The sequence below is a fragment of the Lutra lutra genome, chromosome 9 (assembly GCF_902655055.1).
Source record: "Lutra lutra chromosome 9, mLutLut1.2, whole genome shotgun sequence".
Taxonomy (NCBI): Eukaryota; Metazoa; Chordata; class Mammalia; order Carnivora; family Mustelidae; genus Lutra; species Lutra lutra.
The window spans coordinates 138,577,666-138,707,783 of record NC_062286.1 but is presented as its reverse complement, the minus strand read 5'-3'; the positions used below and the strand labels follow the sequence as shown (position 1 = coordinate 138,707,783).

Sequence of the window (130,118 nt, the reverse complement as noted above, 5' to 3'; positions counted from 1 at the left end):
AGCTATGTGCTGCTGGGCAGGGACTTTATAATTGTGATTAGAGCCCTGAGTCCGTTGACCTCAAGATGCAGAGGTAAGCCAGGGGCATCGAACCTCATCAGCGGAGCCCTTGGGGAGTGGAAAGTGAGTCCTGTGTGGCTGGGCAGGGGCAGGCACAGGAAAGGTCAGAGGGACTGGAAGCCGAGAGGATCTGCTGTGCCGTTGCTGGTCAGGAACCACAGGACGTGGTGGCCCTCTGGGACCTAAGAGCTGTCCTGGGCCAAAAGCCACCAAGGAAATGGGGCTACAGTTCTGCAACCACGAGGAATGGAATCCTGCCAATTACAGGAATGAGCTTGGACGAGAACCTTCAGCTCCTGGAGAGAGCACAGCTGGCTAACACCTTGACTGCAGCCTGAGCGGAGAACCAGCGACGCTGTGATGTCCTTCCAACCTACACAACCGTGAGCTCATAAAAAGCTGTCGTTTCAAGCTGCTAAATTGGGGTCATTCATGACACAGCATAGAAGACGGATGTGGGGTGGCATAGCTAGACAGGGGACGCAAACGGGAGACAGAGACGGTGAAGCTCAAGAGTAACAGGCCAGATTCTGCCAGGCTGTGCCTTTGTGCCAAGGACACAGGAAACGACCACAGCTGAGTAACTCTCAGACCTCCTCACCATCCTGGCTTTTCTCACTTCCCATCCTGTCCTGCGTTTGTCCCATCCCCACACCCTGCTTCTGTCTGTCTACTGATGTGTGTTTGTGAATTGGCTAGGACCCTGTTGACTGTGAGTGACAGGAAACCACACAAATTACTTAGCCCTCAAACCCAGGGGCTACAGGAATAGCTGGATCCAGGAGCTCAAGTGTTACTTTCAGAAATCTGTGTCTTTCCATCCCTCCACTTTGCTTTCTTCTGCCTTGCTTTCATTCTCAGGCAGGCTCTCCCCCACGTGGTGGTTGAGACGGTCACCAGAAGTTGTGAGTCATATCCTGTCATCTTCACAACCCAATCAGAGAGACCCCTCACCTTTCTATATGGCTCTCCTAAAAATCCTGGGATGACCTGGGATGGCCCAGCTTGGGTCACGTGACTACTACAGAACCAGTCGCAAAGGGTCGGGGAAGGAGAAATCCTGGGGGGAGGCCTCAACCATGGACCTGTTCCTAGATGTGGGGCTCAGGGGATGGGAGCAAGGGGGCTTCAGGCCTACCTTGAAACCTCCTAGACTGATAAAGGGGAGGGTTGGTCCCTTGGGGTCCTTAAGGAGGTCACTGGGAGGCTGTGAACAGCAGAGGAGAGAAGCAATGCTGTGGGGGGCAAAGTCAGCAGATCCACTAGGAGCCAGCTCTGCCCATGTCTCTGGGTGCCGTGGGTGCTGTGGGTGCCGTGAGAGCCAGGGGCGCCATGGGCGATACAGCTTCTGCATGGAGATCCCAGAGCCTTACCCCCTGTTCAACTCCGATCGTGGGGCCTTCATTCCTCCCCTCGTTATCTCTGCATCCTATTAGAGCTTGGCACAGGCAGCTGGAGCTGTGGAAACACCACACAACCCTGCCTTTGCCCTGGTTGTTTACTGGAGAAATAAATAGAGAAAGAAATTTAGCAGAACAAATGTTTGGACCCCTGGAGCAACCCTGGGAGGCTCTGCAGCAGTCATCGTCATAGACAGAGGCCGAGAGCAGCTTGGGAAGTCTGTGCCAGCCCCAAACGAATGAGGGCCTGCAGCCAAGTGTGAGGCCGGCTGGAAGGTCCCAGCTGGAGGGGAGCCCTGGGGTGGGGCCGGCCCAGCGGGATGCCCCAGCCCACTGCCTGTGTGTGCGTGTGTGTGTGTGTGTGTGTGTTGGGGGGCACCAACAGCGGCATTTTCTCCCTGTTACTTTTTAAATGCGGTTTTGGAAACAGCTCAGGAGGACAGGTGTGCTGGTTGGTTTGGAGACCCTCCCCTCCCCAGACACCATTAAGCCTTGTGCTTGGCCTTAGAGTGGCCCACAAGGATGCAATGGGTTCCCCTCTGCCCCTCTAGCTCCGTCCTACTGCTGGAGCTACTCCAGCCTCAAGGCCTCCTTGCTGTACCTGGAATGCGCCGGTGCAATCTTTTGCCTCAGGGCCCTTGCACCTGCTGCCCCCCCCACCGACAATACTCTTCCCACATAGTGCCCTGTGGCTTCCTGCCTCCCTCTCTTTAAGCTTCTGCCCCCTTAAGACATGGGACTTTGGATCAGGCTTAGTGATGCTGCAATCAGCAACCCTAAACTCTCCGTGTCTCGGCACCAGGAACGTTCATCTCTCACACTCACTGCATTGCCAGTGTCATGGTCTGGGGGGTTCTCATGGCTGCTCAGAGGCCCAGGCTGACTCAGGCTCCTGTCCTTGGATTTTCTCAGTCCCAGTGGCAGTGGGAAGGGACCATGGCAAGACACACAGTGATTCTGCGGTTGCACTCAGATCTGACACCTATCACGTTTCATTGGCCAAAGCAAGTCACAAGGGTCCGAGAGGAGGACCATGACATGGGGCTGCACAGCCCAGGGCTACCCCTTTCCTGAAACTCCCCGTGACTGTGCCCCCTCCCCACCCTCCACTGTAGCGCTCTGCCACACCACTCTCTACCTGACCTGTTGCTACATGATCTGCCTTCTTCACCCCAAAAATCTAAACCCCAGGAAGTTGGGGTTTGTCTTGTTTTGTTGGCTGCTAAACTGCGGGCCTCAGAACATTGCCTGGCATACCAGAGGCCCTCAGTAACATTTAGTCAAGTTGATCAGTAGGAGTATGAGAAGTTGTTGACGAAGGATGTTCCCAGGGCTGGGCACTGTGCAGAGTGCTCTTCGCCCATGAGCTCATTATAGCCACACCTCAGTCCCACAGGAGAGGGAGGTCTATCATGACCCCCATTTTCCATACATGGAAACTGAGGCTTAGAGGAGGCCAAGACACTTGCAGAGGTCACATAGCAAGTTAGTGGGCAGTGCCAGCCTCCTGACGTCCGAGAGGCCCCGTAGGACCCGGGTGTGGGGGCCCGACGGCCAAGCATGGCAGCTGAGCATCCAATGTATGTGGGGTTGGGGCCTGGGAGTAGGGGTAGAAGACAGAGTCACAATGGCATGACCTCGTCATTCATTGGTCCCCGGACACTGGGCTTAGGGAAGTACAGCTTAATTCATGCTCTTGAATTCACCCCCTGAGCAGAGGAGGAGACTGAGGGAGGGCTAGGTGTTTGCAGGGTGCCGCCTTGTTGGAGGGAAGCTGGGACTTTGGCCCCAGCCGCCCAGACATGGAGGCCGGAGACCTACCCACAGCCTCCGACCCACCCCAGTGGGGGAGGGAGCAAGAAGTCCACTAGCATCCTCACCGCCATGGAGTCCCCTTGGTGCACCCGCTGGACCGGCTGCTGGGTGCCTTCCTGCCTGGCAGGGACAGATCGATTTTTCCAGCAGAGTGCTTTTCCTGCTTTCTTCCTACATGTGCTCTTCCCAATGACCCGAGTGGGTCCTTGACCTCCCTTTGGGCTCTGTCTCCCCCTCCCCATCCCTCCCAGGACTCTGCGCTCTCCCGAGTGTGGCTGCTGTGCTCACTGGCCGGGCCTTCCCCTTCAGGTGCCTGGGTTTCATCCCAGCCCCTCCACAGACTAACCCTGTGACCGCAAGCCTCCCTTTGCCCATCTGTAGAGTGGGGTCGCCCATCACACCGGCCTGAGGGGGTTGTGAGGACGACATACCTCGACGGTGCAAAGTGTTCAAGCCTTAGGAGCAATCCTTGTTTCTGAGACCTTTATGAGCACCAAGGGTCTATTCTAAAACATTCAGCGGCTGTGAAAATTGGCACATTCATTGGCTCACGGCTTGGAAAAGCAGGAGTGTTGCAAACATTCAAATATTCTCCAGCACTCGACAGGTTTGACTCAGGTTTTTCGGGTACACAGAGGAAACTGCTGAGGCTGATAATGGGAACTAGCACTGTTCGGGTTCACTTTTTTGAGGCAAAAATGTCACTGGTGTCACATAATCCCACTTTAGTAAATGATATTTTCACCTTCCATATTATACATTTCTGAAATGTTTGAACTGGTTTTGAAGGCAGGGATTATTCTGTAATCAGGACAAAGGGAAAAAGGTATGAGCCTCATAGGACAGAAGTCAATGAGGACCTTTGTGTATCTGTGACTTTGTCTCCTTCTGTCCCTGACTTGGCTTCAGACAGTGTGAGGGATCTTAAAGTACAAATCTTCATCCCTGCTCTTTTGGGGGAGCTCTTGATTTACAGCTGAATAAGAAGAGTAAATAGCTCTTGGATGTCTGACAGTGGTCTCGCCGTAAGGACATAGCTCATTTCCCTGGGCTTGTAAGCTGGCACTCAGCCCACTTGTTCTTAATCCCGGATAGGGGCTGCCTCCTCTGTGGCCCGAGGGCAGTCAGTCCCTCGTCCCCACCATGGAGACAGCAGCCATAACGTCCTCCCTACCTTGCATGCTACTTCTTCTAACCACCTTGAAAGTCATACCCACACACTTTGGCACTATAATTAGTCCTGCGTGTGGAGGTGGGCCCAGCAGCAGGACAACCCCTTGAACTAAAAATTATCCCAATGCCACTTGGCATCCACGCATGGTCCTGCCACTCAGGTCTACTAGCCAGTGGCAGCTTTTCTACTGAGCAGGTGGGTTTCCTTGAGAAGCGCTGCCCGTAAGTCAGACCTTCTCAATCAGCTCATTAGCGTATTATCCAGACAAGGTAAGATTCTGGATAGAAAAGAGCAAGGAGGCAGGCAGAGGAGAGCTGTCACCAAATCTGTAGTTGGAGAACCTCTCAGGGGATGGTCCCGCTGTCACAAGACTTCCAGTGACCAAGAGCTTTCATTTCTGCCGGGTTCATGATGAGGAGTCAATTTCGCATCTCTTTCAGAAGACTCATTGGAGGCTTGGCGGTCAGGACCACGAACAAGAAAGCCTCCCTGAGAGGAGCCCAGTACTCAGCTGCAGACACACTTGGCTCTGGGCTGTGTGGCTTGGAGTGTATGCTCTGTGGCCAGAATCCCTGGGTTCCCACCCAAGTTCTGCCAGCTATTAGCTGTGGGACCTTGGGCCAGTGATCAATCCCTCTGGGCCTCAGTTTCTCTATCTTTAAGATGGGGATGGTGAGGCACCTACCCTATAGGTTGTTAGAAGGATTAACCGTGGTGATGCAGGTGAAGGGTTTAGCACAGGTCCTGGCACATAGGGAGTACTCAGTAAATGTTAGCCATTGGTATCACGGCTAGTACTTTTTTAAAGAAGATGTTATTTATTTGAGAGAGAGAGTGCTTGCATGAGTTGGGGCGGGCAGAGGGAGAGGGAGAAGCAGACTCTCTGCTGAGCAGGGAGCTCCATCCCAAGACCTGGCAATCATGACCTGAGCCAAAGGCAGATGCCCAACCAACTGAGCTACCTGGGCGCCCCACTGCTACTACTTTTCTCATTAATATTAGTATCATCATCTTCTGATTGTGATGAAAATATAGTCAATGTAAGCACATGCTCAAACTCTGGTCTGGCTTATGCCCCGTCGTGGTAGATGAGACCCAAGGGCCTGCATACCATCGGTTTACAGGAAAGCTTTCCTGCCCTAATGAAGAGAGGTGAGAGCAAAGGGCAATTTCAAGGTAGTTAGAAGAAGCAGCATGTGAGGTAGGGAGGACATGGTCTCGTGGCTTCTGTCTCCAGGGAGGAGGTGACCCCTATCTGGGATTAAGAACAGGTGGGTTGAGCGCCAGCTCATGAGGGGACACGAGCGATGTCCTTACAGCGAGACCACCGTCAGATGTCTGAGACCCTTCTACTCTCTTTACTCAGCAGCAAATCAAGAGTGCCCCCAAAACAGCAGGAATGAAGATATGTACTTTAAGATCCTTCACGCTCTCTGAAGGATGTTGTCCCATCTGTGTGTGACAGCTGGACCTGCCGCAGTATCTCGTGACCACGAGGGGACAAGCCGGTCTGGAGTGGAGACAGCAGAGCAAGAGGACTCTGGATCGATGACCAGTTCCCAGAGACACTGATCCCAAGTGGAGCCGCCCATCAGTGGTCATCACATTCTGGGAAGGAAATCCATTTTCTAACTGTTTTGTTGTTGTTGTTTTCAAGAAAGAGAGAGAGAAAGAGTGCAGGGAAGGGCAGAGGGAGAGGGAAGGAGAACTGTAGCCCGCTCCATGCCCAGTGCAGAGCCTGACACAGGGCTCGATCTCAGGAACCCTGAAACTGTGACCTGAGCTGAAATCAAGGGTCAGACACCAGCCAACTGAGCTACCCAGGGGCCCCTACTTTCTTAATGTCTGATCAACTTTTAATTGGCGGCCCTGTGACCTGCTGTCAGACATATTGTCACCGACAAAACAACTAGGCCTGGCGTTCCCAGTCCTCCAGTGTCTGACCAACGTCAGCCCTACGTGGCGGGGACACAGAAACCTGCGAGTTCACAGTTGCAGCCAAGCTCGTAGTAGGTGAGACACCCTCCCAGAGCACACACTGTGGAAGGCTCCAGTCCGCACCCAGTGTCAGCTGTTGCCATCACGCTGAGTCCTCCTCCAGAGCATCTGAGTCCATGCGGGTTATCCTCCTTTTACCCACCAGGCCGCGGAGGTGAAGAGAGGTTAAGGAACTTACCCCCGGGGCCCCAGCAAGAAAGTAGTGGAGCTGGGGCTTGAACCCAGGCCTGTCTCCCCTGTGGGAGATAGCTTTTCCTGGGACAGGAACCCTGCTGTCCCCCATGGAAGCACTTTTTAAGGATCAACAAATCCTGCAGAGTGACGTTGCCCTGGGATCCTGGAGGTCCCAGCTCAGGGCCTCCACTCCCGTCGCTGCTCCTCCCTGTGTCTGCTTGGTCCCGAGGCGCTCCCCAGGGATGTAGGAAGAGCCAAAATCCCCTGGCTCGGCTGCCTTGCTAATAGAACTAGAATGTTCTTGTCAAGATGGATTTCTTTTGGGGACGGCCAAGCTAGCCACGTACTCGGCTGCTCGAGACAGAGGACAAACACAATGTGTCATCCAGGACTCGGTAGGGCAGCTGACACTTGTCCTTCGATCCTTGGGGCTGGATGTGCGAAGACGGGCTTTGCACGCCAAATCCAACCTCACAGCGATGGGGGAGGGTAGTTTTAGTGATTGTTCATGACTTTGGGCTCCCTTCCCACGTCTCTGTCATTTCCCGTCTTCTCCCAAGGTGACTCTCAGTGTCAGCTTGAAGACGTCAGTCACCCCGGGACAGGGTGTCCTTTCACCAAATCAGCCCATGGAGGCACAGCTGGGTGCAGTTCTGGGGGAGGGGCCCCTGGTGGTCTGCTTCAATCCCTTAACACCACCTGCATGAGGGAATTCCACAGACTGGTGGGAATCCGCATCAGACACTGTTTCTGTGGGCTTTGAACTTTGATCCCTGGCTCTCTGTGGATTTCCCCAAGGAACCTTATCTGGGACGCCACACAGCTGATTCCCTTGGGAGCGCTGGAACCAGACACGAGTGCAGTCATGACCGAGCTCCCTGGGGGCTCTGGCGAGGGGAGAGAAGCTGGAAGGCCATCAGTGGAGGCGTCGGCCCTCAGATGACCGCGTCCTACAGGGCGCTGCTCGTGTGCCTCACGACTCGTTGTCAGGAGATAATTGCATGCAGATCTGTTTTCTTTTTTTTTCTTATCTGGTTATTGGCAACTCTAAGATACCCACCCTCTTCTGCATGATTTGCAACCAGGGAAGCTGTCCATTTCGTCACGTGCTTGTAAATCCCTGTCTCGGTTGCTTCTCAGTGCGTCCAGCTGCTGCAGCTGGGGGTGGGAACGGCATCGGCATCTGACCTGGTTGGATGGTGCATCCTGGCTGTCTAGCCTCTTCTGGGCCAGTCACAGAGGGATGACCTTATATTTTGCATTGTGCTGATCTTTCTGCCACTCCCTCGAGGGTAGGCAAAACGCAGGATTAGAGAGGCACCCTTCCGAGGTCGCCTAAGCAGGCTGGTGCGGTGCACATGAACAATCTCTTTGGGAGGGATGGTCCCTCTCTTCACCCTGTGCCTTTGAAAGCCGGAGCAAGCACGTGTGGCTTCTGCCTCTGCAGACCGAGCCCATCAACTGTATCTCCCTCTCACCATTCCAAAACCCCTACTATAACTTTTCCCGCTCTGTGATGGCATTTAATGTCACTGAAGTGTGACAGAGTCACCAATATGTTCCCTTTGGGATTTTTCTCCCTGCCCCACTCATTCTAAAAATTCCACATTTTCAAACACACTGTAAGTCATTCCCCTTCTGACTCCTGCTCTTCTCTTGTCCTCTGGGCTGCTGTGTTTTTCTTCATACCACCGTCTGACATTGGATCACATCTGGTTCTGTATCTGCCTCTCCGTTTCAGGTGGTTTCCTCCCACTGCAGTGGAAGAAGCGCCAGGATGGAGGCCTTGCAAGTCTTTTGGGTGCTCCATCCCCAGTGTCTAGAACAGGACCCTTGGGATTGCAGGAATGCAACCAGGCCTTGAGGATCAATGGCCCCGATCCACTCACTAAATACGAACTGTTGAAATTCTCGTGGTGCGTGTTGGGTACCGAGGTCAAATGCTACAAGTCATGGACGACTGGATGAGACGTTGTGCCTTGTGTGTGTTGCACACCTATTACCGTGTTAAACTGGAGAGCCGTGAAGCATGAGGTCTGTGAGCTGGGCTCTAGCCTCCAACCATCTGGGTTCAAGTCTGCCTCCAGCACTTGCTACATCTGTGTAGTTGGGCAAGTTGCTCCGGCCCCTCGGTATCAATTTCCTCATCTGGGGGTAATGTTAGTACCCACCTCCCCAGGACACTGTCTGGATTTAAAAAGGTAATACATGTAGCACACTTAGAAAGATGCTCTCTGCCGGGTCTAGGCTCAGCAAAGGCAGCTGTGATAATCCTTACAGCGACCTCACTAAGCAGGAACCACTATGCTTCCCGTTTAGCAGGTTGGGAAACTGAGCAAGCCGTAAGCAGACAGAGCCAAACAAGATGCACCCTGCCCTCAGCGAGTTCCCAGTTTGGTGGAGGGAGGGAATCAACCACACAAAAAACAAAACTCAGCTCTGCCCTGCATTACCCTTAAGAACAGTCCAGTGCAGGCAGCGTGCCTCAGATCCCATTCCTCACGGAAGGATTGGCTCCAAAGCCTGGCACGATACTGTGCTCTGTGGCTTCTGGGACACCTTGCACTGACTTCCATGCCATTCCAAGAGAATCCCCAGTTATGCAAGGACATGGGCTTGGGTGTGACCTTCTGTATCGAGTGGCCATAAGTGTTCTACACAAATAGCGGATGTTTGAAGAGTGCTCCGTGAATGGAAGAGGCTTTGTACTAGATCTCCCAACCCAGCAGCATCCCCAGGGATGGTGATGGCTTACGGAAAGCACGCTGCTCTAGTTCATTCACAGGTTAAGTTTGGTGATGCGGTTCCCCAGTGTCCTCCAGCGGATATCTCTCCATTTGACTGTGCTCCATTCCTGCTGTAAGGGCGCTGAACCTGAGGGCCAAGAAGACACACAGCATAGTTCCCATGTGCTTTTTATTCCTTAAGCTGAGCTGCAACGCTCCTGTCAAGACAAGGCTGCCTGAAGAGTAGCTCCCTGCTCCACACAGCAAGCTGAAACCTGCCTTAGACCACGGACCTAGGAGGGGTAGTCATTACCTGGTCCTGGCCTTTGAATCTTGCCGATGGTGGTATTTATATTCTTAAAATGTGGCTGAGCAGACAGGCATTTCCTTGGGAGTGGGCCTTGTTTGAAGAGTTAAGTCAACAGTGTCTCCAAATGACTCCACGGAGACTGCCGGAGAGATGGCTCAAGGTCACTGAAGGCTATGGGCATCCATGGGCCACATGCTGGGAAGAGGAAGAAAAGGCTAGCTGCAGCCATCCGCGTGGATGAATACTTCCTGTGTGCGATGCATTGCAGCCAACTGATGTCTAGGATTCCTCTTGAATAGGAATTATTACCCCCGCTTCATAGAAGAGCAAACTGAGTCTCAGAGAGGTTAAATAATCTGTCTAGGTCACACAGCGGGGATGCTGGGTATCTGAAGTCTGAGACGTCTGATTCCAAATTCCATACTCTCACCCATAATGGGCTCATGATTTTTCCCTCTTAGGAAAGCAGGAAAGAAGACAGCCTCCGGAGAGGAGGGAGAAGACTGTGAGGGGACAGGAGAATCAGGGGAATAAAGGGGTGTAGGTGTTAAGGAGGGAGGTTTGGTGGCCCTCATGATTTGCACAGGCTTCCCAGGGAAAGCCCAAGCCTGCTGGGCAGGAGTGTCAGCCTGCAGCCAGCTGCAGAACTCCCAGAAGAAATCAAGGGGGTGTGGCCACAGAAGCCACTTCAAAAGCAACTCTGTGTGTTCTGCCTCTGGTGTCAGCAGGACACTTCAGGTCGCAAGTGACAGAAAACCTAATCAAACCGGCTTAACAGAAAAACCGAAAGATGAATATTGGCTCCCTCACTTAAAAGCCCAGAGTAGATGACTTCAGGTACGGCTGAGTCCAGGTGCTCCAACAATGCTTCTCTCCTTCTTCAGGCAGGAGCTCTCCCAGGAAGAGGGTGGTCAGCAGCTCTAGGCTTGTGTCCAATGCTCTCCGCAACTCCAGTGGAAAGAAATGCCCTTTCACAAGAGTTCCAGCAGAAACGGTGGCACTGAGTGCCGCTGCTTCTGACTAACCTTGCCTGAGTCATGTGTCCATTCCTGAACCAGTCAGTGTTGACCAGTGCTCTGATTGGCCTACCCATATAGAGACAGAGCCAGCCCCGCCAGAACTCCGGGGACTCAGAGGAGGGTGTGTCTCCAAGAGAAATTTCCAGAAAAGAAGTGTTAAGCATACTGAAGTGTGAAGACAAAAACGTCAGATACCCTCTACAAAGCATTTTTTAAAGAAAATTTTTAGGTAATCTTTATTCTTAGGTACACCCAACATGCGGCTGGAACCCACAACCCTAAGACGGAGAGTCACGTGCTCTATTGCCTGAGCCAGCCAGGAGCCCCAAGCTTTTTCCTATTGTAGGAAAATAAGGAGCTTCTCTGGGATCATCCGCCCCACCCACCTGCACACTCTTTCAACAATATTTTCTTCTCCGTTTAGAAATGATCACATGACCATGTTGGAAAGCACAACGAAAGAGAAAAAAAAAAAAATTACCCCTAATCTCACACTGAGAGGAAGCCATCCACATTCCACTCCGGGGGTTTCCCGATGTACTATAGATACTTTCTCCATAACCGAGACCATTTTACGTATTTAAGTGTGGGGGTCGCGCCTTCGCGTTAGTAGTGTAACCATTTCCCTGCTGAGAAGAGGGGCTCTGCTTCACGCAGATGGACGAATAGATGTTGATGCTCGGGCAGCGAACCTGAGCGCCGGGCTGAATTAAGGAATTAAGGCGATGCTGGATTGTGACCTGCGGAATGGGGCGACGCACGCCACCCAGACGGGGTGGGCAGGGAGCACCCCTAGCATCTGGGCTCCCGCTTTGGCGAAGTGAAAACCGCAGGGTCATCTTGATCAGAGGTGCGGTTTCAGTAGACGCACACGAAGGAAGCCAAGTCACCAGATTTATGACTTACAGACCCCAGGAACAGAGGAGCCTCAATGAGCTGGGAGAAGGGCGGTCCTCCTTCCCCCATCCCAGGCAAGCCAGCTAGTAAACACTTATTACGTAGAAGGGTGTTGTGGTGGAGGTCACTACTTTTCACGAGCTTAACTCTAATAGCTACATTAAAGGGGGCCCCAGGGGAAGCAATGCAGGAACTTATGGCAGAATCCTCAACTCAGGTCCTTATCTCACTGTCCAGACTTGGTGCGAGCAAGCTTGTCATACTGTAAAATGCCGGGACAGCAACTCAGAGAAACAAAAGTTGTCCTTATCACAGGGACTTAGGGCTCATTCTCTCATTTCTACTTCCAGCCTTCAACCCGACTGCCCCTGCTGCCTTGATTCCTGTCCGTCTCTGAGGCCGGGTCCCTGTGCCATCCTGCATCAGGGGGCTTCTGTGTTTTCTGGCTGGGAGCAAGTTCACCTTCCTCTGCCCTCTTACTGCAATGTCATGTGTGGCTTTGGCTTGCCTTGAATTAGGGTTATCTGGACCACGTGCCCCACTTCCCCCCCCAAGGCTGGAACTTATGTAGTGTTTACTTAATGAGCATCTATGGGGGGGGGGATGGGTGGGGGAGGACACTGTGAACAACAAACTGACATGGTCCTGCCCTTGCGAAGTTTACGGTCTAGACTGGTGGACAGACATTCTAAATCACATGAAATAATAATGGGAAAGGGAAAAGTGTTCTGGCCCTTGAGGGTATGTTTAATGGGGGGGGTAACTTGATTTCCTCTGGGGAACCAGAGAAGATTTCATGGAGGAGGTGACACCTGCGCTGAAGTCTGAGGAGCAGTTACCTGGTCCAAGAAGTGGAGAAGAGCGCTCCAGGCAAAGGGAGCAGGTGCAAATGCCCTGGGGAAAGCATGATGACCTCAGAAGGAGGGTGAGGCTGGAGAGCTAGAGAGGGGGGATGGGGAAGATGGAGAGTGGGGAAGGAGGCCAGAAAGGACCATGGGCAAAGGCATGCAGCACCCTGGGGCCTGGTGAGAATTTTGGTCCTTGTTCTAAGAGCAGGAGTGAGGTAGGGATTGGAATGATCAGAATTATTACACAGTATCAGTGAAGTATCATAGCGTATCACATTATGTGTGTCAATGGAGTATCATAGTATATCAATAAAGTAGTATGTGTTGCAGTGGAGTATCATAGAATCACATATCAAGAGAATATCACAGTGTATTGTCCTGTATCAGTCACAGTATCATAGTGGCCAATCTTTTGTAGCTTACTCAGGAAGTGACAGCCCACATCATGGGCCAGTCCCTACTCAAGGGGAAGGAATTCTACAAAGATATGAATACCAGAAGGAGGGGTTCATGGGGCATCTCAGAGCCTGCCATCTACACCCCAGCACTGAAAGCAGGCAAAAAAGGATGAGTTCTTTGGCTAAATATTTCTAATGGTGGGAAAGGAGAGGTTCAAAGGAGGGTGTCTTAACACAGACAAGGTTATCATGTGTCCTGTGTCTCCCAGTGGCTGTCCCCAAGGCAGCAGACTGAGAGGGCTCCTCGACGCTTCCTCAGTCCTGCAACCCCAAGAGAACACCCCCGGACGATTCGGCTCCAGCACAAGCAAGGGGACCTCTGCCGACGTCCCTATTATGAAAGGATCCTTCCTCCCAGTTCCCAGCTAAATGCAAAGAATTCACCACGTCTCCATCAGAAGAACAATGATTTTCTTCACATGAAAGTTTCAGTCTGGCTTTACTCTGTCAGACGGATTTTCTTCTTTCTTGTTTCACATGCTCTTTGGAGTCACAGGATAAAAACGAGATTGTATGGTCAGGTCATGGATAGACTTCGGTTAGAATAATTACAGGAACAGCACTTCACATGCTGCTTTAAAAGGAAGTCCAAATTGTTTCCTTCTTATTTTGAAAAATTTCAGATATAGAAGAGTGGAAAAAATGATATCGTGAACATCCGTTTCCCTACGGCCTCGGTTCTGTAATTAACATTTTACTCAACTTGCTTTTTCTCCTATCTGCCCATCTCTCCATCCCTCTTTGCACCCACCATTCCATCTGCTTTTTGGCGATCCTTTCAAAGCGAGTTGCAGATATTAGTATAAGGAAGTCCAATTTAAAAGGTGTTCTAGAAAGTTTTCTACAAATGCTGAAATTCAATGGATTGAGGTTTTATAGGATGAGGGTGGGAGGTCCTATTATTCACTCTTTTACATTTTTATTTTTTAAAAAAATTTATTTATTTGACAGACAGAGATCAGAAGTAGGCAGAGAGGCAGGCAGAGAGAGAGAGAGAGAGAGGAGGAAGCAGGCTCCCCGTGGAGCAGACAGCCCGATTCGGGGCTTGATCCCAGGACCCCGGGATCATGACCTGAGCCAAAGCAGAGGCTTAACCCACTGAGCCACCCAGGCACCCCTCACTTACATTTTTAAAAAATGTGCGGTCACTGTCTTCTAGGGTAAAGCCTATCTCTTTCCGCACTGACTTGCACTGCTCATCCGCGGGATTTTTGATCCAGGAATCTGAGTGCATTTGCCATGTTCAAAGTGTATTCCTGTATTCACTCACTCATTCATTCATTCGAAGTATGGGTCGAGGTCCCTGCAGGTGTTCAGCACTGTTGAAATCTGGGCAGGCGGTTTCAGGACTAGAACGTCGAGCAGTGTGCTGTATGTGGAAAAGGCTCAACAAACATCTATTGGATAGCGAGATGAATCTCTCGAGAGGTTGCTGGCCATGGGGTTCTTGGACATTGCTGGTTTATTTATTTTTGTGTGTTGGGATGGTTCCAATGCTTATGAACTGAAATTTCGGCTTTTACGTTTTGGAAAAATAGTAACTTGTATAAAAAGGCGTACACATTACAAAGGTGTCAATTCCTCCGCTTGTGATTTGCGTGATTTGGCACAAATTATTTTCAAGCTCTGAACTTCAGGATCTTGACAGCTTAAAGGGGGATAATAGCCTAACCCTAGGTTGTTCAGAGATGAAATAAAGTGAGTGTAATGCTGAGGGTCCATTGCCTACTTGTAGAAAGCCCTCAATTACACTGGTTTAAGTTATGCTCACGTCCAAGACAGCTGTGTGCCATCTCAGGGATGCTGAGAGAGCAGGTGTGTCCCAGGGAGATGGGAAGAAAAGGAGGATTTGACCACTTTGGTTCTCAGTACCCTCTTCTGCTCTTTCCTCTCCCACCTTCAAGTGGCCACATTCCAAGATCAGGGGTGGGGGTGGGGGCTCATCTGCCAGCTTCCAGCACGTCTCCGTGGTCTAGGTGGCGGTAGTTCTCTCTGGGTGGCCGGTGGACTGACATACGGCACCGCAGGTCCCATTTCTTGCTTGCTTGAACCTACCTCTGAAAGGCAAAACATCTCCCAGCCACGCTCCTGGCTCACCTAAGTCAAAGTCACACTCGGTGCACTGAGGTTCCTTTTGCAAAGTACGGGACAGCCTTTTCCAGGTCACTGCAATGGAATTTGACCCCCGAAGCCCCCGCTCTGCCCCTTTTCAGAGTCGGACTATTCCATGGTTGTTCCCAGGAGCTCAGTCTCCACCTCCCCTGAGGAGTGCAATTACAGCCGTTTTCATTTCAATGTATCTTTATTATTACATTGTTATTTTTAGATTACACAAGCCATATACTCTCATTTTTAAAACATTGAAACACGATTGTCAAAGTAAATTCCTTTCCCCAGAAATGAGCAGTTTGTGAAAACTTCTTTAGGATTTTTTGTGTATCCTGATAAATAAACACGGTAACACTAGCATTATTATTTTTGTTACATTTTTTAAAACCTTTAGGCACATCTTATTTTCTTAAAAGATTTTTTATTTGTTTATTTGAGAGAGAGAGAGAGAGAGAGAGAGAGAGAGAAAGAGAGCGGGGGAGGGGCAAAGGAAGATGGAGAAGCAGACACACTACAGAATAGGGAGCCCAACGTGGGGCTCGATCCCAGGACACCGGGATCATGACGTGAGGCAGACACTTACCCAATTGAGCCCTCAGGTGCTCTTAGACATCGTTCCAGATCAAGTCCTTCTTTTTTAACAGCTAGGAGAATCTGTTGTAGGGATGACCATAGTGTATTGTTCCCTCCAACACAGGTAGATACTGAGTGGTTTCTCATTCTTTGCTATTGCAAACACTGCTGCAACGAACCGCCTTATGTCTGTTTTGGAAGGCCCTGGAGGAGCCATAAAATTGAAAATTGGAATTTAGACTGGAAAAGCAGAATCAGTGGGTCAATGAATATCGTATTATGAATCAAGCCCTTTCTAGGACAGAGACATTATTTAATGCTTTCTGTGTATTAGTTTAATCCTCACAGAGATCTGTGCAACAGTCACTCTTAGCGCTGTTCACAGGTCTGGAAACTGAGGCACAAAAAAGCGAAGTAATTGCAATGGCAGCTGATAAGAAGTGTGTTTTGAATTTCAGCCCATATTCCATCAGCGACCCCCAGGAAGATCATATTCAAGTAATCTCCTGCCAACTGACCATTTTCCCCTACTCTCCAACAAAGGCAGGTCATGGAAGACCATAGCCCACAGGTATGGAGCTCTTCCCAAATGCTTTATGCGTCCCCCATGGTAATCTTCACCACCTCCTCACTTCACAGCTGAGGAAACCAAGGCACGGAGGTATTGCTTAAGATCACCCAGCATGGGGCACCTGGGTGGCTCAGTGGGTTAAGCCGCTGCCTTCAGCTCAGGTCATGGTCCCAGGATCCTGGGATCGAGCCCCACATCGGGCTTTCTGCTCAGCAGGGATCCTGATTTCCTTCCTCTCTCTGCCTGCCTCTCTGCCTACTTGTGATCTCTGTCTGTCAAATAAATAAATAAAATCTTAAAAAAAAAAAAAAAGATCACCCAGCTTGTACAAGGGGATTTGGGATTATGGCATCTATTTCATTTTGAAACGAAAGAAAATTTACATGAAGATGGTCTTAAGAAGTCCATGGCCACCCAAGGGGTTCCTGGCCCCTTGGGTGATTCCCACCCCCCCCCAGTCATTTCTTGCCTGTGTCAGTAGGGAGTTTGGTGTCATTGGTGGCTGGCAGTGACAGTGTTTTTTGAGGTCTATAGGGACAGTAGGGGATGATTTGGGCATAGAGCTGGGCAGGGTTCTGTCCATGGAAGGGCAGGACTCTTCCCGGGCAAGGTCGTGATAGCCCTTAGTGGAGAGGCGGGTGGGGGCCGAGAATCCCTGCAAAGGTGAGGACGGAAGACAGGAAGGCATTTGCACCTCCAGGTAAGAAGCAGGTGAGCCCCTCTGGGGGTTTCTAGCACTCCTGGGACACCCACCTGTGTGCCCCGCCCCATTCGCTGTCAGGACTCACCCATTCTCCTTTGTGGCCCTGTAAGCCTCCACATCCTGGTGAGGCCTATCTGTCACTCACACCTTAGTGTCAATTGCTTTCCTCAGCTAATTAGATCAGCACTTGCCTCTTGGATGCCCACACTTCCCCTAAGGCCTTATCAGGAAGGAGACAGACCTATTTCTGAGGGAAGATAGCCCGAGGCTGAGTGGGGGTTGCCCAGCAGGAATGTGGAGACGAAAAGCTCCCTTCAGGAACCCCAGAGGAAGAGAGTGGGCCAGCAATGAGGGGGGAGGGGCAGCTTCCTGGTCGCTTTGAAGGAGTTGGGGTGAGTGGATTGGAGGAAAGTGCCAGACCTGGGGATGGCTTGGAGGAGAGGGGTGTGATGTGAGACCCTGAGTGGCCTGAAAAGCCCTCAGATGACAAGGTCACTACCTTCACTACATCAGGAAGGCCTAAGACTGCTGCAGCCGGAACGTGACCCCACCCCAGGGCACGGGTCCTGAACATTGGCTTCTCTGTGGCTTCGTGTCTCTGAACTCATCCATTCCTTACCCACTCCCTTTGCACTCTCTTGGCGCGAAAACAGCAATAGGGGTGTGAGGAGGTCCTAAGAAGTGGCCAGGGATCCCTGTCTTCACATTAGCAGAGGCAGGCAGCTCTCTTGGCCTCATGCCCCCCTGGTGTTCCCACACGTCCTACTGACAGTACCACGAGCCTGGTGCTTTCGGCTCTCAGCCCAAGCTGTTCCTTCTTCCTGGAATGCCTTTGCCCTGAGGATGAGGCCAGGTCCTCCTTCCTGCAGCATCACTTCCCTGCCTCCCCCTCTCAGCCAAGGGGAGACAGCTGCTAGCCTGGGTCCCTAGTATGTGTCAGTAAAAGATGTCCCTGTACCAGGATGATGTGAGACGCTAACTTTAGGGATAGCAGGGTGAGGCGGGTACTGAAGCCCTCTGTTCTGTTTCCACAATTTTGCTGCAAGTCTAAAATTACTTCCAAAACAACAAGTTCCCAAGAAGAGGGAACCATTCATCCTGACGATGCTCACGGACTTGATTTCAGGCCCCACAAGTCCCGCACAGCAGGACCTCCTTATCCCATGGGTCAAGGTCCCTTCTTCGTTTCTCCTCCAGCCCCGTGCACCCCCACTTGTTCAAAGCATGGACTGAGGGGAAAGTCGCTCAAAATACACGCGTATAGACCCTCTGGTAACCCCGCTCTTGGCTTCCCAGAGCTTCCCAGAGCTCACACACAGTCAGCTTGGCCCCTAGGCAGTTGCTTGAAACCACGTTGCTGAAAGTCCTGGCATTAGGTGGGTCTCCCCGAAATAGCCCCTGAGGCACTGATTTCCTGAGGACATGTGTCCAGGGGCAGCCAGACAGGGGAGGGAAGGAGCCAAACTTGGGGCTGGTTTCTGGGCACAGTGCCCGGTGGGGCCCGATCCCACGGAAGTTTCTGGAGTGTGAAGGACACTCAAAGCCTGGCCTGGCTAGACGCAGGGGCTGGGCTTGCTGGCTCTGGGCCTCGGGCTTGACGACAACCAGGTGTGTCCTGCTCCATGTACCTGCAACAGATCAGTGACCGCAAGTGAGAGCAGGTGCAGGGCCCTCGGGCAGTTGGAGAGGAGAGCACAGCACTGGAGCGGGACCCCAGGCAGCCCGGATGGATGCTGGAGGACAGACAGGAAGCGAAGTGGATGGGAAGTGGGGGACATCTGGCACATGCTGGAACTGCAAGCATGAGCTGGAGCCCCGGACGATGGACTGGAGCTGGTACCCTCCAGTTCCCTGGTTGTCTGGTTCTTATTCCCTCTGACCGAGAGGGGGCGGGGGAGGGGGGTAAGGGTGTCCCGTAGCAGCCAGAATGTCACACAGCTGAACACACAGTCTGGCCCAGGGGTCAAAGAAGCTGAAGGAGGAACCAAGGGAGGAGGAGTGTCAACGGCAGGCCTCACGCCATGGAGGTGAGTGTGAACCTCAAAAGGGCTGAGCCCCACCGCACCCTCTGCCTCTCACACAGGGATCTCTCTACAGCCCCCTGTTAACGGCTTCAGTTGTGCCCCCCCCCCCGCCCCAGAAGAGATGTTGAAATCCTACCCCCTGGATGTCTGCACATGACCTCATTTAGACAGAGGGTCGATGCGGATGTGGTTAGTTGAGGTCATAAGATGAAGTCATGTCAGAGCGGGGTGTCCGACTCTAGCTCGGCGACCTTAAAAGGAGAGGAGACATTCAGACACGGACGTGTGGACAGAAGGCGTCAAGGAGGAGGCAGAGATTGGGGGAGGCAGCTAGCTACAAGCCAGGGAACGCCGGGGCCACCGGAAGTGGGAAGGGGGGGAAGAAGGATCCTTCCCTAAAGGCTTCTAGGGGGAGCACAGCCCTGCCCTCCCCTCGAGTTTAGACTTTCAGCCCCAGCGCTGTGAGAGAATAAATTCCTGTCCTGTGAAGCCATCTAAGCTTCTGGTATTTTGCTTCAGTAGCCCGAGGAGATGAATGTGACCGTCTCCCCCACCCCACAGAGAAGGGGGTTCCATGGCTCAGAGCAAGCCCAGCCTCTCAGATGAATGTCACCTCCCCAGGGAGCACAGCTAAGCCAGGCCCAGCCCAGTTCAATCTTGGTGAAACCTCAGTGGGGCTAGGAAGGGCGTCGGGTCACTGAGTATCCCTGCCTAGCTCCTAGCTGCCTTTTTGCTCTGCGAGGACAAGCATGTCATCTGATCTTTCTCTTTAGTTGTCCCAGACCTAGCAAAGTGCCTGGCACACAGTAGGGTGTTTTGTACCTGACAGAAGGGGGTGGGGGCTTTCGGGGGGAGAGAAGCGACCATTCCGGGCTGACACCACAACCTCAATGGGCAGGAGTGGGGCCTCCTCTCCCCGGACCCTCACTGGTCCGCAGACTAAGGTCTCAGAGAAAACCCAGCTTTTTCTTCCTTGTTCCTTCCTTGTTCCTTGGGGACAGACAGCCCCAAACTCTTGGCTCATCAATTTCCTCCACGTGTTAATTTATCAGGACCATAATAACATTCAGGGTGATGGACGGTTTGGAGGGATTACCAGCTCATAGTGGGGAAGCTGATAGGCGTTCATTATCTCCTTAACCATTTAAATCAAACAAAAAAAGGAAAGTCTTGTTGCACAGAAGGTGATGAATGTTTCTGTTAAAACACCCTATTAAAATGATTTATTCACATGGCCAACAATTGCCTGGTCTCCGGACACCACAGAGGAGGTGGGAAGATCCTACCAGACCAGCGCTGGGGGTGGGAGTCTGCAAGAATTCAGGGATTTACTTCTTCCTGCTGGGGGGGGGGGGGGGGTGGGCATTTCTGCGCAGGCCACAGCCCGGCTGCTTGGTGGGATTTGGGTTCTGACCCTCGATCACCTCTGACAGCGAGGCTGCCAGCTGCCCGGCGAGGGACTAGCCCTGAAAGTATCCCAGCAGTTTCCCCAAAGTCGTCTTCTTCTTGAATCGTTTCTAACCAGCTGAGGGTTAAGGGTGAGGATGTTGCAATGGTGCTGTCTGAGGAGGGCCTTAGGGAAGGGCCCGGCTTGAGAGTCTCATCCTGCCACGCCCCTGCGTGTACGACCTTGAGGAAATGACTTCTCTCCGAGCCTGCGTTTCCCTGTCTGCTCACACCTGGGCATAGTTCCCTGGGGTTTTTGGGAGAATCAGAGTAAAATGCCAGCGTCGGTTTCTGGGCAGAGCTTAGCACAGCCCCAGGCACAAAGCAAAGGCTGGGCAAAGTCACTTTGGGGCTCCCTCAGTCTGCATCTCAGAATTCCCACTTCCCCAGAGACACCTGGGCTCTCCAGGACAAGCCATGCTCTGTGGGTCGCCAGCTTGTTACTGTCTTCTGAAATCATGGATGACGTTCATGCCACCTCCCGTGTCTTTCTCCCTGTACCCTCACCGCAGCCAGCGCGTGCGGCAGGCGCTCCCTTTAGCTCCATTTTCCAGGTGAGGAAAATTGAGGCCCAGCAAGGGTTAAGTGACTCACCCCAGATCACGTGGACACTAAGTGATGAGTGCCCAAATTGAACCCTAATCTGTCTGAATCTTTGTCTTTGGTATTTACAGATGTGTCTTGCCAGCTGGGAGAGGCAGGAAATGGGTGAATGTTTCTTAAGGAATCACGTACCAGAATCTCTCATGCCCTTTATCTCATCGAATCACCATGGTAGCACTTCAAAGTAGGTATTTTATTAGTCTTGATTTATAGGTGCTTGCTCATCAAGTGTTTGTCCTTTGGTACAAGGAGTAACTTTGGGGAGGCAGGAGGCTTTGGAGGCAAACCACGTTTGGGTTCAGCTTCATTATGGAGCTGTGTGACCCAGGATCGGTTGCCTAACCTCTCTGTGTCTCAGCTTCTCCCTCGGTAATCCTGGCACCCACCTCCCAGAGCAGTTTGAGGCTCAGTGACTTCATATCTCCATCCAGGGCTCACAGGCAGGGCTCCGCACTTGTTTCTTGTGCTTAGGGGCCCCAGTGGGCGGGGGTCTGACAATGCTGGTCCCCCTGTCATTGCTTGGAGTTGCAATGATCTATGGGGTTTCTGCCACTGGAAACTGTCCACACTGATCTGACCACAGTGAAGACTACTGCCAACAGCACACCACCCTTTCTCTCTTTTATTCGAAGATCAAGTTCATATTTCTACTATCTGCTGTAGGTGTGTCTGAGAAAGAAAAAAAAAAAGTAATTTAAAAGCCTGGAATTCAAAACCCTCAAACCTTTGAAGCTACAGCCAGCTGAAAAAATTGCAGTCAACTGTAGTCACTCCTGTTTATCAGGGGAAGAAAAAAAGGTTCACTCCAAACAAAAGTGCTTACCAGGGAGAGGGAAAATATGAGAGGTATTTGGTCAAACGCTTCATTTGCTCCAGAACCTGCTTCAGAGCAGCTTAACCAGCAAGGCATTTCACCCACGGGGGGCTCAGCTGCTCCCCCCCAACCCCAGGAAGTTATTAAGTTGAAAATAATTAAGGTTGCTAAGTGATTTCACGCCTGTGAAACCATTAGAAAGGAATCTTGTCATTGTTTAATTTAAAAAAACGAAGAAAGAAAAGAGAAGGAAGGAAGGAAGAAGGAGGGAAGGAAGGAGGGAGGGAGGGAAGGAAGGAAGGAAAGAAGAAAAGAAGAAGGGAGAAAGGAGGAAGGGGGAGGGGAGGAAGGAAAGCAGCTGAAACTCTTAGGGGACAGGGCTCTTCTGGGGGCTGGGTAGGAACAACTCTTCTTATCACAGAATGAGCTCATTTCCTGCTCAGCTGGAAAGCGGTTCCTGCCATGGCCCTCTGCCTGTTGCCCCCACCCTTAAATGGCACCTCCTTCCTGCAACTAGGGGAGAACAGAGGGATCCTGAAGTTCTCTTGGCAATATGTACCAGCTCCTGAAGACTGCAAGGGTCCCAGCTAGAACACTGAGCAGAAGTTCTGGACTCAGACTGGTTCCAGTGTTTCCTAGTTGTGTGGCCTGGGGAAAGGTCCTTGGCTTTTGCCTGACTGTGATTTTACTTATGTGCAGAACAGGATCAGTAATAGAGTGGTCCTGCCTACCACAAATCCTATGAAACTGCCGTTTTTGTAGGTCAAAATGGTGCAACATCAGTAATTCCTTATGGCTGGACCTCAAACAGTGAAAACGGAAGAGTGTGAGGGTGTTTTGAATGGACACATATTGTACTAATGCAAGGGGTGAGCTCATCCTACAGGTAGTCACTGAACGTCTGTGAGGTGCAGCACTGGGCTAAGGTGGCATATCATGTGGACATCACTTCATCCTTGCAACAACCCCAAGGTTGGATACAGCTGTTCTTCATTGCATGGATAAGGAAACTGAGGCTCAGACAGCCCAAATCACATACCCCAGGACATTTGCTTAGAATGAGTAGTGGCCAGGATTCGAACCTAGGCAGTCTGGCTTTAGAACCCAAGATCTTCACCATTCATCAATCATTGACTATTTTAAATCAATCTGTTCATTCACTCAAGAAATATTAATTGAGATTTTAAAAAAATAGACCAGGCACTGTTCTAGGCATTAGGAATACAATGGTAAGGAAGACAAAGTTGCCAGTCCCATGAAGAGAGAAAGATAAAACATAGCAGAGAAATTTAAAAAATTATAGATAATGGTAGTAACATGAAGATAAGAGATGAATGAGGAGAGGCTGTGATATATGGAAAATACATATTTGGTCTTCATCCCCAGTTATTGGTATAGAGATCCTAAATCCTTTGGGATTTCTTGAGTGATAAGTGTGATAGGAGAATTTTTTGTTATAATATTTGGTCTTTGGCTCTGCTTCCTGATACAGAGCTCTTAAATCCTTTGGAATCTAGTGAGTGAGAGGAACGTCTTTTGTTCTAATGAGGTGACTTTTGGCAGATCCCTAAATAGCTTCATGATGGGGGCTGGTCCCCAGAAAGACCAAATCTTGATAGAAACTTGGAACTTTCAGCCCCATTCCCCAATCTGAGTGGTGGGGAGAGAGACAGGAAACTGAGTTAATAATTAAAATTAGTCATACCTATGCGATGAAACCCCCATACAGAACCCTAAATGATGAAGTTCAGGGAGCTTCCTGGGTTGGTGAACACATCCATGTGTTGCATGTGCTATGCACCCCAGTTCCACAAGAACAGCTTCCACAAGAAGCTCCTGGGTTTGGAATGCTTCCAGTGCTATATATCTCCTCATCTGGCTGATCATTTGTATTCTTTATAATATCCTGTATAATATACTGGTAAATATAAGTCATATTTCCTTGAGTTCTTTAAGTAGATATAGCAAATTACCAAGCCTGAGGAAGAGTGTCAGGAACACCTCCCCCCCCCCCCCCGAGTTCCAGTTTATAACTGGTCAGTCAGAAGCGTGGGAGTTCCAAGACTTACAATTGGCACCTGATGTTGGCACAGTCTTTTGAGATGGAGCCCTTCACCTGTGGGGTCTATGCTACCTCTAGGTAATGTCAGAATTGAATTGAGCTGCAACACATCCAACTCATGTCCAAAGAATTAGAGTAGTGGTTGGGGTAGGAAGAAGCACACATTTGGAGGAGAAACAGATCACAGTTGGTGTCAGAAGTGAGATTTGCTAGCCTCACCATGTTTCACGGGAACATGTGATTTGAAAAGAGAACAGTGGAAGGCAGGGGGTGATGGCCACATGGTCACCCATCATAGGGACCAGCAGCTGTACTGTAATCAGTTACTAAAAATACAAGTTAGCAACAGAATTCAATGTTGGATTCAACTTTTGGAGAGTTGGGTCATAGGATACATAAGGAAAGGCAAACTAATAAAAAAAGCAAAATATGTCATTCTTTGGTTATTGGTATCCGTAATAGGTAAAATGAAGTTAAAAGAGAATGTGGGTTATATCTTGCCATTAGACAAAGCTCAGATTTCAGGCAGTCAGAGGTTGGCCACTAGCTTCCAAGGCAGCCATATAGGGAAAAGCAGTGGGGGAATAACAGCATAGCCGTAAGCCTCCAGTCACCAAGAAGGCAGACCATGTGAGAAGAGGGAAAAACAAAGCAAGTACTGAAACAAGGGGGTATAGTGTAAAGGAGTCTCCTTTTGTAGATCAGTATCGTCAGCTTCCTGAAGAACTTTACTCAAATGGGTATTGAGAGTACCTAACTTGGGGACAGTGATCATAACATGTAATGCCGCAGAGCAGAAGCAACTCTTCTGATATGGTGGTCTGGGTGGTGGCATTTGAAGAGGAGCCTGGGTGGCTGGAACATCTAGAATAGGGCGAGCATGGTAAAGGTAGCTGGAAGGCGGGGGTAGTTGTAGATGGCGAGGCTTTTGGGGAGGTCATGTGGGAGGCCATAGCCATGGTCCAAGCAGAGATGGTGGTGGCCTGGATCCAGCTGTGGGTGGAAGATGTGGGTAGAACCTTGACAGTGGAAGCAGAAGGACCTGCTGATGGCTCAGATGTGAAGAAAAGAGGAGGCTGTTGTTTTCATTACTCCAAGTCCACCGCTACTGCGTTGGGGAGAAAGGACTAGAAATCCAGGCTCTTGGCATTGGTCAAATACTCTCTTCATCATTCATTCATCTCACAAGCATTTATTGAACTCTTACTGTGTGCTTGTCCCAGGTGCTGCGACCTGCTGTGTGCTTGGGGAGCCTCCATTCTCGAGGGAAGGGCAGATTCCAATTGCAAATGTCCTGACAGCCCTTATAATGACGTGGGTGCAGAGAAGCAGGGTGCCCTGAGAACACATGGCAGGGAATCTCGCTACTCCAGGCTTCTTGCAGAGGGACAAAGCTGGACCATAAGGATAGCTAACACCTCCTGGGTCAAGCGTTCAGGACTCTCGGGGTCCAGGGAGGTTTCTGAACAATTTATAATCCATGATCTCATTCCATCGTGGTGAAACTCTACAAGGAAAGAAGGATTCTTTTTCCCTTTCACAGATGAGACAACCCAAGTTTCGGTGGGAGGGGGTAGGCTGCCCAAGGTCACAGCTGGCAGAGTCAAGATGCAGACCGTGCAATGTGGACTCTAAGATGTATCTAGTTCTCTGTTCAAAGTTCTCTGGTATCAGCCCCTTCCCATTACTTCCTGGAAAAAAATAGACATGATTAATAAATCACTATGTCAAATAATAAGCATGTTCTACCTCCAGACAGTCCCCTGCGATAGAAGCAGGTATGTTTTTTTTTTTTTGAGGGGGGTGGTGAGCATGACAGAAACTTGATGGAAGTCCAGAATTTTCCCCATGAAGTCTGCATGACCTTTAATTACTTACAGATTTAATAGAATATCATTCCACATGATTTATTCCACCGAAAGATTGATTAGTAATATAACGTGAATTGTAGTCCATCTCCGCATGCAACTTAAGATGATTTAGTGCCAAATAAAGACTAACCCTCAAGTCCTTGCTTCAAAGAGCTGCAGTCCCCCTTGTTGTTCTGACGCATTTGGGAGAACTTGTGCCTCCATTGGTCAGAAAGCAATTCGATCTTTCCTAACCTTCAACTAAATGAAGATCTGGATCCTTCCAACCTTGGTGAGAGGGGTGGGGGCTTGGCTGGGGTCTGGGTCCCTTTCTTCGAGCTCCGGGTTTCTCAGCTTCAGCATCACAGACATTCAGTTGGGATCCGTCTCCATCATGGGAAACTCTCCCAGACAAGGTAGGATATTGACGAACCTCCCGGGGCCTCCACCCACCGGATGCCGGTAATACTCTCCCCAAGTCGTGAAAACTAGAAACGTCCCCAGACGTTGACACATGTCCCCTGGAGGTGGGGTGAGCAGGACTCTCCCAGGCTGAGAACCACTGATCTAGACTTCACGAATGTGGGGAACCAAAGTGTGTTCTTCAAAAAAGAGCACATAAACACATTTAAAATCTCACTTGCACGTGTATGGTTCAAAGTGGGGAAACTTTCTCCAAGGGATAAATCACACCTTCCCTTGCCTCCTCTCTTGGGTCCTTGTTCTTACCAAGACCATATCCTGCAGGTGCTGCCTGGGAGGCCCTGGGCAGATGGACACTGTCTCCCTTCACCTTTAACAGAGGTGCTGCGTGGGACACACCTTGTGCCTTGGGAGTGGTTGGCGTATTTCTTCTCTGTATTCTGGATCCTGCATGAAGCCAAGGGACTCCCCAGGCTCCAGATGAAAAGCCAAGTGGTCAGCCTGAGTTCTCAGGCCAGGGGAACACATGCTCCACCAGCTTCTGGGTTTGCAGCTTTTGGGAACCTCTGTTCCTCCAGGATGACGTTTGATGTCACCGTGTGTGCATGTGTGTGTGCGTGTGTGTGTGTGTGTGTGTGTGCCATAACACATTGCAAGCACTAATTATGGAAATTTGTGGGACCGTCCTGCTCTTGCCACCCCCCCTCCCCTTTTCCATCTTAGACAACATAAAATAGCCCTGTTTTCCTTTGTGGCAGGACCACCAAGGCTGAGCAAAGGGCCGCCAGCCCCGCCCGAGGGTCCCCTGTGCTCTGCTCCACTTGCTTCTTTCAAGAGTGTCTCAATGAGTGGCCTTGTTGAGACGTCCACGAAGGCCCGGACTAGAAGGGACCATTAAAAACAGTTTAATCAGAACAAAAGGAGTTCTGTTCTTATTGTCCCCCCAACCCCCACCGTGGTTGCGGTTTGGATGCAGCAGCTAAAAATCTCTCTGCACCGAGCACCGACCCTGGATCCGCCCTGCTGCGGAGGGCACCCTCTGCAGGGATTTCTGGACGGATCCTTGAAGGAGATCATTTACAGCCAACACCAAACGCAAGGAGAAGCCTTTTCATTTGGCCCAAATGTTTCCTATTAAAAGGCTTCGAAAGCCCCTGCTCAGAGGAGCACTTCGTCCTGCACAAGTTCAAGGTGATCGTATTAATGCGTCCAGAATTCTTCAGAGTCCTTGGTTTGGATGCTGATTCTGTCCGCGAGGAACGGTGTGGGACTGGACTGTGAAAAATTATCCGGAGGCAGAAGCCCGTGAAAGAGGAGTGTCTCTGGGTTGATTTTAAATGCCTGTCCTGAAAGCTTTTGTGGTTAGTAATTTTCTGCCGCTGAGAAGCTCCAAACAGGCAGGGGCCTTTGTGGTAAACCTCCAGAACCTTCCGGAAGCAGGGAGAATTGGAGCAAAAAGTAGTGGAGCTTTTTGTGTGTCGTGGGGGGATGGGAACGTTTGTGGCCAGCTTTCTGGGACATCAGAGACGTTCGATGCCACCTATTCTTTGGAATGGACCACCTAAAAAAGACTTAAATTTTTTTTTCTTTTAATTTTTGGGGTCTTTAAATTAGTTTTTAATTCTATTATTTTATGTATTGGCAAAGATGAAATTTCTACGGATGACTAGTTTGGGAGCTCATCTCGTTTGACCTGTAGACTCTTCCTCCACATTTCCAGAAGGGTGAGCCCATCTGGCTGTAGGGTTTTCTTGCCGTGTTGGGGCTGATAGAGCTCACAGCCATTTTCACGCAGGCTCACAAGCACATCTAAACAAAAGGAGTCAAAGGAACCAACCTTCCTGTCTGGGACTCAGCCCGGGGGAAAAATGGGACCGCTGAGGCCTGAGGGGGACCCCCTGTGCAAACACCCAAGAACTAGCCAGAAAGCAACAGGACAACAGTTGGACGAAAACATTGCTGTGCGACGTTGAATAAAAGCCCCAGAGAGAATTCGGTACTAGACTGGTGTCATGGCTGTTTCTCTCCCAGTGCCCAGCAACCTTGCTGGAACTTGCAGGAGCCTGTCTTTCTTTATCCCCCAAGGAATTCCGGAGTGTGGATTATGAGAATGACATGGAAAAAAAAGAGAGAGAGAGAGGGAGAGAGAGAGAGAGATGAAGACCAACACCAGCCACTTCTTACCATTTCTCAAGCAATTATCGTCTGCTAGGCACTTCCGCACTCTGCCCCTCTGACTCTTCCAGGCAACGTGAGGGAGAGAGATGAGCAGAATTGTTGTGCCCATTTTACAGGTGAGAAAATGGGGACTTGGAAAGGTGCAGGCTGACGCAGCGAGTCAACACAGGTTCTGGTCTCTGCTGGCTCGAGATTCTGTTCCTGGGGCTCCGATGCTGCTGGTCCCCCACCCACACTTTGAGCAACCAGGCTTTCTTGCAGGGGTCCGTCAACATTCTCTGTAAAGAGTCGGATTGTAAATATTTCTGACTCACAGAATGTACAGTTTCCTTCACGGCTACTTAATTCTGCCGTCAAACATGAAAGCAGGCTTAGAGAAGAGGCCGACCTCTGGACGTAGCTGTGTTAATAAAACTTTATTATCTAAGATAGGCGACCAGATGCGGTGCCCGGGCCGCGGTTTGCAGACCCCCGATCCAATTTCTCCCCTAGATGCAGACAGTCGCTACCTCGAGAGGATGTTAGGAGGGTAAACTGAGTCAGGCTTGTGGTGTGTAGGGCAGATGCCGCCTGCTGACCCAGCATCCATTCTCTCTACCAGAACCGACCTGGCGCCTGCCAAAATATTCGCAGGTTGGGCTCTGTTGCAGCTAAGTGTGCCTGTGTGATCCCGTGTCGGCCGATGAGATGTGTTGTTCCCTCATCCTTCCTCTTCCTTCCGTTCATCACGCTGGAAGACTCCTGGGATGCCTGGAGCTGCGCAACCGTGTGACCCCACGGGTGGAAACCACAAGCCAAGGACCTCAGAGCACTTGAGAGGAGGAAGGTCCTTGCATGGAAGCTGCTTCAACCTTGGGCTTGTTCAAAACCCGCATGTCCTTTTTGGCCAAGCCTTGTGGGCAGGTTTCTGTTACAAGCAGCCTGATGCAATCCTATCACCTCGAACACTGAGTCCAGGGCTGGGCACGTCATGAAGTCTTACGAAGTGATTGTTATTCAGGGTTGGTAAAGTCAGACGTGCCGTCTCTGGCCCTCCTAGGCATCCTGAGTGGTGGGCTGGGGGTGGGGGGTCAGGTGACAAGGTCTGGCATGAAAGTGATGGGAGGGACTCTTTACCCCTCCAGTCCAGTGAACATCTGGGAAGCTGTCGAGGAGTAGGGAGAGCTGTGCCTTCGTGTTCTGCTATGGTAGTGTTCAAACTGTCATGGCTGTGGCTCTCCTTCCCCCCAGGACACGCATGACCTCTGACTCAGCCTCCTGCTCCTGGGTAGTGGTTCCAAAACTCACCCATCCCGAGCTTGTAGAAGTTTGGGGTGGAGCCTTCTTACCCCCTGTGATGGTTAATTTTAAGTGTCACTTTGACTGGGCTAAGGGATGCCCAGATGGCTGGTAGAGCATTATTTGTGGGTGTGTCCCTAAGGGTGTTTCTGGAAGGGATTAGCATTTGAATTGGTAGATTGAGCAAAGAAGGCTGTCCTCATCCATGTGGGAGGGCGCCATCCTGTCCTCCGAGGGTCTGAATCCTGTGAAAATGTGGAGGAAATTCAGGTGCTCCATTCCTTGGCCCAAGACCTAGACATCCTTTTTTTGGAAGCAAGAAGTTTTCCCTCTCCACGACGGTCACCAGCCAGCACCGTACGTCTGGAACAGTTGGAGGCTGGGTCTCCGTGCCGGGCAGAGGATGCCAGTCTGTGGCAGGAAGTAATGAAGCCAACATTCAGGCAGATGCCGAATCAAAACCCAGAGCTAGAGAGATGGAGCGAATAGAGCCATGAAAAAGAGGTTGCCCTGTGCGCCCCTGGAGCCAGCGCTGTCTGGACAGGACCTCCCTCTGAGAGGCACCACCTGGGTCTGGGCTCCCGTCACCAGCACTGGATACACTCCTGACTTAATGTTAGAGCTCAGGGAAACACTGTACTCTAATTAAAGACTGAGAAGCTCTAAACTGAAGAAACCTGTTTGCCTTTCTCCAGCTCATCTATTCTTAAACTGACCCAACCAGCAAGTCCCTTTCTATGCACCGCGTGCGCACGTTTGATGAATGGACAGAAAGAGGAAAGGCGGTCTGGGCGGTGAGACAGTAGAGGCGGGGAGGGGATATTTGCAGCATCAAACTCATCTGGAAAATGGAGCTTGGAGGTGGCTTCTCAAAAGCCAGATGTAGAGAATGATCTAGTTTCCCCTGCCCTCCCCAAGCTTCCCGTCTGTCTTCGTGTTCAGCTCCCAAGTGAAGAGATCTGTGTCCACACGGGGTCATTTTCACAAGATGACCTCTATGAGTCACGTTCCATTGTTTTATCTATAAAAGTTCTGCCTCAGAGACAGACCCCCTTTTTAAACCCAGGACAGCTTTATCTTCCCAGCCTGTTTATCGCTGAATGCCAACAAGGATTGCAGAAGTCACAGATGCCTTGACCTAACCTCTAAGAGGGACTCAGTGTGGCCACACTCAATTGATTTTTTTCCCCTCCTTCAAAAATGGAAACAAAACAACCAAATGTCTGTAATTAAATTTTCTGGTTATAATGAAGCTTTTGAAGCCCTGTAAATCATTCTTTTGTTTCTCTGCTTCCTACCCCCAACCTCCAGCAAGTTCCCACAAGGCATTTGGGAATCAAAGAATATTACCCTATAAAAACAAAATCAGGGCCATCGTGCCAGAGACACAGAGGGACGTGGGACAGATTACAGCCTGGAGGTGGGGGTGGGGGGTGGCGGCTTCTCCCGTTCATGGGAGCCCCGAAGAAAAGTCCTCGGACTTGATATCTAAACAGCGGCTACCGGAAGAGGTCTGGGTCTGAGGTGACCGCGATCCTCGCAACCTCTTTGATGTCTGGGAACATCAGGCTTCCTGGTTTTGCAAGTGCAGACAGCTTCCCGGGAGCACGCTCCTCGGAGGCGGCCGCCAGGGATGGGTCTGGCCAATGAGGATGCCGAGCTTCAGCCCAGCCGTGGACGAGCACGCAGCCGTGCCTGTGTCTGGACTCTGCTGCAGGACAGGGGCCCAGGCTGCGGGTTTGGGCTGACTTCTTTTGCCCGTAAGAATTAAACACCCACACAAGCCACCCCTGGAATGTGGTAAGACGCCGGTGGCCGGGGATCCGGGCACAGGGAATCATCCACTGGGCCCTGGGAAAAGCTGGAACTAGAAGGTGTTCCTGTAGTCAGGTGGCCCAGATGCTCTTGGGGTTCAATTCAGGGTCTTTGAACTTGCAGTCACCCCTACCAAGAGCGCCCTTTCCCTATGCGTCTCATGCCTCGCTCCCAGAAAGCACCCTTTCAGAGAAGCCTTCCCACCTGTTGATCTCAGCCTCTCCCTGGCGACACCTGAATGCCTGAACACGAGGCCGTTCTTGTCTAGATGCAACCCTCAAGGCCATTTTGTCACCTGATCTCCCTGGTGACACTGGGCTCTAGGATGAACCCCTCAGGCACATGCCCGCTGTCACTCAGTGCCTCAGGGACAGGGTATCGGGGACAATCCCAGCTCCTGATTCTGAGTCAGGCAGTGTTCCAGACAGAAACCAAGAAGTGCTCTCCAGGAGGTCATCCATTCTCTCAGCAAGTATTCGTTGAGTGTCTACTATGTGCAAGACACTTTCTGGACTCTGTTTAGGGTAGTGAACAAATTCAAGCCGAAATTCAAACCCACTTTCCTGTGGGGAGAGACAATAAACCAACAGACACGTAACTATTTATTTCCGGTGGTGGTGAGTAGGTATAAGCTTGTCCCACACAATTTGGGGCGTACTTATATTTGAAAATTAGTCATTGTTTATCGGAAATTCAAATTTAATGGGGTGTCCTATATTTTGATTGGCTAAATCCGGCAGCCTTACTCAGTGGCCAGGCATCGTGTGAACCATGGAAATAAAAGTCGTGGCCGGCTTTATGGAGAGGTGTGGCTGGAAGAAACAAGGGAGTCAGAAGCAGGTTGCCCAGGGTGTGAATGCTGGCATTGCCCTTTGTCCTGGCCAAGCTCCTTGCCTTCCGTGCCTTGACATCTTCATCTATGAAATGGGAGACAGAGCATCTAATTTCAGGGCTGTTAGAAGATTCGAGATAATCTGCAATGTACCCAGCACCGGACAGCTATGTTGTCGGGGCTGACCCTCATTATTCCTTGCAGCATATGTAGGAGGGGGTCAAATCTGTTCATCTTCCTCATTATCTTTTTACATGATTCTGGACTAACCTATTTTAGAGTGAGGGTTTACCAAGAGGGGAGGCAAGAGAGATAAAATTCAAAGTAGAAGAATTTTTTTTTAAAGTTTTATTTATTTGACAGAGATCACAAGTAGACAGAGAGGCAGGTAGAGAGAGAGGAAGGTAAGCAGGCTCCCCGCTGAGCAGAGAGCCTGATGCGGGGCTTGATCCCAGGACCCTGAGATCATGACCCGAGCCGAAGGCAGAGGCTTCAACCCACTGAGCCACCCAGGCACCCCAGAAGAATTTTTTTTTAATGGGCAGAAACACAGTGATGAGGGAAGAGTAAAGAAGTAAGAGAGTAAGAAGGAAGAATAAGAGAAAGAAGAAGGAGCAGAGATGGGGAGATGCATGATGTGGAGGAGGGAAGAGCTCCCAGGACCCTGGGAGCCAGGAGCCCGACTTTGAAAGATAGCTGGGAGATGTTGGGTCCCGCCGTGTTTCTCTGGGTCTAAATCTCTCTATCTTCAAACACATTTGTAGGATTTTGGCTCTAACTGACTGAAACTCCATACCCTGTGGCTTAAACTGTCAAACATGCTTTTCAGCGAGCAAAGAAATACGTTTTTAGTCTAAGTATGTCTCAAGTAAAGTATGGGACATACTTAGACCAAAAATTATTCATTGTTTATCTGAAATTCAAATCTAACTGGGCATCCCACATTTTGATTTGTTAAATGTAACAATTGAACCCCTTTCTTGCTCTTTCACTGCAGAAGCTCTGTTTTCTGCGTTGAGCATCTGTGAAAAGCTTCCTTGATCAAAAGTTTCAGCTGCTGTTAAAAGGGAAGGAGTGTAAACTTCAGATTGACATGATTTCCACGGCCCCTTCCAAGCTCCCTGATGCTGTATTCTGCAGGGTTTGTGGCTACAGCAACAGAAACCATCTGGGGCTGACTGCTACAGGAAAAGAGTTTACCAGAAGATCTTGGGGGGCTCTCAGAACCTCCAGGAAGGCCTGAGAATCAGGTTGGGGAGCTCTGCAGTTGGGAAAATGGCCCTAAATGGCTCTGCAGAGTGGTTCAGGTGCAGAAAAACAGCATCTGATGGGCTGGGACTTGGTCACATGCTCTGGTTGCAAAGCAGGCTGGGACACTCATCTCTGGGCGGTGCGGCTCCTGTCTCGGGGGCAAGCTCTGCTTCGCAAGATGGGAGAGTCCTTGGACACAAAGAAGGGCTCCCAGGGGCAGCGTGGAGGTAGGAGATACTTAGAAGCAACGGCCGTGAAGACCCCACCTCCTCAAGAAAGAATTCTGGATGTTGATGTTTGTGGGTGAATTGTCTGAGCTGGGGGGAGGGCGAGTTTATGGAAAGATCAGTTACCAGGGCCAAATAGCAGGTGTGTCAGTGGGACAGGGACTCTGGAGAGGGTTAGGTCTGGTGGGGAGGGTGGTAGTTCTTTCCCACCTCTCACTCCCGAATGTTCCACAAATAGTGTATTATATGGAGTTGCTCTGAAATGCACAAACTTTGGGGGTCCTTTGGTTTTGGGGGGACCCAATAACCCTCCAAACCCAGCAGAGCCCTTTATAAGGCCAGAGGCACACTGGAGTCCAGACTCTGACCGGTAGCTATAAATCCAACTTAGTTGTCAGTACATGCGGAGAGCTGTCACATACAAACACATACAAACAGGTTTTCCACTTTTCTTGAAAATTAGAGCTAGGTCGTCACCTTAGACTACAATTCCTTTTTTTTTTTTTGTAAGATGTGTTTATTTATGTGTTTTCTTTAGACAGGGAGTGAGGGAGTTGGGGGTGGGGGAGAGGCAGAGGCAGAGGGAATCAAGCACGCTCCATGCCCAGCACAGAACCCAACATAGGGCTCCATCTCACGATCCTGACATCATGTCCTGAGCTGAAATCAAGAGTCTATATGAGGGTTGGACGCTTAACTGAACAACTGAGCCACTCAGGTGCCCCTAGAATCCAATTCCTGGACGGCATTCCCCCCATTCCCATGGGAATGTGGTTTTCAGGTCACTTTCTCCCCAGCCCCCCCTGTTATATCTGGGCTGGTGTCCTCTGCCTCCTGCTGTCACGTCTGTCTCCTGCGGGGTCTCCTTTACTGGGAAGAGGAGAAAAGTTAGTTGTAACTTCAGAAATGTAGAGCTTTGCTCAGCATGTAGTCCACAGGCCAGAAATATCAGGACACTCCCCCTCCCTGCCCATCCACCGCAGGAACCGTGTGGAAGCCCAGAATCTCAAGACCCACCTGGACCAGCTGTGTGGGCATCTGCGTTCGACAGCTCCCCAGGAATTTGTGTGTGCAGCCAGGATGGAGAAGTGTTGCTTTCGGTGTAGGCAAGGGGGAGAAACCATCTGCTCCCAGATCGCTAAACCACTAGGTGTTTAAGAGCCTGGGCTGCGTAGACAGATGTAGCTTCAGATAATGTCTCTATTGCACTGGGCACGTCACTGTCAGAACCCTGGTCTACGCTGTGGTCTGAGAAGTCGAGCAGCCCCCTGCACATTGGAGGGTGATGTTGGACGGTGACGTGGGCTTAGGCAGCGTCGGGCGCACCGGGTGCCTGGCTTCCAACCCAACAGCTACTCTTATTCGCATCTGGGAAGGAGGAAAGGGCTCCTTCTAAAGCTGAACTGGGGGGCGCCTGGGTGGCTCAGTGGGGGGGGGGGTTAAAGCTGAACTGGGAACAGTAAAGGTTCCAAAGCGGCTCCTCCAATTGAAGAAGAAATAACAGCCGTGCGAGTAATAAACAAAACCGAAGTTTCCTCTTAGCTGTTTGGGAGATCCGGAGCTCAGCTTTCTCTGGCGCGCGCGCGCGTGTGTGTGTGTGTGTGTGTCTGTGTTTTCCATTTGCAGCTGTGGCTACTGACGCATGTACTTAAGCCCGACGGGAGCCGTCCGGCATTTTACCCCTCTGTTTAAAAAATTGTGCAAAGAAAGCCCCGGAGTAAGCGAGTTTGAGTCTGAATCCCCAGGGCAATGGAAGATCGGCATGGGAAGCAACATTCCGTTACAGGTGTGCCGAAATAATTTCCTCTCCAGGGTAAGTGGACACACGCAAGGATTTGCATGGGAGGATTTTATTTTATTATTTTTAAAAAAGATTTTATTTATTTATTTGACAGAGAGAGATCACAAGTAGGCAGAGAGGCAGGCAGAGAGGAGGAAGCAGGCTCCCTGCTGAGCAGAGAGCCCGATATGGGGCTCGATCCTAGGATCCTGAGATCATGACCTGAGCTGAAGGCAGAGGCTTAACCCACTGAACCACCCAGGTGCCCCGCACGGAGGATTTTAAAGCCTGTGGATGAGGAAGCTCTTGGCCTCTTACTCCATGCTGGTGTCCGAGGCCCAGGTCATGAGGTCTCGGCCAGAGGGGTGAAAAGTGGGACCAGCTCCCAGACTGCCTTGGCTAGGGAGGGGGCCCCCAGGGAGCCCCTTGGCCTGCTGAACTTCTTCCAGGCCAGACCATGTACCACGTACCATGGTGAAGATGAGTTCCTACCTCTCGCTGAACGTGAATGTGAAGGCGGAAGGATTCCCTTCTTTTTTATTGCCTTTCAGATGCATGCTGACTCGGGCAAAATCGCTTAGGCAAGATGTGACTGGTGATGTATGAAATGAAAACTCCTTGCCCGGTGCTGGGAGGCCGGCGAGCGTGGGGTATGGACACTCGGCTGGGCTGGCCAGATACAATGAGACCCCTCACATCTCCAGGCTGTCTTTCAGCCAGGCGAAGCCAGCCCCAGGTGTGGAGCAGACTAGGGCAGATCGGGTTACGGCGGGCCGGGGAGTCCAGCGCTGGGTGCCCAGCTCTGGGAACCACAACTGGGATGGGGGCTGGGGTGCTGGCTGCTGGGAAATGAGAGAGGCCCCAGGGAGGGAGGCTCCTGGGCCCTGGATGGCAGGGGAGGGCCGTTGGGGGACAATGAGGGGGTCAGAATGCAAGCATTGCGCTTTCATCTCCAGTATGGGCTCCCGCTCTGCTCTCCTGCTCTCACCCCTCACCCCTGCTCTGGATCTTATATTCGGGATAAATGTACCTTTCTCTGCTTGGCCCAAAAGCAGACCATCTTGAAGAATTGTGTTATTTTTAACTTAGAAGGCTTTCCTGTTAACATATTTTCCTTTTCATCCAGATGGTAACACACATTGATCAAATGCTTTCTCTGTGCCTCAGGCACTTTGTAAAGCCCTTGATGTGAATTGATTTCACTTCCAAATCCTCCTGGCAGCCCTGGGAGAAAAGGGACCCTAGGAGATGGGTGCTAATAGGCTCCCCTTATACAGATGGGGGAACTGAGCTCAGAGAGTTTCACTGTCTGAGACACGAGTCCAGGTGGCAGGCCTGGGGTGTGAAACCAGACGGACAGGCTTCCAGCACCAGGCTGCTAGCTCCCACCCGACTTTCTCTAAACAAACTCGAAGAGTTTGCCGGTGTCATCACACGTGTCTTAAAGCAGCGTCTGATGAATTCCCAGCCAGACAGTTGTTGCCTATTTGTTTGCATCCATCCACCCATTCAGTGATCAAGCAAGCCTTCCCTGAGGGCCTAGGGCAGTGCTGGGCACTCCTGATCAGCGGGGGGATGGGGATGAGAAGAGAAAATAGGACACCCCCTCTCCCTAGCATGGATTGCAGGAAAGATAAGCCTAAATGAGGCTGTGGGAATTCAGAGGAAACCTTATCTTGCCCAGGTCTTGGATATGGAGAAATGTTTTCTCTCCTTCTTGCATGAGAAAAGATGGCATCCCAGAGAGAAGGTCTAGGGGTGAGGGGTCTGGGAGACACCTCAGCCTGTGCCTACCTAGGAGGTGCTCAGCCAACAGTGCTCTGTAGGTATTGGCTGTGCTTCTGCTGTTCACTCAATGGGTACTTACTGAGCACCTGCTGTGTGCCAGGCTCCCTTGGGCTCAGGATGCAAGGTGAGGGGAGGATAATCCTTGCTTCAGGGCCTTCCTGTGGTTGAGGGGGGACAGGGTAGATGCTGGCCAACCAGTTGTTTTCATATGTAAATTAGTACCACCAGTACCTGCTGTCCCTTCCCCCCCCCAAAAGCCTGTCACCACCACCACCACCCCCGCACCTCCCCCCTTTGCCCAGACTTGAGAGTGGATTGCAAAGTAGAGAAGGTTGCTGCTTTCTGGAAGAGAGCAACCCCGCTTCATCCCAGCTGGTGCTGGAAGTGCGAAGAGCAGTCCCAGCGACTTTGCCCCTGGAAGGCCAGCCCTGGGGCCAGTCTGGGGTCCCATCCCTGACCTGCAGGGCCCGCTGCTTGCTCTGCCTAGGATGCCTGTCCCTGGGAAAGCTGTCTCCCCTCAGCCTTCCAGGACTCAGGTCCTTGGTGTCCCCTCCAGGAGAACCCCTTCCCACTTCCCACCTCCCCTCCCTCACCCTGCTGATTTCCCGTCTTCATCACAGGCCTAGAGGATCTGGGTTGCACCCTCAGCAGCAGACACGGGAGGCCGGCTGGCACCCCTCGGGCTGCCCCCGCAGGTCCCTGTGTTAGCTTCCCATGCCCCATGACACCCGTCTGAGTCTTTCTTCCCTGCCCCTCCCGTGACCCCCCAGGCTGCCAGGCTCCAGTGGCTGAGTGGACCACCTCCTTCCCTGAGAGAAGTGAGGGACAGCACTACCACCCCTCCCGCCCCGAAATCCCAATGAAGCTTCCTGCTTTGGCTCCTCTGGAGCGAATGCCAGCTTTGTCCGGCCGGAGGCGGCCGCGAGGGCTCCCTCACCATGCATGGTGCTTGGCACCAGAAGGGGCCACAGAATTTGCAGGGCCCTGTGCGAAAGGAAAACGGGGGCTCTCTGTTCACAGATGAGGAAGAGCGGCGATACTGAAGCAGGAGAATAGAAAGCCGAGTGTGACACCCTTCGGATCGTGGAGACCGGGGCGTCTAGGTGGGTGTTAGCCGGTGAAGCCCACTCTGCCTGCCACCCAGAAAGGACCGTGCCAAGTTCTGTTGAGGAGCTCACTGATAAAGGGCGGGTGGTGGGGGCTTTCAGACTGCCTCAGCTGACAGGTGGCCAGGGGGCTCGGGACCTGTTCCATCTGGAAGTCCGGGGTCTCAATAACACGGCGGGAAGAAGTGATAGGAATGGCTATGACGGGCAAGCTCCCATGGCTCTCCTCGCCTGGCTTCTGGCCTCGCCTATCCAGCCACGTGGCCCCTCAAGCTGCCATCTTGTCCCAAAGCCCCCAGAGGGCCGCATGGCAGAACCACCACTGCTCCAGAAAACCCTAGAAGACCAGGTTTATCTTTACCAGTCCTGGAGCTTTCTCCCATCCCCACATGAGGCTTGGCCAAACTGCCCCCACCAACACTTGTCTCCCCAGCTCAGCCCTTTCTCTTTCATCCCAAACTGCCTGTGGGGCCCCTGCATCTAGCCGGTCATCTGGAAACCCTGAGCTTGTGGGTTTGCCTCTTCGGGTCAGCGCCCGGAGGGGAAGGCGGCAAGGCTGAACTTGTACCCAAGGCCTCACGTGTGTTGTGGGGGAAGAGCTATTTTGCTCCCATTTTTACAGAAGAAGGCATGGGGCTCCTGAAGAACAGTGATTCACCTGAGGTCTCAGAGACATTCCCCTACGTCCTGCGCCAGTGCCCACGGCCAGTGTGCGCTGGGCTCCGAGGGGCTCGGCAGGCCCGCAGGATGAATGAGTGCTGGGAGGGGAGACAGAGAGCCTGGCTGGGGAGGTCCCAGGCCCAGCCCCTCAGAGGTGGCCTGGATTGATGCAAGGGGACTGGGAACTCCTAAGACACTGCCCGCCAGGGGCTGATGGGAAGGGCAGACCCAGGAGTGGGCGGGGGACAGGGTATGCAGGCTCGGACTGAGGAGTGCTTGGAAATAAGCGAGACCCACAAGGTGTGGGGCGGGGGGGGGCGGGGCGAAGACATCCAGCAGTCCGCACAATTTCAGTCATTTCTACAAATTTTGCAGTCCCAGATGCTACCGGGACCTGGGTTCAAGGCGCTGCGGTTGCACAGGAGACTGACAAAAACTCGGCCTGCGCCCTCCGCCCCCCGCCCCCGCCCGTGCGGGGGTTCCTCCGTTTCCAGTGGGACGCAGGATGGTAAGGAAGGCACGAATAACTCAAGGAGTAATTCCAGACGGTGAGGGAAGTTAAAGCAAATAAAACAAATGTGCGTAGGGGTGAGGAGGGGAGGCGACCTTCTCTCTCCTGGTCTGGGAGGAAGGGGCACCCGAGTGGCCCCTGGAGGTGGAGGGTTGGCCATCGGAGCTAGGCAGAGATGGAGGTGGGAGGGATTAAATGGAAGGGATAGAATTCCGGGCAGAACGAATGGCAAGTGCAAAGACAAGCTAGCGGTAAGTTCTGGGAGGCGCGGAGGGTCCGCGTGGTTGGAGTAAATGGAGCGGTAGTGGTGCAAAGGGACGAGAAAGACTTGGGGTCACCTCCTCCGGGAAGCCTTCTCCGATTGCTGCGCTGCCTCCGCACTCTTTCAGCTTCTTTCCCTCGGGCAGAAACGAATCCCACGGGTACCACTCAGGCCTCCTCCCTGTCCCGACTTGAGTCCCGAGAGAGCCGGGCGGGCTCGGGTTCCTCCCTCCGCATCCCCGCGGCATTCAGCCCGGCGCTGGGCACCCTGTGGGCACTCGGTAAATATTTGTAGAGCGCACTAGAAGGAATGAATGAACCCATTGGGCGCAGCCGGGGGGGAGGGCGGGGCCGAGGGCAGGTGGGAGGCCGCGGGCGCGGGAGGGGCCCCTGGAAGCCCGTCCTCCTCCTCCTCCTCCCAGGCCCCAGCGCGTACCAGCCTGGTGCTTCGGAGGCGGCCTCTCGTGCGATCAAGGGCGCGCGCGGCTGGGAGGGCGACTCGGGGCCCTTGCTCTCCGCGCGGGAGTTCGGAAGAGAGTGGGTCGCCGCCGCCCGAGGGCGAGAGCGCGAGCGGCGCGGGAGGAAGGAGCGCTCGCTCGCCTACCGCCTCGCTGCCTCCCCGGCGCTAGCTCTCCCGGCTCCTAGGTTTGCTGGCTGCTCCTCCCACCCGCGCCCGCCTCCTCGCTCGCTCTCTCGCTCGCGCCAGCCGGTTTCTAAGCCCCGCGGTGCGCCCGGGCCACTGCCGGGCTAGGGGCCCCGGGGCTATCGCCGAGCAGGGGGCGGGGGTCCGGGCAGAGCGCAGCCGGCTGGGGTGGGGCCATGTCTGGCGCGGGCGCAGCGGGGCCCGTCTGCAGCAAGTGACCGAGCGGCGTGGACGGCCGCCTGCCCCTCTCCGCCACCTGGGGCGGCGCGGGCCCCGGTGCCGGGTGCCGGGAGCCCGGGTCGCGCGTAGAGCCGGCGCGATGCACGTGCGCTCGCTGCGCGCCGCGGCGCCCCACAGCTTCGTGGCGCTCTGGGCGCCCCTGTTCCTGCTGCGCTCCGCCCTGGCCGACTTCAGCCTGGACAACGAGGTGCACTCGAGCTTCATCCACCGGCGCCTCCGCAGCCAGGAGCGGCGGGAGATGCAGCGCGAGATCCTCTCTATCTTGGGCTTGCCCCATCGCCCGCGCCCCCACCTCCAGGGCAAGCACAACTCGGCGCCCATGTTCATGCTGGACCTGTACAATGCCATGGCGGTGGAGGAGGGCGGCGGGCCCGACGGCCAGGGCTTCTCCTACCCCTACAAGGCCGTCTTCAGTACCCAGGGCCCCCCTCTGGCCAGCCTGCAAGATAGCCACTTCCTCACCGACGCCGACATGGTCATGAGCTTCGTCAACCTCGGTGAGTGAGGGCAGGAGGGGGGGGAGCGCCTCGGTCAGGAGGCGCTTCGGGACCGGGAGGGGGCCGCTTCTTACATCCAGCCCGCCCATCTTTACACTCCGGGGCCGTTTGCAAAACCGCAGTGCCTGGCCGAGGGTGTCCTACTCCCAGCCCCAGGGGACCCCAAGCTGAGCGCGCCCCAGGTAGGGCGAGCCGGGCTTGTTTGGCCTGTGGGAGTTCCACGGAGGAAAGGGCTGGTCCGAAGCCCCCTCCGGATTAAGTCGGCGGCCGCACCTCTGGGGCTGGAGGCGCCGGGCCGGCCGCGGCTCAGTTCAAAGCGCGGGGCTGGGTCATGTGAGCTCTGCCGGGCCCGCGCGGCCCCTGCTACCTGGATTGAAAGGGCCCTGCTGGGCGAAGCTGCCTTCCCGCCCTTTCGGGGCCCCTCTCAGCCCTGTCTGGAACTGGCATCGCAGGCGTCGCGCCCCCTTCCCCGCCCGGGCCAGCCCTACCTGTCCCCTCGCGGTGCGCCCGCCTTAGCGTGCCGCGCGCCGTCAGTGTCTCCGGGCCCCTCTCCTTGCGACCGGGCGTTCCCCCCCAACCCCCGCCCCCGGCTCTCAGCTCTCCTGGCTGGGGCTGGGGAAGAAACGGTGCCATTGGGAGCTTTCTATTTTAAATATTTAATGATAGGTCCCAGGCGGGCAGAATCCATTTTCAGCGTTTATCACGTGTGGCGCGCAAACCACGGCTTTCGGCGATGGAGTGGCTCGGGATCCCGGAGCAGACTCTGCGGGGGGCGGATGGGGGGACCTAGCTCACTCCCCGAGCCACAGGGGCCCCGGGGACCGGGGCTGGCGCTACAGCGGGGGCGCGGTGGCTCCTCCTCCCTCCGCGCACGCACATTCACCAGACTTGCTCTAACTAACCCCCGGCAGCGCGCTGTAGGACTGATGGTCAAATATTTGGTTTCCGAGATAACACGCCCCGATAGCGCTGTTTCCTGAGCCCATGTCATTCTACGTGTGTAACTTGCTGCGAAAATCCGAACGGAGTCGAGACAGCAAACTCACGCCCACGGGCGCCGCGTTAACAGCGCCGGGATATTGAAGCCCCCAGTTGGGGAGCTTAGGTCGTGGGTGGGGGCGCGGGTAAGCCGGGGATCAACCCCAAGGCTTCCAGCCCCAGATAAGGCCCGCTGGTGCCCGGGTCGCCATTGTCTGCCCTTAATAATAGCCAAGAATCAAATAGTGCAACGGGTTTCAGAGAGCAAGGGGAGGGAGGTTTGGATGCCAAAATAACTTCAAGAAAGTTTAAATTATATTAAGCAGCCAGCTAGAAGGAGGCAGCTCCGTATGTCCCGATTTAGAACGATCTCTAAGATGTATGAGGTGGAAAAAAGCAAGGTGCAGACCCGGGAGGTTACGTATGTGCTTGCAGATCATCTGTTCCCACTGGAAGAAGGCACCGTGAACTGGAAATAGATTTTACTGGGGGGCGGGCCAGGACCGGGGCTGGGGCTTGGGAGTGGGAGCTGGGGTCTGATTTTTCATGGTTTGCACTTTTGTCTGTGATTTTTTTTTTTTTCACAATGTGTATTTATGACCTATACCAGAAACTGAAGAAAAATTCCAAATCTGTATCTGTGTATCTATGTATATGTGTGTGTGTGAATTAAAGCAGGGCTCTGTAGCTGTCCTGAAGCCCATGGTCCTCCCCCACCCCCCCGCCCGCCCCAGGTCCTTTCTCTGGTGAGGGATTTATGGTATCTTCTGTTCTTTTGGGTACCCGTGACTCCCAGTGAATGCAGCAGGTCCCAGTGGTGGCCTTCAGAGACAGGCTGGGGTCATTAAAAAGGCATTTGTGAGCCCTGGCTTCTGCTAACCCAGGGCAGAAAAGCACCCTGCTTCTATGGACCAGCAACGTGGTCAGGACTTCCTCCCCCTGCCCCACCACCACCCCCAACCCAGAGCAGGAGAATGTTGCTGACTGGGTACCTCTGGGAACCTTGAGGCAGCGCTGTTTGTTCCCCCTTGGTGGTGGGAGCAAGCCGGGACTGGTTTGGGAAGGCCACAGCTGGGTGGTTCTCCTCCTTCGGCTGTGCACACACCTTTCAACCCGTTAGCCCCATTTCTTTCATCTTGAAAGGACAAAGACCAGCTTGTCTGAGCCTCTTAATCAGTTCGGCTGGCTTTGGGCTTTGTGGGACAGTCCTGACTTTCTCAGGTCTTGCTTTCTGGAACATCACTCCAAATTAGATGGCGCAGTGGCTTTTAACAGAGTGCGCTGACCTTGTTTTCTTTCCCTCGCCGTCCCTAAAACTCGAGGTAATTAGTTGGGGGAAGACCTGGCCTGCCGTTTGGCAAGACTCTGCCTGCAGATCCTTTAAGGGTGGCCTTTCATTTCTGCTCAGCACCAGCGCAGGAGGAGTAAACTGCCTGTCCCCTCCATTCTGTCCAGGGCTGGGGAGTTTCTTTATAGGAGGAGCCTGGGATGGGGGTGGCAGTGGGGGTGGAGGGGAGTGTGTAGGAGACCAAGGAAGACCAAGGAAGATAAGTTTGCTGAGGAAGCACACTGTTTTTCCTTGGGTTGCAAATCATAATTGATCTGTAACATACAAAGTTTTCTAAAAGTGCATTTAGTCTCACACTTTATCCAATTATAAGAAAATGTCATTCGTCCCTATCAGATCATCACTTGGTAACCCTCGCAGGGGCCCTGGGGCGACTTAGTGGGGGCCTGCTGGCTCTCTCCACTGCCCCTCTCCTCCCTCCATTGCATACCGATGCTGTCCTGCCATGCTTGGGGGACCTCTGACCAGATCCTGAAGGCTTTTGCAGACCTGGTGCGTTGATTCTTCTGTCTGCAGCCAAACTGGTTTTTGTTCCTCTAAGTCGTTCTCCTTGGAATTCAAGCTTTCTGCCAGGCTGAGTGGGATCTAAACTAGAGAGGGAGCTAGAGGAGAATATAGGACAAAACCAGATGCCCCAGCTTCTGACAAAGACCAGCCTGTCCGATGAAGCCCCGTGTGATGCTAGCTGAGTTACGGAGGGGGACCCACATCTTCTCAGCCGGGGCGCCTTCGGTTCAATGGCGAGATTTGCAAACTGCTTTGGATTAACCAGCCCCTGACTCTTCTGTGTAGACTTAATTTTGGAATTCGAAACAGGCTACCCCCTCTGAAATTGTCCCCAGGCAATGTGAGTTCTGCAGACCGAATCCGCCAGAGCCCCCTACCACTTTCCCCCCTCTGGAGAAATCCAGCAGCTCTTTTTGGAATCTTCAAAAAGCAGCCGGCTGGCATTAGGGGTGTGTGACGCGTGTTCCTCTCTGGCTCAGGTTATGAAAGAACCAAATTTGTTTTAATCTTTGAAGTTCAATTAAAAAAAAAAAGTTGGAAACCGGTCATTATCAGATTCAGTGTATAAAAGTGGCTTTTGTTAACGTAGCTGGGGAGCAGGGAGAAGGCTGTGTAGTTTTTGCTTTAGACCGTCTGGCTGTCCGTTTTGTTGACAAGTGTTTGGCATGAAGATCTCTCCTCTTGCCCCTTAAGAACAGGCCCTACCACTGTAGAGTATTAGAAAAAGATTCTGTTACAGTTTAAAAATTTCCTTCAGGGAGTGCTTCGTGAAAGGAGCACTGGGCTGCAGGCATTTGCAGCTGTAACCTGGCTTGTGTTAAAATTTGGAAGGGGCTGTTCCACATTCCAGCACTTGGAGCAACGGCCCTCACTGGTAAGCAGCCAGAGGTTAATACAGATGTCACACAGGCTTCCCCTGCTTGCTTGCTTGCTGTAGAGTGCCTACGCTCCAGCGAAGAGAGCCCCAACAGCTGTGTTTTTAGCAACCCTTTCAAAATCACTTCTTTCAAACCTCATTTTCCTGGTTCTTAAATCAAAGATCTTCTCCACACACCCCCTCTCCCCCGGACCCCGCCTTTTCCCAAGGATATATCTGACCCAGATTTGAACTTTGTTGATCTTCTTTGTACTTCCCTTCTGGAATCGAAGCAGGTTAAGGCCGAGCCCTGGATGCCAGCCTGTGGGACTATTTTTGGTTTTTATTCCAAGGGCTCTCATTCGGTTGTGGAGCGGTCCACCCGAGGTGTAAGGGAGGTGGCCCAGGTAAAGCTGGATTTCTGGGCAGTAAAGGGACGATTCTGTGAATGCCCAGAGAGAAGTGAGCTGCGGTCCGGACCCTTTCATCGCCTAGTAGGGCTATCAAACACAGCTGGTGTCCGATCCCCTGACCGCGGGGATGCCTGCGATATGAGCGAATGTCACATGCCTGCTGCACTCAGAGGCAAGTGATGACTTCATTCCGGGGAGAGTCCCATCTAACTTGATTGATCACCCCTATCGCTTTAATATCTTTTTTTCCCTGTTGGGTAAGGTCATCTTTGGCCCCTTGCAAGAATCCGCGTGTCCTAACGCTTCCCCAGTCCCCACCCTCCGTGGCCTGCCCAGCCGTTTTGCCGGATGAACATGTAGCATGGAGAGCCCGAAGGGCTGGCTGTGTTAATTTTTTGGCCATCACTCTTCAGACCTAGCTGGGGGCTGTCGACACACTGTTTCTGGCAGGCTGCTGCGACGCTTCGCCATAATGCGCGCTGGCAGTGTCTCCGGGGTTAGGGCGCAGGCAGGGATGTGTGGGACCTGTCATGTTATTGTCAGAAGGAATGCGAGGATTAGCCTTTAAAACGTGGTGGTGGGAGAGCGCTGCAGCTGTGTACACTTATTATAAAAGACTTAAGTCCCACTGGTAAAATCAATATATTGAGTTGCACGACCCTCTGCTTTTAATTAGTTTGAATCAAATGCGCCGGTGCCATTTTGCCTCCTCTCGCCTTCATGGGGTGAGGAAATACCAATATTTACATAGAAACTGTTAATTTGTGGTGAAAATGATAACACATTTAGCTCCACACGCCCGAACTGCTCGGACTGGATGGATCCCAGAGCAGCGTGGCGTTGCGGGGTGACGTCCCCGGGGCGCGGGAGCAGGGGCGGGGGCCCCGGGAATGCGGGTCGCCGGGATCCCGGGGGCCGCGCGCGCGCAGGTGGGCACATCCATGGGCAAGGTGCCTAGGGAGGCTGGGCTTCTAAGAAACGAGCCGATTCTTTCATTGTGAGCCAGAAACGTTGGGATTCACCCACATCTTCTACAAGCTTCCCTCCGAAGCATTCTTACAAAATCGTTAAGTGGGCGCTTGCCTTTTTGGTCGTTTCCGAAAGTCCTTGCGCCCAGCATGCCGGGTCTTTTGTACCGGGCAGCTCAAGGCATAGTACTTTATTCCAGAGCTTCAGATGTTTTCTTTCCAATTCCTGAAACAGTTTATAGAGGAAGGGGGGGGGGGTTCTTTTCGCTGCAGACCATCCCGTGTCTGACGAGGGCCATTATGTGAACCATTTGGTATTAGCTGTGTGTTCAGCTGCAGTTGAAATCTGCGTTTTGCAGGGACTGGCATTTGACAAATACTATTTGACCAAAATGTGACTTGGTATTTCTTAATATGGAACAGATATTTTACAGTTAACCTTCCCCGATGAAAGACAGTGGGAACCCAGCGTACAATGGCAGTTTGGACCAGCAACGGTGCTGTCGCTGCTGTGCCTTCTGCCCCCCCCCCACCCCCAGGGGAGTGTGTATGATTTGGGGGGATATGAGGGGCGCATGAAGTTTGACACTTGTGAGCAACTTTGAGAAGCATGTGCGTTGTGTCCTTTCAACATTCGTGGCAGAAGGCATTGTTGGGAGCTGCGCAAAGCCTTTGCTGATCCGCGTGGAGTGGATTGAATTAATGACAACTCGGAGAGCCCCAGTTTTAGGGTAATTGCTTTATTGTTTTGGAGCCAGGGTGCTTATAATCCGGTTCCTGTACAAACATGTTTAACGTGTGTTAATGCATTTCCAAACCAGAGCCTCTCAGCACAACCCTGCTTTCCATTAATTGATGTCGGTAGCATGGTACAGTATTTCAAAGGGCTGGCCAAGTATAAACTGTGTTTCCAATTTCCTTCCTTTCCTGTGTTTGGAATGCCAATGTTAATTTGTTCCCATGCAGGAGAGGGGGCTGCCAACTGCGGCTTTCTATAAAGGGCTTCACAGTGAAGGCTTCCAGCCCTCGCTGATGCTTGGGGCTGCCTGGCCAAGTTTCCTGACACTTTGCAGCTAATTCTGGGTGATATATGGAGCGGGGGGTTGGGGGCTTCACCGCCGTGTAACGGAAGTTCTCGGTGACAGCCGAGGGTGTGACTTGGCAAGGGAGAATGGACCGGCATCCACAGCGATTCTCTTTTGACACAGCTTAAACCCATGTGTCTGTTTCCACTATGGGTGCCTATTAGCTGTGTGACCTTGAACCAGTTTCTTAACATCTCTGAGTGGGTCTCCTCTTTTTATAAAGGTGGATAATAATTCCCTCCTTCACGGAGCCGCATGAAGACAAAAAATTGTATCACGCTTGTTCGCACACAGTAGGGGCACAATAGACAGTGGCTCCTGTTTTATTGTGGTGACCGCATCACTAATCGCTTTGCTGTATAAGTCCAGATATTAGGGTTTTTTAAAAAAAGATTTTATTTATTAATTTGACAGAGAGAGAGATCACAAGTAGGAGGAGAGGCAGGAGGAGACAGAGGAGGAAGCAGGCTCCCCGCCGAGCAGAGAGCCCCGATGCATGCGATGCGGGGCTCGATCCCAGAACCTTGAGATCACGGCCTGATCCAAAACCCGGAGTCTGACTCTTAACCTACTGTGTCACCTGGGTACCCCAAATATCAGTTTTTAAATACTTAACCATAAAGTATTGAGATGAAGCCACCCATGTTATTTTAAAGATGTCTAGAAAATGGCCCTCAAAGGCGTGTGTGTGTGTGTGTGTGTGTATGTTTGCACACACACCTTTTCTTCTTTCAGAGGTCCTTGAAGTTTGACTGAGAAGACCCAACTTATTTGAGGATAGAGTGTAAAGCGGACTCTTTCTCTTGCTTTTAGCATCTATGGCTATCTAAAAATTTCATTACGAGGCAAGCTGAGACTTGAGTGAGGGGTATCTGGGAACTCTCTGTACTATCCTTGCAACTTTTCTCTAAGTCAAAAATTATTCCAAAATAAAAAGTTTTAATTTTAAAAAAAGCACACGACTGAAGTATTTCTTCCCACCCCTTCTGGAAGATGGTCAAAGTACAAATTGTCTTTTCCTTCAAGGGAGTGACAAGCCCAAAGCATTCATTAACAGAACAGCACAGCCTTCGCCGCTCTTTATTGGAGCAGGTGCAAGGCTGCCCCCCACTCCCCCAGTTGGGATGGGGCCACGACAAAGCCCTGTGTCCATGCCCTGCGTTGAGAAGCCTCTGGAGACCCAGGCACGAAAGAGAATGTCTCCAGGGCCCCAAGACGAGGGGTGGGCTTAATCACTCAAGGCTTCCCGTAAATTCCCGTCAGCTCTTTCTGTACTGTTTGAAAAATCTGACTCGGTGGGTATTAGGTTTCCCTGCATCTTTGAGGTCACGTGTCGTTCTTTCACATCTTTATCTCCCCAGAGTAGCTTTCAAGTTCCAATCCTTTGTTGTCCGGCTTAATTAAATTTGGCCGTGAATAAAAACTTGCAGTGTTTCCCAAATGGAGGACTTGCCTGTTTTTAAGCACCCGAGTTAGACCTGTACTGTCTTGTAAGGCCGGCCTCTCTCTTGCTTTCATGTAGTTGGAAAAAAGAAAAAAATGGTAAACACTTAGCACGACGGTCGGCTTCGACTGGTTCTATCGTGGTCCCAGTCCCATCTGCCCGGTGACTTAACCTTGCCAACCGAGGCTGGCGAGGGACTGTGTGGTCTCACTGACTTGTGTTTGGCCTTTGATAAAGGACTCCTTTCGTGACTACTTTTTCAGACATTCTTGTTATCCCGTTCTTGCAGTGCTGTGCCAAATTCTCATGGCACAGTGCTCAGATGTTGGCTACTCGTGTGTGTGAATGAGTTGAAGGTGTTCTAATGCAGCGTCTTCTAAATATTTTTTGATTTCACGTCCCCACCAGTAAATCTCTGGGTCCACACCCTAAATAGAAATAAATCCTACTGTTTTAGTACATATATATATATATATATTTTTTTTACCTTAAAAAAACATAGACTAAAATATACACGTAAGGAGATAAAAACAATATAAAATTATGACAATCGTTAATACACATTTCAACTAATTGATCATTATTAATTAGTATGAAAGGATGCTTTTAATGAACAAGACACGTTTCATTTTGCTGTCACAAATTCATTAATGTTATGTGATAGACTTTAATGTCTTTCAAAATCGTGGTTCAGCCTTGGGGGATCAGTGAGCTAAAGGTCTGGTCCTGAATTTTGATTATTTTCATCCTTCATTTGTCTATTTGGACTAAGTGAAGTCCTCACGTGATTAACAGAAAATTCCCCACAGTCTTGGCGGGGGTGGGGGGTAAACCCACAGAGGTTGGTTCTCTCGTATGAAGTTATGGCCCCATCGTGGGTTGGTAGGGGGCTCTGCACTTTGGTCAGGTGGGAGGTGCTCAGGTCCCCTGGCTGATGGGGATGACACTGTCTCCAGTGTCACCAGTTACTGTGACAGAGGGAAAGTCTCTGAATTGTGCCTGGGCTTTTAAAATTTCCACCTGGAGGGGCCTGCCCCACTTGTGCTCCCATTTCATTGGTCAGAGGTAGTCATGGGGTCACACCAGAAGGAAGGTCGGTGGGAAACTACAACCCTAAGCACCGGAAGGAGCCCGAGAGATGGCACCAGTGCCTGCCATCTCCAGGAAGAACATGGAACTGGGACAAAGAGATTGTTGGCTGCAACAATATCCTCTCTTTTCGGTTCACAGTTCTGCAGCTCGGCTGCTCATTTCCACCTTCCCCGTTGGCCATCGGTCCTTGACATTTCCTTAATTGTGCTTGTAATATTTTCCCCATCTCCTAATGGACCCCTCTAGCCTCCTTCAAGTGCTCGCACCCCATTTTGGAGACCAGTGTTTCTAGAAGTTTCTGCATCACTGAGGTGTTCACACGGTTCACTCTATCCCCACTTGTAAATGACTCGCTTCTTTGGGACTTGTCTTTCAGCAAAAGCGTGCTTCAGCCTTAGTCTGGTTCACGACCCTGAGAATTAAGGAGGATGCCTCTGGGGTCCTGGCTGGGGAGGTGCTTGTCCTGGCCAGGTTTCTGTGGGTCCTGCAGGTGACTGCTGTGGCGTGAAGTCTTGCCCTGAATGGGACTGCTCCTTTTTCTTCCTGAGCCTCAGAGGCAATTTGTAGTGGGGTGGAATGTCACATGGTTGACTCTAGAGACTGAATTCACAGAGCCTTCATTACCTAAAGGCATCGCTGGAATAAATCATAGTGATAAAGTGGGAGGGTTGAGATCTTTTTGTAGCAGCAGTGGATTTACGATACCCTCCTTATTGAGCTTCTCATTGAATTCTCTCAGCTATCTGCAACACAAGTGGTTTTATTCCCATTTTAGGGAGGAGACAGAAGGGGCTCTAAAACTTGCATAGCTAGGAAGTGGTGGGGTTGACATTTGAATCCAGCTCTTGCTGAATGTAAAGCCATACACTCTTTCCTCCTGGCCCCATGGAGGTATGTGCATGGGGTGGGGGATACACAAGGAGAGAGGTGTTGAGGCCACCTAAGCACACACCGAGCCCTTGACGTTGTGGCTTGGAGCACTGAAGGTGGATATAGAGATGAGCAGCGTGGACCTTTCTTCTGCTATCCATCCTGCTTACAATAACCCCTCCTTCTCCATCTCTATGACTTCAAACAATTGCCAGGGCCCAGGGTCCCGAGTACCATGTACTGGGGCTCCTCCATGCCCCACATGCTCCTCCGATGGGGAAATTCCCAGAGGTCGCTAGAGATTGGTAGTTTATGTGATCTCAAGAGAAACCAGAGAATAGAGATTGGTCGTTTAATAGCAATACCTCAAGGCACTGGAGAACAGACGATGAATGTACCAGAATAAATATTGCATAGTTTGTAATAGTATGAAATCACCCATGGTCTAAACGTCCATGAGCAGGGGTTTGGAGAAATAGATTTGTATTAAACTTATTTATAAGTTTATAATAAACCAGAAGGGAATCAAAAGTCTTCTTTCTTATGTATCAATACTGATTCAAAACAATGTCAAGAGGGAGGAAGCAAGTTGCAGAAGGATGTTTAGGTGTAACCATTTTTCACTGTGTCAAAACACACACTCAGGATGGCACCAGATAATACTATAGGTCCTTAGTGGTTCCGTACACAGTTAGTTTCATGTGGGAACCATAACAGGGGCTGCTGGACTCACACCAGCTGCCTCTGGGGAGGGGGACGGAGGAGGGCGAGAATGCGATTGGGGAGAAATTCTAAGTAAACTGACTGTTCCCTTCAGGTTTTCCTTCCCTTAATAAGAAACCATTAGGAAGTACACTGTGGTATCCTGGATCAGTTCTTGGAACAGAACACAGACAGCCGTGGAAAAACTGGTGCAATCTGAAAAACAATCTGGAGTTTAGTTACTAGTAAGGAGAAACGAACACTGATGTTCATTTCTCCGCTTTGACAAGTGTCCTGTGGCCCTGGGGGATGTTGGCGCTGGGGCAACCTGCTGAGGGTGCTCTGGGACTCTGCACTGTCTTTGCAACATTTCTGTAAATCCGAAATGATTCTAAAAGAAAAAGTTTATCACAAAGGAAGCAACCAGGATATTAACTCTTGTTAATTCTCAGCTGCGGTACCTGAATATTTGTTGCACTTTCCTCCGTGTTCTTCTTTGTGATTACATTTTTTCCTAAGTCCAAGGTACCGGGAAAGCCTCCCAGAGACCCAGTCTGGGCGTGTGTTCAGGGTCTCATGCCCCAAGGACCAATAACTCATCAATCTCCAGCCCCACAAGAGCAACGGGGACTCAGCTGGCGAGTGAAAACCTCAAGCAGCTGTGCCTCGAGACCTTTAAAACTCTTTCTGCCCCGTTCATGAGATGCCCCGTGTGAGGCAGACATTCATTCATGAGCACGAGAGACAGGGCGGGGAGGTCGTGTCAGGTCTTTCGGTTTTCCTCCCGGTCCTGAACTTTGTAAAATGCCCCCCACCATCTTCCCCTCTCTCAGGTTCCACCGTCTGACTGACTTGACCTAACATTTGTTGAGAGAGAAGCCCTTAAAAATGGCAGTGGGGCCCCCGAACCTTCCAGGGCTAGTAAACGTTTATAGGGTAGAGGCACCAGTTGGTCATTTCCTTTAGGAGGAAACAATAAATGAAGCGACTTGCCTTATACCAACTTGAACCCTGAGCTCCTCGTCGTCTTAATATGCTTGGTGGGGGGTGGGGGATGGGAAAGGGGGTCCAGAAGTCTCTGGTTCTCTTGTGGCTCAGCCCAGACACTGGGAAATGCTTTTTCTAGGTCGTTTAGGGCAGAGTTTCCCAGCCTTGACACGCCTCCGTTTTTAGCCAGACCAGTTTTCTGTTGTGAGAGCTGTCCTGTGTGTTACAAGATGTTGGGCAGTATCCCAGGCTCCTACCCGCCAGATGCCAGGGGCACCCCAAGCCAACGCCGTGAGAGCCAAGAATGTTTCCCAACATTGCCAATGTCCCCCCACCCTGGAGTGAAGGGGGGGCAGGAAGCAAAATTGCCCCCAGGGGTGAACCGCTGGTTTAGGGTAGCTTTCCTCCAAGTTGGAAATTGATTTGAGAGCCTTTGGTTCAAACCGTTGGTTCATGGCAGTAACTGGGGGAAGCCAGCTTTTCTAGACGGATGGATTATTTTCCGGTTGAAAGGAACACAGATTGCAATCAGAATGTGAGCCTTCTCCTGGGACACAGCATGGCCTGGGTTCGCAACATTCCAGGGACAGAGGTGGACGTCACATCTCTAAAGAGCAGCATCACCTCCTGGGAACAGAACAGTCTTCCAGTGCCTTTTGCCCCATGATACTAAAAGGTTACAAAACACACCCGTCAAAGTGGTTCCTCTTTTTTTGTCCCTTGGGAGGAATTAGGGCAAAAACCTCTCTTACCTGGCCTCCTCTGTCTGCAGTTAATTTACCGGGGGTCGGGGGGGCGGAGCAGAGAAGCCACGTGTTGCCATGGCCATGGCCACCGTAGCTCCCTCCAGTCCTGCTTTCAGCAGGGAAAGCTGCTGGCTTTAGACCACAGTCCACAGGCCAAATTTGAACCTCTGTCTGTGTTTGCACAGCCTGGAAGCAAGAATGGTTTTTATGTAATTTTTTAAAGGATGATAAATGATCAAAAGAAGAATACTAGTTCACGACATTTGAAAGTTAGATGAAATTCAAATTCCAGCGTCTGTAAGGCTTGATTGGGACATGACCACTGATGTATTGTTGGCGTCTGCTTTCCCCCTGTGACGAGAATGGGGTCACTGCCACAGAGTCTGTGCTCTCCAGAGCCTTGGAATACTTCCTATCTGGTGGGTTATGGAGGTCTGCCTGGGGCACCTGGGGAGCTCAGTCGGTTCAGTGTCTACCTTCGGCTCAGGTCATGATCTGTGGGATCTAGCCCCATGTCAGGCTCCCAGCTTAGCAGGGAGTCTAGTTCTCCCTCTCTGTTTGACCCTCCCTCTGCTCGATCTCTCTCTCTCTCTCTCACAAAGATAAAATAAAATCTTAAAAAAAAAAAAAAGTTTGCTGACCTTTCGACTGTCCGTACCCTCTACCTGGGAAGGGATAAAAATGAAAAAATCCTGAGTTTTACCCACCCCCTCTTTGTTGCTCTGCAGATGATCAGCGACACAATGCACCATCTGTCCTGCTGGCCATACAGAGGGGCTCCTCCTAGCTTGAGGAAACTCTGATTTACGCAGATTGCTCCTCTGATGGCTTCTTGGCCTCTGGACTGGGAGGCGTGCACCGTGAACCCCTATGAAGGCGCTTTTAGGCTCCTCCTAAATTTGCTTGGTCCTTGTAGCCTCCTCTCCATACCACCCCCCCACCAATTTTCCTCAAACATCTCAGGTGGTAGTTAAGACCAGCTCTGGGTCAGAACCTATGAGTCTAAATCCCACTTCTGCCCCTTGTAGCTTCGTGACCTTGGGCGGGTGATAATACTGTGCGGGTCCGTTTCCTCCTCTGGGTTAGTAGCGGGGCCTGGCTCCTGGGCAGCTATGGTGGGTCCCCTGTGCGGAGGCAGGAGGAGAGCCAAGCACGGTGCCCGAGGGGCGCGAGGTGCCCAGGACTCATACTGCTGACAGTGATGTGGTCACTCCTAATGGGGGCAGCTCCTCTGGGCGTTCTGGGCAGGGGACGCCGCTGGCTCATTCTGGGGGTGACAGCGGGGCGCGAGTGTGTCCCCCACGCTGAGCTCTGCAGGGCTGGGGTCTGCCGCTAGCTGTGTAGCCCCAGAAGAGAGGTGGGAAACTTGACGGGTGCTCACAGGACACGATCAAACCCGGAAGCTAGTTCCCTTAGGACAAGTCCTGTTATCTGAGCAAGTCACCTCTGGCTGGTTCCAATCTGTATTTATCGATGCAGGTTTGAAGGAAACACCAAACAGTCGTCAGACCCGGCACCAGCTCAGGGCACCAGCAACAACCCCTCAGATGTACACACTCACTGTGGGCTGGCCCGCTCTTCATGAATTAATGAAAAATTCACAGTAAAATTGCACTTGTATTTGGTTTTTGATTTTTATTTTTGGAACTCCATTGATGTAGAATTCCATGGGGTAGCATTTCTTGTGTCCCCTCATTTTTAAAAAATATTTTATTTATTTATTTGACAGACAGAGATCACAAGTAGGCAGAGAGGCAGGCAGAGAGAGAGAGAGGAGGAAGCAGGCTCCCTGCTGAGCAGAGAGCCCTATGTGGGGCTCGATCCCAGGACCCTGAGATCATGACCTGAGCCGAAGGCAGAGGCTTAACCTACTGAGCCACCCAGGCGCCCCTCCCCTCATTTTTTGATCTGAATACCTGACATTTCTCCTTTTTAAGTGAGATCCTCCCCACAGCAGCCATTAGCACGATTCCCACATTTGTTACTAAGCGTGAGGAGAGGGGAGGTCAGAGAAGACCAGTCACTCACCCAGCTTTGGGTGACCTCAGTGACCTCCTGGGTCACTCAGTGACCTCAGTGACCTCAGGCCAGTCACTGGAAGTACCACAGCGCTTAGGGCCTCAGTTTCTGCCTCAGTCAGCTTGAACCAGAACAGAGTACCCTACCCTGGGGGGCTTAAAGCCCAGACATGTATTTCCCCACAGTGCAGGAGGCTGGAGGTCTGAGGTAAGACCCCGGGCATGGTTGGGTTTGTCTCTCTCCCTGGCTTGTGGACCCGCTGCTAGCATCCTGGCAAGGCCGGGGAGCTGGAGCTCCCACCTCTTCCTCTTTCCATGGGGACACTGGCTCCTGCAGGGGACCCCAACCCTCATGACCTCATCTAAACCTCGTATCTCCTGAAGACTCATCTCTTAGTCCCATCATTTTGGGCTTAGGGCTCCAACAGGTAAATTTGGGGGCACAGTTCAGTCCCTAGCAGTGTCCCTGTAAGGTGGGGTGGCTCAGACCTCGGGGCCTGTGGGACCAGCCAGATAGTAGCAGGGAGCTCTCAGCAAACGGGGGCCCCTCCCGGGGCTGCCTTTGGAGCACCGTCAGCTACAGAGTCTCTTCTAGGCCTTTCCGTGAGCATGAGCATGGTGATGGGCGAGCCCCTGATATGCTGATGGGTCTGCAGGCAGCAGCTTTCTGGGACGCCTGTGAATCCCTCTCCCAACCCTGCCCGGGGCCCTCCTGTGTGAGACTGCATTTCTGTAGGTGACTTCACATTTTAAAAATTAAACTTACTTTTTTAACTCAACTCCCATTACAGATTTTTTAAAAGATGCATTTATTTATTTATTAAGATTTTATTTATTCGAGAGGGAGAGTGAGTGAGAGCAAGCGAGTGAATATGCAAGTTGGGGGAGGGGCAGAGAGAGAGGGAGAAGCAGACTCCCCGCTGAGCAGGGGGCGGGACATGGAGCCCGATCCCACGACCCCGAGATCATGACCTCAGCCAAAACCAAGAGCCAGACGCTCAATCACTGAGCCCCCCAGGTGCCCACCCGCACCCCTCCTTCCACTTCACAGGTTTTGACAAGAGGCATGGGCGTTTGAAAAAAAGTGTGATGTTGCTGTCACCTCTTCCGGGGAAGCTAGGCTGAAGGCAGTGCACAGAATTTGAGCAGAGTGAAAATTATCCTTGAAATCCCTTAAGAAGCCACACCAGAAATACACACACTGTGTCTTTGGGCGAAGACCCGGGGCCAGTTTTCCTGCTTCCATTGCAAATGAGGGGAAGTGCTTGGTTAAGGTTCAGGGCCCATTGTGGACTCAAATACTTATCTTTAACCACTAGCACCGCCCTCAAGGACAGCGGATGCTGCGAGGTCTATGCTTCCCAAAGCCGGCTCCCTGCTTCAGTGGAAAGGAATGATGTCTCATTTAGGACTTGTTCTAAGTCACACAACACCTGCCTACCAGTGGGTTCAGTGTTAAAAACATGTTATTATCTCCCATAACAGTAAGAAATCAGGGAGGTAATGCCAAGTGTGGGGTAGTAGCTCAGTGATAATCACTCAGGTATATGTGAAATTTATGCCTTACCTTCAACCATCCTCAAAGTCCTCATGCCCATTACTTCATGGTTACAAGATGGCTGCTACAGCCCCAGACATCACATCCTCACACAATTTCATGTTCAAGGCAGGAAAAAGGGGATAGGTTCAAAGAGCTCTCCTGGCTTGCCTAGCTCTTCATTTCCTACAAGACTCTAAAAAACTTGTCTTTAAGTCCCATGGGCCCAGCTGGTTCCTAAGGCCAGCTCTTGCTGCAAGGGAGGGTGGGAAGGTATGAAACTGGCCTCTGGCCAACACAGTGGGAGGCAGGAGAGGGAAAAGTGGGTTAGAAGTGGTTTTGGGGTAGCCACTTTCAGATTATTTGAATTGTTTCTCTTTGTTGTCCTTGCCCATGTGCTACATAGTTTGATTTACAGAAGTTATTTGCACGTGTGATTTTTGCTCCTCTCTGTGACAGATAGGGGCCCTAAGCTGGTTTCTCTGGTCTCTGAATAATAGTGCGGTGTGTGACATGAGTTCAGACCCTCTGCAGCTCACCGAGACCCTTGAGATTCTCTTTAAACTCAAACCTCTAAGTCAGTACAGCTTCAGTCCTCACAGGACTCTAGCCCGCAGCCAATTGTTTGCAGAAAACAAACTTTATTTTATCAGCTCAACCCTCCTGATCTCCTTAGACAAGGGGCCAAATTATTTGAAAAGACCTAAGAAGGTCAGGAGTCACTGTGCCCTGGGAGGAAGCAGAGGCTGGGCTGGGCTTGGTCTGAGCTCTGCTTGGGGGACAGGTGGCTCCTGTTTCCCTCTGGGTACAGAACGAATAGATCAAGATACTCAAGGCATCGGAAGAATCTGTGTCACATTGTTTGCTAGGCAAGGGTGGGGAGCTGCTGCAGGGGGAGGCCTGCCTGTCCTAGTGGAACCCTGTGTGTACACTGAGAGCCGGAAACAACTTATTTCCAGGAGGTGGGCTCTGGGCGCCTGGGTTGTTTCTGCTGGTTTGCAAGAGACTAAGGCACGAGGGTCTGAATACATTCTTAGGTGCACCTGTCAGAATTGATGATCGGCGGAAAAGGAGGCAGAAGATATTTTTAGGGATTATTTTTGGGCAGCGAGGGTAACAGAATTCTTTGGTTGGGGGCAAAACAAATCTATTCAAACTAGCTTAAATGAAGAAAAAAAAAAAAAAGGAAATCAATGCATCCCAAGCCTGTGGGCAGGACGCGCCAGCAACTTGCTGGTCTGTAGAGAGTCCAAGTGTTATTCTCTCTGTGTCCCTCATCTGTCCCTGCACAGCCCCTCCTGCCTCTCTGCCCCACTGGGTTCCTCTGCTCCCCTGCTGATGGGCAGAAAGGCCACCCACGGCAACTTGTAATTACAACTATCTGGCTAGCCACACACTTGCTTTCCCAGCTTTCCTAGCAGGTTGGAATGGCCACAGGATGCTGTCCTAACCAGTGAGATATAAGAGGAAATTTGCTAGGGGAGGAATGGGGTAGGAGGTGGTTCTTCTGAAAAATATTTTGCTTCCAGATGAGTGACAGCTGAGCAAACAGAACTCTCTGCTTTTCGTTTTCTTTTTTTTCTGCTTTGAATGTGGTTCTGTGAAGATGTGATGTTTGGAGTCATGGCAGCCATCTTGTGATCATGAGGCAACAGGCCTGAGGATTAAATATCAACATGCAGATGCGTCTGGGTGGCTCAGTGGGTTAAAGCCTCTGCCTTCGGCTCAGGTCATGATCCCAGGGCCCTGGGATCGAACCCCACGTCGGGCTCTCTGCTCAGTGGCGAGCCTGCTTCCCCTTCTCTCTGCCTGCTTCTCTGCCTACTTGTGATTTCTCTCTCTGTCAAATAAATAAAGAGATTTAAAAAAAAATACCTAATACCATCACATTTAAGGGTAGGGTTTAAAAAATATATATATCAACATGCAGACAATGGCAGAGCCAGAGACAGAAGAAACTTGGGTTTTTGGTGACACGATTGACCTACTGCACCCAACTAAAATTTCTGGGGAGAGACTCTTCGACACCTTGAATCACATGTTCATGCATGCATCAGTTGTGTCTAGAAGGTGGATCACACTACATAAATAAGATTGCTGGGAGTCAGCCTCTGGTTCCTTGTGGCTAGGTCGGAGAGGGGTTGGGGAGGTATCAACTATTCAGTTAGAGCTTTGTTAACCCTCGTGATAATAATCTAAGTCGGTGACATGTGTCAGGGGCTTACTGTGGGCCAAGCATCCTTCATTCTCTTTACCTAAATTAACGTAGTGAATTTTCATGAAAACCATTTCAGGTGGGGACCATTCTTATCCTTCCTATTTTATAGACCAGTGAAACTGAGCACAGAGAAGTAGCTGGTCCAGGATACACAGCCAGGAAGTGAATTTAAATTTGGAGGTCTGCTTTCTGAGCCCTGCCTCTTAAACTTGATCCCGAGGTGCTTGTGGGGCTCACAAGATGGGTGTGGAGCAGCTCAGTAAACAGCCTTGCTAATGGGCAGGTCGTTTGTGAGGGCAGGAGGAGGCCACAGAACTCTGCTTTAGGCAACACCCCCCATTTCTTTTCTTTTTTTTTTTTTTTAAAGATATTTATTTATTTATTTGACAGAGAGAGAGCACAAATAGGCAGAGAGGCAGGCAGTGGCGGGGGGGGCAGACTCCCTGCTGAGCAGAGAGCCCGATGTGGGGCTTGATCCTGGGACCCTGAGATCATGACCTGAGCCTAAGGCTGACGCTTTAACCCACTGAGTCACCCAGGCGCCCCATCATCCCCCATTTCTTTGATGATCAGTGTTTCTGAAACCCAGATGTCTTAAAATTGATAGAGGTGCTTTGCCCCCAAGAGCTGCCATGACATTAATCACCTCTTACAATAGAGGACATATGGTGACAAATACTTCTTGTGTTGAACCGAAGGGGAACAGAGCCAGCCCACGTTTACTGTGAACACGGTTTATTGACATGGAAACGGGACGGGCACAGAACGGCACTCGAAGCCAAAAACAGAGCACAGTCGGCTCCTAGGACCCCTGGCGTCTTCCCGGAGGGTGACCGCTGTCCTAACTTCTAATGGCCTAGATTTAGTCTCATCTGTTTTTAAACTTCATATACATTGAATTGTGCAGGAATTCTCTTAAATCACTACTGGTCGTTTCCAGTTATTTGTAAGATGACCCCATTTCGAACTGTTTTGTGTGAGCTGGAGACTTACTTTGTAAGTCATCGGCATCTCTACTGACTACGTGCCACAGATTTCCAAGCCATTCTTCGGTTTTTGATGGTGGATTCCCCTTCCCTTACTGGAAATGGGCTCAGGGGACAACAGTGTGGTTTTGAGGATGTTTTGGTAGTTCAGCTTGGGAATCCCAGCTCAGCTTGTTGAAAATACGAAGATCGGGGCATCTGGCTGGCTTAGTCCATGGAGCCTCTGACTCTTGATCTTGGAGTCATGAGTTTGAGGCCCTCGTTGAGTACAGCGAATACTTAAAAATAAATCAAAAAAAAAAAAAAAAGAAAGAAAAACCAAAAAACCCCCCAAAACATGAAAATGTGATATCAAGTGGATCAGGCTCTTGAGGATTGCGAGTTTTCCAGCAAACCTCCCCCGCCAGTCCCCGGGACAGGCTTTGCACACCCCCCACATTACCCTATGTGCAGAACGAGTGCACATGGCTCCGTGGTGTTTCGGTTCAGGTACACGGCTTTGGAGAAACTCTTATTTTGAAAGGGAGACGGGAGCCCAGTGTGAAGGAAACGCAGAACAATGTCTTCCTTAGCTGCACCTGCACAGCCAGGGCCTAATGAGTTTGGGTTGATGGAACCCAGACCTCAGGAAGGATTATAAATTCTCATTTGATTTGATTTGCTTCTAAAATACCTTAAACCAGCTGTGCCTGCCCAGCTGACCCAGGAGTCTGTGGCTGCTCTGGGGGAAGGTCTGGAGAGGCACCCTCCTGTCCTGCAGCAGTTCCTCTTGCCACCGCCAGACACTCCTGGGGTCTCCTCTGGGCAGGGCCCCCCCTGCCCCCGCCATGCCCCATGATTGCTAGCCTCTGTGTCCTCGAATTCTCAGGGAGCCTCATAATCGAAGGCTCCTTCATGTCTCCATTTTATAGAAGGGGGACGCTGAGCCTCCCAGAGATGGATTAACTTGTCCTGAGTCCCTGCTGGCGATTGGCAGAGCCCGTGTTCCAACCCAGGCCATCAAGCCCCCTGACCCACCTGAGCCCCAGCTTTCTACGGCTTCTTGAGCTGAGTGAGGCAGGGGCTCCCATGGGGGAAGTTTCTGGACACTCTTCGCTAAGATACTTGGGACTCTGCCAAGGGCCATGCAAGCGGGTACAGCAGATGAAACAGTGGCGAACACAACAAAACAGTGACAGCTACTGTCTTTCAGGACCTCCCTGTGTGCCAGCGAGCCAGACAGCCCCGTGCCAGTGCTTCTCAAAGTGGGGTCCCCAGACTGTCAGGATCTCCTGAGAGTGTGTTAGAAATGTTGGTTCTTAGCCTCTACCCCTGAATGAAAAATGCTGGGCATCAACCCTGTGGTCTCTGTGTGAACGAGCTCCCAGACGGTTCTGGCGCACACTGGTCTGCAAATCCCTGGTCTGTTTTAACCCACCAGCAACCCCATGGAGGAAGTATTCCCATCCTCCCGTCTTACAGGTGAGAAAGAAGTAAGTTGCTAAGCCCCCAGCAGGCATTGGGGCTGGGCCTCCCACCCCAGCCTCGCTCCACAGTCGAAGCCTTTGTTCTGTGCCCTCGCTCAGTTTGTGTTCTCTTGGTGAAGATCTAGACGAGAAGACAGGTCGTAGACAGGTTAGCGGGCCAACCAATACAATAATCAGAGCAGTTAAGTTCAGGAGGGAAATGGAATGGGCTGGTGGGGAGGGGATGTGAAGGGACGGTGGCCCTGTGGGGCTGTGGCCATCCAGTTGAGCCCAGCTCAGTGAGAGGGAAGGGGCTGGGGTGCCGGACTGGACCTACAGCAGAGCCCCTGCCCCGTGTTCTCGAACTTGATGTGTCTGCTGATCAATCCGTGTGATGTCACTCACCAGCGGACAGGTTCCCGGTGGTCCTGCACCCAGAGCAGGGGCAGTCATCATGCCTGTTTACAGATAGAACTGAGAGCCTTGGAACCACCAGCTTCCAGCCCAGGCCTCACACACAGCTCCAGGATTAAATACTCGCTGCTTCTGTGGCATTTCTCACAATGGAGATGTCTTTGGTGGGAGGCGTGGGTGGAGGGGACCCTCCTCTTGTGCCTCTGAGAACGTGTATTTGGACCCTGGTTTGCAACAAACTCTCCCTATATCTTGTTGCTCTAAGAAGTCAGCACAGGGATGCCACAGAGCATTGCTTTAAGTTCCCCAAGAACTTTCTACCGTGACGGTTCTGCATCTGTGCTCTGCAAGGCGGGAGCCACGAGCTCCATGTGGCCATTTAGATTTAGATCGAACACCAGAACACACGTAAACCACCTCCCAGCCACACCAGCCTCGTCTCAAGTGCCCAGTAAACATATGTGGCTCGGGGCTGTCACACCAGAGGCACGGATATATAATCCAGGTTTGGAGGTATTAGGCTGAACCATCGATAGGTCAAAATCGGTAGAATGTGGGCGACTTTCTATGGTATGATGTAATGGAAGCTCAGGGAGGAGGCAAGACCAGGGAAATCCATCCCTTTGTTACAGAGGGAAGAACTGGGACCCCACCCACCTCGCTGAGAGCCCAGATGGGGCCCAAACCCAGGTTCCCAGACTCTCTTGAGGTTTGTCTGTCTGCTCGGGGATTCTCAACTGGGCATGACTGACAGCTGGGGCTGGACCATTCCCTGAGGGAGGGGGGCTGTCCTGTGCCTTGCAGGATGTTTAGCAATGTCCCCGGCCTCCACCCACTAGACGCCAGTAGCACACACCCCCTGAGTCGCGGCAAACAAAAATGAATCCAAGCATTGCCCAATAGCCCTCGGTGGGGTTTTGGGGGGGAGGACAAAAATCACTCCTAGTTGAGAATTACTAGTTGAGCTGAAAATAGTAGCTAGTTTCCATTCTTTTCCCTCCTTTGTAGTTGGGGATGGGATTGGGACCCAGGGATCCCTGGGGGCTGGGTTCCTCCGTCCACGGAGATGGGCTGCCCGTGAATGAGGAATGGCTGCCCTTGGTCAACGGCAGAGAGATCGACATTTGCTTACAGCTCATTTTTCTTTTGAGCTCTACCAGCGTCTGGGTCTTTTTAGGCAAACAACTGGCTTCAGCCCTAGAGATAATTAAACCCATCTTTTTCCCCCTCTCTCCACCCCATGCCCTAAACCCTTTGGTCCATTCAATTCACAATGATAACATTGTTCAAGCAATACTGTGCACATGTTGACATGAAGTGTTTAATCTTGTGGTACAGTAATTCCCCTGCCCCACCCCCACCCCACATCTGTGCCGCGGCACCGATGACAAATGCGGGGCCTGCCAGCGGCCTCGCCTCCGCGCCTGCGTCTCTGGCCATCTAACAAGGAGGCAGTGTCTGGGAAGACCCTCTCGGAGCGCCCGGCGCTGGGACTCTAGGTGGTCTTGTTGGCAGCCCAAGTGTTTGGTGGAAAGTTCGAGAGTTGAAGCAGCAGTCCAGGGGCGGGGAGACAATGCTGCTGTGTGTCCTCCACCAGGCAGGGCCCTGCCCCCCACCCCGATGTGGGGGGCTAGGGAGGGCAGAGGATGGGGAGATGGATGAATGCTCTGTCACCCTCTCTCCAGGGCGACTTTGACCTTGGGCAGGAGCAAAACTTGCAAAGCAAAGAAGCACCTGAGTCGAATGTCGTCTTTACTCTCTGAGTGCAACTTTTAAGGTTACTCTTGAGTTCACATGTGTGCCAAGAGCTTCTGATACTCTAGAGTTGTCCTTACCTGATTATCTCCATGGCTATGACGTCTGCGGTGGCGTCCAGTGTCACGGAGCAAGTCGGCGTGGCTGAGTGGTGAAGACCATGTGGGTATTCAGACCAGCCCTGTGGCTGTGGGAAAGTGATTTTACGGCTCTGAGCCTCAGTGTGTCCATCTGCAAAAGGGGCACGATTCATGTGCCTACCTCTGAGTAGGATTTTTATAAGGATCAGTGAGATGTCGTGTGTGACACATGTGATGTGATGTTCAGGACAGTAAGAGGGCCTTTATAGTTGTGACTCACCCCCATTCGGGTGGCTACTCTCCAAACAAAACCCAACCTCAGAAAATAACAAGTCATTGGGGCGCCTGGGTGGCTCAGTGGCTTAAAGCCTCTGCTTTCGGCTCAGGTCATGATCCCAGGGTCCTGGGATTGAGCCCCGCATCGGGCTCTCTGCTCAGCAGGGAGCCTGCTTCCACCTCTCTCTCTCTGCCTGTCTCTCTGCCTACTTGTGATCTCTGTCAAATAAATAAATAAAATCTTTAAAAAAAAAAAAGAAAAGAAAAGAAAATAACAAGTCAGCACGTGTTGGTGAGGATGTGGAGAAATTGGAGCCCTTGTGTAGCGTTGGGGAGGACTGTGAAATGGTGCAGCTCTGTGGAAAACAGTATGACAGTTCCTCAACAAATTAAAAACAGAATTACCCTGTGGCCCGACAATTACTTCTAGATACAGACCTGAACGAATTGAAGGCGGGGCTTTAAGGAAATGTTTGCCTCCCCGTGTTCATAGGGGTGTTATTTATAGTAACCAAAAGGTCGAAGCAACCTCAGTGTCCGTCGACAGATTAACAGATAAACCAAACATGGTCTGTACACACAACGGAATACCGTTCAGCCTTGAAAAGCGAGGGAATCCTGACAGATGTCAGATGCTCCCGTGTAGATGAACCTGGAGGACAGGATGCTCAGGGAAATAAGCCAGACACAAAAAGATCAGTGCTATAGGATTCCTCTGGTGGGAGGTCCTTAGAGGAGTTGAATTCAGAGACAGAAAATGGAATTGTGGGTGTCAGGGGCTGGGGGTGGAGAATGGGGGCTCATTTAATACATCTTTCAGTCTTGCAAGATTAAGAGAGTTCTGGATATTGGTTGCACGGCGCTGTGAATGTATTTAACACGACTGAACTACAAAAATAGTGAAGATGGTAGTCTTATGTATATCGTACCTCAGTTAAGAATCAAATGGAAAAAACAGTAGCCATTAGCCAGCTCAGGGGTCAGGCAGCTGACAGAGTTGCAATCCTTTTACCTTTTTAAAGGTTTTATTTATTTGCCAGAGAAAGAGAGTACACACAAGCAGCAGGCAGAAGGTGAAGCAGGCTCCCCGCTGAGCAAAGAGCCCGATATGGGACTCGATCCCAGGACCCTAGGATCATGACCTGAGCCAAAGGCAGATGCTTACCAGACTGAGCCATCCAGATGTCCCCAAAGCTGCAATCTGACTGGGCTTTTATCTGTCTTTGTCCCACCGCACGATGACAGAGGGCTCTCACACCTCACTGGGATGGTCAAGAAGGGTTTGAGGGTTTGAGGACACACGGAGATATTTTCTTGGGAGCATCTGTCATTTTAGACTCTTACGTGATAGTTCTTTCCTATGCCTTTAGGAAGGTGTCCTCTCTTCTGTAGCAGACCTGTGTCAGCACTCATGTTCCCGAAAGAACGTTTTCCTGTTAGAGTACTTGGGTATGTCTGGTCCATTTTCCAGAGCTCCCAGTTTATGTCATGCCCCTGCCAACTTTTTCAAGCTCCTTCATCTCGCCATGTAAATCTTTGAATGAATGAAAAGTCATCATCAAGGTTCACATCCTTGAAGCTGTGGGACCATAAATTGCCTTCCGACAGCTGCCTTGGTCACAGTCAGCTCCAGTGAATTCTGGCATGTGCCAGAACCTTCCGGATGAATTGCATTCCTGAAAGAATGAAGGAAGCCTGTATTGGAAATTTTGGAGTTAAATCAGGATTGGCAGGAGGATCTGGGACACGGGATCTTAAGCAGTCAAGGGTCCTTGAAAGCTCAGTTCTAGCTTCTGGTTATATTATGGTCTTTGGTTGGTTCTCTTGGTTCCCAGAGCCTCATCATCATGGAAGAGGTTCATAACTGGAGCTCTTGGGGACCAGTCTGTTTCCTCTACCTTTTCTCTGGGGCTGGTCAACCTCCATCCTTCTTCAAGACTGCACTCAACACTTTTCCCGTGAACTCCCTCGTACCTAAACAAATACACTGCGGTTTGCTAGAATAAACTAAAATGAACTGTTCCTTTAGGGTCTGTGTCTCCTTTGGCCCCATTGCCTGTTACCCCTAAACTCTTGACGTGGAAATGGTCAGATGCATATACTAAAGATGACCATGCTGTCCTGCCCTCTGACCTCCTGCTTTAAAGTATTTACCCAATAGAATTGCGGTCACCGAGAGGCACACGCAAGGATGTTCCTCATAGCACAGTTTATAACAGTCCCAAACGGGAAACTATCCAAAGGCCCATCAGAGAATAGACTGTGGCCCACTCACGCCACGGGGTTCTACACAGCAGCGGAAATGAACGATCACCACTATAGACAACCAGCCGGACGCAGACACAGAAGGGTAAATGCTCAGCGGGCGAACCGAGTCTGTGGCATCCGGTGTTGGGTTGGTGGTCACCTTTGGGAAGGAGCGGCTTGTGTCCAGGGGTGGGGGGCCCAGAGGTATCTTCGGTCAGAGGAATGAATGTACCGTTTCCCGCGCTGGGTACGTTTGTGTTGAGATAGTTGATCGAGCTTTGGTCTGTATGCTTTACTGTATGCATGTTATTTAAAGGCTAGAAGGAATTTTCATGGAGAGTAATATATTCAATCCAGTTGCCTTATGGAGCCCTACGTGTGTCAGGCTGTGCCGGGCACTGGGGGTTCATGATGGGGTTAGTCATTGCTTTCTGCTCAGTCAAGGGGTTATCTTGGTGATGACCTGGGTGGCTCAGGTGTTAAGTGTCTGCCTTCGGCTCAGGTCATGGTCCCAGCTTCCTGGGATCGAACCCCGCATTGGGCTCTCTGCTCAGTGGGGAGCCCGCTTCTGCCTTTGCCACTCCCCCTGCTTGTGTTCTCTCTCTTGCTATGTCTATCTCTGTCAAATAAATAAAATCTTAAAAAAAAAAAAAAAAAAAAGAGGGGTCATCTTTTGTTTGGAAATTATCCAAGTCTAAAGAATGCAGCTTTCCCGGCAAATGGTCACTTGGATGTAACCACAGTCGCCTGGATGTGTTTCCCTGCCCATCCATTTCCTGGTGTGGAATATTACTGGGCTTATGATTATTTTGTGCAGAACAGCTTTGGTTGCAAATGGTAGGTTGCGGTCTGTAAAGTTGCAAACCCTCGCTCCAAGTGAGCTTAAAGGGGACTTGTTTGAGGGGTTCCACGTAACCCACAGATTGGAAGAACTGAAACCCCAAACTTCAGGAAGGATGGGGATTCCCCACACCAAAGGATCAAACCTGGGAGGCTTCCCTCCTCAAGGCTGGTGTCTGTGCCCCCCCTGCCTGGCATCTTCTTTCTCACGGACCAGCTTCCTCTGCACAGCAGGGGCACGTGGCGGCCCACAGTCCCAACTTACACCCTTAGAGTTCAAGGCAGAGACGACAAACGGGCTGTTTAGCAGCAGGTATGAGGAAAATAAAAGACATCCCGCGTTTGGCCCAGCTTGGGGCTTGTTCTCTCCTATCCCTCAACTCTGCAGAAAAGGGTCATAGGACAAGATGGTAGCTCCCTTGGGACCACGTGGTTTGACAGAGAGAGCCCCAGTGAGGCTCTCTTAAGAGAAAGAGGTGGTACAGTCACATCACCTACTTGTGACATGACAGCGAGTGGTCAGTCCTGCAGCTACTTTGCCCACCCAGCGGGAGCAAAAGAAATATGATACCTTCTATGCCTGTTTTCTCGCACTTGTAAGAATTTATTGTATTCTGGGGCGTATGACTATGTATGGACATAGTATAAATATATTGGGGCATCCATACGCCCTCATTTTACAGGGTTAAATACAGTTCTACAAAGCACGGTTCTCAATACCTACGTTTCGGTGCTGCTTAAATCCGTGCTGCCCCCGGCAGGTCTACAGGGCAAGATCCATTTGGTTATCATACCCCTTTGTTCAGAGGACACTTACTTAGTGAGAGCTATGCCTGTACCTTCTGTGTCATGACAGTGGGAGGAGGCGTTCAGATGCTGAGAGGAGGCAGAACTCTGGGGTTGTACGTGGGGCAGAGGTCTCCCCTCGCATGTCCAAGGGTCATGGGAGGGGACGCCCTAGTGGGTGGCTTCCGGTTCCCACCTGCCTCTACCCTTTATGGACACCCTCCAGCCCAGAAAGACCACTCCCAGAACCAGCTTTGGGGTTATTATCCCAGGCTTTTGTAAAATGACACTAGAATTGGTTCTGGGGACAGTCTTGGGGCTGGTTGCTGTCAGAATGGTGTTTTCCAGAATCCATTTTCTTTGGACTTATCTTTTGGTCTCGGGGATTTGGGCCCTTTTAATCTTTTGAAGATGAAAGTCTTCGTTAATGCCTGTGAGCTCTCTTAGCCAGTGGGGTGCTGGAATGTTCAGGGTGGTGCAGAGAAAGCTGGATTCCCAGGGTCTGGGCTGCTTTCGGAAAGCTTCTCTTTATGGACAAAGGGAGATACCAACTCTAGACAATTATTGAAAAACCCAAGTCCTGGGTAATCAGGTATGGTAATGTAAGAAAGATGTATAAAGCTGTATTTTCTCCCTAGAAGTATATGGTTCTACCTACTTCAGGGGTGACAGTTGAACTGCCTTGAACCCTGAGCTCGAAACGGTGTGGATTCCCTGCCATGGAGTGGCTTCTGTATAAAGTGGAAGCCTTGGAAGGATGAGATTTGGAATTTGGTTTGGACTTTGAATTATGAACTCCTCTTTAAAAAAAAAAAATGACTGTCTTTCGTAGATTACAAAATTATTTTTAGAACCCACGGTGATGTGGTTTCAGGAAGAGCAGAAGGTGAACGTGGTTCCGACTCCTCATTGTCTTAAAATAATTAATGAAGGCGATGCATGCAGAAAACTGTCCGGGAGAGCCTGCAGGTGTTTGCAAGAAATTTAGCCTGACGCTATGCATAGATCTTGTTAGCCAAAGAAACCTTACAGCCTTGGTATCTTAACTGTCTTACCAGTTAAGATACATTTTATCTTCTACATTTAAGAAGTTACGTTATAGGGCGCCTGGGTGGCTCAGTGGGTTGAGCCACTGCCTTCGGCTCAGGTCATGATCCCAGGTCCTGGGTTCGAGCCCCACATCGGGCTTTCTGCTCAGCAGGGAGCCTGCTTCCTCCTCTCTCTCTGCCTGCCTCTCTGCTTACTTGTGATTTCTCTCTGTCAAATAAATAAATAAATAATCTTAAAAAAAAAAAAAAAAAGAAGTTACGTATACACCTGCTGCTACAGATTTATTTTTGTGATTATGTGTCAGTGTTTTCTTTCTTTCCCGGGTGTGACTTGAGTGGTTGCACCTGTGTTAGTGCCCTGCTCCTTCAAACATTTCTTTAGTATTAGGTCTGACTGTGGTATTTTTCAAATACAGTTGTCATAGCCGAACTATGCAAATACCCACCTTTGAATAAGGCTTCTTCTGTATGGATGGCATTCTCCTGCCTCAGTGTTTGAGAGGACCCATGACAATGGCAGACATGAACTTATGTTGCCGTAAGTGCCGACTCTGTACAGAGAAAGGGCCACTATCATTATTCTGGGACGAGGGGAGGCATGCAGAGGTTAAGTCACTCGGCTGAGACCACACAGCTGGGAGGGTCATAGATTCCAGCTGAGCGCACTTGGCTCTAGAAAGGTCAAGGTCAAGAGTGTGAGCTTCGGAGCCCAGTCACGGACCAAACTTGTGACCTTGAGCAAGTCACCTGCTTCTCTGTACCTCAGGGTCCTCATCTGTGAAATGGGGATCAATCCCACCCCGCCGGGCTGGGAGTGCTCAGAGCGGGAGCCGACTCAGAGCAAGTGCTCCCTGAATATGCCTTTTCGTCCTTCTGGGTTGTTCAGCTTCTTCATTGTAAGTGGGGGGTTCTGCACCCCCATCTCTGGGGCAGGAATGACGCAGATGGTTGGAAATGGAGACTTAGCGTGGCCTGTCAGCTTGCGGGGAGGGGGGTGGCCCGTAGGGTGCTCCCCTTTTCTTCCACAGCTCCTGGGGACTTCAATGGGACTAAGATTATGTTCAAGGAGTGGCCAGAGAGTCGGGGGGAGAAGCTAGCTGTTCACAGGGGAAGGAACCACAGGAAGATGAGGTTTTCGAAGGCAGGAAGAACCAAGTGCTGCATGCTGGTACCTGGAAGACTGGCAAGATCATGGCCATAAGACAGCCTTTCCGTTTCGTTAGGAGATGGTCTTTGGTGACCTCAGGTTGGGGGGTGCTGCGGGGCTGGGGGGCAGCTCAGGCGTGGTCATGGCTACTCACTCAGTGAGGGGGCCCGACTGGGGGACTGCAGAGGCTCATGCACGGACTGCTCCCTGGCGGAGAGGTGCTCTCCAGGGGTGGCTGCCTTACTGCCCTCAGCCAGTCCCTTGCAAAAAAGCCCTTGACGGCCCCCAGACTGGGCCCATCTCCCTAACAGGATGAACTTGTGTTTCTCCACTATTCCTCCTGGCACCCTCTGAAAAAGCTCCCAGGGTGATAGTTGGGGTGAACAGCTCGGCAATACGACTAATGGGGAAAACACACACAATTCCACTTCTGCCCATGCCTCCCCACATTCACCAGATACGGGCAGGGCACATGGGTACCAGAATGCCCTGCTCTGAGAGCCCCAAATTAGAAATGACCCAAATGCTCACGGACTGCAGAATGGACATGTGAATCGTGGTGAAATCCATGCGGGGACTATTGCACGGTGTCAGGGCTGGGTGGCCGTCCCCAGGCACGCAGATGGACCACACAAACACTGTTGAATCAAAGAATATGTATGGTGTTATTTCCTGTTTGTGATATTCTGAAACGAGCAAAACCAACCTGAGATTTGAGAAGTTGGGGGAGAGGAAAGGGGAGCTGGCGACATTCTGTTTCTTGGTCTGGGAGGAGGGCCCATGGGGATGCTCACGGCAACACGCACAGAAGCACACACATGCATTTTGCATGCACATCGTATGTACGCTGAACAGCAACGAGAAAGTTCTGACCACAGGCCAAGAGCTGCCCTAGCAGAGCCAGAAGTGTGGCCACTGAGAGGCGTGGCTAAGATTTGGCCGGGTCTGGGTTTGAGGTCCCTCTCTGGCCCTGGACAGGGCAGTCAGTTCCTCTTGGCTCTTAGGTATGTCCCCTACCAACATGGCATTGTGCTCGCCTCCTAGGGTGACCTGAAGGTTGAGTGAGAAGGATGACAGAGGCCTGGCCCCGGACGTTAACACAGTGACCGACGCAGGGAGCTTTGCTCTGCTCCCTCATTCAGAGGTCTCCTCCTGGCTCACTTGACCCCCACCGTGGGCTGCACTTCCTAGAGGCTGCCACAAAGACCCTTATCCTACCCGCTTTCTGCATAAATCAAAGCTGGGGACGCCCCCATCAGCATTCTTTGTCCCCCAACTTAGCCTTTCTCTGAGCCTGGGTCAGGAGGCAAGTGCTCTGGGTGGGGGTCAAGGACAGAGCAAGTGAGGAGGACAGGTGCAGTCTTCAGTGACCATGGGATGTTTTCTGGAGAGGTCATTCCTGTGGCCAGCTCTCCACGTATGGCCCAAGATTCCAGCAGCTGAAGTCCGGAGGTCACCTTCCCGAGATCTCCTCGGAGGCAGAGTCACTGTGGTACCTAGCCAGAGTTCCCAGGCCTTGAAGACTTCACCTGCCCCGTCTGCCCAACAGGAAACAGCCTGATGAGGATAATCTTTCACTACCCCAGCCCTCATCCCAGTATCTTTTAGAACTATTATTAAGGTTTAAAACAGTTTTGTTGTTGTTGTTTTTAAATGAAGGTCTGTAGGAAGGGCCGTTGGCCTGCTGGTGTTGGGAACCCTTTTCCTCAAAGGCATTCGTGTCCTGCCTGCAGCTGGCAGCCCTGACCCTGCCTGAGAGCCTCTAGGGATTAGGAAGCTGAAGCCAGAGGTGAAGCTGGGCACATTTCTCCTCTATTTCTCGTATCCCTGGTCGTCCCCCACCGCAGGCAGGAAGCAGAGATGGGCTGTGTCTCCCGGGAGAGGAAAGGTATCTGCAGATGTCACACACTTGCTTGAACTTGGCCATTCTGCATCTTCCCAGCCCTTGATTCCCAGCTGCATCCTTGCTCCCTTTTGGACCAGAGGATACATGAATCTCGGGAATCACAGGCCCCTTCCAGAAACACTCTTTTTGGGCTTATATCCATTTAACATTTATTATCAAAGAAATGGGCATAGTCCCTCAGTCTAGTCTCACTGCTGGTATAAAGGAGAAGAGTTGAGGCCTTTGCCTTGTTTTATCCAGAAGTCATTTTAAAAAGCCACACCCCCTGACCTGTTGCCGCTTTTTCTGCTTTTAGTCTAAGGCCGTGGTTGGAAACTCTGGTAGTTGTTAGAAACATCTGGGGTGCTTTAAGAAGTGTGGGTTTCTGGGCCCCCTCCCCAAAGATACTGAGTCAGTTGGCTCAGAGGGGGGTGAGCGCAGCAAGGGGCTGGAGCCCCCCATGTCAGCCTCCCACCCCCATCTTCAGTGATTTCACTTCAGGAGCTCGAAATCGGCCGAAATGGAAACTGACAGACACGACCGATAAGGTCTCAGAGACCCAGTTCCTCAATATTGACCAGTGCACCACTGGGACAGGGCCTCAGCGTTTTCCCACAGCCCCCATGGTGATTCCCACCTGCTGCTGGGGCTGAACACCATTGGGCCTCAGGGACCCCATGACAAGCAGAATGAGGTCTGTCTACACTCATCATAGCTCACTGTTGTCGAGCCCTCCCAGAGGCTAAGCTGCTGGTGTTAGGTTTCTTAGCTCTCCCAAGAACCCATGCAGGATAATGATCCTCATTTTTAGATAAGGAAATGGAGGTCCAGAGAGATTAGCGGTACCTTGTGTAGGCCTGCCAGTTAGTGGCTGACCCTGGATTTGAACCCAGGCCCACAAACCAGAGTGTGTCTAGGGCCTCTGGGATGGCTCGGTCGGTGCCCCACTCTTCCCAGTGGGTTGATGCCGAGTCACTGCTCTTGTTCAAGGGGACCACAGGGCCAAGGCTGTGTGTCTCCAGGCTTCCGCAGGGCAGTGTGGAAGGGGTGGTGAGCACCAGGGTGGTCCAGCCGTGGGCGGGCTTGGACTCTGCGGCGGGAGAGTGAGAGCTGGGAACTAATGAGCCCTCGGTGTGGCGTGTGCTTCCTCCCTCCAGTGGAGCACGACAAAGAGTTCTTCTACCCACGCTACCACCATCGGGAGTTCCGGTTTGATCTTTCCAAGATCCCGGAAGGGGAGGCTGTGACGGCAGCCGAATTCCGGATCTACAAGGACTACATTCGGGAGCGCTTTGACAACGAGACGTTCCGGATCAGCGTTTACCAGGTGCTGCAGGAGCACTTGGGCAGGTGGGTGCTGGGACGAGTGCCGGGGAGGGGTGCCGAGCTGCCCTCCGCTGCAGAGGAGGAAGGGGTGGTGGCTGGGCTGGGGCCGGGGCGGTCGGGCCATTTATGTCCCGGGCCGCCCACCACGTGCCAGGCCCTACACTGCACCGTGAAGCCCAGCACATGACCTCAGACGACCAGTGAAGGAAATGGGATCAAAACCCTAACCCAGAAATAAACAGGCAGAGAGAGAACTCGACCTTCTAAGAATCACGAGGGCAGGAACCCAGATCTTGGGTTGAAAGACTTGACTGTCTGGAGACCCTTTAGTTTCGAGGTCTCCTGAGAGGTCAGGAGGCTCAGAGATGGGCCAGAGCATGGAGTGAGCACATTGGTTCTTCCAGAGGTGACTGTGACCCCCTCCTCCCCCCCACCTCAGTGGTGCTGCCCAGGGGCTGGCTCGATGGCAGGCTCAGGCTGGTGGACTCCTGTCATGGCTGGATGCCATTCCCCAGTAAGGAATGGTGGGAAGGTGTGTGGGAGCCTCCTGATGGACAGTCCCAGCATTTGCAACGGGAATGGGGACCCATTACCACCCTGGGGACAGAGGAGACGTCACCACCTCCTTCACGGGTCATCTTCTTAAAGACTAAGACAACCAAGCCTCTCTTTCTAAGGGTTTCCACTGTTTTGCATTTGTTACCTGGTTTGTATCCCCGCAGCCCTGCGGGGCGGCCGCTGCTCTGGGACGCGGGGAGCGTTAGGAGCTGAAAGCCGAGGGTGAGTCATCTGCCTGCGGCCCCCTGGGGAGGCAGTGGCCAAAGTAGGGCTTGAACCTGGGCGTACAAAAAGTAGTTCTTTTGAAAAGAGACTTTTGTGTAGGTAAGACTGTCACGTTGTCACATGGACAAGAGAACAGCAGCTACAGTGACCAGGAAGGCTCCGTCCCGGCTCTGGGCCCCGGTGCCCACCCCCCAGGCCACCTCTGCTCCCCGTTCCTTGAGGTTCTCCATCCGTGTGACAGGCGGGAGGCGCATTATTTTTGTGGACAACATTATTTCACACCGGTGCGTGTCCGTCAGATACAGCCCCGGAGATAGAATCATGGGGTCCGAGGGTACACACGTCGGTAACGGTTTGATTTTGCTGGACGGCTGTCCTCGGAGGTTAGTCAGTTTATAGCACCAAGCTAGGGGAGGCCGATCTCCTGTGTGCTCACAACATCATCTCTGATCCAGCAGGTCTTTGTCAGTCTGATGGGCGGGACTAAGTCTGCACTGAGGGCCCCCGCTTGAGTGCACGGTCCCACTCGCCCTACAGGGAGGCCAGCAGACGCTCCTGGAGGGGAGGGTCTCAGAAGGAGGGTGTGCTGTGGGGGAGGCGGCAGGCGGGCTTGGGAGGCACCTCCGAATCCTACGATAGGCACTCCGGCCCCACAGTGAGCCCCGACATCGGTACCCCGCCCCTCAGACCGAATATAGGAAGAAGGATGGAGTTCGTTTTGGGGCGTGACACACGTTTGCTCTGGACTCTGACAGACCCCCCAGGACTCCTGAACAAAAACTTATGTTTGGCTTTTCTCCTGAAGGCCAGCGAGGACGCAGGTACCACCGGCCATTTGTCACCAGCACTCGATCGGCCCACTCGTGCGAACGCCGAGCCGCACTCCCTCCCCGCCCCTCCTGGCAGGCTCCCCACACCTGCCTCAGGAGTGGCCCCCAAGAGGCTTCACCTCAGGAATGGCTGCTCCAAGTGGGTTTGGCTGAAGAGAATGCAAGGGCTGGCTGGTGTCACCTGGGCCGCTCTTTCTCTGAGTTTCCTGAGATGCCGGGCAGGAAGGCCTTTGCCCTCCCTGGCCACTGCAGTTTCCCCAGGGTTGTCTGGGATGCTGCCACTTCCCATGAGGGGCGTAGCCACCCACCGGTCCCTGAGACGGGCAAGCCTGGTGTGACAGGCACGGGACCTCCTTTGTGGGGGTCCGAGGCCGCTGCACTTGGAGAGAGACATGTGAGCCCAGAGATGTGTTTCGCCCACCCCCCTGCTAAGCACCCACAGGCCAGGCGCTGGCTTTGGAGCTGGTCTCTGGGGACAGGGGCCTCGTCTGCATTGGTGGCTGAGGAGAGGACTGGTTTTCTGGGGCTATGCTCACAAAGTCCCACGAGGTGTGTGGCTTAAAACAAAGGAACTGGGCTCTCGAAGGGTTCTGGGGGCTTGGAGTTGGAAGGCGAGGTGTCGGCTGCCTCTGAAACCTTTGAAGGGCAGGGGTGGGGTTCCTTCCTGCCTCTTCCAGCTTCCAGGGGTGTCTGTCCATTGTCAGTGCTCTTGGCTTCTAGCTACCGCTGTCTGTCCTCTCTCCGCTCTTTCCACGTGGCTTTGCACCCTCGAGGGACCTTCTCCTGTGTGCCTCTCTCCTCTTGGAAGGAAACCCGCCAACTCGACCTCGGGGCCCTCCCTGCTCCCATTCGACCTCACCTTACTTAACCAAGTGAATTAATCTGCAGAGACCTTCTTTCCAAATACGGTCACATTCACAGGTACCTGGGGTGGGACTCGAGCATATCTTTCTAGGGGGTGCACTGCAACCCACAGCACAGGCTGGAGGAGATGGGCAGGAAACCGGGAAGCAAGGATGCAGACGCTTGATCACGCAGTCATGGGTGGCCGTGGCCATGCTGAGCTGGGGTGTTGGAATGACAAGAAGGCTCTGGCAATGGGGCGTGGGCTGGAATAGGGCGAGGGGCAGGGGAATGGCAAAGACCGTGGTCCTAAGGTGGGGACAAGCACGGGCTGTCGGGAGGACAGAGGGACGTGAAAATACCCAGATGGGGCGAACTACTTGGTCGTTGCTTAATGGAACACGAGCCTTGGCTTCCCTACCAGGCTACCAGCGGCTGCTTGTCTTTCTGCCTGTGTCAACCTGCCGGCATCGTGGGCATGTGTCCCGTCACGGTTTGAGGCTGCTGCCTCCTCGACCCTGTCTTAGTTCCGTGGGGTGGATCCAGAGGCCCTTGGGGAGGGGAGAAGGCCTGAGTCACTGTGGTTGGAAGAGGGACGGGCGGGACGGCTGTCTGCGGCTCTCTGGCAGGTGGCGAGGGTGGGCGTCATGGGGTGCCCCTTGTGAGCAGCTTAGCCACAGGCCACCTCTGGGGGCTGCGAGCCTCGCTTTGCGTTCCTGACTCTGGGGGCCTTTGGTTTGCTGGGAGACCAGGTTCCTCCTTAGCGAATGTCTGATCACCTGCTGTGTGCAGGGCACCGGCCGGCGGCAGACCCATGCCCCTGCCCTCCAGGAGCTTCTCAGGCCGAGGAGATGACCTGGCAAGTGCAAAGTAGAAAAGAGGCAGGGAGCGGAGGGAGGGGAAGGGGCTGCTGTCTTTAGGTTTCTAAGTCTCCTTTCTGTCCCTGAAAGAAGGTGGCAAGACCTTTATTCTCCAGAAGTTAAAAGGTTAAAAAATTTTTTTGAATTATTTGTATGTGTTTTCTGGGTGGGTTGCTTTGTTTTCTTCATCCAGAAGCCGTATGATTGTATTGTGTAATTCCCCGGGTGGGTCACCCGGCTCTCGAGGGTGTGGATTCAGATCCGGACAGACATACCAGCATGGCCTCTGGAAGCAATGACCTTGGAGCCCCAGGCTCCTCCTCTGTTGGATGGGGAGGATCACGCCATCTACCTCCCAGGGCTTCCTTAGAACACAGCAGGTGCTCAGCAAAGGTTCAGTGTTACCAGTATCACCACCATCTCCATCATCCTCACCACCACCACCATGACCACCACCACCACCATTAACGCCATCACCACCATCACCTACATCACCGCCATCTTCTTCACCATGATCCCCATCATCTCAGGGAATCAGGGGTGGGGGGGTACCCAAGATTTGGCTGCAACGGTGCTTCCCCTGTCTCTGCCGAATACCTCATTTTGCAGTCTCCGGTGGGACGCAGGCCTAAGCTCGTGCGGAGGTGGGGCCCTCGTTTGCGTTTCCCCAGCTCTGGGGGCCAGGGAAGGGACATGCATCGTCTTCAGGCTGAAGGCCTGTGGCTGATCTGATCCCCCCAAGAAGCCCAGATCCTGTCACTGCCACCCTGCTGCGTGGCCAGTCTGCTGCCTCTGCCGAAGGGTCTGGGGTCTTGCTGCCGCCAGCCGCCCAGCTGTGTGGGGCCGGGACATCTGGCTCACTGGCAATCCTCTGCCTGAGCTCCAGGAAAGCTCTGCGGTGCTGGGGATTAGCCGGCTTTGGTTTAGCCTCAGCACCTCTCCCCTCGTGGCAGCCACTTCCCACCAAGTCCTCTTGATCTCTCGGAATCCAGATTAAATTCCGATAATGAGCCGAGCTGGAGGCCTTGCACAGCCCTTGGGCCCTGCTCGCAGCGCTGCCCCGGACAGCTGGGGAGGCTGCCGGAGCCGCCCTCGTTGGGCTGTGGGACGAGTCGGGCTGTGAGGCAGGTCTAGGGACGGGTGCCTTGGCTCCAATGGCCTTGCTGGGGGAGTAGTGCTTGGGGGGGCAGGGGGTCAGAGCCTTTCCTCCTCTTCTGAACCCCAGGACTTAGGCTGGACCGGCTTGGGCCTGGCTTACAGGGGGTTGCATTAGTTAATCGGTTTCATTCTGGGCTGGACTCGGCATTTCCATCCTCCCCCCCCCCCCACCTTGGGTCCAAGCTTGCTTCCCCAGGGCTGCCCCAACTGTGGGGGATGCAGGTGCTCTATGAGAAACCCCTGGAGGGGGCACACAGGCCTGATAGGACAGCCGAACCTCGTCAAAGGGTGTCAGTCACTGCCAAGGTCGAGATGATATTGGCAGCTAGATGAAAAGTGTCCCTTGGTCAGTCTCAGGGACTTTGGTTGCCAGGAGGGTGACCTCAGAGTGGTCTCCAGGGCCAAGGTTGGCTCAGCCGCAGCCTGAGTCACTGAGGAAGAAGGAGCTGTCCCCGTGACGGGCTGGAGTGGGGGCCGAGGGGCCGTTTGCCAGGGCAGCGGGCAGGCGAGGAGAGGGAGGAGGCAAGCATGTGTCCCTTTGTTGTTGGGGCCGGGGGAGGGCTCTGTCACACCCAGTGGCCCTCCCCGGGATCCCCCAGCGCTCTTGGCTCCTCTCATGGAGGGAGCGTCCTGGGGCTCCTTGGCAGTGTCCTCAGCACCCCCAGAACCCTCACACCTGCCACAGCTCTGACCCCTCCCTCTCGAGAAGGAAGCCCAGCAGCTTCCTTGTCCTTAATCAGTTTGGTGACAGGGCTCCTGGAGATGCAGTCAAGTTCACGTCTATGGGGCGGGGGTGGGTATGTGTGTGGGGGGGATGAGCTTCTGCATTCTGGCAAGCTCCCAGGGGATGCCCTTGTGATTTCCATCCAGGGAAATGGGGGTGGGGGCAGAAGGTGCATGGGTGCTGGGTGCAGAGCTGGTCTTAGTGGGAGAGCACTGAGGGCTCCGGGGCACAGCTCTCAGGACCCCTTGCCAGTCTCCCTCGTGCTATGTAAAGGTTAAGGATTTGGTAGCAGGACTGACTTTTTTCCTGACTTTAATCACCGTGAGCATGTCTGGGCAGAGGGACACAGTCACGCACCAGAGCACCTCCCCACCCCCTGCTCTAGGCTTGCTGTCATTTGGTGCTTTCTGGAAGTGACTGTGCCGGCCACTTCTGCTTCCTTACGTACCTTGGAAAGGATCCTTGGAAAACTTGGTATCCCCATTTTCCGGAGAAAGTCCCCAGCCAGAGACTGGCTCAGGGAGAGGGAGTAACTTACCTGGGCTCACACAGCTAGAAGGTGACAGAGTTGGGACTTGAACTCGGGTCTTTGGGGTTCCGGGGTTCGCGTCTTTGGCTATGGCAGCACCGTGGTGCGTGTCCTGATTTCCTCACCTGGGCCTCAGATGGTGATTGTGATTCCCCAGCTCTGGTTCACACCCTTGGCTGTGGGCTAGAATGACTGGCGGGAGGGGGAAGGGAGGTTTTTTTTAAACTCCTGCTAAGTCGGAGTCTTGGGGGTGGGGCTAGGCATTTTTGTATAGCTTGCGGGCTGCGGACAGGTGACCAAGAGCTCTCTTCTCTCTCATGTGAGCCATCTTCTCTGCCTGAGAGACGGAAGGGGACAGACAGACTCCTGTGTTCCCTTTAGCCTGGTTTCTCAAAGATGACTGTTTTTCTCCTTAGGACCGAGCCTGAAGTGCGGTCCTGACCCTGACTGACAGTCTCAGCGGCACAGGGAAGGGGCTGGCTGAGGGTGGGGAGCCCCTCGCGCTCTGGCTCCAGAGGCTTCCGGAAGCTTCCAGAAGCAGTTTTCTGCTGCTCCTGAAGGCCTACGTGCCTGGTTCCCCGTCTCCTGGCTTGCACGTCTCACCACTACACCTCAGCCCCAGGGCGGGAGCTCTGGTTTTGAGCTGCTTTCTCAGGAGTGGCCGACTCAGCTCCCTATAGCCTTTTCAAAAGGCAGGATAGGAGCCGCTGGCTGCCTGGGCACCACCAGACGTGCTGGAAGGTCAGGGGAGAGCAGGGCCTGGGGCAGTCTGGTCCAGGACACGTTGGCACGGTTCTTAGCACCTTTGTCAAATCCCAGCTCGGAGCTGCTTGGATAGGAACAGAGGCCCCTGGTTCTCTTGGTTCCCCTTGGGGTCCCCTCCCGTGTCCGGAGGGATCACTCTAGAAGAAGCCTGCATGCTGGGACAACCTGCTGGGCAGAGACTGTGTCCAGTTAGTGCCATTGGCTTCCGGTCCTGCAGGCTTTGGCTGACTGGTGGGCCTTGGTGGTTTTTCTGATCTTTGTGCTTTTGTTTCCTTCCATCATTCATCCCAAGCCTGGTTTTGTGGGGAGAGTTGGGTTGGTGGGGAATCAGTGATAACAGGTTCCATGCCTGTGACTGACCCGGTCAGCGCTTAGCAAGCCAGGGCCCACGTCCTCCCTCCCTCCTCCTGATGACCTCGAGAAGTCCATGTTCTCCCATTTTGTGGATGAGACCGTTGGGGCACAGAGTGTTAGGTGACCCTCCCGAGGTCACACACTAAGGTGGAATTCAAAACCAGGTAATACATGCCAGCTGGGGTGCTGGGGTCCCGCCTGGACAATTCTGATGTAGCTGGTCCTGGTGTCACCTTGACACTGATATTTTTTTGAGGCTGCCCTGAGTGGACTTGCTCCCTGCCCTTCCTGTTCCTTTGAGGATCTGCGGGACATTGGATGAGTCCCTTCATCCATCCCGTGGGGGCACAGATTTCTGACCTGCTCCCCTCCCAGGCCTTGAGGACTGTGCGCTGTGCAGCTGAGTGGCAGGTAGGGTTCCCGAGATGAGTGGCTGGGTCCAGCCATCTTTCTCCAAGAGGACACAAATGATTCCACCACGGGGCATGCCTCCACCTCTGCCCCATTCTGATCACTCCAGGCGGGTTTCACACCTGATGGCTAAGGTCAAGGTGAACAAATGTCCCTCCATGAAGTGGTCCCCTTGCAGACCTGCCTGTGGGTAAGGGCTGCTGCTTGTCCGTCTGCATCCATTTGGCTGATGCCTTCCATTTCGCAGTGTGTGACCTCTGCCCCACCCTTCTTGAGGACACCTCTCTGAATGGAGAGGAGAGACCAGCCTTCTGGAACGGCAATGATGACAGAGCTAATTGCCTTGAGTAATTGCCGTGCAGCCCTCTGTAGTCCTTCCCATCACAACCCCCGCTCCCCAGGGAGGTACCACTACCCATCTCATTTCACAGACAGGGAAACTGAGGCGCAGTGCCAGGTTAGGGATTAAGGAAAGGAAGCTTACATCTCTCTCCTGTCCGATCTGTTTTTCTTCCTTTGCCCTTATGGCAATCCTAGGAATCAGGAAATGGCGGGGGAAAGGAAACTGAGGCAGGGAAGACAAAAGACCTGGCCCACATGTTCCACAATCCTGCATAATGAAGAGGGAAAGACTGGGGGATTTTGAGACACCTGGATCCACCCCCATTCCACCACTTGGAAGCTGGGTGGGTCAGGGACCCTGGGGGAGCCTCCCCAAAGATCTGAGCCTGACGGTTGCCCAGGGGCTGAGCAAGGACAGGTGTCTCGTGAGGGTGGGAGTTGGCTGTATTTTCCCCATTGTCCTATTCTTCGTACCAGGAGCCTGGGACACAGCAGGTGCTCTGTAAACCCTGTGTGTGTGTGGGTGACTGGAGGAAAACGTGTGTAGCCTTCTCCCAGGGTGTGGACTTACTGAATTGTGGGACCATGGCCGCCTCCTGCCTGCAGGTATCCCTAGCTCCAAGCCAGGGCCTGGCATGAAGACTCCAGGGACAGCCCAGTTGTCTGAATGCTGGCCGAGGAGCCCCAGGGCAGCCTCGCGCTCTCCCAGCTCCTCCCAGCTCCTCCAGCCTTGGACTGGTCCGCCCCGGTAAACCTTCCAGCGAGTTCTCTCTTCCAGGGCTGAAACGTGAGAAGGCCTTGTTTGCAGTCTTTCTTCAGCATTTGAGCCCAATTTCCAAAAAAGTGAAAATTGCCCGTAATTATAATACTTTTCGATCTTAGGGAGGTTTCCCTGTGATGATTATAATTATATTATTTAGAGCTGTGTGCCAGGGGGTACCCAAGGGTGGATTGGTTCTCGTCTGCAAATAGGGGAAATGTCGGCATGTGGCCGTGGCCCTGCGTTTCCCACACTGGAATGAATTTCGGGAGAATGGCTTTCGCATCGGGGGCTGTCTGTATAACCTGATCCGGCACTTTAATTCCAAAAGCACTTCATACTTGGACCTCTGCTTGCCTATAGGAGCCTGTTTTTCCAAATGTATTAACATCTGTGTTTCATATCAGGGCCTGTAATTGCTTTAGCCTTTCTGGCAGGAGACAAAGAGAATTAATATTTTTCGATTTGGTCATGAGCGGTCATCTGTAGCTGGGAAGAAAAGGGCCTGCTCAAATACGGACTCAGTGAGGATGGGGAGGGCAGGCTCACCCAGAAGGTGGTGTTGTGAAGGAATCCGCCGCGCTCACGGAGGTCCTCAGTTGTTTCAAGTTTCTGGAGGAAATGGGTGTCGGGGCAAATGCCCAACGTTCTTGCAAACACTGGTTCTTCCTTCCTTTGTCTTCCTGCCAGCCTGTCAGCACCATTTTCTTCTCCCAACCCCCCAGCCCCTCGCAATGCCCAAGGCATTCCGTTTTCCCACTCCTGGAATGGAGGAAGGAAAGCCAACCCGGCCTGCATGCCCCCTCCGGGATCCAAGGCAGGCATTGCTAATGGATCACGGAGCTCCCTCCTGCCTGATCCTCAGCAGGACCCCAGGCAGAGAGGAGAGGCAGCCGCTGCTGGCTGAGTGAGTTGCCGTGGAGTGAAGCCCACTGACCACTGGTCTCAGGTCAGCTTTCCTGGAAGCTTGCCCCAAGACGAGGATTATGTGTGCAAGTGAGGAATTAGAAAATGTTTCCAGCAAAGGAAGGAGCACCGGGAAGTGGGTGGGCAAAGGCAGGCAGCCAGGCCACCTAGAGTCTCAGGAGGGTGACTTTGGCTCCCTCCTCCTGCAGGGGCTTTGGGAGTCAAGAGTCGCACCCCTTACCTCCCCGTCAGGGCTCAAGGGGCTGCAGAGTCCATGCCGCCACCTCTGTCAGTAGGGCTGGAGGCTGGGTCTCTCAGGCTTGGTTGCACTGACATGCCGTGGTGTCCCCGCAGACCCGTGCATGAGCTGGGCCATCCTGGGCATTGCGGGGAGGTCAGCAGCGTCCCTGGCTTGTACCCGTGAGATGTCACCCCCAAGTGGCAACAACATAAATGATCTCCAGGTATTGTCACATGTCCCTCGAGAGCAGGACGCCCCTTGATTAAGAAGCATTGGCGTGGAGGCAGGGATGGCAGTCCCCAGGTACTTCCAGTCTGGATGCTGATGGGCGGAGTGGGTGCTGGCATCTGGAAGGGAAGCTCCCTGGGGGCCGTGGAGCCACGTAGGAGGGTCTAAGACTCTGGGGTTCTGTACAGGCCGCAGGGGTGCTGCTGGCTCTGACGCATGCTTGGCATAGGAAGTTCTACCCCCTCCCTGTCTTCCTCTGACCTTCCTGTTCACCTTGACCGCTCTCCACTCCCGAAACACTGCTTCGCACCTGTCACGCACCTGCTCACGGGCTCCTATGGGTCCCAGGTCTGGGATTGTAAGGCCCAAATTGAGTTGTCATTGGAACCACATGGGAGCAGGTTTAAAGAGAAACGTGAGGGGCGCCTGGCAGAGGCTCAGTTGGTCAAGTGTCTGCCTTCGGCTCAGGTCATGATCTCACAGTCCTGGGATGGAGCCCACATCGGGCTCCCCGCTCAGGGAGGAGCCTGCTCCAGGATTCTCTCTCTCTTTCTCTCCCTCTGCCCTTCCGGCCACTCACTCTTGCTCTTTCTCTCTCTCTCTCAAATAAATAAATAAATCTTTAAAAAACAGAGAGAGAAAAAACCCCCAGAAATTCTAATTTCTAACCCCAATAGGACGGGTGTTGAGACTAGAAGTCTTCATGTGTATTCTTTTTATTTTTTTTAAATCTTATTTTATTTTTTAAATTTTATTTTTTTATTTATTTGACAGACAGAGATCACAATAGGCAGAGAGGCAGGCAGAGAGAGAGAGGAGGAAGCAGGCTCCCTGCTGAGCAGAGAGCCCGATGTGGGGCTCGATCTCAGGACCCTGGGATCATGACCTGAGCCGAAGGCAGAGGCTTTAACCCACTGAGCCACCCAGGCACCCTGTTTAATCTTATTTTAGAGATATTTTAGGTACAGAGGTTTCCTCTTAAACCCCCTCGCCCTACACATGTCAGCATCCGCAGCCAGAGTGGGGCCACTGTCACCATGGGTGAACCCACATGGACATGTCATCATCTCCTCAAGCCTGTAGTCCACACTAGGGTTCCCTCTTGGTGGTATCCATTCTCTGGGCTTTGATAAATGTATAATGACTTGTGTCCACCATTATGATGTCATCCTGAGTATTTTCACGGCCCCAACAGTCCTCTGAGCTCTGCCTGTTCATCCCTCCCCTCCCCCAAACCCTGATGGCTCCTGTTTTTCTTTTAATTGTCTTTATAATTTTGCCTTTTCCAGAGTGTCCATAGTTGAAATTCTACTGGAAGTGGCTGTTATTATTTGATGGTTCAAAACAAGCACCTAGGACTGGCCGCATCATTTGTGAGACCCAGAACAAAGTGAAAATGTGGGTCCACTTGCTAAGAATGTACCTTGGAGGGACACCTGGGTGGCTCAGTGGTTTAAGCCTCTGCCTTCAGCTCAGATCATGATCCCGGGGTCCTGGGATCAAGCCCCGCATCGGGCTTTCTGCTCAGCGGGGAGCCTGTTTCCCTTCCTCTCTCTCTGCCTGCCTCTCTGCCTGCTTGTGATCTCTCTCTGTCAAATAAATAAATAAAAATCTTAAGAAAAAATAAAAAAAAGAATGTACCTTGGATTTCAAGCCGGTGGTGGCAGAGCATTAAACCATGCAGAGAGTCCTTCTGTTGGTGGGCCCCTGAGTGATGGCCCAGGTCCCCTGCCCGTGGAACGGGCCCTGCTACTCTCTGGGCGTGGATGTCTGCGGATGTCTGCGGGTAGCCGTATTCACCTGCACACCCTGCAGCTTTACCTTGAAATGCTTCAGTCCGGGGTGTGCCTCCCACAGCCCAGCTCCCGCCTCATTTCCAGCTGCCTCCCGTACACAGACACATTGACACACACACACAGACACGTGCACACACACAGACACACACACACACACACACACACACACAGGCACTCCCATCCACAAAGGCATATACGCATGCACACGGACACACAAAACACACAGACATATACACAGGTACACACTGACGCATGCACACACATACATACGCACACACACATGCCCTCTGGTATGGCCAGGTCGGCATTTGCCTACCCCTTTGCTCTGGAAACTTCTTGTTTTCCAGCCCATCCTTTTCTCACCCCATCTCCCTGTCTGTCCGGTCTATTCTAGTTTAATTCCCACACCTATACTGCCAAACCAGCTTTTTGAGAAAAATATAATTTACTTTTTCTTATTAGACTATTTTTTTTTAGAAGTGTTAGACATAGAAAAATTGGGTACAGAGAATTCCAATATGCACTGTACCTGGCTTCCCCCATTAGCCTATGATATTAGTATGGTGCATTTGCTATAAAAAAATAAACCCATGTTGGAGCGCCCGGGTGGCTCAGTCAGTTAAGTGTCTGCCTTCGGCTTGGGTCATGATCCCAGGGTCCTGGATCGAGCCCCGCATCGGGCTCTCTGCTCAGCAGGAAGCCTGCTTCTCCCTCTCCCACTCCCCATCTTGTGTTCCCTCTCTTGCTGTGTTTCTCTCTGTCCAAAAAAAAAAAAAAAAAAAAAAAAAAAAGAACCCATGCGAGTTTCTTGGACTTTGCCCATTTCTGATGACTGGCTTTTCGCAGAGTGTGCATAACCCTTTCCCACTACTGCTGGTCTGTCTCAACCCTACCTATCGTCTTTTTAATCTGACTGTTTTTGTAGTTTTTCTGTTCTCGTTGTATTTTATTTTTTAAGCGTATTTATTTATTTCAGTCATCGCTATACCCGGAGTAGGGCTCACACTCATGACGCAAGGTCGAGAGCCTTGCGCTCCTTCTGAGTGGGCAGCCGGCTGCCCCCACGGCACCGCCTGCTTTAAAACGAAGCTCTACTCCCCCATCGCGGTGCGGTCTCGCTGTCTTTTGATCCCAGGCCGCTGGGAGTCAAGATCACTCGGTCAGCCTGGAGCACCCGTGACCTTTGGGGTCCCTCCAGTGCCCGGCTTAGAGCAGGCGGTTTTGCTTCTTGAGCGAAGACTGGGTTTTAAGGTTTAAGGTTTCTGAGGAATAGGACTTCTTTTACCGCTGACTCTTTTCTGGGCTAAATTAAGGACTCTTTAAAGATGATACCGAGGTCCAAAAGCAGGCGTCTTTTTCCCCCAGGATGTTGTGGGGTTGGGCATTTGCACTCGACCTTTGGCTCAGGGATTGGGCCCGCAGGGGGGCCGTGGAGGAGGGAGCACAGGGTGGCTCGGGAGTCAGGTAGGACGAAGAGCCAGAACCAAAAGCCTCCAGAGAAACCTATTGTCAAAGGAAAGGAGGGACGCCTGGGTGGCTCAGTTGGTTAAGCAGCTGCCTTTGGCTCAGGTCATGATCCCAGCGTCCTGGGATCGAGTCCCACATCGGGCTCCTTGCTCGGCAGGGAGCCTGCTTCTCCCTCTGCCTCTGCCTGCCACTCTGTCTGCCTGTGCTCGCTCTCTCTCCCTCTCTCTCTCTCTGACAAATAAATAAATAAATAAATCCTTAAAAAAAAAAAAAAAAAAAAAAAGGAAAGGAAATGGGGATTCTTCTTGGAAAGCTTCTGCTAACAGAATCCTGCTTCGGATCCCTTTCCCGTCAGAGGGCCCGAGGTGCATGTCCGGACCCTGAATTTCCAGGAGAACCTGTGACCCTCCAGTCTTGCTTCCTGGGCAATCAAGGGTGTCGCCGCCTTCCTCCTCATCACCTTCTCCGCTCGCTGGCGCCATGGCCATGGGTGTCTTGGGTGGATGTCCTGCCCGCTGTCTTCCTTCTCCAGCCCCTACCAGCCACCTCAGGGTGGGGGGTGACTCCTGTCATGTTGGCCTCGCCAGCTGGGGCCTCGGACAGAGCCTCCGTCCCTCCTCAGTGAGGTGGCCACAGACCCAGATGCTTCCACTCGGCACTGGCCTCTCCTGCCCGAGAGTCTTCTCAGACCCTGGGAACGTCTGCAGCCCGTGGAGGGGCCGAGGCCCCCGGGAGCAGCCCTCCGTTGCCGGCGGTCAGGGACCGGTAGATCAGTCCCGCACTCTCCTGTCACCTTGAGAAGCACCATGCGGAGTGGTGTTCACCCTCGTCCTGGGGGCCCAGAGGTGGGAGCCCCAGCTGCACACGGCGTCCTGTTGGGGCTTTCTTCCATCCCTTCCTCGTGCTCTCGCTCGTGTCCAGGTGGTTCCTGGGGGGCGTCTCTCGGACTACTTGCATTTGAGTCCTTGACTCGGGATCTGTGATCAAGACAGATCGCAACTCGGGATCTGTCTCGGGGGGGGGGGAGGTTCCTTTCAGGGGGCCTCCGAAATATGACAGAAGATACGATGGGGTGTCCGGCTGGTGGGGCCCTCGGCGAGCTGTCTCCTCAGCCTCTCCTCTGGCCACCGATCTTCCGTTTCAGGATCTGCAGCCAGAGTTAAGTCTGAGGCACCCCGTCCCACTCTGCACGGAGGTGCTCCCATCTGGCCTTTGTTTCTGGAAGCCTCGAACCTGGCGATCGTGATCCCTGTGTCTGCCCGCAGACCCTGCTACAAGGCTCACTTCCCTTCCCCGTCATTTGCCCGCTTCACTTGACTTCCCTGCCTCTGGGTTTGAAATCTTAAAACAGCCTGTGGTTCTTTAAAAAAAAAAAAAAAAAAAAAAGGAAGAAAGAAAGGTAGGGAGGACGACCAGCGTGAAAGCTGTGTTTGTGTTGGTTTGTTTATTCCCTGAGTGTGCGTGGAAGAGGCAGCCTTGACCTCGGTCTATTTTGGTCTGGCGCTGGAGGCTGGAGGAAATGGGGCAACCGGGGAAGGGCTGGGGAGATGAGTCTGCCGGCCGGGGAGTCTCCCCCGCCCGCCTCCACGGTGCCAGGTGGACGCAGCCGCCCAGCCGCAGGTTTCCAGAGCTGCCTCCGAAGCCTCTCGGCGCTCCCCAGCAGCCCCGTGTCTCTGCAGCGCCCCCCCGCCCCGAGGCCTTTCGGTGACTGACGTCACCAGCACGGCTCACCTCTTGTCCTTTGGTGTCTGTGTGGCTTGTGCCTCGGTTGGACGGAGTGACAGGGCCTCCAGTTGCTGGCAGCTCGGGAGCCCAAACCCTGGAACCGGAAGCAAAGGGGAACAAGAGTTGGCGCCAAAAGTCAATTGGCCGTTGGCTTTCTTCCTAGCTGTGGCTTCCTGTCCATCCGTGTCCTCCTGGCTCCCCCAGACACATCCCGATGAAGGAGCGGGTGCTGGCGGTGACGAGGGCACAGGCATGGAGGGATGAAGCCCACACCCCTGGCAGCTCCCCGCCGGGGCTCCGCTTGGGTCATCCGGCAGCCCCCCGAGGGCACAGGCAGGCCTGGAGGGTGGGCTGTGCAGGGCCTGGAGCTGACTGGTGGCCGGGACCGGACACCCCCATGGGCAGTGGGGTAGGGGGAAGCAGTGGCCTGAGGCCCTAGGAACTGGGGGTGAATCCGTTGCTGAAAACACTAGAGTCACTCGAAAAAGGAAAACATTTGCTTTTCCTCTTTTACTAACACAGACGACAGGACATGAGCCCAGAAACCACCCCTGGGCTGGGAGGAGCGCACCGATGGCACAAGCAGGTTTGCTCAACAGATAATTGAGACCTGCTGCGCGCCACGCGGTGTGTTCGGTGCCCGGGCTACGCCCGCGGCCGGCAAAGCAGGCCAGGTTCTTGTGGCCTCAGAGCTCAAAATCCTGGTCGGGAAAGAGGATGCTCCGAAGATCTCTGCAGACAAATTTAAACACCAGCCCGAGCGCTGGAAAGGAGAGGCTCGGAGCATGTCTCATGACAACGTGCCTCTTGGGTGTCTGTGGAAGCTTCCCCGGGGGGCTGAAGGAGGCGCAGGTGTGATAGAGATCAAAGAGCGGGGGACAGTGTTGCGGGGGCCTGTGTAGGCGGAGGCCCCGCCCAGACGGGCCTGAAGGGAGACAGGGGAGGCTGGAGCCGTGGGGCCAGGCAGGAGGAGTGTGGGATGACAGGGGGTGTCGGGGAGGCAAGGGGAACACGTTAGGGACTCTGGGCTTTTTGTTCTAAGAGCTAATAAAGGGTTGAAGGCAGAGCAGTCACCTACTCAGATAACGAGGCTCTGAAGGCCTCGCAGGTTGCTGGGGACTGGGGAGGTCGGGTCAGGAAGGGTGGAAGTAGGGCCCCCTGGGGTTCCTCCTGGTGGCAGCTCTCCCTCCACCACCAGAACCATTGCTGGCTTCCCTGAACCTTCGCCTCCCACTCGTGGAAAGGGCCACAGCCCCTGCCTCACAGCTGTCGTGGGAATCAGCAGGCCCCTCTCAGTGCAGGAGCCAGGCCTGTTCGAAGATCGTTGCATCCTGAGTGAGGGTCCCACTGGGCTGTGAGCTCCCTGCTTTGGGGCTGAGGCAGCTCAAATTGGGGGGCGGGGAGAGTTTCACACTGCCTTTGAGGTATGCTCCAGCCCAGAGCCACGGGTCTTGGACACTGGCTGGGCCCTCCTGACTCTTTCATCCCATTTAATCCATTTGAGAACAGTCCTCATAGTTAACCCATTTTATAAATAAAAGAAGCTGAGGGACAGGAGTGGGCTTGCCCAGGGTCACTCCCCTGGGATTTTACTTTAACTTTCCTAAGACCCAAAGCCTTGTGTTACAATACTACGTCCCTGCCCACCCAAAGTGTGACCCAAGGACCAACCAGGGGGCTTCTTCACAGAGGATTCTGGACTTCACTCAGACCCCTTGATTGTTTTCTTCTGCCGGCTGCTGCATCCCTGATAGGGGAGAACCTTCTATTTTTAGCTCTGCTCCTCCTCGTCCACTTCCTGCCTCCATGACCCATGGGCACGCACATGTTTGAGAGCCTCTTTATCACATGCCAAAGCCAGAGTAGAACTCCTTTGCAGCAGGACTTCTCAGAGCCTTTAAAGAGCTAATGCACATTCTGAAAGTTCTCAAGGAGGGGTGATGTGGTGCATTCCACCCTTATTCGAATACAGAGCTTTTTCATTCTTGACCATCTCATTTTCCTCTCTTGGGTATTCAATTAATGGAGGCAGTTTTCAGACCTTGGTAAATTTCAGACCCTTCCTCTTGCAGATGGGGAAACTGAGGCCCCGACCTTAATGGTTGCTGATCTGCTTCCTGACTTTTGACAACATGGGCCTGCTGGACTGTAGACAGGAGTGTTGTTGACTGTCCCATGAATGCCCAGATGAAGGGGCAGGGGCGGGAAGGGAGGAGGAAGAGAGAGACAGTCAGAAAGACAGACAGATGGTTCTGGGGTGGGGAAACCGTGGGCTGGCGACTCATGCTCCGGCCCTGGGTGGAGGGTACCATGCTTCTTTGTGTATTTTTCCACCTTCCTCCCAAATGACTTAATTTTAGCCTTCCTGGATATGCATAGTCTTAAAGAAAGCGTGTTTAAAAAAAGCCTCGGACCTCCCCGACTTCATCTTCCTGTCCTGGGGACGCCAGGGACTGTTTGGGTGACTTGGTAGAAGGGCAGGGCATTCCCTGGAGCTGCAGGTGGGGTGCTGGGGACCTGGGCTGGGTCCGCCCAGCCTGGGGCCCTGGAGGGGCACTCCCCGCGGCACCACGCCCGACTTCCCCCCTGGGCCCTTTGATCTCCTTCCCAGCGCCCCTCCGGGCCTGGTGTTTGCGTGCTGGTCCGACTCCAGGTGCACGGGGGCTGCTGGCTTCCCAGCCTGACTCATCCTGGGCCCAGCAGCAACATGCCCGCTCCCCCTCCGTGACATCACGTCAGCCCGGGAAAGCTGGGGGTTCCCCACAGCACTCGCTTCAGCTCTGTCTTCTGGGGCATGTTCTCGAGGCCCCGCAGTAGTGCAGTGTGTGGAGATTTAAAGTGTCCAAGCCCTGCAGTGTTCCAGAGGGCCGGGGGGTTGGGGTGAGGGAGGGGAGTCTGCTGGTAACACCTGCTGAAGACTCTGACCCCAGCTTCCCTGTTCTCTTTGGACCAGAACCTTCCCTTGGCTGCAGGTTCCCCTCCCCTCTCTCACCTTGCTTTGCATCCTCTGTTCCCTCAGCTGGAATGCCCTTCCTGCCCTCCTGGCTGCATTAGCTCTGCCCATCCCTCTGACTTGCCCCAGGAGACCCTGGACTGCTTTTCTTCCTCTGCTGCCCTGGAGGACTCCTTCCTCTCCTCCTGCCCCCTGATTGGGCTCTAACAGCCCTCACTGGGTGATGCGTTCAGCTCATCGGGAGTCCGAGCCCACGTCTGGCTCCTCACAGAGCACCTGAGACCTGGGGGTTGGTTTCAGGATTGAAACTCCATTCGTTCCTATGGCTGGCTGTTTTGACAAATCACAAATTTGTCATGAGACATGAGACAGAACCTGTTCGTTTGTCATGTTAAGTCTGTGGGGGTCGGAAGTTCTAGACGGATCTCACTGAATTACTCTGAAGGTGTGTCAGGGCTGAGCCCCTTCTGGATGCTCCAGGGGGGACAATCTGTCGCCTTGTCTTTTCCAGCTTCCAGAAGCCACCCTCATCCCTTGGCTCACGGCCTCCGGCTAGCAGTCACGTCCCTGTGACACTGCTTCTGTCCTCACACCTCTGTCTCTGGTTGGCGCGTCACCCTCTTTGGGTGATGACAGGGGCCCCTAAATCACATCAGCAGAGCCCCCTTGACTCGACAAGTCACAGGTTCTGGGGGTAGGATGTGGGCTTCCGGGGGGTGTGTGTGTGATTCTGCCCAGCACATAGTCAGAAATTCATTTCTCTTTCTTGGATGTGGATCACTTGGCCCGGGACCAGCCACGTTCTCTTGGATTCTCTCCACGCGCTCTAACTCCTGGGAGGATTCCTTGGGGGGGGGGTCCTAGTGGGAAAGAAGGGTGGCTCCATGTCACTTCCTATCTGGGGCCTGCCACTCCCTTGCTGAGGACAGTTTCTTAACCTCTCGACCCCTTTACTGTCTCACCTATAAAGCAGGGGTCCTGACCCTATGTGTCCTGTTGGAGGAAGGAGGATTAGGTAAAAGAATGCAGCTCACTCAAGCGGGGTGGCAGGAGCGCTCCCAGGCCTCAGTGTTGGGTGCTGGGCCCCTCGCTGCCAGTCAGGCCTCCTGCAGAAACCCTGGGTACCTCCAGGTGTGGCCCTTCCAAGCCCTGGCCATGGGTGCTCCCCAAAGGTGATGGGCTGTGTCTGAGGGATGCAGGGTGGGGGTGGGGGGATGACTGTCAAGCCGGGTCTCAGGCTAGAATGGTGAGAGACTGTTTTCTGTCGTACCACCTGAGATGGAGGCCCAGAATTGGCTATTCATGTGTGGCCACTGGTGGCCCGAGCACCAGGTCTGGGCTCCCCAGCTGAAAATTGAACCAGTGGGAGCAGATATCCCAGGCTCTCTTCAGCTCTTAAGACCCCAGACCACTGGGACCCTCAGGCAGAAGGGGGAAGGAAGCTTCGTCCCCACGTGGCTTTGGGATGGGGGCTATCTCCAGTGATGAGGCCATGGGCACTGGGGACGGGGTGGGGCCTGGCTGGGTTTTCTGTTCCCTGGGGCTCCTGCTCCTGCCTGGGGTGCACCGGCCCAGAGAAACCCTTAGATTTCTAAGCTGCCTGGTTTTCGAGTTCTGGGGCTGTCCCGATTGGGGCTGGTTTGAATGGCGCACTGATCTCCCCAAGGCTCCGGTCTGGGAGGGGCTCCCCGCATCTCATGTGGGATCATCCCGCTCTGGGAGTGGGTCATGGTGAAGGCCCTTGAGATCTGTCTCTGAATCATTTCTAAGGAGCCAGGGGGGGGGGGGGAAGGACTTTTCCATCTTCCCACACTGGAGACTTAAAAATACCCACTTTTCCAGTGTCGTGGAACTTTCCAGGGGAGGTGGGCTGGGAGGCGCTGGAAACCAGCTCTCGTGGTGGTGGGCCGCCCTCCTGCTTCTCCCTGTGGGTTAGCTTTCAGCTTTCTCAGGGTTGTCCCTGGGAGCAGGAGGCCGCCAGCCCCAGCAACTCCCTGTTCCCAGGCTGGTGGTTAAATATTAACACCCCTCCGTGCCACGACGTTGGGGTCACCGGCGGTTCACACCTCACAGAGAGCAGGGCTTCGGGGCAAGCTCGGTTTCAGGAGAGAGCCGTTGACCTTCGGGGTCTCGAGGCTGCTGCTTTCATCGGGAGCAGCTGGAGAAGGTGAGGCAAGGCAGGCCGCATTTGCATCCCAGCTCTGCGGCCCCTCCGAGAGCCTGGAGGGGCAGGCACGTGGTCCGCACCCATAGAAGGGGGCGAGCTGGGCCACCTCCCTCCCCTCGGGGTCATCATGCCAGTCCGGTGGAGCGTGGGAATAGGTTGTCCTGTGTCAATCTTGCTTCGTTCAGAAACGGCAGGTGCCCACTGAATTAGACGCTATTGATGAACACGGGCAGAGGAGACAACGTGTTATGGCATAATGGCTCTGTGTTCTGTATTTCAGGCTTCAGTTGGCTTTATCCCTTTCAAAAATAAAGCTTTATTGAGATATAATTCACAGAGTATACAGTTTACCCTTGTAAAGTGGCTCAGTGGTTTTATTAGTCTATTTCAAGCTATGGGACCAGCACCCCTATTCCACATTTTCATTAGCCCAAAAGAAACTCCATGCCCATTAGCACTCACCCTCCCCCCATGCGTCCCCTCCCAGCCACTGGCAACTACTGAGCTTTCTGTCTCTGTAAATTTGCTTCTCTGGACATTTCATAGAAATGGACTCGCACCTGACACGGTCTCGTGTCTGCTTTCTTGAACTCGGCATAATGATTTCCGAGTTTATCTGTGTAGTACCGGGTGTCGCTTGAAGATTCCTTCTTACTGCCCAATAATTTCCCGTTGTGTGGATTTACCATACTTTGTCCATCCATTTATCGGAGAATGGATATTTGGGTTGTTTCTGCTTTTCAGGACTATTATGAATAATGCTGCTGTGAACATCTGTGTGTAAGATTTTGCGTGGACCTATTTTTTATTTCTGTTGGGTGGTAAAATTACCCCAAATTGTAGCTCTGTGTTTCACCTTTCGGGAAACTGCCAGACCGTTGTCCAAAGCAGCGGCAGCATTTCCCAGTCCCATGAGAAGTGTACAAGCAATCCAGTTACTGAGTATCCTTGTTAGCACCTGTTACTGTCTGTTTTGGTTTTAGCCATCCGGTGGGAGAAAGTGCTATCTTACTGTGGTTCCGAGTTGCGTTTCCCTGGTGACTGACAATGCTGATCCTCATTTCATGGGCTCCCTGGCCATGCGTGTATCTTTATAGAGACGGCTGTTCCCATTGGCTGTGTCCATTGTTGGAGGTCATGGCGGACTAGATTTCCCCACCTCGTCCTCTCCCGTTTTCTTGACCTATTTGTACAAGCAGGAATTGTCTGTTGATAATCTGGCGATTTGGGTAAAAATACAGTACAAAACCATTTGGGGATCAGGGGTGAGAAAGACTTTTCATTTCTGTTATGTTGTGCGTCTCCAGTTTTCTATTTCTTCTTTTCACCATTTTTTTAGCATTTTGTATTTCTCCAGAAACGTACATGCCACACATTCTGTTTCATAAAGCCTTTTCGCTGAACACCCTATCATCAGGAATCCCCCTCATCAGGAAGTGTTGATCTGTATGGAAGCTTGTACATACCACCATGTCTTACTAGTGTTTCTTAGTAGGTGGTTCTTAGTTTTTCGGTGATAAACGGCGTAACCATAGTTTGGGTTCTGTCTCTGTGAGGGACAGACTATCCACAACACCGTGTAACTCAACAGTCATTTTGTTGCTCAGGAATTTGGGCAGGGCTCAATTAGGACACTAATTGAGGTTCTTCCACTTTCTACAGCATCTGCTGTGGTCAGTGATGAAGCTGGCAGCTCAGCTGGGGGCTGGCTGGGTTTCTTTCTCTCTCTTTTCTAGACCCTCTTCCCCCGTGGCCTCTACCCCCTTCCATGCAGTCTTTCTTAGCACAGAAGTCCGATTTCGGGATCCACGGCTAGCTTCCCAGAGAGCAAAAACAGAACTGCTAACCCTTGGACAGAGTGGGGCTTCTCTTCCACTGGGTCCTACTGGTCACAGCAAGTTGCAAGGTCAGCCCAGACTTCAGAGGTGGGGAGCAGCCCCCACTGATTCATGGGAGAGCTGCCTGTGGGTACCAAAATGGGTGGCCCCATTTGCAGAAAGTCTACGACTCTGACCATCCCGTCAGATGAAATTTGGAGTCGAAGTGCACGTTCTTTGAATGGATATGCGGTCTACTGACTTGCGGATTTGGGGAATCCATATCGAGCAGGGAACGTGATCCTGTTGCTGCGTCTGCTCTAACTGCAGCGTGTCCCGACAAGCCATCAGGATTTGCTGCCAAGCTGGTCTTCACTTGGGTCTCCCCACTTGCTCAAGAAGGTGGCATTAACCCCACTTTACAGAGGAGGAAACTGAGGCCCAGCAATCTGCTGGCTCAACTTACTCTCCTCTCCCTTCGCCAGCATCCAGATCTCATACTTTATAGCATTTTTTCTGCTCCACACAATATTGTAAGAGTAAGAGGCATCACGCAGAATCCAGCCACCTCCTGTGTCTCTTATCCTTTGGTGAGAGGTGAGTTAAGGAAGGGACAGGGCTCACATGCTCACGGTCTGGGGTCAGATTTCCAATGCTGCACCCAGTTCTGTCCCTTTTAAGGTCACTGAGCGTGGGTGGTGCTTTACTTCTCTAGGGCCCACTGTCCTCGTCTGTAAAATGAGAACAACCATCTTATGGTTGCGGGTCCCAGAGCACTGACATGAAGGAAGCACCTGGATTTCCAGCAGGGTTGAGGGTGGGGGAGTGCCGTCGGGCTCCTTGGGGGACCATCACCCCGAGCCTTCCCCTCCTCTGCTTGCACCTGGCCTGGGTCAGGGGGACCAACGTGTTCAAGGTAAATAACACGTCACAGAGGTCCTCCCCAGTGTGAGAACCACTGTGCTCTAATGAGATGCTCAAAGCAACAGCTAGACGAGCCCACTCTCCCACCTGTCCCTGCAGACTCGGTCGCAGAGTCATTCCTCCATTGTTTTTTCCTGTGGGCCTGGACCTTGGGTGCAGAAACACAGCCTCGCCAAGGGTGTCCTGCCCCAGTGCCTTTGAATGCGGCTCTGCGTCTTCCAAGCAGGCCCGGAACAGAACGCGGGCTGAGGCCTCGGGGGAGGGGAGCCGGTGCGTTCCCGCTGATTCATAGGATGAGTCAATGCGGGCCGGTACCATCTGGCGCTCAGTGTCATGGCCTGTAATAAGAAGGTTTAGTATCGTTTGGCCAGAAAGATGTTCGCTGTTCGAGAGCCCCAACTTAGTCTTCGTTGCTTTACTGCCCATGAGGGCTTACCCAGATATCTGGTCACATTTTCCGGCAAGTAACATTTTCCAGCAAAGTCACCACCCAGGCTTGCGACTTCTGGGCCGTGGCATGGATGCTTCCTACGAGGCCCAGGGAGCCGGTCTGAGCGGGGGAGCTGTTCTGGTTTGGGCTGGAGTTTCTGTTCGCTGTTATTTGTTGAGAACAGCTGATGGCTCGTTGACGGTGCCGGCGGTGCCCGGTAGCCGGAGGGAGTCGTCGAGGCACACTGGAGATGAGGACAGCAGGGAGCTCTTGCTTGGAGGCAGGAAACCCGCACAGGTGTCCCCCGAATCGGTTCTAGAACTGCCCGTCCAGGGGCCAGGGAAGAAGTGGAAGTGATATGGTCATGCAAGACCGTCCTGTTATTCTTCCACTGGGATGGGACGGGCCAAGTTAGCGTCTCCGATACCCTCTGTGGCTCCAAAAAGCTATCGCTCCTTCTGGCATCTTCTAGCCTCTCTGTGTGTCAGAGCGGGGAGTGGGCTCAGAGGGACCAGCGAGGGGACAGTACACGTCCTGTGTTGGCTAGGAGATCCCCAGGCACGGTTCATTCCCACACGTTGCATAATATAATTCGGTATTTTCTCAGTCAGGTTCTGGCCATTGTTGAGTATCACCTACAAAGAGATTTTCGCCGAGACGGATGCCGATAACCCCTCTTCCTGTCTTGCGGTCCTGGTGAGGCCGTCCCATCCCTGTGGAGTGCCCTGCCCTCCCGCGGCCAAGGGCTGGGCACCTCCTTGACTCGGCCAGCTAGGCTCTCTGCTCTCAGACTTTGGGCTGGAGCCATTCCCAGAGAGAAGTAGAGCTCGGGTTCCTGCCGTCCACAGCTGTGCTCCACAAGACAGCCCGACGTCCTCTCGCCTGCCTTGGCTCCTTCTCTCGCAGAGGCTGGTTCTCCATCCCTGTGTCCGCCTCTCTGAGGACCTGGGACTCTCCCTGTACATTTCCAGTGGGCTCTGCGTTCAAGTAAATTTGAACGCTGGCTCAAATTACTGCTTTATTTTCTGCGTGCCTTCTCACGACGCCTGCACACATGAAGGTGACTGGTAGACGTCCGTATGTTACGGCAGGCAGCAGAATTACAGTTCGGCAACCTCACAAATGTGGAGCCTCCACGGCACATGAGTGGCCGATGAGAGATGAATGATGGGGTGATGGGTAATAGGAGAATCGGGGACCGGAGCCGATAGGAAATGTGTGCCTCGTCCTGGGGGGCACCTGCTCCTTTGCATCCAGCCCACAGTTCAGTGCCTTATAGCATAGTGAGTTCGATTTGCCAGAGGCTCTGAAATGCCGGTAGTCACAGCTGAGCAGAGGTAGTGTCCAGAAGAACTGTGTTGCTGGATGGTGGCAGGCGTGAGCTTACAGGCCGTCTCCCTGGATGTCAGCCCTGTCTTGGCTCTGTCTTAGCCCACAGGGAACCCTAGTCACCCCAGGCAAACAACTGGGCCTTTCGGAGCCTCAGTTTTGGGGTCTGCACCCTAATATTCTCCTCACAGACTTGTCGTAAGGACGCAGTGCTGACATGATGCTGGTCAGGCATTTCAGCCTGGAGCCTGGCACGTGGTAAGTGCTCAGTAGTCAGAGAAAATTCACCATAATTCCCCAGAAAATTAGATCACTCCAGATCTGACAGGGTGGAGATGGTCAGTGTCCTGGGGCAGCGGGTTTAGATGTTGTTCACCATTGTACCCCGGTGTCTGGCACAATGGGGGGTGGGCTCAAATACTTTAACTGATTATTGAAGACTCAAAATATTGAAAGTTCAAATGTTTCTAAGTAAAACTGTGTGAAATGTTACGAGACCTTGTATACTAGAATTCTATCACAAAGGTAAAAATTCACCAACCTATCCACCCAACCACCCATCCACCCAACCACCCATTCACGTACCCAACTATCCACCCCTCTAGCTACCCATTCACCCAACCATCCCTCCATCCACCCATCTACCTGCCCACCCACCCACCCAACTGCCCATCCATCCCTCCATCCATCCACCAACCATCTACCCACCTATCCACCTACCTATCTACCCACCCATCCATCCACCCACCCATCCATCTTCCCATCCATCCACCCATCCACCCACCCATCCTGTCTTCCACACACCCATCCTTCCATCCATCCACCCACTCTCTTCTCGCCCACAGACTCATCCTTCCATCCACCAACCCGCCCATCCATCTACCCTCCCATCCTCTCATCCCCACCCATCCATCTTCCATACACTACAATGACATTTGTAGTTTTTTTGCTACTGCAAAATGTGAGAAAAAGAGGATTAAAGGGTTATCTCTGTAAATTATGTCAGTCTCGGAGTTCAGCTCCTAATGCTTGGAGGGTTTATGAAGAAGTTGCATGGCCTGGAAATGAAGAGCCTTTTCACTGGTACTCAGTTACCTGAGCTCACACCCTAACTCTGTAGCGTCCTGGCTAAATGACCTGGGGCAAGTCATGGCCTCCCCATAGTCCGTGGAGATGATAGTCTCACTACCCTGTAGGGTTGTGAGAATTAAATGAGATAATGTGTGTAGAATTCTCGGGGCAGTATCTGGCACATGGTGAGTAATCTAACAAGTGTGGGCTTCTTCCCCGAGACTCCCAGCAGCACAGAGGCTATAAATTCCTGCCATACTGTCCCCTGTCCCATCGGTGTGCCACCTAACATGTGTGAAGGGTGAGTTTGCCTCGGAGCAGCTCCTTGTCCGCTGTGTGTATCTCTTTATGCCTCTTCCACACTCCCTTTCCCCATCACAGCTATGAGGGTGTCTCTAGGCCTGGATCTTGCTCTGATGCACCCACTTTTGGGAGCCTGGTGGCCCTCCTCCTGCATCCTGTACTCCACGTGGTCCTTCTCTCTAACAGCGGCTGGCCGGTGACAGGGTGACAGAGCCATGGCTTGCTGACCTGGAGCCTGGGTCTCTCCTCTTTTTCAGGGAGTCAGACCTGTTCCTGCTGGACAGCCGCACGCTCTGGGCCTCGGAGGAAGGCTGGCTGGTGTTCGACATCACTGCCACCAGCAACCACTGGGTGGTCAACCCACGGCACAATCTGGGCCTGCAGCTCTGCGTGGAGACCTTGGACGGTAGGTGTCCAGCCACCACCTCCCTGCTTCTAACACAGCCCGTGCTCCTGGAATCACGCAGGAGCCCGGCAAGCTCATGCCTGCTTCCGTCAGAACAGGGCCCCCCTGCCCCAACCAGCCAGTACTCACTGTCTGGCCTTTCGATCCCAAGCAAAAGTAACACCCACCCCCTTTGCAAGAGATGGTTACATGGTTGGCCACAGCTGGGTCGGGTGGGGCCCCTTGCAGAGTGAGGTCCTGCACCAGCAGGGTAAGCATCGTCTTGGAAACGCAGACTCTGGTCCCTCCCAAGCCTGCTAGAACTAGCGCTGTGCCTGGGGCCCCAGGTGCTCACGGAACACATTATGCATCTGAGACGTGCTGACCCGGGCACCCCACCCCCGGAGACGGAGGACATGCTGCATGCATGCCCCGTGCATGGCAGATGTCTAACAATATCCCTGACCTCTACCCACTAGAGGCCGGTAGCATCTCCCAAAAATGTCTCCAGGTGTTACCAAGTGTTCCCTGTTGAACAAAACTGTCCCAGTTAAGGACCACAGCACTGGTGCAAGGAAGGCATGAAGCCCCTTCCAGGAGACCCTGAATGTGGTTCTGAGTCCCAAATGCTTGGAGAATCAACAGTTGGTCTATGTCGCCCTGTGCCTTGCAGTCACTCTCTGCGGGCACCCACCTGCTCGGACAAGGGTGACCAGAAGGCGAGTGGGAACTCAGGTGGAACTGCTCGCGCCCACGTCTTCCCCCAAAGCGTGTTTCTTATTAAGTGTGGGATGGCTTTGGGTGGGTAGCTTCTTCCTTATACCAGCTTTCAGGGAAAAAAACCCCAAACTAGGAACACATTTATTTTAGAGTAGGTAATATTTGCCAGTGCCTCAAAATGCAAGTTACAGATAGGCACAACGGTGCGGCTCTCCCGGGGCCGTCTGAGCCGCTCACTTCCACCCCGGGGGCACCTGCCGTTTCCCTGTTCCTGGCTGTGTTTTCAGAGATACCCTCTGGGTGTTTAAACAACTACATATAGATTCTGTTTTGCTTTTATTTTTTCCCTCCCGCAAGTAGTGACGTGGCATATACGGTGTTCTCCGCCTTGCTTTTTATCACTAACCTTGACGGCTGGCCCTTTGCAGCCCTGGACGAGCTGCCCTGTTTGTTTAGGGGCAGTTGTGCTGTCGTGTATGTGTGTAGTTGAGTGTAGCTCTGCCATTCACTCGCCTTGTGACTTTGGACAACTTCCCTCACCTTCCAGAACCTCCTCCTCTCCAACACACAGGGCCACAGGGGGTGTTAATGCAGAAAGAGTTTTAAGATAGTGCCCCAATGAGCATAGGAATCCCCCCGGGGCATCCTGGTAAAATGCAGTTTCGGATCGAGCCAGCCTAGAGTGGAGGAGAGGCTGCCGCAGAGGCTGCTGGTCCTGGGCCACGCGTTGGGAGGCAGAGCTGAATCTAGACCTGATGCCTCGGACACACGCCCCACTCCAGGGCTGTTTCTGTTGTTATTCATGGTGCTGGTGTCATTACACTGCTCCTACCACTGACACTGACTTACCCGGGGCCCCCTTGGGAAGAACGTGTAGGCGTTTTCTGGTCCTTTGCTCTTACGAACAGGGCTGCAGTGGAAAACCTCAGTGCATGTATCGTTGTCCACTGAGTGTAGCCCTGGGATAAATTCCCAAAGGGGACGTTATCTGTGCGTAGTTTGGACAGGTGTTGTCAGTCTGCCCTCCTTGGGGCTGCGTCTATTCACACCCCCGTCAGAAGCACACGAGGGCACCTGCTTCCCCTTCTTTGACAGTACACGTTCCCAAACTTGTCCATCTTGGTTAATCAGGGAGATGACAAATGGGCTCTTGTAGCTTTGCTTTGTTTTCCTCTCTGCTCTGTGAGGCTGATCCCCTTCTCTGGTGTACTGCTTGCAGTCAACTCCCTACGTGCCATGCATTTATCCCCTCTGCCCATTGCTCTGACAGAGCGTTGGTCTTTTTCTTCCTTATATTCTAAGGACACCTGGCTCTTTGTGATTTGAGCTGCAAATAATTTGTCAGTTTTTCATTTTTCTCTTTTACTGTAGTTAATGCCAGGTGCCAAATGGATTTGGGTGATGTAGCCAAATTGTCTCACCTTTTGTTTTATTGCTGCTGGGCTGTGCCTCTCTTCTTTTCTATCAGAGGCCACTGCTTTGGTCTGGAGCTGCCCCCTCAGTCTGAGACTGGCCTGAGGCCATGCACTCTGTGGGAGGTGCAGCAGAGTTTAGGACTGTCGCTTCCAGGCTGGTCTTTCTACTGGTAGAGGCTTCAGCCTCCCTCTCCTCCTCTTTCCCCTCTCCATGACACATAAAGAGGGGGAGGTCCTGGAACTGCCAGAGTTTTCCATGGCTCTATATTGGATTGGCAAACTATATGCCCGGTGGTCCAGATTCAGCCTGCACCCTGTTTTTCTGTGGCCTTTGAGCTGAAACTAGTTTTCACATTTTTAAATGGAGGAGGAATATCAAAAGAAGACTATCTCATGATATGTAAAATTATATGAAATTCACATTTTGGTGTCCATAAAGTTTTATTAGTACACAGCCACACTCACTCATTTACATATTATCTAGGCCTGCTTTTATGCTATCACTACAGAGTTAAGTAGTCGTGACAGAGACTGTAGTCCACAAAGTTGAAAAGAAGTATTATTTTCAGATGATTATTTATAGACAAAGAATGCAATCCCTGCTGTATGCCAGAACTTCTCAAACTGTGTCCCATGAAGTGTCAGTGGATGTCCCAGGGTAAAGGGAAGCATTCATGATCAGTTAAGAGTGAGAAAGGCGAGGTTGGATAAACTAAGCAGATTTCTCTGCAGGACTTACCAGAATCTTTATTTTGCAAATATCCATTGTGAATTTCCTGATGGGGCACAGAGCATAGAGGAATTCTAAACTTGTTTGACAACAGAGTCATCCAACTCTTCTTTTACTTAAACGCTCCCAAGGAACATATTGGAGATGAAGTAAAAATGGAGCTAAAGTAGATTTGACTCCTCTCTTCAGAGTGGCCATTTCCCTCGACCCGTGGATATTGTCTAGATCTTCCCTCTTGACCTTGATGGGTCCTGTGCTTCTCTGCCCTGTCTGCCCTGCTGGCTTGGGGCGGCCCAAGTTTGGTTTTTCTCTTAACTGACACCCAACCCAGTTTCCCTAGTGTCAGGCTTGCCATTATCTTTCTCTCCCAAAAATCTGGGGCTTTGTGCCCTTATTTCCTCCAGCTTCTGCTTCCCCCCAGAATGCAGGTGAAGCTTAGCACTCAGTGAGATGGCACAGCCTGATGGTTAAAGCTTGGACTCAGAAGGCCAGACTCACCAGGTTCAAACCCCACCTCTACTGTTTCTACCCACATGATCTGGGGTGAGTCACTTAATGTCCCTCATCTGGAAAGTGGGGTTAATAATAGTTTCCACCTTCCAGGGTGGGTGGTGAAGGATCAGATGAGCTCATGCAAGTGAAGAGCTTAATTGTTCAACTTGGGACAGCAGCTGAGCCCAGAGTCAGTGCGTAATGGTGTAGCCTCTTGTCATTCCCACCATGGGGCCACAAGGCAGGTGCTGCCAGTAAGATCCTCATGGGACAGTAGGCCCCTGGCAGGTGTGCGACTCCATATTCTGGCAGATCCCTGGGGATCCCTCTTCATCTAAGGGGAGGCGAGCCTAGTGCTTGTAAGATGCTACCCAGGGTCTGAGCAAGGATCAGAAACTGTACTCATGACTCAGGGCCTGTCTCCTCCCCTCCCGCCCTCTCCTAGATGGGGCGCCCAGAGCTGGGCATGGATGCCACCACTCAGGAATTCGGCTACTCTGTCCAGGCACCGTGCATACCGAGGAGACAGGTTTGGCCTGGCGGCCTGGGTCGGGAAAGGACCACCCAAGCAGACCATCAGAGAGGGATAGAGTGAACAATGGCTAACTGGGGGTATGAATTTGGGGATCTTCGTGGGAATGAGATATAGCAAGTAAGCCCAGTGTTTCTGAAACCACGGGCTTCTAGCTATGCAGCTGCTTTCCCTCTGACCCCAGTGTCCCTCAGAATCCCCTGGGGGGCACGTTGAGACTAGTGATTCTTGCCCCCACCCCAGACCCATGGATGCTGAGTCCCTGAGGGCTGGGCCAGGAAGCTGCCTTTTCTCACGAGCTCCCTGAGTCACTTGGGGCCTGGCCCAGTGCTGACCTGCTGACAAAGTCATGCCCCGTGTTTTGGGTACCTGCTAATAAGACCATGCTCGGGCTGAGCACCCCATCAGGTTAAATCCCTACCCCCGTGAAAGACCAGCAGAGCCTGCTGGGGAGTCCATGGATTCAGGGCTCCGTATGCCAGTGCACCATGGCTGTACCGCCTGTGGGAGCCACGGGGTCCCCGCCTCGGGGGCAACTGCTGACATTAACCTAAACTCAGTGAGCATGGCTGCCTCCTATGGTACCTGGGCAAGCCGAGTTCCAGGGCAGTGGCACCCGGGCCCAGCCCCCAGTGCCCCCTTTGGGAGGAAAGGAGAAGGGGCACCGAGACAGGTGCGACAGGTACAGTGTAATCCTGGTCCAGACCCTAGCAGCACCTTGTCGCCTCTAGGTGGCTGCCGGAATACGGAGCCTGTCCCATCTCAGAGGCCTCAGTTTTTTCACCCATACAATGGGCGTGTTGATGATAGTTATACTGGTCAGCTTGCTTCCAACCTAGTGAGGCACAGACATCACAGATCTTCTCTGAGAAGCTTTATGTTTGGTGTGATGTGAGCCTCCTGCCCACCGGGTCTCCAAGTCCCTCCTGAGACCACCCAGGATGTGTACGTCTGTTCCCTCTCCCAACAGCTGTGCTTTCCTGTTAGTAACTCTGGGGAGCGGTGAAGAGCGTGCTTGTGCAGGGGAGAAGCCCATAAACGCTCCAGGCACCTGTGGCTCATTGGGAGCCAACGGGGGAGTAGTGTCTCATCCGGGGACAGGATGCTGTGGGAAGGAGGGCTGGCATCTACTCTCTTTCCCTTTGTACAGAAGACAGGAGGAAAGGCAGCCGGCCCCGAGCCACACAGGGGGTGCCCCTGCTCCAGGGACGAGTGAGTGGGAGAGGAGAGGAGGCATGGATGGAGGGGTGCTGATGCTTTCTGGCTCCCCCAGAGCTAGAGAGAGCTAGCCAACTGACAAGGGGGCTGTCCCCGTGGTGCCGGTGAGGGCTGACCCCTCGCTGCAGGCCTGGCTGCCGGCTCGGGGCTCCTGTGCAGACCAGGGAATGGCCAGCAGCTCCCACATGGACCCCGGAGCCGGCGGCCCAGCCCTGCTCCTCGGACAGCCTCGTGTCATGTTGGGCAGCTGGTGCAGCCTCTCCATGCCTCGTCCCTTCTTCTGTTCCATGGGCGCAATAATGATCAGGCAGAAGAGTGAATTCCTGTGAAATGCTGAGCCCTGGGCCCGGCACCCTGACCATGCTCCCTCCCGCACGCTCCTGTCATCATCATGGTTGCCGTCGACAAGCTTCGTGATCACGGTGACCCACCCAGGGAGTGTGGCTGTGAGCATCGACACATTAGCAGACGAGGAAACCGAGGCCGAGAAGGGGGGTCCACTTGCCTGAAGTTGCCCAGTTCCTCGGGCAGACCTGGGCTTCGCGCTGGTTCTGACTCTAGCCCCCCAGCCTCGCTCTTTGCTGGGACGCCTCCCAGGAAATGTGGTCCACGGGAACCAGGCTTGGGGAGAGCATACCCCATGAATGCCTGCCGGGTACATGGCTGATCCCTGGAGACAGACAGCTCGGGACCCTATAGTGTCCTGCTTCCTGCTGGGGAAGGAAAGGGCTCGAGAAAGAACCCAAAGGACAGTGGGCTTCCCGCTCCTGCAACCAACAGAAGTGGCCAGCGCTGCATGTAACTTTTGTGGCCTCCTCCCTCTATTAAAAAGAAAAATAGTAAAAATGATGTTTCATGACCACGACAGTATAAAGATGAATAGAATCCTGGTTGGATTAAAAATGAAAACAATTTCTGTAACCCTCAAAAGTTTATGTGTCTTCTGACTTTAAGAGACATTAAAACATTTTCACGGGCTCCTAAAAGTACCCAGGCCTGGGCCCTGTGCCTGTGGACAGGACAGCCCTGGGTCCGGCGTCCCAGGCTGGGGAGCGATGCCGGCCTCTCCCTGCCCCAGCACCTGGGTGTTAGAACCTGCTTCCTGTAGTCGAGAGCCTCTCCGCCCGCACTGGAAACACATTTCTTCACTCAACAAACATCTGATGAGCCTGGGATTGTTGTAGGCCCTGGGCTACGGCCTGAGGGATTTTGCCATCACGTTGCCCACAATCTCATTGGAAGGTGGAGAGTGACGAGACCGTACGCTAAAGATCAGGGAGGAGGCGTGAAGACAAGTTCTGGGATCCTCAGGAGGGTTTATCTATGGTTTTTCCACTGCCATCTTCCGTCCCAAAGCCACAGGGAGAGGAAGACACTGCTTTGAACTGCACGCACTTCTGTCCTTGCAGATGTGGAAACACCTGGACATTTGCTCCCAAGACAAGGACTTCAGCCTCTTGTTCTAGGTTATAACGTCCTCCCTCTCTCTCTCGCCCAGAGAAGAAATCACTCGGAGGCTCGGGAGGGCAGCGCCGAAAAGCCCAACTCTCCAATCCGAGAAGACAGTCTGGCGGTCCCTCCTGCCCACCTTTCCTCCAGCTGCTGCTCTCGGACATGGAGGGCCCCTTCTCCCGCCACCTGCCCCGTGTCTCCTTCCTTGTGTTCTGGACATCTGTGCGTAAAGGGAGCCTCGGGCTTCTCTCCTCGGGCGCCAGAGCACGGGCCTCTCTTCTCCATCCTCCCCGAGGGGATTGAATGGGATTGCAAGGCATTTAAAGGATTGAGGGCGTCTGCTGTCCCAGCGTTCGGCCCCGGCGGCCGGGCCGGGAGCGGGAGGTGAGCCACGTGCCCACGACAGCCGCAGAGGCTAAGCCGCATAAAGCCGAGGTTGGCGAGCAGTCCCGCCCTCAGCGCCGCTGGCTCGGAGGTGCCTTCGCCCTGCGATTGCTTCACATCCTGTTTGTGCAGAAGCCGAGTGAGAGACAGGAGGAGGCCTTGATGACCCAGAGGCTGGGATGGGTCCTTCCCGGGTTGGGTGCGCAGCCGTGGCTGGGACAACATGGGGTTACTGGGGCCCGGCGGATGTCACAAGCGATACAGACATTCTCACCCGTCACTTGGGCCTTGGTCCACGGAGACAAGCGGCTGGAGTTAACATGTTTTGCAGGATCCCGATCCGCAAGGGGCATTCTGCTGCTGCGGGCCTCCACCAGGGGGCCTCCACACGGCCTCTGGGCCTGGAAAACAAAGAAATCACAAAACCAAGATGTCGCTTCCTCTGTGATGGGGCTGTGCTCTCTCTTCTCCCAAGAGGCCCCATTTGGGCTCCATGCCGCTTCCTGGGGAGCTTCCCCGGGGCTGGGCGCGCTGATTCTGCTCCTGCCTCCACAGGACCCGCCAGCAGTGGCCTGACGCACGCTGGCTCGTCCCTGTCCTCCAGGCCCAGAGTCCTGCCCCCACACCACCACCAACCCGGCTCCCCCCTTGGAAGACCTTCCTCCTCATGCCTTGGGGAATCCTTCCTGCTGTCTGAGGCTCTGTAGGTTGTCCACGTTCATGTCCGAGCAATCTTTTCCTTCCTGTGTGTCTATCCACCTGGACTCGGCGATGGTGTGGTGGTCAAGTTCACAGCTTCCACACAGCTTCCCCCTCTGTAAATGTGGGATCGGGGGGCCTGCCTGAGCAGCAGCATGTGGAACGGCCCCAGCACAGTGCCTGGCACAGAGCAAACACTTGGTAATGTTTGTTCCTCGTCTTTATTGTGAGCCAGCAATGGAGAGAACCAACTCTGTCGGGAATGCTTCCACCGGCAAATGATAGACAACAAAAGTGCCTTATCTCGGGCAGTTATGGTTTCCTTTACAAGTCCGGAAGGGTGCGGATCCAGGGTTGGTTAGAGCAGAGGTCAGTAAACTTTTCCCATAAAGTACCACATAGTGAATTAAGTTTTAGGCTTTGTGAGCCAGATAGACTCTGTCACAGCTCCTCAACTGTGGCATTAGAGCATGAATGTGGGCGGTAAATATGTGCACCAATGTGCAAGGAGGTGTTCCAATAAAACTTTATTTGCAAAAACAGGCGGCAGGCTGGATTTGGCCCGCGGGCTGTAGTTGGCCAAGCCCTGGGCTACAGAATCAACAGTAGTCAAGATCTCCCTCCTGGCTCCACGCTGTGTCCTGAGACTCACCACATCACATTTGGCGAGACGGCGGCCTCCATGTCCCCAAGCATGGAAGAAGGAAGCAGGCAGGCTAGAGGATCTTCTTTCCTTCTGCCTGCCTTTTTAGGGAGGAGACCATCTCTGAGCAGCCTGCAGTGCCCATCCTAGGAGGAGCTGTGTGGGAGCCTGGGAAGGGTCTTGGAGCAAGAGCAGGTCTAGAAAATGGAGTTCCTCTCCATCAGCATGTTGACATCAGGGGCCACTCCTTCTCCGTGGGGGGCGCCCTCCTGAGCACCATACGATGTTTAGCACCGTCTCTGACCTCTACTCACAAGATGGAGAAGCACCTCCCTCAAGCCATAAAGCTCCAAAATGTCTCCAGACCTTGACCCGTGTCCCCAGGAAGCAGCGGTATCTCCAGCTTCGACGTACGAGATAAAAGGCCGCATAGGAGCCATTCTGCATCCTGATCAGGGTGGTGACCACATCAGTCGGTATGTTTGGGAAGACTCACTCATCTGTATACAAGATGTTCGTTTAAGCACTAACATTTTAAAAAAAGGAAACCCAAAACAAAAACAGAAGTAAAGCAGCCCACAAAGAGTCAAGCCATGCATTCCACCAAAGAAGACGAAAGCAGTGAGCCATTGCTCTGAGCCCACGCACCTGCCTACCGGGTAGACCAGATGTCTCGCCCATGGTGTACGGGTGAAGCCAGCACAGGGGGATCAGATCTACTGCTACTTTGGGAAGACCGTCCTCTCCTCCCTTGAGGAGGGCCTCTGGGCAGATTAAAATGCAGGACATCCCATTAACTTTGAATTTCAGATAAATAATAAATTATTACATAGCATAAGTATGTCCCATATACTGCCAACATTATTCATTTCTCTGAAATTTAGATTCAACCAGGCTTCCTGTATTTTAATTTGCAAAATCTGGCAAACCTGCTCTTGGCAAATCTTCAGGTGGGTTTTTTTTTTTTTAACTTATTAATTCTTAGCTAGACTATACATCTTTTCCAACTTCCCTGAAGACACAGACTTTATGGTTCAAGTATTTGGTTTCTCATGCCTCCCTGTCTCCATCAGTTACTTCTCCCTCCAGCCATCAGCCCGGTGTATGTGGCCTGGCTCCCTAGTCGTGACACTCACCCTGGACATTTAGAAACTCACCATCAAAACAGATGCTTGCCCTGGCTTATGCTAAGTAAAGCCAATGCCCTGTGATATCATAAAGTGAAACAGAATTCTCCTGCCAGACAACCCACATGTCCTCTCCTCCAGTAAAACCCTTCTTGGCCCTTTTTGGGGGGGTATTAAAACAAAACAAAACAAAACCCCTATGCACGTACATACTCACGTATGTTGGTATATGCTTTAAATTTCTTCTCTCCCAGATGTGGTCACAGCTTATCTGACTCCACGCTTCCTTCCCCAGGCTGTGGGTGTAACCTCCAGGGTACAGGGCAGTGCCTGGCCCCTGCCTGTGCACCATGAGTATGTGTAAAAAAGATGAATGAATTATTTAGGTGCCTGGTCCATTAACTATCTGGGTAAAACGCCACATTGTCTCTGGAGTTCTGAGTTAAAAACTTGACGGCAAGGACGTACCTTTGCGTGTCTGTCCAGGAGTGAAGCTTGTCGTAGGGAGGATGTGTGCCAAGCTTGGCTCGCCACCTGGGACCTGTGGCCTCCCAGGGGACACTTGTGAATGTGTGCAGACAATTTTGCTTATCAGGACTCTGGGGGAGGGATGCTCCTAGGACACCTGTGCACCTCCTCCAGTGCCCCGCAACGGCCTGAGTGCTGGGGGCCCAGGACCAGCCACTGTGTTGCCGCTGTCTGTTTGGTGAACATGCTGTGGCCTGTCTTGGAGCCCTGACCTGTGCTGGGGCAGTGGGTGGAGGGGACCACCCTGCCCTGACTTGCAGGGCACGTGGGCAGGACCCAGAGAGGCTGCCAAAGCGGGGAGTCTAGAGGAGAGCCTGGAGGGAGGGGGCTCATTTCTGGGCCATCCTCTTCCCCCCACACCAGCCTCATTGGGCCTCTCATCACCGAAGTCTGGCCACATCCCCTCTCCAGACCCTCTGTGACTGCCATAATACCTAGACTGTGATCCAGAGCCCCCACAAAGGCCCCCAGGGACCCAGCCTTATCACCCCCCGACCTTCTGACCCTACTGCCTGTTCTTCCAACACACATCGTGTGTTCCTGCCTCCTGGACTTGGCATTGGCCGTTCTTTCCATGGGGAACATTCCTCCCCCAGAATCCCCGTGGCTAAGAGGCCTTCTCTCCCTGACCAGTCCCCCCTTTTCCCTGCCCCGGACCCAGTCCTAGTTTCTTCGTGGCCACCGTACTCCACATCCCTGGGCTTCTCTTCCTCCCTGGGGGGCGGGGGCCCTTGGGGGTTCCTCTGGCTCACTGCTGTGCCTACACCTCACCAGAGCCGGGCACACAGTAGGTGTTCACTAGTAGTTGCTGAATGAACAATGGGCCAACAATGGGGTGGTTGTTTTAAGCCTGGGACATTAACCTCATTGTCTGTCAGTAGGAGAGGATGAGGTAAAGGCATTTTCAGATGCGAGGCTCCTCTGTGGCCACAGGGGACGAGGTCGGGGTGTTTCGCTGATGGAGAAAGATGTCCACGGTGTATTGCATAAAACCCAGGTTTATGTGAAACAGCGGTAACCGTACCATCCCAGTTATGAGGAACTGCACACACCTGTTTTTGTAGACACACGTGTATGCGGCTTAGACTAAACAATCACAGGGTTTTAGTCATCTTGGTGGTTGAGGCAAGAAGCGAACTTCAGGACTGGTTTGATCCAGTGGTTCAGCAACATCACCGGAGATTCTGTGTCTGTCTCTCTGCTCTTCCTTCCACCAGATCAGCCCCATTTGAAAATGTGATCCTCTCGTGGTCTCCAGTTGGTGGCCATTTCTGGGGCTCCATCCATTCCTCCTCCCTGTTTTTTCTGGGGAGAGAGAATGTTGCCTTTGGATGCTAAGTGGGAAGTTTCTTGTCCAGAAACTTCCAGGGTACCTCTCTTCCATTCATTGGCTGCATTGGGTCCTAGGCCCATCCTTGAGCCAATCACCGTGGCTGGAAGATTAGTTGTTCGTTAAACCACAGGCCCACCCCTTTGGCCAGGGCAGGGCCGCTAAGATACAAAGTCTGAAATGAAAATTGGGTTGGGTACCATAGAGAGGGGGCATGGGTGAGACAAATGGCCTCGTCCCCACTTTACAGATGAGGCCACTGAGGCCCCAGCATCCAACTTTACCTCTCTTGGCCCACACAGGGCAGTCAGTGGCAGATGCGAGTTTGGACCCTCCAGAAGTGTCCCTTCTTTTCCCCGTGTTTACTGATTGCTTCCCTGAGGCTGCAGGTCCCCGGGCCTGGCTGTGCTTGACCGCGGTGAGAGCCGGCCGGACACCCTCCCTCGGTGCTGCGCAGCCCGCTTGCAGCCCTCGGATTTACTGTACCTGGAACAGCATCAGGTTTTCAGGCGAGGCATTTTTATTTTGCCCTAAAAGCCTTCCAGGTGGGGCTAGGGCAAGATACAATTCCTAGGGGCTCCACTTTAATGGTTTCTTTTATAGAATCATTCATATTATAAATGCATGAACTCGAGGAAACCCTTGCTAAAGAATGCAGGAGAGCCGAACGTTCCAGGGGGTGAAGGTACAACAGTGGGGGGTGGGGGACGCTTGCTCTTTTAAACACGAGCTCTGAGAACACCAAAGAAAACCTCTGGTGCTGATCTGGGCCCCGGGAGGCTGGGTTTCCTGACTTGGGCCTGTCTGGGGGGCTCCAGGTGAAGTTAATTCCAGATGTCGATGGGCCCAGCACCCCCCAGAATCACTGCATTCATTGGCCTCTGACCCCTCCAACCTAGCTGGAGGTTATGTATTTCTGTCCCTCGTACACAGCCTGGGTCCAGACTCTGCTCGGTCCCTTCCAAGCTGGGTGTCCTTGGGCAGGCTGTTTGGCCTCTGGGCTGTTCTCTCATGAGTGACATCAGCTTTCCTTGCCCTGTCTCTTGCTTTATTTTCCTTTGGAATATTTATCACCCTGCAGCATGACATCCGGTACGTATCGGGCGGTGGCCTGCGCTGCTGGCCTGTTCTCCTCTCCCAGCCCCACCCCACCCAGCAGCAGAACACAGGACATGGTCCTTGTTCCATCTGCTTTCTTCTCTCTGTCTCTCAGGTCCTGTATCCTCTGGGTGTCCTCCTTCTTCCTCCCCAAGTTCGTTCCAGATCCTCCCTAACTGGGCACCCGGTGTGAACCCTGCCCTCTCCGTGGTGGAGACTGGATGTCTGGGCTCAGCCGTCAGTCCGCTGCCTAGCTACACCCTGTCCCCAGAGGAGCTCCTCCGTGTCACCCTGACCCACGCCCCGGGCCAGCGTTTCTCGAGCGTGTCTGACGTGCAAAGCTCTGTTCTGAGAAGCATCTGTGTGTTGAATGGCAGAGGCAGCACGTGAATCCGGGAAGTCTGGCACCAGGCCGGAACATGTTTGGTTCCGGATCCATCTCTCCCCGCTGGATCAGGGGCCACACACATGCTGGGCTGGTCCTGCCCACCCGCCAGTTTCCCTCCGGTGACAGGCGGACATTGCAAACAGCAGCCACTGAACCACACTGCGTTCTGTCTTCCATCCTCTCCTCCCCAGCCAATTCTCTCCACCTCACCCCAGCCCTGCCTCGGTTTCCCCACCTCTGTAAACGGCCCCTCCCTTCTTCCAGGTGCTTGGGCCCAGAGCGTGGAAGTCAGGGATGACTCTGCACCTTCTCACACTCTCTGTCTAGTCCCTCGGCAAATGCTGTCAGTTGTTTCTCTCCAAGTAGACCCAGGCTCTGTGGTTCTCGGCTTTGGATATGCTCTAGTTATGGGACTGTGAGCTGGAACTGGGAACGGTGCAGGGCATGTCCCTGTACATTTTCTTCTGCAACTTCCTGTGAGTCTGTAATCATTTCAAAACAAAACCTTCAACATAAATTCCAAAGACCGATTTGAAAAATGAATCACCGAGGATCTGACTGTCTCTGGCCAGCTCTGCTCCCCGCTGCCTGGGGCCAGCCCCATCCTTCTGCCTGGACTGCCCAGTAGCCTCCCACTGGCCCCCCAGGGGCACCCAAGGTGCTCTGTTAGAGACAACTCGGGGTGCCCCCTGCTCAGCTTGAACACCCCGTGGCTGCCACTTCGTGCCACTTTCTCAGCCCCCTGGTCCACAAACTGGGGGGCTTAAAGCACTAGGGTTTTGTCCCCGCAGTCTGGAGGCCGGAAGTCCCAGGGCTGTTCCCCTTCCAAAGGCTTGAGGAATGAGTCCTTACTTGCCTCTTCTGGCTTCTTTGGTGTTGGTGTTTGTTGGCTGCTTTCCCTCAGTGTGTGTGTGTGTGTGTACGTGTGTGTGTGTGTGTACACGCATGTGTGTGTTGGTGTCTCTGTGTCTTCACGTGGTCTTCCTCTAAGGACACCGGTCATTGGGTTAGCTGCCATCACCACCCTCGAGTCCGGTGTGACCTTATCTATGTCTGCGGAGATGCTATTTTCACAAATAAAGTCATACCCTGAGCTTCCAGGTAGACATGAATGGGGGGGGCACTGTTCAACTCAGGAAACGGAATAAAAGCAGAGTGCTTGCTGTTGTCTGCAAGACCCCACATGATCTGTGCTCCAGATAGTCCCCCTGATTTATCCCACTGATCCCTCCTTCGCCCCTCCTCACCCCCAGTCTGTGCTCTAACCCAGCGGCAGTCTCTTCCCTGTTTTTTGAACACCCCACCTCACTCCCACGTCCAAGCATTTACCTTTGCAGTACACTCTGCCCAGAATGCCTGTCCCCAGGACCCACATGGCTCCCTCCCTCGCTGTTACCCAGTCCTCTGCTCAAACAGCCTCTCCATGCCTAAGGTGGTCATCACTGGGCCTGTTTGCAACTGCTCCCACCCTCCTTGGGCAAACAGGGTTCTCCCACCTCTTGAAATTGGGTGGATCACATGACCTGCTTTGGCCAATGAAATGTAAGGGGCACTTTCATTAGCCGGAGCCCGCAAACCTCAGCCAGGTTCCTACACTGTGTGCACACGTATCAGCAGGGGCTACTGTGGTCTGTGCTGCCCGCCTGCCCCCCTGCCCCACTGCATGCACACCCAGAGGACCCCTCTGTGTGCTTCCCTGCTGTGTTCCAAGCCCCTGAGCAACCTGGCATAGAGTAAATGCTGAATAAGCACTTGCTAGATGGACTGATAGCAGGTGCATGAGTGGATCGAGAGGCGCGGGCGACGTGACGCCCACGCAGCCCCTCCCCGCGCACTGTTTCTCCTCTGAAATTGATCTTCTGTGCATTTGCCTGCTTCCTATCTAGGGCAGAGCATCAACCCCAAGCTGGCGGGCCTGATCGGGCGCCACGGGCCGCAGAACAAGCAGCCCTTCATGGTGGCCTTCTTCAAGGCCACGGAGGTCCACCTTCGCAGTACCCGCTCCACGGGGGGCAAGCAGCGCAGCCAGAACCGCTCCAAGACGCCCAAGAACCAGGAAGCCCTACGGGTGGCCAACGTGGCAGGTATGCCTGGGAGGCAGGAGGGTTAATGCACGGACCCCGGGAACCCACAGTAGGACCCCGGTAGGCTTGTGACTCAAAATCCCATCCTGCGCGGAGCTCACCACCTTAACTGTGTGTAAGTAGTAAGTTCATTTTGAAAGGCACGTAGCCAAGCATTAGTAGAACGATGCCAGTCGTGTAAATTTCCGAGTAGTCAAAATGACAGGTACAAATAAATGAAAGAAAGCTCTAGAAACGTGAAGCGGGAAGACACCACACCACCTTCCCAGGGAGGCGCTACTTGTGAGTGAAAAGGAATCAAAATGGGGGCGTTTGCTCTGTTTTCAATTTTAGTTCTTAAAGCGAAAGATGCTTGAAACTCATGGCTCCTTTGACTAATGGGTGGTAGTGAGTTTTTTGTGTATTATTTGGGATACTTTTAGGTTTGTTTGAAATGTTTTGTTTTTATAAGTAAAAAAAACGAGCACTAGATCTTTCAGTGTATCTTAGGGGGTACTTTTCGGTTCATTGCCATGATGCATTATTGTAAGTAAAAACAAATTAAAAATAAAGGTAGCATTTTCATAGCTAGCAATTCAAAGACTAGGAGGAAGTACTGGCTAGTGGGTGACTTCGGGGCCGGAGACATTTATAGGTACTTGCTGTAGGGTGTGCGTGGTGTTCTGTGGTTCTTGAGGCTCTGAGGAGGATGGCCTCCCATCTGATAGCAGGGGCAGACGTGGGGCTCAGAGAGGTTAAGTAACTTGTCCACGTGCACAAAGCAAGTGAGAGGCAGCCCTGGGATTTGAGCCTGCTTGGCTTCGCCAGGATGCGCTCTGGTGCCCCCAGTGATCCTTTTAAGTATCTTCTGATGATTTACCAGGCATTTGCTGAGCCTCACTTGGGCCTACCTTTGCCATCCTCGGGGCTTGGCTGCCGCGTGGTCCTTTTCTCTCCAGGCTGACCAGGCCCCAGGATGTTGCTGGCATCCTGTGGCCTGGGGTTGCTGGGATGAGTTTGGGAGCTGGGTGGGCCTGCACCGGCCTCTTCAGCACTGGGGATGCCTGTGGCCTGCAGGCCCACATCCCGACCTGCCCCACGATCTCCAGCACATGGAGCGCCGCCTCTGAAATGATGCACCTCGATGCCGATAACTTCACCACCAAACCATTTTCCCCACAGACTGTGGAAATGACCACCCAGATCCCAAGAGCCCAGCTTGTGGCTGAAAGAAAACTCCTGCCTCGTCCCCTCACCGGGGCCAGCTGTGAGGCTGTCTGAGGGGTGCTCCCTCAGCTCCCCGTGTCTTAATCCTTGGGACTGGTGAATGCCTTACCTTACAAGGCACAGGGGGCCAAGGCTGCCAGTAGGATGCGGGTTACCATCAGCAGACTGTAGAATAGGGAGATAAGCCGGGATGGCCAGGCGGGCCCAGCATCCCACTGGAATCACGGGGGTCCTTCTGGAGGGAGAATCCAGCCTCACGTGGTCAGAGAGCTGTGAGGCCAGAGGAGAACGGAGAGGTGTGACATCACCTGCTTTGGAGGTGGGGACGGGGTGTGGCATACGAGAAGGCGGGTGGCTTTTAGAAGCCGGAAGAGACAAGGAAGTGGATGTCTCCCTGAGCCTCCAGAAGGAAGACCGCCCCCTGACCCCTAGATTCGAGCCCGCGTTGGACCTCCGAACCACAGAGCTAGAAGGTGATGAACGGGCATTGTTTCCAGCCGCCGCGTCTGGGATCGTTCGTTAACGCAGCCGTAGGAAGCGGAGCCACTATGTTTTACAGGGTGGTTTATGCCGCACAACCCTGTGCCATCTCAGGGCTCGGGGTGGGCTCCAAAGCCAGGCAGGGTCCGCAGCGGGAACCATGCTGCCGGCCACGTGGGGAACTCGGAGCTGAGTTCCTTAGCTCTGCCCGCTCCTGGGCCCTGAGGCTGGCCCAGAGGGGCATGTTCAGGGGCGCATGGTGGCCAAGAAGCCCCCACTCCCAGACTAACCTTATATTAGCATCAGCTAATTTGGGTTCACATAGCCAGTTTTTACATTTCTCTTTATTTTCCTTTTTGAAGGCAAAGAAAGGACTGGTCGCTTATGCTTGGTGGAGTTTTTAGAACAGGGTTTCCTGACCCCACGGGCCCCAGATGGCTTCAGTGTCTCTGAAGCTGGTGTGCAGGGACTCTGCAAGGCTTCTTCACGGGCCGGTGCATCTGCTCTGCTTTTAGGCTTCTCGGAAGGCTCTGCAAGGCCTCCTGTCGAAAATCCTGCGGAATCCCTTAATTTGCAGTGGAAACCTCTTCTGTGTTGGCTCTAGCTGTTGGGGTCCCCTGGGGAAAGCCCAGCTATGGATCACCCTCGGGGTCTGGGCCAGGCTGGAGGTGGCTGTCCCTTATTAACAGGCCTAGGATGGTGACTAGGGGATGGACACGTCCTGGAGGAGGGAGCTGCAGAGAAGGATGCCCCACCAAGAGCTCGGGGACCAGCAGGTACCCCGAGGCCTGGCTGGGTCCGCTGGACCAGAGTGATCCAGGCAGTGGGACCCACGGGCAGAGAGGCCTAGGGTGAGAAGCAGTGGGGCTCCTTTGAGGGGAGAGGGAGGCCGTGGAACAGGAGGAGGGTGGGGCTGGCAAGGTGAGTGAGATCAGGAGTTCCCTTAAGAGTCACATCTTGAGTTTGAATTTCATCCAAAACAAATTTGGAAGCCTTTGCAGAGCTTTAAGCTGTGGTGTGGGGGCAGGGATGATCAGATGATCCTCCTGGCTGTGCTGAGAATGGCGGGGAGCAGGGTGGGGTGCTCAGGAAGGATCAGATGCCAGGTTTCTTTCCATATCAGCCAGGCAGCATGTGACGGCACAATCCATCCTGCAGACTCCAGCATCTTGTAGGCCTGCCGGATGTAATGAAGGCAGAGGGACCAGGCCTCACGCAGAATTCGACACCCGATTTCCTCCTGCATCCACACCAAACACTCCATTTACATAATCCCCAGGACGGGGCTCTCACTCCCTCACATGGCAGCCGTTCTAGCTTGCCTGGAATCTGCCTCCATCCTGGGACTTTCTACTTCCTAGTCCTTTTGGCAGTTCGTCTCAATCCTTCCCGGAAATTTAATTTTTAAAAAAATACCAAGGCCTGCCCCTCCCCTCCCACCCCAAGGCTTGGTGAACCAGAATGTCTGAATGTGTGTGTACGCATACATACACGTCCTTTTGAAGGGCTTTACCTCACGTGGTGGCTGGTATCCTGCTGAACCCTCTCACGTGCTGGCCCTTCATGTGTAGGAGGGACACACGCCCCTGCCTGTGGTCCGCTGCGAGGTCCCTGTAGGCTGATCACCCCCCACCCTGCCCCAGAGCCTTCCCCTGCTCTTAGGGGTGTAGTTTGGGGTTGAAAGACTGCGTCCCACTTTTTTCTCCTCTCCCACGTTTGCACCCAACCTCCTAGGAATTAAGCATCTTCCCCAAATGATCTGGGGGTTGTAACTTGTGAGCTGCTCGGGCAGGGGCTGGTCGAGGCAGATGAGGAATCTGCGTGGGTTCAGGGGGCCAGACCAGAGGGATGGGGGAGCTGGGAGTCTCCTTTGCGGGCATCTCTTCTTCCCTGTCCTAGTCTTTCTGCTAATATGAGGGCGTCAGGAAACAGGACTTTGACCGCTTTCTCCCAGAGCAGCCCCACAATCCAAGGAGGCCTAGAGAGGTAGTGCAGGTGGCTGGGTCTTTGGTGGCAGGGCCAGCACCCATCCCCCACTGACACCCACAGCTGGGCTTACAGGCTGCTCACAAAATCCAAATCCTGTTGGATTTCAATGTCTTGGGTTTCAACATTAAGCCAAATATCATTGCTTTGCTTGAAGATAGGGTTGGGAAAAGTAACTCTCAGGCCTACACCTGCCCTGCCTCTGCTCACGGCAGACATTACTAATCAATGGTAGCACCTTCTTTTCACTGAACCTCCCAAAGCTTCCAGTCCTTGTTTACTCATGACATCAAGCAGCCAGCAGTGTTGGCACTTGATGTGAAACTTCTTTGCCACATCCCTGTCCCGAGCTAACATGTTTGGTCCTTCCACATCACTGCCTGAGGGATGCTCTCCCTCCTTTCCCTCTGCCTTCCACCTCCCTCCAGTGAAGAGGGAGAAGGAGGCTGCGCACTGACGGTGCTACCTGCGGCTGCGGGCATGGCCACAGTGATGGAGTCCGTCTTTGGACTTCCACTCAGTGCATTCTAGACAGTGTTCCAGATGGTCCGATAGATCTCTTGAGGCTCTTCTCTGATGGCTCCCTTGACCTTTACCTTCATATCTTAATTACCACCCAACCCTCCAGAGGCCCTCGTACCCCTACAGCTAGCACCCCAGGCCCCCATTCCTTCTTTGTCCTCCCCTGGCGCCCAGCCTTGGAAGTCAGTCCAGCAAAGTAGACCTTCCGCCCCTCCCACACTGCCTGCTGCTGAGCCCCGCTCATGCCTCTTCATCCTTAGAAGGCTCTAGTGCCTGCCTCTCTGTCCTTGGTCAGCAGCTACTGTGGTTAGGGTTCTTGCTGACCTTCTCGGTCATGGAGGGCACCCTCCTCTCCATTCCCCTACATCCTCGTCATGGAATTTTCCTCCTTTGGATGCTTCTCTGACTGGCTCGTTTCCTTCTGGTTTTAACACAAACATCACTTCTTCGGAAGAACCTTCTGTGAGCACCCTCCATCCCACAGCCTCCCTGGCAGCGCACCCTCCTCTTCTGTCTTGTTCTCCACCTCGACAGGATGCAGATTCTGTTTACTCACTGGCTTACTGTCTGCCTCTGTCACTGGAAGACAAGTGCCCCCAGGGCAGGGCTTTGTTTTGTTCATACCTGTAGCTCTGATGCCTAAAACAGCATCTATAAACCAGTAGACACTCAGTAATGGTTTGTATGAATGGATGGATGGATGGATGGATGCATGGATGGATGGATGGATGGATGGATGGATGGATAGATGGATAGATGCATGGACGGATTGTTGGATGGATGGATGGATGGATGGATGGATGGATGGATAGATGTATGGATGGATGTATGGATGGATGAATGAAAAGATGGATGGATGCATGGAAAGATGAATGGATAGATGGATGGATGGATGGGTGCATGGATGGAGCACTAGGTACTGAGGTGGTGAGACTGTGCCCACCCCACCCTCACTAAGGCCATCTCAGGAGCTCTGAATGTCCCTGAGGGCCAGGTCCCTCCTGTAAAGACACATGTAATTCTGTCATAATGAATTCAATGTGATTTTTCTCACTGGTTTGCAAATCTTTAAAAATTGCTTTGCTGAACTGTAGATATAAGGATATGTACAAAATCAGGAGTATACACAGAGGCTGGTGGCGGTGGAAGTTGCACGGGATTGAACCCACCCAGCCTTGCATATGTGCTCATCTCAGACCTACGCATTTCTGGAAAGCCTGTTGGAGACCATTTTCTTTTTCTTTTTTTTTTTTTTAAAGATTTTATTTATTTATTTGAGAGAGAGACAGTGAGAGAGAGCATGAGCGAGGAGAAGGTCAGAGGGAGAAGCAGACTCCCCATGGAGCTGGGAGCCCGATGTGGGACTCGATCCCGGGACCCCGGGATCATGACCTGAGCCGAAGGCAGTCGTCCAACCAACTGAGCCACCCAGGCGTCCCTGGAGACCATTTTCTGATTGCTGTGCCCTCTGCTGCCCTCCCTCCCTGTCTTTTTCTCCTTGACCTTGTTCTTCCTTCTCTTTCTCCTTCCCACCCTCACTCCCCTCCCTCACCACTTCATTTCAGATTTGTTCCTAGCCTCGGAGTAGCCCTGGTGCCTGTACATTCATTACTTCTAGGACAACATAACGCCCAGCAGGCGTCCAAGGAGATCTTCCTAACTTACAGTGTGTGGTCGCCACGTGTGGCTCACACCCATTTCAACACAGATGGGGAAGTTGAGGTCCAGGGAAGGGAATTCAGTGATATCCTTTTTATCTTATTGTCTCTCATTAACCTAGAAACCATACAGTTAGAATTCCTGGGGACAGCAGGAAACCGACGGGTATTTCACTTCTTCCAAACGTGGCTTGTTGTTGGGTTTGGAGAAAGCAGTCATTAACTCCAAATGGTTAAAGGGTGTGGGTGGGGTATGAAGTGTGTATATAGTTTTAACCTTTCCTCGCAGGTGGGCTGGAAAGATAATAATCAGCATCTGATGGCTATGAGCTGAGCATTGTGCTAAACAGATTTGAACACACACGGCTGCCCCAGTAGGCACTTGCTCCTCGCTCTGCAGACCCCAAGGTCTAGGGGAACTAGGGTCTGGCTCCGGAGCTGGAGCCACACCCCCTTGCCTGGTTCTGACCCACTGGTCAGACTCCACTCGGGAGCTGGTGTGCTCTGGGGTCTACATCACCAGGGTCTTACCTGGGCTCTAGCTGACAACCACCCCCACACCAGATGCACCTTTCCAGGCAGGAGCCCTTGGGTAGTTTGGCTGCAAGTCTCAGAAACACAGATCAGGTGGCTTCAACCACTAGGAAAGCCACTGACTCCCAGTACCAAGGATGGGTGGGCATGAGGGTTGGTTGATCCAGAAAGTCAACAAGAATGAAAGCCCTGGCTTTCTGTCCTTGTCCCCCATGTTCAGTGTTGGCTTTTCCTCAAGGCTGTGGCTGTATGTAACCATCCATGCTCCTCCTTTGCTGTTCCCAGGCAACAGGGGCCAGAGATGAGCATCTTTTCTCATGGTCTTCCTTACAAATTAGGAAACTTTTTCCAGAAACCCCCAGCATGCTGCCACCATGTCCTTTTGGCTTGAATGGGATCATTTGCTCTTATCTGAACCAATCCTCACTCCAAGGACGAGATAAGAGCTGGTGAGCTCAGTCCCGGCTTCTGAACCAGTCAGTGACAAGGGCTGGGGTTGCCACAAACCCCTGAGGCCACCAGGAGGGCCACTCTCCTAGCCATCCGAGAGAACTGACCGGGCAGGGAGAAATAGGTGTGTTGGATGGCTCCCAAGTGCAGGTCAGGCGAGCAGACAACCCTGGATCGTCTCTTGGACTTTCCTCTCCACCCTGTGAGCCGTTCCTGTGTCCTTCACCCACTGGTGTGCGTTACCTTCTGAGACACTGAGGCCTGGAAGGATCACAGCCATAGACAGAGGCATTGACTTCTTTATTTGTGTGTTAATGACACAAATATTGGTAGACACTGGGCTCTGGGGACCCAGTGGTGACCTCACAGTGTCAAAGAGGTAACATTCGAGGGGAGACATGAATATCAAGTAGAGCCAGACTCAGAAAGATTACAAGAAGAAGCATTTCGGGTGGATGAGATAGCAAGTGCAAATGTCCTGAGGTAGGAACAGGCTTGGTAGTACATCCACAGCACAGAAAGAAGACTGTGGCTTAGGAATCGGGGCCATATTGGGCCATACAGGCCAAGGGCAGGTGTTGAGACATTGCTCTGAGCATGAAAGAAAACCCTAGAAAATTCTAGCTGGAGGAAAGACAAGTCATAGATAAGGGAAGAAAATATCCATAGCTGTAAGATGAAAAATTGTGCAAGAACACCAGAATGTGTGTGTGTGTGTGTGTGTGTGTGTGTGAGGGGGGCGGTGGGGGCAGAGCTTCCTCCATGTTTCCAGGTGCTCAAACCCTAGCCCAGATGCCTGCAAACATTACATACTTCTGGAAAACCCCAGTGCATAGTTTTCGCTCCTCAAAGAAACCTCAGTACTGGTATGTCTCTCTGGGAGGTCAGTGGAATTGGCCTTTCCACCCTCTCATTTCTTCCTGGTGGTGGGGACTTTGTACCAGGCCCGGTCTGTGCCCCTCCCTGCTGCCCTTGAAGAGGGGGGAGCCTCGCAAGGCAGGCCGGCCTCGGCCGGTGAGCTTGGCCAGAGGCAGACCCCTCTGAGCAGGCCCCCGCAGCCAGCATGGTGGCACATGGGTTCCTATATGGAGTCCTGGCAGCGGTCAGCATCCAGACAACACCTGTGCACCGAAAGGCCAAGGTCAACAGACGGATCCGGAGAGTTCTAGGGGCTAAGATGGTACAAGAGGGATGGGGGTGACGGCGCTGCCTACCCAGGTCGTTTGCTAGGGATGAAAATGAGTTCTAAGGCTACGGGTCCTCAAGCGGCTGTTGTGTTGAAACGTCTCCTAGCTGAGTCTGTCTGTGTTCACACCACTGCCTTGGACTGAGGGAGCCTTACGGCGTGTGTGTGTTTCCTCTCCCCTGCCCGCACCCCTGTCTCCCGCCAATGCAGAAAACAGCAGCAGCGACCAGAGGCAGGCATGCAAGAAGCACGAGCTGTATGTCAGCTTCCGTGACCTGGGCTGGCAGGTAAGGACGGGGGCCCCGGTGGCGGGGGCTCCGGCGTGGGCGTCCCTGCGCTCCCCCCACAGCAGCGGGCCTGCGTCCCGTGTGTGCAGTGAGTCACGTTTCTCACCAGAATCAAGAGTTCTAAGCAGGGTGGAGACGTCAGGTTGAGGGTACAGGGACGCCTCGTGGCACGCAAGAGTAGAAACTTGGGGGGGATTCAGGAGAGAACCAGGAGCCCCCATACTCTGGACTCTGAGCCTCATTCGCTGTGGGAACTTGAACTCCATCCTGCAGCTGGCTGCTCCTCTCTGATGGGGCAGAGCCCGTCGCCTGCAGGGTCCCCCCCGCCACCGCTGCTCTGTCCATCCCTCCCCTTCCATGATTCAGATCCCCCGGGGCAGGGGTGCATTGGCCCAGCTCGGGTTGGGTGCTTGGTCCTGCCCCTGTCACCTGTTTGGGGATGAGCTTGTGTCATAGGACCGTGACAGCTCCTTCCGGAATGATTCGGATGGAATGGGACTAAGGGCAGGGGATGAATCCTAGGACAGGCATGAGGGTCACACACTCTAATGACTGTTTATGAGCGTCTCTGACATTCTGGGCGCTCTTCCAGGCCCAGGAGACGCAGCAGGGAGCGTGACCCTCTGCCTGCCCTCATGGAGCTCAAATATCCAGAATGGGGCTTTGAGATCCCCGAGACCAGTGGTTTTGTTGTCCACTCCTCAGCGGGCTTGTGGTTCGGTGGGGGAGTCTGGATCCCTCCCTGGGGACCATACAAGTAGCGGGACAGTAGCCCACAGCCCGTGTGGAGCCCTCCCGTGGGTCTGTGCCCCGCGGGGCGCCTGGCCGTGCCTGCGTCCTGGTGCTGGAGTCCGACCCAGACTCCAGCTCCTCTGCAGACAGAGTCCACGGACTTGAGTCCGTAGGGGTGTGCGTGCTATCTGAACGGCATCCCCAGGTGGACCCATCCCTAAAGGCAGGCCTGGCTGTGAGCGTCCTTGACCAAGCCATGCATGTGCACCAGGCGCGGGCGGGCTCGTCTACACAGTCATTTCATTCTCAGTGTTGAGGGTGAGTCGTCGCTCTCCCACATTGCTCAAAGCAAACTGCCAACTTGAACCACCTCTCACAGAGCTAGAGTTGACGCCCCCCCTTATCCCCCACCCCCGCCCCGGTCACACGTCTCTGGGCCACCTCCCAGCAAGGCCATGCGGGCGTCCTTTCTGGGCTCAGCCCAGCCCCTGGGTGGTCTTCGCCTCATTTTGCCTTCTGTGGGGACTGTGATCGTCCAGCCTCCGCTTCTCCTGCTTCTGTGGGACCCCCAGCTGCTTAGGATGGTGTGGGCTGTGTCTTTGTCCCCTGGAAGCACGGAGCCTGGCCCGCAGGAGGGGGTTGGGGCGTGAGGGGTCATGTGGGGCTCATGCTGTCCCTCCTGCAGGACTGGATCATCGCTCCTGAAGGCTATGCTGCTTACTACTGTGAGGGCGAGTGTGCCTTTCCTCTGAACTCCTACATGAACGCCACCAACCACGCCATCGTGCAGACGCTGGTGAGTGTGGCTTGCACGCCCTCTGGGCGGGCTCAGCCGGGGCAGGGGCGCACAGGACTCAGCCTAGCACTCCTCTGGACTGGGGCCCTGACTTTTCATGGGCCTTGGGCTCTCCTCCTGGAGTAAGCCCCTTCCTCCATTAAAAAAAAAAAGAGAGAAAAGAGAAGAAGAGAAAAGTTTAAAATCAGACTTTATAACAGCATTGGCGTAAAGATGTGTGTAGTCTCTGACCCCAAAGTTCACAGATTCCTCCCAATCCGGAAAGAAAGAAGAGCAGTTGGGGCTCCTAAAGGAATCTTGGATAATGTCCCTGCGCCTCATGGTGACGTTAGCCCTGGCCCTGCCTCTCTCTGGCCGACTGTTCTCGGTTGCCCACATGTCTGCTCGTCACCCATGAGTGTCCCCACCCCTGGGCCCCAAAGTCCGCGCTTCCGTGGGTTCAGGCCGGCTCGAGAGCCCATCCCTCCCCCTCGCCCCCGAGCTCAGGTCTTTGCTTCCTAGCCTTGATCTTTGGGGTTCAGCCATCCAAGGGCATCTCCTGCAGGTAGACGCCGCACTGGGAGCTGAGGACACCGCAGGGAGCAGCCCAGACCTGTTCCCTGCCCTTGGGGCTCAGTTTCCAGGGAGAGAAGTAGTCAGGTGAGCAAAGGAGGAAGGGGGAGGAAGCTGGTAGACAGGACCACAGGGCCAGAGAGATGGGGTGGGGCAGGGGCCTTTTCAGGCTGAACTTCCTTGGGATCCTTGGAGGATTCACTGTGATAAGAAGATAAGCTCTTAACAGGGTACCCAGCCCTGCTGACTCTTGGAAGAAATGATTAACAACTCTACAGAAAACAGCAACAGTGATAAAAAATTCAGAACTTGGTTCTTTGGCCTAGAATCTGAGGCTCAGGGGTCTTGGTTACCTAGCTCGTTGCCATGAACATCATGGGGGCCTTTCCAGGGCTTGAATGCTCCTGGTGATGGAGAGCTCACGACCTGGGGCCATCCCTTCTGTCCTACAATTCTGTTTGTTCTGAAGCTTTTGGCTTCTTTTATTTAGTGGCAAACTTGTTCCTGCCCCACATGTTATGTCTTGGGAAAAAAGTCCCCCTATTCCTTTCATTTGGACCTCTGTCTGCCCTTCGAGGGAAGGCTTCTCTGGCTTCTCTTTTAGCCATGATTTTCCAAGGCCCTTCCTTCCCCAGAGGTAAACTCTGAAGTCCTGCTTGGGATTGAAAGGCCTTGGTCTGGAAACGAATAGTGCTCCCAACCTGTTTCTTGGCCTGTTCTCCCATGCCTGCGTGCACCCTAGGGTCTGGCCCTGATGCCCCTGGGAGGTGCCGGGGGGCCTCCCACCTGCCAAGGGCACACCTCTACCCTCCGACCTGCTTCATGGCCCATACAGGGGGACCCTGGCTGTCTCCGATCACCCACTCAGTCCGCGTGTCACGAAGGAGCTCTGGAATCAGAACGAGCTAATTATTCTGCAAAGAAATTCTGTGGTCCTGCTTAAAAAGGGGGAAGGGAGGGAAAAATAAAGTAAGACGAAAATCGAGAGGGAGGCAAGCCATAAGAGACTCTGAGCTCTAGGAAACTGAGGGCTGCTGGAAGGGAGGTGGGTGGGACAACGGGGTCACTGGGGGATGGACATGAAGGAGGGCACTTGGCCGAATGAGCACTGGATGTTGTAGACAACTGATGAGTCACGAAATTCTACCTCTGAAGCAAATAAAAAAGGGGGGGGGATCCTTGCCTTTGGGGGTCCTGGTGGAAAACACAGGAAATGAGCTGATGTCTGGGATTTGCTTTCAAATTATTCAAGGATGGAGGAGCTGGGGGGAAGGTTTAGATTTGTAAGGTTTGAAATCATCCATAATAAAAAGCTTCTAAGTGTGCTGTCTTATGTCAGAGGTCACAGGCTGGAGGCTTCCAGAATGCTTTCACTTGGCATGCGCAGTGTGTTGGAAACCTGGAGGTTTCATATGCAAACAAAGCAGAACTAAATCCCTGGCCTGTCCTGGACACTGGGCACACCCAGCTGCACTGGCCTTGATTGGCCGAGGTCAGCAGGCAGCATCTGCCTTGGGTTTGCCCCAACCCTCACTATCCCCTCTTGTCTTACTCCTTGCCTCCTTCACTCGTCGGGTGGTGCCTGCGTGTCCCCTTCGGGCCTTTGAGTTTGTTTGCCACCCCTACCCCCGCCTTTGTCTGCTGTGAGGTGCATAGAATCCCAGAGCAGGAAGGAGCAGTAAACCCGAGCGGCATCTGGCTTCATCCCTTCACCCATCCCTTCTAGACCCCCTTCTTTCTCACGGACGTCCAACCAAGTGTTTGCCCAGTTTTGTCCTCCAAGTTTTACTGCTCAAGAGGCAGAAGCATCTAGGACAATTTAGACCTGCACCATCTGATCCGGTGACCACTTTTACACGTGGCTCTTGAGCGCTGGAAATATGGCCGATCTGAATCAAGGTGCTTTGTCAGTGTAAAATACACGCTAGGTTTTAAACACTTAGTGCAGAAAAAAAAAAAAAAAGATTCTTTGTGGTAAGTTGATAAGTGATAAGTGATAAGTGATAAGTTGAAACGATAATATGTTTGAGATACCAGGTTAAATGAAATACTGTATTTAATTTTACCTATTTCTTCTTCATCTTTCCAAATGTGGCCGCTAGAATGTTTTAAATTACACGTGTGACTTTCATTGTGTTTTTCTTGGACAGGACAGGTCTAGCCCAGAGGTCAGCCGCCTTTCTCTGAAAAAGGCCAGATGGTAAATATTTTTAGCCTTGTGAGTCAGAAGGCCTCTGTTGCATCTCCTAAGCTCACGCCTTCGCAGGGTAGAGGCAGCCCTGGGTACTCTGGAACCCGTGGGCTTGGCCGGGTCCTAATAAAACTTTATTCACAAAACCAGGCCTCGGGACGGGATTTGACCTGCTGACCCACTCTGTCTAACTCCACTAGGGACAGATCTGCCTCCCAGGAGACATTTGGCAATGTCTGGAGACGTTTTGGGCGGTCGTGGTTGGGGGCTGAGGGTCTCTGGCTCCTGGTGGTGGAGCAGAGAGACGCGGTGAACACTGTGCGGTGCGTAAGACCGCGGGGTGGTGGAGAGCCACCTGGCCGCTAACTCCCCAGCTGTGGACACCTCTGTGCTCTGGTCTCCTGGTCTGTGCACCAGAGGTTATGTGTCACGGGCCAGAACTGGAAGTGTGACGTGTGGTCACTCTCAAGGGGGAGTATCACGTGCGTCATTTTGTCTAAGCAGCTGGCGTTCCTTATAGAATGGGAGTAGGGACCCAGCGCTGCTCACCAATGCCGCCATTCTTTGTGTTCCAGGTCCATTTCATCAACCCCGAAACGGTGCCCAAGCCGTGCTGTGCCCCCACTCAGCTCAACGCCATCTCAGTCCTCTACTTCGACGACAGCTCCAATGTCATCCTGAAGAAATACAGAAACATGGTCGTCCGAGCCTGTGGCTGCCACTAGCACCTCACAGAGGTCAGACCCGCTGGCACTACACTGTTCTGGAGTCCTTGGTCTCCCACCACCCAGTGCCTCCCACCACCCAGCACCGCAATTGCCTTTCAAGAGACCTGCCCCGCCCCCATCCCCGACCTTAAGGGCGTAGGAGGATTAAGGAATTGGAGAGGCAAATGCCTTTTGATCAGGTTTTCATCAGCCTCCTATGGACAAGATCCTACACGCTGCTACAGGCAAAACCTAAAGGAAAGAAAATATATAAAGAAAAATTGCCCGGCCCTGATCATTGGCTGTGAAGTGTCAGCCATGCACTGACTCGTTCCCAGGGGTCATTAGGAGCACCCTTCAGCCAGGCCACCCAGCAGCAGGAGGAAGGGGGCATGGCGAGGGGTGGGCACGTTTGTGTCTGTGTGCAAGGAAAGTTGACACGGAAGTTCCTGTAATAAATGTCACAATAAAACGAATGAATGAAAATGGTTAGGATGTTACAGATATATTTTCCTAAACAATTTATCCCCATTTCTTGGTTTACTCTGACTTCATAAACAGAAGCCATGGCCGGCGGAGGCAGGGGAGGCCCCCTCTCCGTTCCATTCTGGTTTCATTCTGAGGCTTGCCGAGGCCTGCTGTTTACATAGACTTGCCCAAATCCAAGATTTGACTGGGAAGGGAGAGGGCAAATTTCTGCTTGGAGGAGGGGATGTGTTAACCTTGAAGGAAAAATATGTCCCGTCCTTCAGTTGGGTGCATGGTGGCGGAAATTAAAATAGGCGTGAGAAGCGCCAACAGATGGTTGGAATTGGTTTTGTAGCTCTCCTAGTGGTAGAAAATCAACCTGGAATGACAGGGCGGAAGGGACAGCAGTTGGGAGAGCCCACACCTTGACTCTGAACTCTAGCTAACATGGCCTATTTTAAGAAGTGTCAATGAACCCTCACTCTAGATGGGGGTGGGGTGAGCAGGCATGCCGTCCCTCCCCCAGGTGGGTTCCCCTGTTGGTCATGATTAGCAGCATTCTGGAGTCCAGGTGCCAGCCAGGGTCGCTGTAGCCACTGTTCTCATTTGCAGACCCCTACAAGCACTCTGCAAACTATCAGCTCCTTGAGGTAAGGAGCAGATGGCATGGTGGAGATCTGCTAGGTGCAGGATATGGTGGACGTGAATCTCAAATGGAAGGATCTAGACACTGCCTTGAGAGTGACGTCCTAATTGAGCCTTCCAATTCAAAGGTGCCATCTCTGATGTGGCTCTTGGCGTGAGCCTCACTGGCCTTGGCCTGTGGGTCCCCTAAATGCTGTGCACCCAGCCTCCAGCTGCAATGTAGGCCTTGTGGAGCTCTGGTCTGTCTGTAAACAAAGAGCAGGGTTACCCAGGTGAGGCCTGTGCCCCTGGAACCCGGTCCAGCAGGGAATCATTTCTCCATCTTGATTAAGTTGGTTCCTAGAAACACTGGGGTCCCGTTATTATTTTCTTTTATTTTTCTTCCTCAGTAGCTTAGGCTGAAGCCTCCAATCTGCTTGGTCAATGGGGTAAGAGTCACAGTTTTTGCTGTACTTTGTTTTATCTGTTGGCAGATCTGGGGATTTCTGTGTGGTTCGCTCTTGGTGCAAGTTTTCTCACCATCCACGCCCCACCTGGTTTCTGGCTAGCATCCTTTGTACATTGAAACATGTAAATAGTTGTTACAAAACAAATTATTTATGTCCATTGGAAGCTCATTTTACACCCTCCTTCAGTCCCTTGTTCAGGATGATGAGCTCGCTTTCCCCAGCCTGTTTGTTTTCTTATTTAAGACTATTTATTAACGATCAGACCAATGTACCTTCAGCTTTTGTATAGAGCAGCCTTCAGCGAATTTTCTGTATAAATAGACAAAATAAAAAGGGTTTTGACTTTTCAATAAAAGAAGACATTTGGTTCTGATTCTTGGGGCCATGTATGTCCGTGTGTTGTTTTTTCTCTCAACTCCTGGACTTTGGAGTTCTGTTGGTTTGCTAAGAACTCTCTGCCTTGGCCCCACCATTAACACACTGTTCATCATCCAGGCCCTGGGGAGAAAGGGGTGCTGGTCAACATTTGCTGCAGCTGTGTGGGGCTCCAGGCAGGAGAGATGGAACCCAACAATAAATGGGAATTTGGTAGGCTCCACTACAAAGATCCTTGATTGAATTACAGTGCAGCTGTCAACAGCTGTTTCAAAGAGGCAGGGGGTAAATTAGCTGTGTTTACTGCTAACATAGTTTAAAGATGTAGTCATCCCAATAAAATAGAGGCGCAAGAAAGAAAGGAAAAAAAAAGAAAGGCAGGGTGGGGGATGTGTACACCCAAAACTAAGGCAGCACAGGCCCCAGAGCCAACATTGTTTCAGTGGTTTTGGGGCTGCTGTTGGCTCCTAGCTCAAGCCATGGAGGGACCTCTGGGGGCCTGGTGGGGGACGGGCCTGCCGCCTCACTATGCACAGAGCTCACTCAGCCATGCAGCATGGAACAACAGCTCCGGTTCCTTCTGCCTTTGAAGTGCACACTGAGGTCACCTGATGGATGTTAGAACCCCAGCTGTTACTTGGCCAGACTTTTCGCTCTTCTCCTGTTGCCTCCAGTGAAGCAGCCGCTCCTAACAAGTTCCAGCCCCTGTGATCTCCAAACCCTCCTGTCACTGTCCCGATGCGCGAGTTAGCTTTTGTTCTGTTTCCAGGCCAAGGACCAGAGCCACAACCCGGAGGGCCAGATGTGGCCTGCAGACGTGTCTT

General features: G+C 52.9%; 2 protein-coding genes across 2 annotated transcripts; both read left to right on the top strand.

Annotated features, from left to right (window-relative positions):
• The first annotated feature begins 38,942 nt into the window (after positions 1–38,942).
• On the top strand, positions 38,943–40,495 carry LOC125109909 (uncharacterized). Its single transcript, XM_047746994.1, has 3 exons — positions 38,943–39,020; positions 39,692–40,025; positions 40,167–40,495. The coding sequence occupies exons 1-3, from the start codon at positions 38,943–38,945 to the stop codon at positions 40,493–40,495; spliced, it is 741 nt and encodes a 246-aa protein (XP_047602950.1).
• A 52-nt stretch (positions 40,496–40,547) lies between these two features.
• BMP7 (bone morphogenetic protein 7) lies at positions 40,548–127,867 on the top strand. Its single transcript, XM_047745765.1, has 7 exons — positions 40,548–41,124; positions 72,961–73,153; positions 99,103–99,251; positions 113,873–114,070; positions 122,303–122,379; positions 123,797–123,907; positions 127,226–127,867. The coding sequence occupies exons 1-7, from the start codon at positions 40,707–40,709 to the stop codon at positions 127,373–127,375; spliced, it is 1,296 nt and encodes a 431-aa protein (XP_047601721.1). The 5' UTR covers positions 40,548–40,706; the 3' UTR covers positions 127,376–127,867.
• Positions 127,868–130,118: the final 2,251 nt, after the last annotated feature.

What these genes read in the sequence shown, in the direction of transcription:
- LOC125109909 (XM_047746994.1), top strand. Translation starts at nt 38,943, where the DNA reads ATGGGGCTCCTGAAGAACAGTGATTCACCTGAGGTCTCAGAGACATTC. An exon ending in TGCGCCAGTGCCCACGGCCA is followed by an intron (nt 39,021 to 39,691) that starts GTGTGCGCTGGG and finishes TGGAAGGGATAG; the next exon opens with AATTCCGGGCAGAACGAATG. An exon ending in GGGCACCCTGTGGGCACTCG is followed by an intron (nt 40,026 to 40,166) that starts GTAAATATTTGT and finishes TCCTCCTCCCAG; the next exon opens with GCCCCAGCGCGTACCAGCCT.
- BMP7 (XM_047745765.1), top strand. Translation starts at nt 40,707, where the DNA reads ATGCACGTGCGCTCGCTGCGCGCCGCGGCGCCCCACAGCTTCGTGGCG. An exon ending in CTGCGTGGAGACCTTGGACG is followed by an intron (nt 99,252 to 113,872) that starts GTAGGTGTCCAG and finishes CTTCCTATCTAG; the next exon opens with GGCAGAGCATCAACCCCAAG. An exon ending in TCCGTGACCTGGGCTGGCAG is followed by an intron (nt 122,380 to 123,796) that starts GTAAGGACGGGG and finishes TCCCTCCTGCAG; the next exon opens with GACTGGATCATCGCTCCTGA.